At 40.3% G+C, this 127298-nt stretch overlaps 1 protein-coding gene across 1 annotated transcript; it reads right to left on the bottom strand.

Annotated features, from left to right (window-relative positions):
* Window positions 1-9075: 9075 nt before the first annotated feature.
* ABLIM3 (actin binding LIM protein family member 3) lies at window positions 9076-101942 on the bottom strand (the record flags this gene model as incomplete). The annotated part of the gene is made up of 23 exons (XM_083353374.1): window positions 9076-9570; window positions 11563-11643; window positions 17631-17638; window positions 18732-18792; window positions 20694-20752; window positions 22095-22124; window positions 24095-24242; window positions 25111-25175; window positions 26052-26186; window positions 35102-35152; window positions 37727-37825; window positions 38582-38711; window positions 39043-39072; window positions 44434-44589; window positions 45141-45212; window positions 46837-46895; window positions 51807-51894; window positions 66100-66193; window positions 69232-69358; window positions 75585-75697; window positions 90542-90725; window positions 100828-100968; window positions 101792-101942. 23 exons carry the CDS (start codon window positions 101940-101942, stop codon window positions 9457-9459), a joined length of 2196 nt encoding a protein of 731 aa, XP_083209500.1. The 3' UTR covers window positions 9076-9456.
* Window positions 101943-127298: the final 25356 nt, after the last annotated feature.

Below are 127298 nucleotides of genomic sequence, written 5' to 3'. Positions count from 1 at the left end.
GGTAAAGGTTCCCCCGCACATGTGTGCTAGTCGTTTCCGACTCTAGGGGCAGGTGCTCAACTCCGTTTCAAAGCCGAAGAGCCAGCGCTTGTCCGAGGACGTCTCCGTGGTCATGTGGCCGACATGACTAGACACCAAAGGCGCACGGAACGCTGTTACCTTCCCACCATACTGGTCCCTATTTTTCTACTTGCATTTTTATGTTCTTTCGAACTGCTAGGTTGGCAGAAGCTGGGACGAGTAACAGGTGCTCACTCTTGTTACGCGGCACTCGGGATTCGACCCACCAAACTGCTGACCTTCCGATCGACAAGCTCAGCGTCCTAACCCACTGAGCCACCACGTCCCCGTTATGACGCCTAGTAGGTCATTAATACATTACTCTGGCAAAGTAAGTTTTGCCAATGGCTTCAAGAACTGTATTTTTCTTTATCACTAACATGTTCATAGTTCATATAGGAAACTCTAGGCGTGAGGTCATAAAGACTGGGCAGTATGTAATTAATACAGTTGGAATATGCTTGTCCATATATTGGAGAATGTAGGATACTACTTGTCTTTGTAAGTAAGAAAAATGCAATGCACTGGTTGAAGCAGAGAGGATTGCCATTCTTTTCGGGTCACTTCTGGTGTATCCCAGTATAGGCAGCAGTCCCCTCCTAAGTAGAGTTAGGGCTGCTCTCCAATGCTGAACTGAAGCTTAGTCTGCCCTTCTTTGGTTCAGCAGAAGAACTATCCTGGCTTGAAAATTGCTCTCCGCACCACCAACTCTGTCTGAACTGTACTGTCACTGTCCTCTACCTGAATTCTTTCCAAGATGAACCCTAACAATTGTCCACACTTTGAGACCTCCTTTTAAGACCAGTACAGCTAAAGCACAGCTGTTTCACTTCTAGGTTAGGGATGAGATGAAAACAAGGTTGTGGGGATATGCCAGAATATTGCTAGGGCACATTTACAACATGGTTAGTTGCAGGCAAGAAAGGTTCTTAGAAATGCCAGCATCAGGACTTACTATACACATACAAATGGGGTTAGAAGAACTAGTTTGGTATAGTGATTAAGGCAACAGGCTAGAAACTATGAGTTGTCCTGCTGGGTGTCTTTGGGCTAATCACTTTCTCTCAGTGCTAAGAAGAAGGCAATGGCAAACCAGTTTTGAAAATCCAAGCAGTCACCAGGAGCCAACACTAACATAAAGGTAAGGTAGGAAAAAAGGGGAGATGGGATATATTGTAATCCTATAATATATTTTCTACCCAGATGCTGAATTCCAATGGGATTCAATAAGGGCTGCTTGTCTGAAGCACATACATAGCACATACAAACCCACACAGTATAGGCAGCAGTCCCCTCCTAAGTAGAGTTAGGGCTGCTGAAGCCCATACATGCATAGCACATACAAACCCACACAGCCTTGTAAAGGCAGCTGCAGCTGCAGAATGTGATTCTTCTAGTTCTTCCATCATCACAGGTGATGGAAGAACATCACTCACTACATCTGTGGGCAGCACAGGCAGAGGACAGATACTCAGTCTCTTGCCATTGCTTTCTGCCATCCAGCATTTGTTAACTGGGGCAACTGTTCTGATAGGAAGGATAGCCCTTGATGGATGTCTGTACTGTAGTATTTTATTTCGGAACATCTGCTTTACAGGCAAAACTGGAAGGGCTGATGGTAAATCTAATAGCGAGGAACGGCTGGAGACTCCTTAGCATTCAATGACAAAGAAGGAATCCATGCCTGATACAGAAGTACAATAATAATGAGAGTTGCAAAGTTTGGGAAAACAGGTTATCCATGCCTATAATATTCTCAAAAGTAGTAAAAAGTGACTAGTACAGGTTTGTTAAAAGAAAACAAAAGAGAAAGGAGAGGGGAGGGGAGGAAAAGAAAGGAGAGAAAAGGCAAGAAAAGAAAAAACCTTTTAGCATTTCTCAGCACCTTAGTGAGAAGCAATAGAAAATAGATTATTGGTATGATTCACAGACCACTCAGCTTGAAGTCATACCTCCTCATTCACTTGAGGGTTTGTCACAAAGTAGCCAATTTGGTACAGGAAGCCCCCCCCTCCCTCATTTTGTGGTCATGCAATCTCTCCCACAAGAAAACTGTGGTGCAGTCATCCTGTTAGCAGTGAATCACGGTCTGAATAAATCTGCTTTATATGAAATATTAATCCCAAGTAAATATGCTAGATTTCAGTCATCCATATTTGGTTGCAAGATTATTGTTAGGGTCACTTCGAATTTAGCTTGAATTTGGCAGCTTTGGATTTACATTGACTTTATAGTATATTTGTCTTCATTTTATTTCTGTTACATTTTTGGGTATCTAATTGCTTATATTTGTACTTGCTTTTAATATGCACACATTAACCTGATACAATTAAAAGTTAAATGGAAATTGGGGAAAAAAGAACAGCAAAAGGAAAGGAGAAAGGTAACAGAATAGAAGACTTCACACGATAATAAGATTTTTCCCCAGTGGAATATAACCATGTTTTTGCTGCAACCCTTAAAAGGTAAATCTGAAATGTTTCATAACACTATAGATTCCAAATTTTGGGAATATAATTTAACACCACATTCATATATTTAACAATTATTTCTTTTCCCAATACTCATTTAACAATCTTGTGAATTAATAGTGCCACTGTAAATAAGTTAAAAAAATGAGTTAGCGTCTAATCCAAAATATTAATTCTGTTATATTGAAATAAAAACCCAAGCCTTGCTACCCATCCTCTGAGGTAGCCACTAAACCCAAAGTAATATTTTGCTACCCTAATGACATTTTAAGATTATATTATTAGATTTGTATCCCATCTTTTTTATGGTGAATATATTTAGTAGTCCTGCCTCCTATTTCCCCCCTCAACCCTGTGAAGTGAGTTGGACTGAGAGAAAGTGACTGACCCAAAGCTGAGTGTCTTTCATACCCAGGGCTTTTTTTCTCATAGAACGCTCAGAACGGAGTTCCGGCACCTTTTTTGGATGGAACCTTGTAGGGTAGGCAAGGCGGGTTGTATGACATGTGTGAGTTCCGGCACCTTTTTCTTTTACAAAAAAAGCACTGTTCATACCTAAGTGGCAAGAGTTCTAAAATTCACAATATCCTGGCTTCTAGGCCAGCACTTTTACTACTATAACCAAACTGGCTTTTTAAAAACAGATTATAGGACATCAATTTATCATTCACTGTCTCAAACTGTAAATTATTGATTTGTCAAAACAGCAGATTCTAACCCTTTATTCTATGTTACTTGCAAGTTTTCTATATAATATCTTAGTAGTAGTTTTGACTGTAAGTTTGGAACCTTCAAAATATTTAGTAGTTTAGGAGTTTCTGAATGACAAATGTATTTGGCCCAGATTTCAAAATTAAGAGATGTCTTAATTAAATCAGTTGATATTCCTCAGTTCTCGGCAACCTAACATCAGATCTTTTAAAGGACTAACAATCAGCTAGTATATATTTTATGGCACTATACTGCAATGACCTGTTATAATAAAGACTATAATAAACTGGAATCTTTGTCATCTAATCTGAAAATTGTCTGATAAGCAATCAGTTTTCATATATATCTATGATTTCATGGTTCAGTTTGTGAACCTTTCTGATGGTTTAGATGAAATAGATTAGTAGATTTTTGTGAAGAAGATTATTTTCTGAGTGCATCCATATGTTCCAGGCATACATCATACGTTGTGAATCATAAGTCAGAGATCCATTCAACTAATCCATTGAAAGTGAAATAAAAACAGCAGTAGGAATTATGAAAAAAACAAAACTCTAGGGCTGTTTTAGAGACCACCCAATCTGATTTTCATGGCTGAGATTAGGCACAAATAGCTCGTCTTCACTCTGGGGAAATAGCATTTCCAATTCTTTCCTGGTTCCAGAGAATGATTTTTTTTGGGGGGGGGGAGATAGATATATGATGACAGACAGACGACAGACAGGAGTTCCTGAATGACAAATTTATTTATTTATTTTCTGGGAAGTAGGATTTTGCTTCCAGTATTATTTTCTTCTTTTCTTTAGCTGAGAAAGTGATCCATGTCCCATAATGCATTGAGATTTTTTTTTTGTAATCAAGGCTAACAAATTTACATAAGTACTAGTTCATAAACCTGAGAGGGGGGAAAATATAATTTGCATTTTAATATGTAATCATCCAATGATGTGAACATTTCTAGTAAGTAAAAAATGAAGAATATTAAGGCATGCCATTAAACCGACATTCAAAAACATTTTCTACAACAAAACTCTCTTTTTTTGCCATTTATATAAGGCCGATGACTTGGCCACAAATTTCATTACCCAGAACAACAATATTCTCATTCACTTTGTATTATATAATATTAGAAAACTATCAAATGTAATCATCTGAAGCTTGGCAGAATTTATCTTCTCTGAAAAGTTGACTATGCTTAAAATTATTTCTAATTGTGCCATTTTTAAAAAAATGGTATTAACACTTGCGTTTAAAAGGAAAATAAATGTTTCATGTTCAACTCAGTATATATCATCTTCTCATATGATGCTATGATTCCTGCAAATTTAGCTCCATTTCAAATTACCTTTAATGGAAAGTGGACTAAAAGCTGATTAGTTTTATTTTTGGTCCACATAGAGGGAAAAAACAACTTGCCATTTTTCCACAGTTATAATTAATGGAGAAACATGGAGGTTTGAGGATTCACATCAAGTTCAAGATTTAAGCCTAAGTCTCTCATATTTCCTAGGGCAGTGGTCCCCAATCAGGGACCCGTTCTGCGGAGAGGTTTTTCTGCAGACCGGAAGGGGCGTGGTTTTGTGTGCTGCCTGCATTCCACGAATGGGGCTTTGCTTGTTTACGTGGCCGTTTCTGGCATGTCACAGACTGGTGACGGTCCACAGACCGAGGGTTGGGGACCCCTGTCCTAGGGCCATCGCAGATTGAAAGCAGTCAGCTTGGGGGCAGATCCTGTGACTGGATTCTTTGGACACAAGGAGGATAACTTAGGTGTCAGGAACAGAATAGACCAGGCTGGGCATGCCTTCTGGTTTATAAGTGAGATCTGTTGAGAGAGATCTGTAGAGAATTCAGCAGTTTCTTCATCAAGGGGCAGAGTATAGCTGGCAGAGCCTCTCCCTCCTGGAGGACATCCTTGTTATTGTGGTTTTTTGGCAGTAACAATGTTCAGCCTCCTTTACATCATGGTTTCCTGAGAGACATTGCCCTGTGGTTTCTCCCCATCCCTGTCCTTCTTTCCTGCTCTTCTCTTGCACCCTTCAGCGCAAGAAAGCCCTGAGGCCATAAGCAAAGCTCTGCCTACCCTGTGGTTTCCTCCATCCCCACATCCTCTGGTGACGGGCTATAATCTCAAGCATTGTTAAAGAACTCAAGATTGGGAAAGAGATCATCTGAAGACATTTGAATGAACAATTAAGCATGCCTGGTGAAAGCATGCTTATTAATGTCCTTATCAAAAGAGTACCAGTAAATTAATTTGAAAAGCTATTGGCCCCAATGCAACATATAGCTAGTGAAGATGATGCCCACACAGTTTCTACTTTGTAAGCTCCTTGAAAGAGAAATCATAGCATTTGAATAGTCCTTGAGTAGCTACATCGGTAAAGCAGAATATTACGGTACAGCCATTAGTCTGATAAATATTTTCTGGAGATACAAGTTTTAAACTGTTTGCTTCTGCATATTTCATGGATATAAGTGAACAGCATCAGAGTCACCTTCCATATGTAACATTTACTTGTCAAACAGGAAGGCTTAAGTTGCCTTTGTTGTCATAGAGTACTTTGTAAAGTAAGCCATTAGAGCTGAAAAAGATATGATTACCCCAAAACTTCACCTTTTATCTAGAATTTCAATTCTACTCTCCCAGGTTTAAATTTAACTGACTTTCCTTTGGAATAAAGTAACTTCTAAAAATTTATTTTATTTATTTATTTATTTATATTCTATTTATATCCCGCCCTTCTCCAAAGACTCAGGGCGGCTTACAAGCTTAGCAGTAGCCTTCATTCTATGTATATGCCTGCTTATTAGGGCTTTCACACACACACCCAAGCGGCATTATTACAAAGTCAGCTTAATTGCCCCCAACAATCTGGGTCCTCATTTTACCTACCTCGAAGGATGGAAGGCTGAGTCAACCTTGAGCCTGGTGGGATGCGAACCTGCACTAATTGCAGGCAGCTGGTGTTACTTAAGGAGGCATTAGCCCACTGCTCCACCAGCAGTGAATTGAATTGGAAAACTGTTCCATAAATATTAAGTCAGGCGATGACTTCAGACTATTTAATGGAAGCATTTACATTCCAGTCTTGTTTTACCACAATAAGGCTTTCTTCCGTGGAGCAGAAGATGTTTTAAGCAGGTTTAGCCCACCTGGAACTCAGCATATATTTTAGATCTTATACTTCTCAGAATTCTCTGACATCAATATAAATCAATATAAATATGACCAGATACATTTACTACTGCACTAAACTGAATTATTAACGACAATTACAATTAATATTTGATTGCATGAAGAAGTTAGAATCTCTGATTACTGTCCCGAGATTTTCTTTCTTTCTTTTTTTTGTTTAGCATCACTAAAGCAATTCTTTGTCATAACCTGAATATTGCCAAATATGAAATAAGCTTCTTTGAGTGCACTTAACCCACAATATAGAGTTATAGAATAGAGTTATACCTTCGTATAGGAAGAGCGTGAAAATTGCTGTTATGCTTAGGGGATGATGAAAAGTTAGACGATTTGAGTAATACAGTATACCGTTTCACTTAGTAAAAAGCAGCATTACTTCTGATATGTAATCAGCATTCTGTCAGGTAGAGTAAGCAGATGCACAGTATAATATAGAATTAATCATTTCTTCCTGGGGAAAATGTGTTGTATTCTTATATCATCATTGATTTCAGAAATGAGAACTAAAACACTGGAATCCTAAAATTATGAGTAGGAGACAGCCTTGCTGACCATCTAAACCAATTGTCAACTTGACACTGAAGTAGAAGAACATCATTAACAAAATGGCTTTTCTTTAAATAGAATCAAAACTGGATACCAACAAAGATGCCACACTAATATGGTATTAGTCTCTAATATGTAAAAGAAGAATGTATTTGTTATATTAATTTAGATGCCATTGCCCTTCCAGAGACTCTGAGCAGTGTAATCAGTTCATACAGTATAGAGAGAAAAGCTTTTGCCCACCTAGTTGGAAATCATAGATTCAGCTTTGGAGCCAATTCATTCAAAGAGGAAAGAAACGATAAGAAAACAATATGAGACAACTCACAGTTATTTTGTTCAAACAGTGTATTAGGTAAGAAATTTCTTTTTCTTTTAAGAAAGAACAAGCATACAAGCTCCCAAATCAAAACATTCCATGAACATTTCTTCATTTAGAAGTTGATCCTACTGATTTGACACAATGTCAGAAATGTTGCTAGTGACCATGAAAGGCCAGACTTATTGTATGCAATTAAATTAGTTAAATTAAAGATGAACAAGACATTTCAAGTGCCAAGGCTTCTCCAAACTCTTTTTTTTCCCCTATAGTCCAACAGTTTTTATACACATTTGAAAGTTCGAAGTTTGATTCCCAATAGGATTGCTGTTTTTGGAAAACATATAAAACTCACATAAAAGTTCAGATGTAATGCTTTGCCCATCGCATCTACCGTATTTTCCGGCGTATAAGACGACTGGGCGTATAAGACGACCCCCCAACTTTTGAGAAGATTTTCATGGGTTAAAAAGTCGTCTTATACGCCGGAAAATACGGTACCTGGGTAAAGCTTCATTCTTTTTCTAACAACCACAGCCAAGGTTTATTTAAAGAACAGTAGTGACAGGGTTCACATATCATGCTAAACCATAAGATAGTTTATTAGATTTTAATTTAGCATATTATGTGAATCAAGTCACTGTATCTTCTAAACTATGGTTAATGGATTTCCACTATTATGCCTTACTCAACAAATTATTGATTAGGGTATAGAACTGTTTTGTTTGAGAATTGGATAGTAGTACCAGTTATTCCCTGTGATTCCCCCCCCCATTTTTAAAGTCTGAACTTAAGTTTGTAAGGCTAAGCTATTTCGTAGCAATGATTTTTAAAATTGACTGCTTAAAGTGACTAGCAATGTAAGAAGAAACTGAAATAATGGAAAGGAAGATCATTTTTAACTGGGTGTATATCACAGATTGTGCCTCCAAACTAGCCTCTACAAACCTGGTGCCTATAGTTCAGTATGCATTCTGGAAGTTTTAGTCCAGCATGGTTGGAGAGCACTAGAGCACTAGACCTGTGCAAATGTAAGCGATATCCAAAGTTGAGTTAAAGTACCTAACTATTCAGGTGAGCATATAATGTTGTGTTCCAAGAAACCTAGCTTTCTATTCCCTGAAAGTAGGAATATCTGCTGAACCAGAATGAATTTTAGTAAGTCTCTCGGTGCACTGTTTTCTACAGATCTCTGAAGAAGAATGCAAGACAGCTGCATGCCACTGTAACTCAAGAGAAAAAAGAAATTTTGGAAGCTAATATTTATTCATGGAAATACAGTTTTAAAAATTGTTACTCTCATTAATAACTATATAAAGCCTCCATACATCAACCTGATTACTGGATGCTGCAGGGAGGAATGTTAGGTATGTTCATCAACTTAAAGCCCATCTTTTTAATTTCCAAGAGTCATCTGGACGTCTGCTATAAGAAAAAAAGAATGCTGACTGGATAGCTTTGGCTTTATTTGTGTTCTTTTATACCAACATTTTTAAATCTTGGTGCAAAATCTCTCTCTCTTTTTCTCTCTTACACTTTTGTGTGTGTGTGTGTGTGTGACTTTACACCAAGATTTAAACATGCTAGTATAAAAGGACACAAATAAAGCCGAAATCTATCCATACACATATGAATAAGATAGTGAGGAAAATAACAGAAAAATGCAGAAGGTATTTGTTGAGCTACCGTTGAGACAAAAACCGGTTGAGATAAATCCTTGGCCTGATTGAGCAGCATACCTCGGATATTCTGAAGCCATGGGAGAGAGGGGAGGCGTATAAAGATGATTGGCTCTATCAAAGCATGCCCCCAGCTCCATCATCCTATCTCTTCAAATTTGCTTTTAAGAGGCTCATGAGTGAGGTACGATAATGCTCAAGGTTCTCAACATTGATGTAAGAAAAAGAAACAGTTCAGTATAAAACAGGTTCCCACATCCTCCCCACACTTGAAAAGTTTCCCGAATAACAGTTACTCTTTTTAAAAAAAACCAAAACAAAACGAAGAATAAAAGAAACAAAGAGCATAAAAATATCTGTGAGACTTCGGTTCACTCTACAGTCTTCCAAAGAGAACAGCTAGAGATTCTACTCTGTAGTATACAGAGCTTCTATATAGAGATATTTATATAGTTTTTATATATACTGTTTTCAAAAGAGCCGAGCCTGCTTCTTCAACTCATTCCTTTTCCACAAAGCCAGGCGATCAAATTCAGCAATAGTCATGCCAAACACCTGGTAAAATTCCTCTGCAGACAGATGGCGCTGGAAAGAGAACAGGGAAGTGTGACGTTATACAAGTGTGGCTAATGTACATGTGTGACAACAGGCACCTGATTTGAAAGATATGTAAGCTCTGAGGCAACATTTCAGTTTACACTGTATCTTCAGGCTCTACATTTGAGGCTGCATGTAGACATGACCCTTCTTTCATAGTAATCTGTTCGATTTTCTGGAGTTTGTAGTACAATTATTCACACAATTCCTTTTGGTGGTTTATTGAAAGAGGTTTCATACCAGAGGTGGCCCTTGATGAATTTGGAGATCTAAATATCTGAGTCACCCACCCCAGTGTCTCTTCCAGCCCATTATCACCTGCCTGTTCCAATTCACCATGAACACATCTAGACATGCAAGGAAGCATTGTGTGTGCTTGCATGTGTTTTTCTTTATGTATTTTTATTTTTCTCTGCAAAATACTTCTAGACTCAAAGTAGTGTATCCTCCTCCTCCTGCTGTTATAATATTAACATTTCTGTAGCACACAAGATTATATACTCACAACGTTGGTATTCAGGAATAAAATGTAGGAGGCAGGGGTGATAAATAAGCCCTAAGCTTCTAGGAGCAGAAGCAGTTGAGAATATCCAAATCTTTGATGATTTATGTTTCTGTTTTAGGTTTTTCTCTCCAAGTATTTCTTACCATTTCTTTACTTCGAACAAAATTGACAAAAAGAAGGCCAAATCTAAGCTGAATATTAATTATATTTTTTGCATCCACTGGGAAATTATCAGGATGAACCATAAAACTGTGGATCAAAAGGTCCATCTGAAAACAACCTGAGTCTTAATTACCTACAGACAAGAAAAATATGTTGCAAGGATCATTGATTTGCCTTGTGTTCCACAAACGAGGAAAGAAATTGATTTAGAAAGAATATTCTGTCAAGCTCTAGAGAAATTAGGAGATTCAAGAAGTTCAAATGAGTATAAAGATTTATTGCAAGCTTAAGCTCTCTACAAGAATCTGAGCTACTAAGGGTCAAGGGAAATTGGCAGGAGTTAAGAGGGCATTCAAAGTGGGCTGGACTTAGATCTCTTGTTGGTGTGCAGGGACTCATGACTGATGATGCATTTGACCCCCTCCCTCAGGCTCAGTCTGGTTTTCTCCTACCCATTTATGATGCAAGGCAGCTATGAGAACAGTGTAAAGGCAGGGAATCTTTTGGTTGCTATTGCTGGCATCTAAGGTGGCAGGGAAGGAAGAAAACTACAGTGGATAAGACAATGGTGCAAAGTGGCTTAAGCCACAGCACTCTTATAGAAGGCACAGAAATTTTTATTTTCCTTTCATGCAGTGGGTTCAGTATTTTCCCCTTTCTTGATTAGCTCTGTCTGTCTGTCTACTTCAATCATCTATCAATCAATGAATCAATCATATTTATAAGTTGCCACAATTTCAATATTGTGGCAATATTGGCTCTGAAACAGCACACTCCTTAGCTACTTGAACTGATAGTACTTGTATAGTTAGGTTGAATATACAATATATATATCTATATAACTATATATCTATCTCTATCTCTATCTCTATCTATCTATCTATCTATCTATCTATCTATCTATCTATCTATCTATCTATCTATCTATACACACTGCTCAAAAAAATAAAGGGAACAGAAAATAAGCTACCTTTTATTGTTGCCAAAAGAACTAGATTAGTATATTTATGAAACCCCCATCAAGAATCAGACTCAACTTGAGGGAAAAATTTTAAGCAACTGTATATTACTGTTGTATGGCTTACTAAGAACATGTAAGGAAGGGAAATATTTTTCCAGCTCCCAGTTTGAGTAAGGTACTTCTTTTCTAAGGGATTTCTATGAATTGGTCATTTACCAAATGCAGCAAATTTGCTGCCTTTTATAGTAGATCTCCCTGACACCAAAAAATCCAAGGTTGAGAAGAATGGAAAGATTCAGTTTCAGAGGTTCCAGAAGTACTTGGAGGTTTCCAGACGCTGAGTTTGACTTACTTCTAACCGAGTTCTGTCCACATCTTTGGGCAAGCGATTTTTCCCCCTGGTTGTCACCAAAAGCAACTCATAAGGGTATATCTGCAAAAGAAGGAGGGAAAAATGATGCTCGATCAAAGAATCAGAAAAATAAGAATTAGCTGAATATAGTTTTGAAAAAATGTATAACAGGTATGGGAGCATTTTGCATCATTTTAGGATTATCCCTGGATCTGATTATTTATTTATTTATTTATTTATTTATTTATTTATTTATTTATTTATTTATTTATTTATTTATTTATTTATTATACCGCCCTTCTCCCGAAGGACTCAGGGCGGTGAACAGGGCAATACATAATAAAAAACAAGATACAAAAATTAAAAAGTAATTAAACAGCAATGCCCGTAATAAATTAGTACAGATTAAAAAGTTAAGACTGATTGATCTCATAATATTTTCTATTTTGGGAAGTGAGTTTATTTATTTTTGATTCTGTTCCAGCTTATTGGAAATCACAGCAATGCTGCTATTTCCTGTCTACTGAAATGCAGCAGCTCTGTCAATCTTGTAAGTAGTCCATTTTCCTATTGGGGAAAATACTTGTCATACTGCTTTCTAGCGCCTAGCCATAAGTTCTGTCCATAGAGATTTAGCATCCTGTTTGGTATTGTCATATGACCCCCATCACAGTGTTCTGTTGGAAAGGTTGCAAAATTGCTAGCATATTTCACATTTCATTTACAAATTTATAGGGATTTTTAATTGTCACAGAGGAATGATAGAAGGTGGTCAGGGAAAGAGCATTTAAAACTGACATAAAAGGAGTTCCGGTTTGCCATTGTGGCCGTGGCGGCTGCTGGAAGGCGAGCTCAATTTCCCGTGTTTGATTTCGTTCCGCTGGGGGACCCTGGAAAGGGTCGAAAGTCACCCTGTAGGGGCGATGAGCAAGGAGTGGACCCCCGCTTAATCGTGGGAAGGTGGCAGTCCCTCCGGTTTATCTGGGGCAGCCTTCCAAACTGGCGGAGGAAAGACCGGCCATAGCAATAAGGCTCATCACTAAGCTGCAGACAGCTGAAGTCAAACTTACCATCAAGCACTTCTAAAGCAACATGGATGAAACTGGATGAGATCCAATCTTCTCTTTAAGATCCTAAGTATTTTCTTTTCCTGTAAAAGCTGCCCAAAGTATCTTTTCCCCTTGTGAGGAGAGAGGGAAGGGAATTTCTACCCCACCCTCTAAGAACAGCAGTGACTGACTACCCAGGGGAGTTAAAGCACTAAAAAAACAATTTTAATCTAATTGGATTTATATGTTTCTGAAACTTGGGGGACCAAAAGTTTTCTTATTTTTACTGGAGACTTTTGTTTTTAATCTACAAAAAAGAAATTAAACTGGAAAAAGAATTATAAAAATTTTGGACTTAAAAAACTTTAAACGGCATTGGTGTCATCTTGTGATGGTGTTTGGTATTACAATTTGTTATTGCCTAAAAGAGACTTGGCTTGAAGCCCAGACTTCAGATAAAACTCTTTCGACTTTGATAGATACCAACTGTGAGAAACTCAGCTGTAAAGAGAACTTCTGGGCAGCATAACTGGCCTGCTTGAACTATGAATATAAACCTTTACTGACTTTCAGAACTATATGTGGAGAATTGCTTTCATATTTCTTTATCTGAGGAACGTTGGTTATTATATGAGATGATGAAATACCCTGGACTATAAAATCTTACTTGACAAACGACTTCTAATATAAAGACTACCTATAAACACATGAAATAGAGGTCCCATACCTAGTTATAAAATTATTTTTAATGTCTGATTTTAAAGTCCTCAACTTAACACACTATTAAGAGAATATGAATGAAGACCAGGAAAAGATCTTTTCCATGTTGAAAGTAATACATGAAACCATTCTTTCAGCTTGTGACAAAATAAGATGCAACATTAAAGAACAAGATGCCAGCTTAGATATACAAACCCAAATTTTGACTACAACCAAAGAACTAACAACACAGAAGATAACAGAAGAACTGAAACAATCAAATACTAAGACAGAGGACTCAATTGACCAACAAATACAGTTAATGGAAAATCCAGAAAAGGGAGTGACAACACTGAAAATGGAAAAGACTTTCTATATAAATCAGAATATATTTGAGGAGAAAGAAGAACAGATTGAATGGAAGATAAACATATCAGGACAATCATGGGGAATTGGAATAATAGGGAGACAATCTAATGAACACAAATGGGCTAGCCCTTCCAAAAAATGGCAACTAAATGGTCTCTCTTATTTCAAATAATATATATAATAATAGAGGGAGATCTATTTTATGATTTAAAAGCACTGACATGGAAGGCTAGTTGGTAAAGGAAGAAAGCCAGAATAAGGCTGAAAAAATTGGGGTTTTGATTTATTACAGGGGATTTCATATTACTAATTAGAGGGTTAAAGGGAGAAGTTGAGATAAGGGGAATTTTGGTCATTAAATTTAAAATATTTGGAAATTAGTTAAAAATAAGGATTCTATTTAATATTTCAAAATTAGATCCAAAAGAAAAAAAATGAATATGTTTGATGTATTGATTAACCCAGACAATATATATAATGATTTTGATTTATTAAAGAGGATACTGTATTATTAATTAGATGATTTAATATGGTGGGAAATAGGTAACTTTAGAAAATAGAAAAAGACTATACTTAAATAGATAAGATGTGTATTTTGAATATTAGATTCTGTTATGAATTGATATAAAGGAAACTTTGGTTACCTAAAGCCTGGAAATTATAAATATCAAATGTTAAATTTGAATATTGATGGGAAACTAAAAATTGGGAAAAAACCAATAACAGGACATTGATTGTCTATAAAGACTGAATGTAAAAGTTATATATATATATATATTAAAAATTTATTGATAAATGTAATAATGATGTTTCTATTTAGTTGATATAATAAAAACTGTATTAGCTTAAATACAATATAGTAGATATTAAGGGAAAAAGAGAGGAAATATTTGATATTGTAACTTGAGATATGTGCTAAAGATTTTTGTATGTTATTGAACTATTGATTAACCCAGCCACCACACTACTTTATAAATACCTAAATGTAAAATTAGAAAATTAATAAAATATTATTAAAAAAAACTGACATGAAATGATCCTCTTCAGATAGTTTTCCATTGTAACTTTTTAGGGTTCTTTGTTTTGGAAACACTAAAGAATTTCACATACTGTAAAATATGGATTGAGTTGCTACTAATTTATTTCCTTTTCTGTGTGACATGGTGATGATGTGATTTTTATTACTCCATGTCCCATGATAGTTCAGCTGCTAGGATAGGATGTCTTATTTTTCATCTCCTATTAATCAGCTATAAAGAAAGAGAATGAGTACTGAAGATAATCATGGCTTGGTTTCATACTGCTTTGTGAAGCAATCAGGGTAAAAATGCTGGTGGATATGAAAATGTATTTGTTTGTTTGTTTATTTACTAATTTAATTAGATTTAAGCACTTCACAATTGTAATATGATTCTGGCAACTCACAATTTAAAGCATGCCATTAAAGAAATGCAAGAATATTTTTGGAAAATATTGCTGCTTTTTCTGATTACAATACAGTGATCCTATTCAGTGTAACACTGATATTTACAGTTTCTGTTTACTCAGAATAGCAGCAGCACAAGTGATGCCATAATGATAACACAATAACAGAGCTGGAATGGACCTTGGAAGTCTTCTAGTCCAGGGGTCCCCAACCCCCAGTCCGTGGACCAGTACCGGGCCTTGGCATGCCAGCAACCGGTCTGCACAAACAAGCAAAGCCCCACCCGTGGGATGCAGGCAGTACACAAAACCATGCACCTTCTGGTCCATGGAAAAACCTCTCTCCATGGAACCGGTTCCTGGTGCCCAAAAGGTTGGGGACCTGTCTTCTAGTCCAACCTCCTGCTGATACAGGAGACCTATACCATTTCAGACAAATGGTTGTCCAATCTCTTCTTAAAAACCTCCAGTGTTAGAGTACCCACAACTTCTGGAGGCAAGTCGTTCCACTGATTGTTCTCACTGTCAGGAAATTCCTCCTTAGTTCTAGGTTAGTTCTTTCCATGATTAGTTTCCATCCATTGCTTCTATGATCAGCTAAAGCCCCAAAAGATGCAGAAATCACTTTTATTTAGTTCAGCGTATTATTAGTAATATGCTGTAATTATTAGTAATAGTAAAGCAATGCCTTTCTTTGTAGGACATGGTAGGCTGTATCTCAGTAACAGAGGTCATGTTTTACATATACCAAAAAATAAAATAAAATAAAAATCAAGTTTATTTCTCAGCCTCAGACAGCCTCAGGAAAAGATTTCTTTCCGAAACCCTGCCAGCCAGTATAGCTCATACATCATAATAGTTTTTAGATATATTGGATGTCAATTATTATACTCTTCTGTCATCATATACTTTAGGAATTGAAGTCAAGGATATTTGAGCTGCACCAGGTCACAAGATGCTAATTTGCAGAAAGACATTTTATAACCTCTAATTATAATTTTTCAGTGTGAAGATGCTCTGGGAGAATCTGATTCAGGCTGATATTGGCTCAAAGCAAAAGGATCAGATATCTGTTACCAGAAGAGACCAAGGGATTCCAGGAATCTGAAGGTGAATTATGATAATTACAATCCAGATAGGATATAATTGCAATATCTATGGGAAATGATTTATTTTCATTTGTTTATTGGCAATTGAATGGAAGTCGGTGTTCTAGGCACATAGGAAAGGTTCCAGCAAGTGTTAAAAATAAAAACTAAAAGCAACGTCGAGCAACAGTTTCATTTTCATCCCTTTTTTACTTATAATGTTCTTTATTTAATTCCTCAAATTCCCTCCTTTTTTAACTTCATTTTATCCTTTACCTTCCCTTAGCATTCCTACATCAGTCTTCCCATTGCTAAATCTATTTAATTCTTCAAAAGCACACATTTTCACAAAGGATCTTTATCATTCATTCATTCACCATTCATTCATACAATTCTTATTTTTATCATACAATTCTCTTTTATATGTCTCAAATATAAGGAATACTAGGATATCTTTCTAAACCATCATACTCAGCTCAGCATCATCATATAGGTAAAGGTAAAGGTAAAGGTTCCTCCGCACATGCGTGCTAGTCGTTTCCGGCTCTAGGCGCCGGTGCTCATCTCTGTTTCAAAGCCGAAGAGCCAGCGCTTGTTCGAGGACGTCTCCGTGGTCATGTGGCCGGCATGACTAGACGCCAAAGGCGCACGGAACACTGTTACCTTCCCACCGTAGTGGTCCCTATTTTTCTACTTGCATTTTTACGTGCTTTCAAACTGCTAGGTTGGCAGAAGCTGGGACGAATAACAGGCGCTCACTCTGTTACACAGCACTCGGGATTCGACCCGCCAAACTGCCGACCTTCTGATCGACAAGTTCAGCGTCCTAACCCACTGAGCCACCGCATCCCTATCACATCATCATATACACTAGTCCAAAGTTTCATAAACCAAAGTCAGAATCTTCCAAGGCCATGTTAGTTTATGATCATGGGAGTTCAGTACATTTAAAGTTCACAACTTAGGTCTGGGTTTCCCAAACTGTAAGCTGTACTTTTTTGGGAGAGCTTCAGAGACCAGGGGAATGTGAAGGAAGCATTTTAGTTACTTTATTACAATAAATCCACCATCCAAACAGCAAAATGAACACAGTGAAAACAATACAATGAAACTTGTCATGTTTTCATTGTTCATTTGTGCATTTTGGTGTTTAGATTTTTAGGGGAGGTATGTACATTAAGACACACTAAAATGAAGCTTGGTGGCAAAAGGTTGAGAAACTCCTGACTTAGTAAGAGGCATTGATGATGACTTTATTCAAATAGATGTACTCAAGGCACCAAAAGTAGTAAAAGGGAACAAGATCAGATCCTCTTTTAACTCATCTATCAATGCAACTTTTTCTGGTTGCTGTTTAGTATAGTGATGGCTTCCTGCTTTTCAAAGAAAGAGCATCCGTGTTTCTACAAGTCTCATAAAATTCTTGAGAGCATGTTACCTTGTATTCTGAAAAAGATAAGACAGAGAGAGGGAGGAAGACAAAAAAAGATAAGTCAGTCTCCAGTCCCTTTTGTTCAGCAATGGCATCTTTGGCATTTGTAAACCCTCTTGGGACTATTACCTTAAAACTTAAAGCAAAATACCCTCCTCCATTGATACTGTGGTATTTGCAAAATTAGGCATTATTGGGGCCTGCTTGACCATAATAGGTAGCATTATAGATTACCTTTAAAACAATCTAAAACAAATTCACTGTAAAGCTAAATTTGAGGACGGGACTCTCTAGCCATGTATGATAGATTTGTTTAGTTCAGTGTTTTCTAAACTTATTTGGCCATGGACCATTTTGGGGATTTGAATATATTGATAGAACACATATGTGCTTTCCAGAGATAGAAGACTTTTATCCTGATGCATTTGATTAGTATATTATATTTAAAGAATGAATAATTCAATCTTTGAAACAGTAGAAGCTAATAGTAATAGATCTGAGTGTCCCAAGTGCTTTCTCTTGCAACTGCTACTATGTGTCTACAAAAGTGTTTACTATCCATAAAAGATTAATACTGGTAGGATGACTGCTTTTGCTTCTGTTAATGACAATTTTCCTTAACATTAAATCTTAAAACTTTATATCAGAAACCAATAACATGTGGGCTTCATGTGACATTTGAATTTAATCAGTGTCATATTTCCCGCCATTAATTGTTGGGCAGACTCTGAACTGCAGATTGATTTCACCAGGCACCACAATTTAATTTGTAATAACCACAGTCAATTCTGTTTCAATTTTGTAAAGTTATGGAGTCCACTTTTTCAGAAATATTTTCCTAATAGAACGCAATCTCAGGCCAGTATAAATCCTGATAGGAGAAAATCCAGGAACATGTGAATTAAGATTTTGGTACAGGCCCCAAGAACACAGTATTTACTTAGTTAGCACATGGATGTGCCACCCAATCTTAGACAGCTTTTGCCTGTCTAAAATAGTCATCACCATAACACATTGATAAAATCCAACTTATCAGTCAGCAAGTCTAAGAATTCCACCACCCCCACCACCCCCAAAAAATTTCTGTCCTAAGGTCATTCCACTCACCTCGCATTCCCCAGTTGACAGCATTTGTGCTGTCGTAGTGGAAGAGTTCAGCGCTGGGAGGCTGCATAAAAAATTACAGTATGGAGGAAGAAATGGTCAGTAAATGGAACAGGAACACAATCCTGTTAAAAATTCCTCTATATTTTTTATAGCTGCTTACAGCAAGAAATATATGGAAACACTTGCTTGGTTCAATAAAGATGTTCATAAGCCTTTCCTGCCATTTGTGTGTGTACTGGCAAAGAGAGTGCAAATAGGGGGAGATTAATCAGATAAATAATGTAGGGTGGGAAGGAGCTAAGAAGAAAAAAATAAAAGCGTCTGTGGAGATTCTCAGTCATCCAGGTCATAGTTGTCTCAAAGGTGCTTCTTCAAAAGGCAAACTGGAAGAAGGAAGAAGAAGTAGAAGTAGACTCATTTCTCATCAAGAAGCTTTATCGGTTCTGGCCAGAACCAATGAAGCTTCTTGGATGAGAAGCGAAATGTCTTCTTGCTCCTCAAAACAATCTGGTTGCCTTTTATAATGATTTTGCCTTCTCCAAAATTTCACCAGGCACCACAATTTAATTTGTAATAACCACAGTCAATTCTGTTTCAATTTTGTAAAGTTATGGAATCCACTTTTTCAGAAATATTTTCCTAATAGAACGCAATCTCAGGCCAGTATAAATCCTGATAGGAGAAAATATGGGAACACGTGAATTAAGATTTTGGTACAGGCCCCAAGAACACAGTATTTACTTAGTTAGCACATGGATGTGCCACCCAATCCTAGACAGCTTTTGCCTGTCTAAAACAGTTGCTTAGCTGTTTTTTAGAGTAAATATGCCAGAAGGGTAACAACACATTAATCTGAGAAATGAAAGTTGACTTAAAGCTTCAATTTGGGATATTTTGTCTATATACTAATATTCTCCCCAGGAACCAGTATCATTTTTGCTTGTTTATATTCAGTTTTGTATGCCAATCTGGTTCAGGACAACAACAAATAAAAATGTTTATTGTTATTCACATAATCATTTTTTGAGGAGGTTTATCTAAGTGTCATCTTATTCATTGTCCAGAGTCAGATGTATTAGCATGTCAATAATTCTCAAGTCTTAATGAGATTGTTTAGTTCTGAAATAGGTTACGCATTAGCTAAAAATGGTAAGAGTTTTGAAATTACAAGATTGGTTCATGAGTAGGGTAATCCCAATACATTGCACCCTTTGTGGAACTTTTTTTTAAAAAGAAATTCCATCGACAGAAACAGGCTGGATTTGTGAAAATCCTAACTTCAACAGGACTAATGGGGTAGTGTCCCACCACTATCCCTGTGCAGTAAGCCAAGTTAAGGAATGCTGGGCACAATATAACTCTTTCCTTATCCTTTCCATCTCCCAGCTGTATCAGACAACCTCCTCATTCTGGCAAGAGAGAGGACTAGCAGATTTCCAGGGGAATCTGATCCAGGATTTATTCCAATGATGTAAACTTTCCTCTCATTTAGCAATGGCTTGTGCTACAAAGCCATAAGCAAGCTCCATGGAATACAGCGCATAGGCCTGAGCTTAGATCATGAAACTGCTTCTCAAGCAGAAACTTTATACACTGGACAAATGCTTTCCACTCTAGTTAAAGAAGCCATTCAAAGGCATCAGCTATTCTTATATATGCAGGAGTGGCTGTGGTTTTCTAGTCCCAAACTCCCACTGGTAATCTAATATGTTCATATCTTCACCAGGAGTTTCCATAACTGTTTCTTAGCAACTGCCCAATAATCTCTCAGCATAATGCTTGTGGAAGGACATCAGTCCCATTTCTGACACCAACATGACTCTCAATATTAGCCCAAAGAACGTCTTATTCTTACAATGAGAAATAATCATAATGGGGAGAGCAACATTTATTTTATTAAAGTTTTCAGACAAATAATTGAAAATACTTTCACTTGGGGCTGAAATCAGTGGCCACTCTTACCCTATGCATACCATTCCTTCTGTAAGCAGGAAGAGAAGCAGATTTTGAAATGAGGGGATCTGAGGGAGAAAAAAAAAGAGAGAGAAAGGACAAGTCAGCATTAATATTTCCAGTGAAGAAAAAGTATCTTTCTTGTGGCCAGCTACAGAACAGTACTAATTATCAGAAGAAACAGAAAGAATGTCCACCCATAGTTACTACTATTACAGGTAGTCCTTGCTTAGCAACTGGTCCTTTAGTGATTGTTCAAAGTTACAACAGACCACTCAAAGGCTGCTTATGACCCTGTTCAATAGCTGCACATACCCCTGCAGTCACGTGACCACATTTTGGGCGCTTGGCAACCAGCTCACCTTTATGGCCCGGTTGCAGCGTTCTGCTCTCATGACTGAAATTTCCAAACTTTTTTTGTTGGTTTCTAATCTTTTCAGCCAGTTTCCAGCAAAAACAAACACCCATAGGAATAGATATACTTAACAATCACAGCATTGCTTAAAGACAGCTACAAAAAAATGTCAAAAAAGTGGATCTGTTCATGTGAGTACCTGGATTTATGATGGAAATTTTGGGCTCAGTGTTGTAAGTCAGAGGTCCCCAACCTTTTGGCTACCAGGGACCAAGTACATGGAGAGGGGTTTTTCCATGGACCAGAGGGCGTGTGGTTTTGTGTGCTGCCTGCATGCTGGGGATGGGGCTTAACTTGTTTGTGTGGCCCAGTTGCTGGCATGCTACGTCCCAGTACTGGTCCACAGACAGGGTTGGGACCTCTGTTGTAAGTCAAGGACTACAGGTATTGATATTATTTTTAAATCTTGCCTTTCTTCAAATAAGCATGTGGTAAACTATGTTTATTTATTTTTATCAATTTCTTCATCATTAGCTGGGATGACTGCTAAAAGGTGATTAGTTCAAGGTTGCCTAATCAAATCAAGGATCTGATTTTGTTCTTTCTTATGTCTGACTCCTTATTTATTTCACCCTATTTTCTTTGAAAGAACTGCATCCCCCAGAATAGCAGAATAATTTCACTGAAGGCATGATAAGGGAAGTTATTCAGAACATACAAATGCATTCCCATTCCCAATATACACTAATGACGTTAATAACAGATAATAATCCCATGAGAGCTGCCTCCCAAGGTGGTTTAAGTTAATGTTTTTCAACCTGAGAGCACTAGCCTACTTCACTCTGTTTAATAGTAGTGTTGCCATTTCATCTTTACTCTTGAACATTATAGGTGCACATATGTGAAGCCATAGATCAGTCCATAAATGTCACCATCTACTTACGGGTAAAGAGTCCTACAATTAATCTAGTCTAATCAAACCCCATCAGAGGTTATGGGGTAAAATGGATTGAAGAACACAAAGGAAAAGAGGCAGGAAGTTGAGAAACACATACCACTGTCTGCCAAGTAGTGTGACCGGGGTGCTATAAAAGAAGACAAACCAAGATATCAGGTGCATTGTTGGAATTTTTTTCCCCTAAGAGCATTAAACTAGATACACTCATGCAAAAAAAAAACTGTCTTAGGTGATGGCACAACTATGAGAATAATGTCATGATACTGTCCAAGCAGTAGGTACCATTGGAGTACCTTATATCTGGGTAGAATTGGGAGTTTCTTGTTATCTTCTTGTTTTGTTTCAGAATGACAATATTCTTATCTTGATGTACTCTATAAACTGTATAAACAACAGTGTATGCAAAATAAATAATAATGACTTTAGAGAACTCTGGATGAATATATGTTGCCAGCAGATTCCCTGACTCCCACTTCACAAAAGCCATAACACACATGGACACACACACCCCTTCCTTCCTTCCAAAATGTTCTTGTCCGCACACTAGTTGGTGGAAAAGAATGCTGGGGGAGGTGAGAAAGAGAAAGAAAGTTTTGGTATGAAACCATTTGCCCGTGCGATCTGATATTCTTCACAGATTTCTGGGCAGAGTCCTTTTTTCAGAAGCCCTGGATCCAAGCTATTATTTTTCACCTGGCTCTAGATAATGAACTTTAAGCCTCTATTAAAGTAAACAAACAAACAAAAACACCCCAGCAATCCTGAAATTTGCCAATCATCAAAGAGGCCACTAGTTCTCAGAGTGCAGCACTTACCTCTGCAGTAGCTTAATTGGAGCCCATCCTGAATACTTTCCATCCACCCGCACTTGTCTATTTGCCACAATCTTACTTTTAATTAATTGGACTCTTCCTAATCAGTCAATGACTACAGATCCCTCTCAGTGCAGAAGCCAGACCAATTGTTAATGCAAATCCAGTTTCTGCACTAAGAAGTTCTACAAAAAAAATGGTGCTTGCAACAGAGTACTGGCCAGAGTGGCACCTAATGGGCCTGGGGGTTCATGGGAGGAATTATTTGCAGGAGTTTCAACTTTCAAAAAACACAGCACTGATGGACCATGAGACGTTGTTATGGGTAAATGCATACATCTACATGTATATGACTCTACACATGACTATGACTGCATGTACAAACACTGGACCCCATGTTTTATATACTGCCATGTATCAGCATAATTGTAGTATACTGTATGTCACTGTTTTAAATTGTTGCTCTTATTGTAACATTTTCTGCTCAAAACCTTCCCCAGACAGGGTACCTCTGCCTTTTTTATGATCAAGAGTTAAAAATAATGAGTTTTGAGTGAGACTTTGTGTTATGTGTGCCAGGTATCTATCTCATTTATCTGCCTCAGTCCAACAGCCCTTAAGGCTGCTTTGCATTTATTTTTTTAAGAGTGGCAAAAAGATGCGCACACATGCCAGATCCAGTTTGATTTTAGTAATAATTTAAAAAATTGAACAGCTGCTTAGCTAACAATAGTCCCATCTGGTGGTCAGTTGATGCTATTGTTGTTGCACATTTGTAATTCTTCAACTTTCATTCATACTCTACTTGTCTATCAAAACAATGTAGGTGAGATAAAGTAGTTCATTTAATAAAAAATCTTTTTTAATTCCAACTTTAGTAAGGTAATTCAGGTGTATTATAGTGCAAAAGTTAATGTTGCAACAAAATTTATGTAGTAAATCCACAATGCATTGTTGAAACACACAAATACATAGAAAGTGATTCATATAGTCAATTAAATTCAAGTGTCTTGGAATATATGGCTTTGGTGAGTATGATTTTATTGTTAGATGCTTAGTATTGACCTCAAACATTAGAGAGCAGCCTCTTGAATTTTATTTTAGCTTCCTGAAATAGATAACTACAACAAAACACAAACATACGCATCACCTGGGACTCTCACATACAATCAAGGTTCCTACAGAAAATGAGCTAATGACTATTCAATCTTTCACTGTTGAGTGTTCCTAAAAACAGCCCTCTGCTGGTAGGCAGAGTGGTTGTGATGTGCCTGCTGTTGCTTACAGCCATTTAAGGAGCTCTCGTAGCCTGCTGTATGAAGAGCTTCTCTGCTGCTCGCTGAACTGCGGGGAGGTGTCCAAGGGTCCATGTATGAATTAGCACGGGCCTTCATTTCTTCCTTCAGTATCAATCGGCCAATTCCTGTCTGGATCTACATATTTTAAAAGGTAAAGGGTAAAAAAAGAATAGGAGGCATAGAGACAAACTTTTTCTTTCAGCTATATATAAAATAGAATAGAGCTGGAAGGGACCTTGGAGGTCTTCTAGTCCAGCCCCCTGCTCAAGCAGAAGAACCTATACCATCTCAGACAAGTGACTGTCTAGCCCAGGGGTAGGCAACCTTGGCTCTTTTATGGCTCATGGACTTCAACTCCCAGAATTCCTGAGCCAGCCATGCTGGCTCAGGAATTCTGGGAGTTGAAGTCCACGAGTCATAAAAGAGCCAAGGTTGCCTACCCCTGGTCTAGGCTCTTCTTAAAAATCTCCATATGCATATTAAATGCATATATATATGCATTTAATAATAAGCATCTTGTTTTTTCAGAAAGGTCTACTTAAGACTATTATTTGGTTAATATTAATAAAATGATCTAAAGCAGCCATACAATTACAATACAGTATAATAATGTGCAGAAGCATCAACTTGTATGAGATAGGCTTGGTGAGGTCATTGTTTTTAACAACTATCAGTGTTAGATGGGATGGTGTTCAATTTCCATTTTTTCCAGCCAACCATATAAATTTTGGAAGACCAGCATATCTGACAGTCACCAGATTGGGGAAGGCTGGTCCACCTCATCGCGGAGGAAGGTGGCTTTATCTGAGGCTATAAAGAAAATAGCTGAACTCCTTGCCAAGCTGTGAGTCCTCTTTTCGAATGCACTAGAGGTCTTCATAGAAAAAACACTGAAGGTTCACTACCCCAAAGAGAAAAGGGACTTGGGGAGCTAGTCTGGAAAGAATATTGTCTACACCAGCATGACAGCAGGGGCAAGAGTTAATCCAAGCTGAACACTCACTCTGTGCATCCCTCGATCAAAGCTATCTTCTTCTCCTCCTGATGAGAATCTTCGAACTCGGGGAGCTACAGACAAATATAGGGAAAGCATTCAGTTCGGAGTTTGCATACAGAATAAGGCAAAAGGTTATTAGTGGATGAGCTAAGATTGATTTCTGTTGCCCTGTTGTGATCTATTCTTTTCAGCAGGGCCATCAAAGTCTGAAGTGCACTGGAGTAAGAGCGGGAAGTCAGGGTGCTGTTAAGAGTTGAAAGTAGGTGGTTCCAGCATAAAAGATAAATTTTGTGTGACATCATTTATGTTTATATTTCAAGAAATTGAATATGTATTCTCCTGCCATATATGCAATAATTCCCTCCTTATATCATATTAAAGGTAAAGGTTCCCCCGCACATGCGTGCTAGTCATTTCCAACTCTAGGGGCCAGTGCTTATCTCCGTTTCAAAGCCGAAAAGCCAGCGCTTGTCCGAGGACGTCTCCGTGGTCATGTGGCCGGCATGAATAGACGCCAAAGGCGCACAGAGCGCTGTTACCTTCCCACCGTAGTGGTCCCTATTTTTCTACTTGCATTTTTACGTGCTTTTGAACTGCTAGGTTGGCAGAAGCTGGGACGAGTAACAGGCGCTCACTCTGCTACGCTGCACTCGGGATTCGACCCACCAAACTGCCTATCTTCTGATCGACAAGCTCAGCGTCCTAACCCCCTGAGCCACTGCGTCCCTTCCTATATCATATTACAACCTGGTAATTAACTTGGACATATACGGGGACTGCATCACAGGCTTTCAGAGAAGCAAGGTTATTTGTCATAAAATACAAAAAAACCCCAAACATTTTGTCTTCCTTTGGAGATCTCAGATATAATCTCCCCCAATATGTCCTTGACATATGGGGTAGAGTTGGAATGTAAAGATTTTAGTGTCTTGAATGCAGAATGTTACCTTTGGGTGAACCTTGAAAAGTCCAGTACTCTGTTTCTGAGTGATAATATGGATCTGGAGAATACGCTGGACTATATTTGGAGGTCTGAGTGATGTCTTCACTAGTTTTGCTTTTTGTAGCTGCAGAGTGGGAATCTGAAAAAGTAACCAGGGAAAGAATCAGCAGTAGTAGAAATCAAACTTTAGATTCTCTGGCTCAAATAATACAAGACAGCAGATGACCAACCCTATTTACATTCATCCTGGATATACCAATATATAAACTGGAGGATCAGATGAAGAACTTTTTATGCAAGGCACAAAAGCCAAATCTACTTCCTATCCACTGCTATGTCACCATACATGTTCTGTGGTGTTGGAGGTCAGATATGGGAACACTGTCTGGGGAGATCTAAGGGGAGAACAGAGCCTGATTCAGATTTGGCATCTCCTTCCTGCCCAAACCCTTATAATTAAACACGGATCCTGTTCTTTATGTGTAATTACAATAGATCCAATTGGTTCTACTCCTGTCATGACTTCATAGAATAGAATAGAATAGAATAGAATAGAATAGAATAGAATAGAATAGAATAGAATAGAATAGAATAGAATAGAATAGAATAGAATAGAATCTGGAAGGGACCTTGGAGGCCTTCTAGTTCGGCCCCCTGTTTAAGCAGAAGAACCTATACCATCTCAGACAGGTGATTGTCTAGTCTCTTCTTAAAAACCTCCAGCGATGGAGTGCCCACGATTTCTGGAGGCAAGCTGTTCCACTGGTTAATTGTCCACACTATCAGGAAGTTTCTCCTTAATTCCAGGTTGCTTCTCTCTTTAATCATTTTCCAACCATTGTTTCTCATCCTTCACGCTGGTGCATTGGTGAATAAGGTGCCCCCCTCTTCTTTGTGGCAGCCCCTCAAATACTGGAACACTGCTATCATGTCTTCCCTATTTCTTCTTTTCTTTAGACTAGCCCACGGGTCGGCAACCGTGGCTCTGGAACCGCATGCGGCTCTTTCAGCCTTCTTCTGTGGCTCCCAGTCACCCTTCGCCATTTGCAGAAAGAGAGACAGAGAGAGGCACTTGCGCTTCCCTCCCACCCTCTTTCTGTGTCAAAAAGAGAGTGGCCTCACGCTGTTCTCCAAGAAGCTGACAAGCTTATTGGGCAGGGCTCCTGCCTTTGTTGCATCTCCACAGGAAGCAGGAAGCAGCAGAAAGCAGGGCAGGAGAACCAGCTCAATAAGAATGTGTGTCAGCTTGTCCGAGAACAGCGTGAAGCCAGCTTGCCAGGTGAGCAGAAGATCAGAGAGAGGGAGAGAGAGCAAGGGAGAGAAAGAGAGAGAGAGAGAGAGAGAGAGAGAGAGAGAGAGAGAGAGAGAGAGAGAGAGAGAACTCATGCACAGCAGCCTTTATTTCTTTTTAATTAAACTCTTCAATCAAGTTCCCCCCCTCACGTGCATACGCGTGTGAGAGTTTTGCAGCTCCCAGTGTTTTTTTGCTCTGGGAAACAGGTCCAAGTGGCTCTTTGAGTGTTTAAGGTTGCCAACCCCTGGACTAGCCAAACCCAAGTCCCATAGCTGTTCTTCGTATGTTTTAGTCTCCAGGCCTTTGATCATCTTAGTTGCTCTTCTGTGATTTTTTTCCAAACTCAACATCTTTTTTGTAATATGGTGACCAAAATTGGCTGCAGTATTCCAGGTGTGGTCTTACTAGGGTTTTATAAAGTGGTACTAATGCCTCATGTGATCTTGATTCTGTGCCTTTGTTTATACAACCCAGGATTGTATTAGTTTTCTAGGCTGCTGCTGCACACTGCTGGCTCAAGGTTAAGTGATCGTCCACTAGGACTCCAAGGTCCCTCTCACAGTTACTGTTTTTAAGCCAGGTCTTGCCCAATCTGTACTTGTACCTTTAATTTTTCCTGCCTAAATGTAAAACTTTGCTTTTCTCCATATTGAAACTCATTTTGTTTGATAGGGCCCATTATTCAAGTTTTTCAAGATCTTTTTGGATCCTTAGTTGGTCTTCTGGGGAGTTGGCTACTCCTGCCAGTTTGGTGTCATCTCCAAATTTGATGAGTTCCCCTTCAATTCCCTCATCTAAGTCATTGACGAAGATATTGAAGAGTACTGGGCCTAGGACAGAACCTTGTGGTACCCCACTGCTTACATCAGTGGATGTAGTGCCATTGAGGACAACTCGTTGAGTTCGGTTTGCCAGCCACTTACATATCCATCTGGTGGTGATGTTGTCTATTCCACCTTTTTCTTGCTTACCAAGGTGTAGATTGTGGTCTACTTTATCAAATGCCTTACTGAAGTCTAAGTATACTACATCCACAGTATTTCGCTGGTCTATTAGTTTAGTCACTTTGTAGAAGAATGAAATAAAATTGGTTTGGCATGATTTGTTTTTAACAAACCCGTGCTGGCTACTAGTTAAAGTTTGCTTCTAGTTGTTTGCAGATCTATTTTTTGATTATCTGTTCTAGGATCTTCCCAGGTATTGATGTTAAACTGATTGGTCTGTAGTTTCCTGGGTCCATTTTTTCCCCTTTCTTGAAGATGGGAACCACATCAGATCTTTTCCAATCCTCAGGTACTTCCTGTGCTCCAGTTTTGAAAGATATGGTGCAATGGTTCTGAGATAACATCTGCCAGCTCCTTCAGAACTCTGGGATGTAATCTGTCAAGCCCCGGTGATTTATATTCATCAAGGTTGGATAGGTGTTCTCTTACCATTTTCTTATTTTAATTTTTGTTTCTAATTTGTCTTTTGGAGTGGTTTTTTTGGTATGTTGGGCTATGCTTTCTTTTTGTGTGAATACTGATGTAAAGTATGAGTTAAGCAGCTCTGCCTTCTCCCTGCTGCCTGTTATTTCCTTGCCATCTTCTTTCTTTAGTGGATCTACAGTTTCCTTGACTTTTTTCTTGTTAATATGTTGGAAGAAACTTTTTTTATTATCCATGATTTCTGTTGCAAATCTTTCTTCATTCTGAGCCTTTGCTTTCCTGACTTCATCTTTACATGTTCTGGCTGTCTGCTGATAATCAGCCTTAGTTATATGCCCTTCATTCCATTTTTTGTATTTGTCCTTTTTGTCTTTCAGTTTGTCAGAGAGATCTTTGTGCAGCCATGCTGTTTTCTTCTTGAATTTCTTGTTTTTCTTTTTCAGTGATATTGTGCTGATCTGGGCTTTTATGATCAGATTTTTGAGAGCTTCTCATGCTTTCTTGGGTTATTTTCTGCTTTAGGATTTTCATCCATGGGATCTTTCGAAGGTTCTCTCTGTTAAAGTCAGCTCTTTTGAAGTTCAAGACACTGGTTGGATTCTGTTGCTAGTGTTTGTGTTATATTAAATTCCAGTATGACATGGTCACTTTCACCCAGGGTTCCACCAACTTCAAGTCCCTCTATCACTTCTTGTCAATTAGTTAGAATTAAGTCCAGTATGGCTTTACGTCTAGTGCCCTCCTCCACCTTTTGGATGAGTTGTCGGCTAAGTTGGTTAGGAATCTGTTTGATATCCTGCTCAGTGCAGAGTTTGTCTCCCAGTTGATATCTGGATAGTAGAAGTCTCCCATTACTATTGTGGTATGCTTCCTACATACATTTGTTAACTGGTTAGCAAAGAGTTCATCTATTTCTTCTGATTGGTTGGGTGGTCTGTAATATACACCTATGGCAATGTCACTTTTTTTCTCTTTTATATTGACCTATATGCATTCTGAAGAGATTTTATCTTTGATCATGTGCGTTTCTGTAGATATGTAGTGTTCTCTTACATATAGTAAGTGCAACTCTCCCTCTTCTTTTTGTAGATCTGTTTCTTTTGAACAATTTGTATCCATCCATCAGTCCATTCCATTCATGGGTTTTGTCCCACCAGGTTTCTGTAATGCCAACTATGTCATACCCTCCCTTGTGTACTATTGCTTCTAGTTCACCCTGTTTGTTCCCCAAGCTTCGAGCATTTGTATATAAGTATGTAAGGCTTTTGTGCCTGTGTGTGGGTATGTTTCCTGCACCTCCTGAATGTTGTTTGAAATTTTTTTCTTTTTATCTCTGCCCACCTCATTGTTTGATTTGTTTTCTTGAGATTTATGATTGGTTTGAGGTTCTAGAGATTCTGAAGATTGGTCACCCTTCCCCCTCAACTCAATAGAGAACAATTCTGTATTGTAATATAAGATGTTCATTTCCCGCATTATTTCTGGCTGCTTCCAAAGTCAACTTCAGAAATTCCAGTCTAGATCGCAGTGGGTTGCAATGGAACCAACTGGTGCTTAGTCTATGCTACAATTTGGGAAGGTCATGTCCTTCCCAAATCGTGCAGGAAAGGCATGTGCCCAGCTTTTGATTCAGAAATTATGCCTTCACGTTTTTCCTAAAACTTCTTAGCAAGAAAGAATCGATAAGTTAGCTTCACAAGAATAAAGTTGCAATATTCCTCTGTTGCAATGTAAATATATTTTTCAAAAGAAAAAAACAAAACATTGCAGTCCTGTAGACAGACTGGGAAAGCAAGTGAAGCATGCTTCACTCAGTTGGAGAGAAAAAGACTGCCTGCTGGTAGGTAGTTGAATGGAGCATTAACCTCCAAGGTTGAGGGTAGTGGAATGAGCTAATGGGCCGTCATGAGATAAACACCAGATTAAAAAACCAAACAGCAACTGTAGACCAGCAGAGAACATAATTGCCTGTTATGTTTGTCAGCCCAATGACCAGCCAGAGGAAGGGAGGGACCATGACAAACACTGCAGCCAATCAGAACTAGAGTGCTAATAGACTGGAACGAAGCTCTGACAACAGCTGTTTTGAATGGAAGCTGGAAAATTCCAGGCAGGGATGCATGTGCGAAGGGTTGGGAGTTGGGCAAGGATGATGTCATCTGTTCCTACAGCCTGAAAGCAGTCAGGGGCCCATACTGGCAATGGGCCAAGCAGAATATGCCCATACAGAATTGAAATTATGCAGTTTGCCATTTGTCAGTAAAACTTGCCTAGTCAAATCTACATCTGCCAAACTGTACTGTATCCAGGGAATGGCTCCAGCTCTGGAACTGCACAGAATTCTAAAATAGAACAGGCTGCACTCCATGTCTGTTGGTGCCATTTTTAATTCTCTGCGTTCAGGAGGGCTGTGTTTTTTTTCTTGTAGAGAATTCAATCTCAGTTAACAACAGGGAAGACAGGGAAGACTCCTGACTGAAACTTTGGAGCCCTGCTGCCAAGGTGTTACTTGTAGACATCCCTTAATTAGGTGGACCAATTGATTGACTTGGTATGGGGCAATATGTCAAGTTACCATGCTTTATGTCCAAAAAAAGTAGGGTTTAGACTCAGTAGGTAGCAGAAAGGGAGGAGGAGGAGGAGGGGGAGGAGGAGGAGGAGGAGGAGGAGGAAAACAAGAAAGGGACTAGGCAAGTGGGGCACTCTTAACTGCTAGCAGAGCTGAGGTAGCAAGAAGCATTATGTGGTAGAGCTGACATGCCATTTGTCAATCTATAGTCCACTCCAGGGTTCACAGAGTAGAATCCCACTTGAGCATTTGCAAGCCAAAGCACACAGCCTAGATGAGCTTCCACGTCCTTGCTGGTATCATTCAAATGATGCCAGCTATTGCAGACATTTTTGTATTCAGTGCAAATGTCTGAAGTAGGAAAAGTATATTGGTTCACATGGACGCCAATATGTATAAAATCATACCCATGAAGATGTTGCAGCCACACACTCAGTGCTCACTGCCTACAGCAACGACCCATGTCTTTAAAGCCAAATTGATGGGGAACAAGTTGAGGAGGGAGGAAGGAAACATTATTCTTAGTGTCAAAGTCATTAGATACTACTTAAATAACTATCAGTTGTGTTGTTTTTGAAAACTGAACAGCATAAACAAGGAATTTATCTATATTGGAGTTCAGATGGCAGCTTGAGACTGGATTCCTTAGATCTGATATTTTCATGGGGAGAAAATTTGCAAGAAGCAGACAGAAACCTAGCTTGGAACTATGTTTGTATAAATCATTAAAGTCCCCTACTCTTAGCTAGGATCCTAATTATGACCTACCACTCCTGAAAGCTAAGTATTTTTTAAAATTTCTGATTGCTTGAATAGTATCTAGTCCAAGATGACCCTTACAGAATAAGGAGAGAAAAAAAAAAGCTGTATGTGATTTAGCATGAGGATTTGAGTAAAGAAGTTAATTACATAATGTGCCATCTTATTTAGCCTTTAGTTAGTTGCTACTCAACATGGGTTGAAAGCATCCATTCCAGGTTTTCATCTCAAAGATCCACAGCAGGTAAGTAAAATTGAACACAGATTTTTTCCCTTTCCCACAAACACCCACCCACCCACCCACACAATTAAAAGCATTCTCCCATTTATGCCCGATCTGTTTGGGCTGTAAGGTTGGAAGGGGACAATAATACTTTGAGAGAAAGCTAGAGATGATTCAGGGGAGGGGGGGCATGCTATGCATTATGAAAAACATGCATCAGCATTGCTAAACTGGATTCTTTTATATAAGCAGCTGCAAGTCTCTGTATCTGGATGATGCTCCCAATCTGGAAGTGGCTGTGGCAATAGGCTTCATGTGCATGTGCAAAATTCTATTCCTTTTTTAATGTTTTAATTAATCCATGTTATTTTTATTTCAGATAACTGTGATTTATTCCTACTGTGATGCTCTAAAATGAATATGTAAATTGAGTTACTAGATAACCAACTATAATGGTTTTGTCAAGTATTATGGGCAAAACTCCAGGTTGCATGCATATAATTTACAGAGTCGGTCATCTTCATTGTGTGATTTTGAGTAAAAACAAAAACAAAACTGACTCCAAAACGAAAAAAACACCACCTATCTGTAAACTGCCAAGAGTTCATTTAATGAGCAACTTAAGAGATGTGAAGTACACAAACTCCAAGTCTTGCTGCAGGAAGTCAGAAGGTGCTCAGAAACTTGCTGCTTCAAAGGTGAGAGCCAAAGGCAGCTACTTACAATGCAGTGGGGTGCAGTCAGCCAGCAGGCAGGGAGTTATGAAGATAGCACATTAGGCAAGGGGGGGAAAAAGAGAGGAGGAGACACCTGGTTACCACATTAAAGGAAACGTCACAAGTCTTCTAAAACAAAAGCAGACTGTTGAGAAGCTCAGAGGAACAGTCTTTTCCTCTTCACAGCTCCACCTCCCACCAATTCAGAGCTCTGTCTCCAAAGGTGACAAAGAGAATTGATTTCCGTGCCATACAAGAGCACGGGACAACTGGCTTTGAAGCAAGTCCGGCCTTGCTCCTTTTGCAAGATCTGTGCCTGCATCCTAAACTGGCATCAAACTGTGTTTCTGGCCTGTTTTACAAATAGTAAAAGGCAGAGAGGTAGAGTGGATATTCTGGCGGGGTTCATTGGTCTTCAAAAGCAGCCAAGCAGTCATGACGCAGCTCTTTAATATTTATATCCTTTGGTGTACATTTTGATTAAGCTTTACTCTTCAAACATGTACAGTCTTCTAAATCAATGGTTGTTAGAATTATGCTACTTTTCCTAAGGACCTATAAATAGGCAAGCTTTTTCTGCTTAGCTGAGAGGGTAGGTAAGTACAAATTAGAGATAAATGAGCTGGGGCTCCTACGAATGTTTTGGGCCTATTCTCAACTGGTCCAGCAACAAATAGTTTTATAGGATTGGGACACTTTTCCATGTATCTATCTGATGATGCTCCAGCAATTTTTAAAGTCCTGTAATAGATTCATATGGCTTATACTTTTATACATATTAATACCTTAAGATTAAGCCACAGAAAAGTACAGCGAGGTCCATATATTCACTTTGTGACATTTTTGCTTTAATATATTTTTCAAGTTCAAATGTGAACTTACTATTCCTTCTCTCATCACCTTTTTTTAATATAGAAGACCATCATATCCAACTACCTCCTTAAGCCAGCCTAGAGCCTTTTTAAAAAAAAATAATGAAATTCATTTCTCTTCTGTACTCCTATGTTTAGCTCATCACATAACTAAGTCACTTCTGAACTTGGCATGCAATGTTAAAACAGACTCTTCTAGTTGATCTTCTTGACTGAAACCCTATATGTTGGTCACCACTTTCCTTGATTACTGCCAGTGCTTTTTTTGTAAAAGAAAAAAGTGCCGGAACTCAGACATATTATACAACCTGCCTTGCCTACCCTATAAGGTTCCATCCAAAAAAGGTGCCGGAACTCCGTTCTGAGCGTTCTATGAGAAAAAAAGCCCTGATTACTGCAGACTTCACTCTGATTCCTATGATCTCAGCTTGAGATCCCTCAATACCTATCTGCCATTCTGCTGCCCAGATCATTCACTTCTCTCATTACTCTCACTTCTTTGGTTTCTTGTACCCAGTTGGGTCCTGTAGGATTGCCACCCCCCCTTCCACAAATATTTCTTTGTAGTTTTCTAAAATAACTCTTCATGATTTTTCACTCTGCTTTTCAAAGGTTCTTCTCTCCTGCCCAAGTTCTCGTTCTGCCTTCCCCTTTCCCCCACTCTTCTATTTTCAGCTCCTTTTGTAAAATATTTTGTTCCCTTTGTTCTTGTTCTTCCCTCCATGGAAAGCATCTATTTTTTATACATACAGTTTCCAGCTAAGGAGCATCAGTAGCACAGCCAGAGCATCTAACAGCATTTTAGTAAGCTTATATGGTCCTACTTCATCTCATATCCTTATGTTTTAAAAGTTAATAGAAAATAAGAATTATTCACTTAAAAGCAATGTGCCGTTTGCCTGCATGAGTTACATTGTTGAGTGTTTACTTTTTCCGAACACATGGAGGCACCCTAAGATAAGAGATCTAGCAAGCCAAACTTTTCTGCTCAGCCCTCCTCTCACAACTCTGAAAGGCTGTTATACTCTCATTCTTTTCAAAGTCTATTATGTCCAGGTCTGGTACTGCCACCAACTTTTGTATAGTTTATTGAGCAACTTCCAATGCACACCACCAGACCTAAGCAGAACTTTGGTTTATTCTAAGTTGCATGCCCATATATATGTATACGTCAAAGCCATGCCCAAACTGTACCGTGTCTTTTATAGATGGGTGGTTTCCGGTAGATGTTACTCTCTGCAGCAGCTGAAGGTAAAGAAAGAAGAATAATGAAGGAAAGAAGGAGATAGCAAAAGAGGGGAACCAGGGTGTGTAGCTTAGAGATACAGGAACCTGCCTGTCATTCTTGAAGAGGGGTGATGGGAATCTTCTCCATATCATTTTGGCAGCACAAGTAAAAACATATATAATACAGAAGAGGTTAGCATGATCCCTATACTAGTCACAGGAGCCACCAGATTTGCAAATAAAATTGCCTGTCCAAGATTACCATTGCCTGCTTAATTCATTTGATACTTTCCCATCTTAAGATAAAACAGCCTTATCTTAAATACCTGCAGAGCGAACTTAGGCTGGGAGATGGTTTAATTAATCCTCTTTGTGAGCTATTTAAACAGCTATAAGACAGTGAATATGTGCATGCACAAGAGGTCATGCTGTGAGCATGCTCACTACTGACAGCATGCAGGGTCAGGCACAGAGTTGGTAGCTGGCCTCAGCTCAGGAGATGGGAAGGCCTCCTTTGGTGAGTGCTAAGGGCCATTGTCTCCCTGGCTGGCAATGGCACAAGATGATTTATGAGTTGGTTACCTAGAGATACCGGGACAAAAATCCCATCCTTGTTCAGGAGTCAGCCATATTCTCTTCAAATAAGAGAGAAGCAAAGCAAGCTGGGAATAGGAGCTACTCTATCAGCACAGAAGCTTACTGACAGACTGATCCAGTGTGTAGGCAAAGGGGCCATCCATAAAAGACACAAGCAAAAGCTACAGGACCAGTAGCCATCACAATGACCATTTCAGTAGGGCTAGTGATGAAAGGGAAAATTCTAGAAGGCAAATCAAGGCAATTCAGGCCAGTTACATCAGCTGATCATGCCTAATTCGGGTCAGTTTCACCTTCCTGCTCTATGTCTCTCTGGAGATTCCTTGCAGAATACATTAAGGTCAGGAGATTGTAACAAACATGTGTAAATACTTCACCCCAGACTGTAAATTTCAAGCATTTCTACAAGGACCAAAATCTATCTGGAGTTTGATAACTTAGGAGATGAATGAGAAAATAATCAAATCCCAATGCTGAAGTTTATCAGCTGACTGACTCTATCATGTGTGACCTTAATAGAAGCCAATGAGACCCACATTGTTATTTCAGGCTGCATGGAAAACAAAGAGCTGCTTCTTCTTCTGTGTCTAGATCAAACTTTAAACTGCCAGAATGAAGCCACTTTCTTGGCTTGGTCGTTGGCCCAAAATTATCAGCACAGACAAAGAACGAAACCTAGAAAGTGGACTGTGATTCCATTCTGATAGCAAGATGTTGTCAAAGGAATAAATCTCAATCCAAACTTGCCCTAATTCTAGATCAGGGTTCTCCAGAGTGGTCAATGACTGTTGTTTTATTGCAATTGTTTTTATTCAGAGTACTATTAGTTAAATTAGTATTTATTAAATTATATTCATATAATAGGGACGCGGTGGCTCAGTGGGTTAGGACGCTGAGCTTGTCGGTCAGAAGGTCGGCAGTTTGGCGAGTCGAATGCCGAGTGCTGCGTAACAGAGTGAGCGCCTGTTACTCATCCCAGCTTCTGCCAACCTAGCAGTTCGAAAGCACGTAAAAATGCAAGTAGAAAAATAGGGACCACTACGGTGGGAAGGTAACGGCATTCCGTGCACCTTTGGTGTCTCGTCATGCCGGCCACATGACCACGGAGACGTCCTCGGACAAGCCCTGGCTCTTTGGCTTTGAAACGAAGATGAGCACTGGCCCCTAGAGTTGGAAACGACTAGCACGCATGTGCGGGGGAACCTTTACCTTTACCTTATACATATAAATAAATGTTGACGAACAATCTATAACTTCATGAAGGGCTTGATGAACTGAAGAGTCCAATGACTCCTGTTCTAGAGTGAAGGAAGGAAGGCTCCCACAGCTGCCAGCTTTGGCACAGGAATGGTCCTTACATGTTTTGACCAAACAAATGAGGCTCGGTTTACCTTGTGAGCAAAGCTGGTTGCAGATTGTGCAGGCGGGCAAGTGGGGAAGGCCTTCAGGTTTCTACTTGCAGCCTGACAAGGGACAGAGGTCGACTTCCCTCCCTCCCCCTCTGCAGGAGGGGTGGGGCAGTGGCCCTTACCTGGGTCTCTGCTGGAGGGGAGCAGCCACCTGGCAAGTCCAGAGAGAGATCTGGGGGAAGGGTGCAGCGGGCCCTGAGGGGAGCAGGAGTATAAGATAAATTACGTGTCAAAGATGCGGGGTGTAGAAAAGCTCTTAGCTGACAGACAGGCTTTACCCTCTGGTCCTTGAGGTAGGAGAAGAGAAGGAGAGGCAGAGGAGAGTCTTTGCTTTGTACAGGGAAACAAGCTGCAGGGCAGGGGAGAGGGAGGTCTTAGAGAAGGAGAGAAGGCTGCAGGTCTTGTTTATGGATGGCCTCTACCATGCAGTTGTAGCTTGCTGCGGCCAGCTTACCTTAGGCTGGCAACAGCACTACTCATGCAAATAACACACTGGGCACAAGCATGCAGGCTAAAAAAAACACACACAAAAAAAGATCCCATACAGTACTCCTTCACTGGCTGGCCAGAGGCCTCCAGAGCCTACCTGGAATGTGGAAATGCTTAGGAGCTTGGTATGAGGTTGGTGTAGAAGACCTCACATCTAACTGGCTATAGTAGGGGGAGCTGCGTCCACTCTCTGTCCCTTGAAAGAGCAGATTGGAGGGAGCAGCAGAGAAGAAAAGAGAGAGGCAGAGGAAAATTGATGTTAAAAACAGTGTTTTAGAAAACTAGCAAGCCATCTGTGAATTTATGGTGGGAGTACGTGGGTGGAAAGAGGTGGTGGTGGAAGGAGGTGGTGGTGATGGTGGTGCTGATTCTTTCAACACATAACAAGAAGCCTAGGTTGTTCCAATCATTCCAAAAGCATTTCAAATTCAAAATAACAGGTTTTTGAATTTGAAACAAATTTCTGAGCTGGCAAAAGGGCTGTTCCTAGTTCAGAACACTTCTGGATTGGTCGGGAAAACCCATCATGAATTCAGGACAAATATTTTGCACATCCATAGTTGCTTCCCATATCATCTGCTTCTTTCCATTTCTACTCTGCCACAGAATTGCCACTCTGAATTTGCTCAGGAAAATGAAAATGGAGCATGACAACGGAGTGAAGTTCATCACAACTCTTCGGTATCCTGAAGACAGTAAAAAAAACCAGAGCTAGACACTTGCCTACCATTCTGTTAAGGAAAGATCCTATGCAATGGAGGACACTGTACCAATGGAACCCTCTTTGTCTCTCTGATTTCACGTTCAGGCCATTCTGGGATATAGGAAATGCTTGGGCAGCATGTATGAGCCTTGGAGAGAAGTTGGTCTGTCCTTCTAAGGATGTGTTAAAGCTGAGTTCCATTGGACAAATATCTTTATTTGAATCCTGATGGAGACAGCCATGCCCTACCTGAGCGGTAATAATGATGTGGAGAGCGTGGGATGGTGGGAGATATGCCTTGGCGACTGTAGGTGGGTGAGTCTATGTAGCCTGGGCTGGATGCTCGCCTCTGCCTGATGTCCATGCTCTCGTAAATATCCTGCAAAAAATGCAAAACTTTGTTCATAAAAGATCCAGCCCCAGGAGGGTCACGGTGTACTGTATGTACCTTAGCATGCATCCTGGCCCTCTGAATATTATATTCCTTTCCCAACTGAGGGCATCTTTTCCCAAGGTGCACAAATATATGACATCACAAAGATAATATGCTTTGCCCAGAGCATTCTTCATTTAATAGCATGGGGGGGGAGGGGGAGACCTTCTATGGGAGGTTTTTCCTAACCCAGCTCTCCTCAAACTCTCTTTCAGCTCTCATTGCATGAACCCTAGAGATGTGAGCCTGCAATTAGTCTTATGCGCAGTGTGATTACCTGAGAATATGGAGACAAGGTTCCAAGAGACTACAAGTGACAGAAGGTCAAACCGCCAGGGAATAAAGAGCAGGGGAAAAAGAGACAAGAGAGCAATTGATTACAAGCTGATCTAATGTTTCTGTTTCACAAGCCAGTTCCCCCAAATTCACTTTACTAAACTACAACCTTCTCAGAACTGCCAAGGCATTGAGAAAATTTAGGAGAAAGAGATTCTGAAACACCAAAGAAAGAGAAGACCAATCCCATAACTTTCCCTAGTATTGTGAGAAAAGCAGCAAGGCAGCTCTGGATTTCATTTCCTCTCAATTATATTCTTGTCACCTCAAAGAGATGTATGTGCCTGCCTGGATTAACCTAGATTAATTAGCTGCTAATTGAGCCCTTTTCTCATGTGCTCTCCATTTTACAATTGGTTTCTTTAAGTAACTGAGAACCAAATCTTTGCGTTTGAGCAAACCTAGTTCTGAAAGTAATCCAAGAGAACTTAAGATAATATATTCAGTTTTTAGGCAGCACATAAAATAAGAAATGAACCTTAAAGGGATTCTCTCAGAGCAATTATATGTGGAAGACATGACAAGGGCTGATGCGTGAATGTAAGAGAACAGTGGAGGACCACAACTTTCTTGTGTAAGACTCACATCTTCCTATAAGGGTGTGACAAACATCTAGAAATTAAATATTTGCATGGTTCCCTCTTAATCATATTTTTGAAATTAACGCAGAAACATGCCTACAAGTTTATTTAAGATGTTCCTCCTTAAAATATTAAAAAGTGTCTTTAGGACAAATTTGTTTTGGAAAAGTAGGACTAGCTCAAATACAACAAAAAGCAACAGGCAAAATATTAAATGGCATCACTTTTTATTTTAAAAAAATTCTTAGACCATTCCTGAAGGTCTAATTGCACCAAAATGGTTCATTTAAGAATAAGCATAGTCCAGAGCAGGAGTGTCAAACTCGCAATGTCACATGATGTGTCACGACATATCACAACTTTTTTCCATTGCCGGTAATGGGGTGGGTGCTGTTTCAGCATGGTGCATCCGGCCCGCGGGCTGGCAGTTTGACACCCCTGGTCCAGAGCATAGGTAGTCCTTGCTTAGTGACTACAATTTTGTTACTAAGTGATAGATTCATTAAGCAAGGTATCATGTAATTGTGGCAGACATTTGACTTCATTTCCACTGGAGTCATTTAAGTGAGTCATCACAGCTTACTATTATAATTATGATTATGATTAAGTGAGAAATCGTGTGACTGCAACATGTGATTTTACTGCCGGCTTCCCCATTGTTTCTGCTTGTTGGAAGCCAGATGCAAAGCACACAAATGGCGATTGTCTGACCACAGCATATTGTGACAGTCATAAATGCCATCACAACTTCAAACGATGGCTAAATGAGGCAATCAATAAGTGAGGTCTATTTGCATTGCTGTGCAAATAAGAAGCATTCTGAAGAAGCTCCTTAATTGCTGAAGTGGCAGAAAAGGCAGCTGAAGCAGTGCTGGCAAAGAAGTTACTAGAACTGAACACAGATTACCGGTAAGTGCTCAAGTTCAAGCCTACACCATGGTATGATGAGTGGCAAAAGAGCAATGTTTCTCCATGGAGCCTAATGAAGTAGACAGAGTCTTCTGTGATATCAGCTCTGCCACTTGTGAATTAGATTCCTGCTGCTCCAGGTGGCTGAAATCCTCCAGAGAAGAGGCAGAAGGATAGAATAGATAGCTAAATGTCTAGTTAGGTATGGTATATAGGTATGAAAGAGGTTCTGATGCAACCCCTGCTCAAGAAACCTGTTCATGAGTAAGTAACTATCCACCATCTCAATCCTCCTGTCCTTTATCCAAGAACAGGAGGGTGGGAACGGAAGGATGGAGAATGTCTGACAGTAACTTAGTTGTTGAGGCCGCCCTTGATGAAGTTGACCCCTGCATTATTTTTTTATTTTTTTATTTTAATTCCATTTATATCCCGCCCTTCTCTGAAGACTCAGGGCGGCTTACAAGCTTAGCAGTAGCCTTCATTCTATGTATATGCCTGCTTATTAGGGCTTTCACACACACCCCCCCCAAGTGGCATTATTACAAAGTCAGCTTAATTGCCCCCAACAATCTGGGTCCTCATTTATCTACCTCGGAAGGATGGAAGGCTGAGTCAACCTTGAGCCTGGTGGGATGAGAACCTGCACTAATTATGGGGTGTCTTATAATTTGTTCCTCTTATTAGGCCACTGGTAGAGATTATCCACTATATGGATGATAGTGAGTTTTACACTTCTACCTTGGGCTGAACAAGAGATGTTGTTAAGATCCTTCCCAGTGCCTGGAGGCTATTAGGGACTGAATGGAGAAAAATGGATTTAGACTCAATCCCAGCAAAAAAGTATGACTGTAGGTTTAGAAACTGAGGGATTTAAGTAGAATTCTATCCTTGGCACTGGATAACTTCGTATTCCCCTAGGCAGAAGTCATTTATAGTCTGGGTTTTGTATGAAGAGCAAGTAGAGGCCATGACTAGGAGACTGTTGTACAGCACTATCTTGTGCATCGCTTACTGTCATTCCTAACTTGGGAGGCTTTAACAACAATTACCCATGCTTTTTTCATGTTTGGAGAACTTGCTATACATCAGCCTGTTCTTAAGAAGCTACAGTTGGTTTAGAATGCAGTGGGTTGAGTATCAATGTGTGTGCTGTGGTTCACCCATGTCACACCATTACTTTGTGAGCTATACTAGTTCCTGGCAGGTTGCTGGGTGGAATTGAAGTTGTTAGACATATGGTCCTTTATGGTTCAGGACATGCATGTGTGTGGGACTGCCTTTTCTGCTGGAATGCACCCATCTGTTAAGGTAGAAAAGGCTTGCTCAAGATCCCATCCCACTGATTTCAGGGACTCTGAGAATGAGTCTTCTATGTGTTAGCCCACCTCCTCTGGAAGAGCCAACTCCTAGAGACAAGGGCCGCGGCATGCCAACAACCGGTCTGCACAAACAAGCAAAGCCCCGTCTGTGGGATGCATGCAGCACACACCCTCCGGTCTGCGGAAAAACCTTTCTCCATGGACCCGGTTCCTGGTGCCCAAAAAGGTGGAGACCTCCGTTCTAAAGAGCCTTTGGGAAAACTAGATACTTTGAATGACTACTGGAAAAGTAGCACTGAGGTGTGTTTGGGTTAGTATTGTTGCAATGCCTGTCAAGTTTAATTTATTCCTAGTTCATGGAATTTGACAGCTAAATAACATAATGGGTACTTGGTGCCCTTACTGTGGCTAAAAGACTCATATTGCAACGTTGGAAAGATAAATGTATGGCCCCATTTATTCAATGGATTGAAAATTTGATTACACTTACTACGTATAAGCATACTGCATAAAGATGTAAAGTTTGTATATAATGAAATATTTTATTTATTTATTTATTTATTTAATTTTTAATATTTATTTATGTGTTTAATTGATATGCCACCCATCTCACTGTCGAGAGATTCTGGGTGGCTTACAAACATCAGGAAAACAAAAGTACAAGACATTAAAAGATGAAATATTAAAAGGAACAGAGATTAAATAAGTTAAAAAAAATACTACAGGGTGGAGGTGGGATCTTCTTTTTAGTCCACTAACTAACATTCCTCCAATATTGAATGTCCTCACTGGGGCCAGTCAACAGAGCCAGGTTTTGAGACTCTTACAGAAGGCCCAGAGGGTGAGAGTGGATCTCATCTCGAGAGGCATGGTTTTTCCAAATGGAGGGAGCCACAGCAGAAAAGGCCCTTCTCCTGGACCTCGCTAGGTGGAATTCCTTGACCAACGGGATCCACAGTATGTTCCTTCTGCCAGAATGAGTGGGGCAGGCCAATACTACTGAGGTGATATGGTTCCTCCGTAGCTTGGGCCAACACCATCAAGGGCTTTAAAGGTCATAACCAATACCTTCAATTGGACCTGGAAACAGACCAGCAACCAGTGCAGCTTGTGCAACAATGGTGTTACATAGGTCACTCTAGAGCTCCCTAGAACCACTTGCATGGCTGCATTCTGCACAATCTGTAGCTTCAGGGATAGCTCCATGGGACTTTTTTAATACAAAAATATACAATAAGTTAAAAACATAACAATATAAGTGTTTATATTCCATTTTGCTTGATTTAAATATATCCTGGCTTCCTTGAAGATGTTAAGAAAAAGTCTCGTGCCTTACTAATAGCACTTCTTTATAATCCCAAAAGTTATCAGGGGGTGAAGCTCATGCCATCATTTGCCAGGGAAACATGGAATATAGGGCAAGGCAAGAATCATTGATTCTTTCTGTCATGCTCCCAGTCCCCAGTGAGATATATGAGTGCAGCTGGATCGATCAACAGATATTATTTGTGAGAAACTGGGATAAGGAGCTTAACAAATTTGTGATTTGATGCAATGGTTAATAAGGAGCCACTTAACATGGAGTCTCTGGCCTGAGTTTTTCACTGCCTTAATTTTGTTGCTTCAGTCATTTATTGCTATAAAATATTTCTGATAAGGGATGGTCGCCAATTACTGAAAATCTTGTTGCTTTGTAGCTGTCCTGCCTCATGGTGTCTTCTGCCAAAGGTCCGGTATGCTTCTGTCAGAAACAGCTCTGTTTAATTATCCATTCTTTTTTTCAGCAGAAGCCAGAAGGCTGACACTGGACTGGCTCAGCCTAGACATATACCCCACCAGTAACCTATAGCAAAAGCAAAACCTTTTACAAACATACTGCAGATAGCTCGGTAACATTTCCAGATAGGTCAGAATCTGATCTCTAGCCCCATAAAGTACAGACTCACACCAGCAGACCTGCCTCGTTTTCCATTGCACCCACTGAGACATCCATCCTTCTTAGCTCAACAAGGGGGTGTTGACGTGTTAGACGTAAGACCTGTCCAGTTGCATTTGAAACCGAGGCATAATCTTTGTACTATGTTCTATTAACCACAAGCAAATTCTTATTAGATTCATTCTTGGCCATATGTTATTCTATATGCAAACACCTCATGTGGCTTTTTTTTGGTTCCATATGTTCTGTCTATCCAGGCATTGTATGTAGTTAAGGGTTAGCAACTGTCTATGATTAAATAAACAATAGTGTAATGTTTGTCTTCAGTCCACTTTCCAATCTATATTCAGAAAGTGCTTTTGTGTTTTCCCGGCAAATAGTCAAACCTATGCTCTCAGATCAGTCTTACCTGGATACCATTTTGGATGTTTCTTTTTTTGGAATGAGGGATGGCTATTGTTAATCTCAAGCATTCTCAGTGAAATTAATGGGTCTTACAGCCAGAGGATATAGACAAGTCTCTGCCTCCAACAGAGACTTCATGCATTGTGTACAATCCAGGTGAAATGGCTTAGAAACTGTACCTCCCCATAGCTATATCTCTCCAGTGTTTCATCCGAAGTGTATCTGTGATAGGGCTCATAAGAAATGAGGTCAGGGCGTTGCACCTCGTAGATGGCTTTAATCTTGGGAAGAGCAGCCAAATCTTTGTAATTAAGGATTTCATTATCCACTTTAGCCTATGGAAAGGGAAAGATATCATAGACAACCACAGAAAGAAAAAGGAACAGGCATTTGAAATGCAGAGGAGAAAGAGCACGTCACAATGCAAGGTTGAAGGAAACCTCAGAGCAAAGATGAAGGTGAAAAGAAGAAAGGGAGGAATTTTGAAGGGAATGCCCTATGTAGATGAAGCAACAGTGGGAAGGAGCAGTTGGCACAGGATTGAAAGTGGTGCCAAGCTTTGCTTTGACTACATGCATCTGAATTCTTCTGTAAGACAGATGATGCTCAAAGGCACAGTGTGGCATTAAGCAGACAGATATTCAGGGATGGGAACAGACAACTCAGGCTGAACTTGCCAGATGCTTTCCTTGGCTCATATTTGGCTTGGAAATCTGTTCCAAATCTGAAGAGGAACAGTCTTCAATAGATATTTTATTTTATTGGTTGATCTCTTCTTTTCATCTCCTCTAGGATTCACAGGGCATGCACTTCTAAATAACTCTGATGGGAGCTGCCAACCTCAATTCTTGGTTTTCCATGTTGCTTCTGCCCCATGTTTACTTACACAAATGACTCGGTTAGGGGAACCAATGCTGGAGCCAGGAGGGGATATGGATGTCTCTGAAGTTCTTCTGTGCTGTGTATACAAAAACCGACAAGTAACTTGTTAAAATTTCCTAGACTTGTTAAAATTTCAAGCCATGCTGACCAGAGTTGCTAATATAGTAATGGCAGAACAATCACATACCTGCATCTATTCCTTCTGTTCAAAAAGCCTTAATCCCTATATATTTGGCTGCACTTTGCTACTTGCCACTCTAGGCTGCTAGCTCACTTCCTTATTCCATGCATATCATGAACGCTCTATTTCAAAATCAAATGTTCCAGCCAATGTTATCAGTTGCTGCACCTTACATCTCCCTCAATTACTTTCAATTAAAGCTAGAATGCTGGAGGGCCTAACAATAAATTATAGTGTAAATGAGCCTGTCATCAACTTTCCTTTTGCAGTATGTTACTTTCCAGTAACATTTGGTAAAAACCAACTATTTGGCACCTGTGCTCTCCAGTTCATTGCATGAACTGCATGAATCACTCAGTATAATGAAGAAATGTCACTTGCTTGCTTTCCTAGTCATTACTGAAGAGATACAGTACAGGTAGTCCTCGACGAACGACCTCAACGGAGCCCAAATTTTCTGTTGCTAAGTGAGACATTTGTTAAGTCAGCTTTGCCCCATTTTATGACTTTTCTTGCCACAGTTGTTAGGTGAATCGCTGCAGCTGATACGTTAGTAACCTGGTTGTTAAGTGAATCTGGCTTCCCCATTGACTTTGCTTGCCAGAAGGTTGCAAAAGGGGATCACATGACCCTGGGACACAGCAAACGTCATAAATATGAACCAGTTGCCAAGCATCTGAATTTTGATCACATGATCATGGGGATGCTGCAAAGATTGTAACTATGAAAAATGGTCATAAGTCACATTTTTCAGTGCCGTTGTAACTTTGAATGGTCACTAAATGAATGGTTGCAAGTCGAGGACTACCTGTACAGAATGAGGTATGAAACTGAAACAGCTATGCATCTTCTGTAATGTATAGTTGTGTCCTGAGTCTCCCAGGCTATTGTCTCCAGTTCTCCCTGATAACTGACTAGACTGGCTATACAAATCTACTTTATGGGCCTGGACAGAAAGATGTACATTGTTATATAGAAAAGTAATTTGCAGCTTGGACAGAAAATAAGGATACCATAGCTATACTGGTGTTACACCTTGATTTGAAGCTGTGCACCCCAAGTAGACAATGAACATATACCCAGCATCTGGTGTCAAATGCTGAGGTTTGAGAACGTTGGTTTCATATTTACCAGTTTACAACATTATCTGGGAAACACAGCCACAGTGCAGAATATATAGATTTCAGGAATAGGCATCAAGAACATAGTTTCATATTTACCAGTTTACAACATTATCTGGGAAACACAGCCACAGTACAGAATATATAGATTTCAGGAATAGGCATCAAGAACACAGTTATGGTTCAGACCCCTTGACTATAACTTACAAGATATCGCTTTCATCTTACTCATCATGTACATACCTCCCTGTAGGCTAAACAGTTCAGATCCTAAAAATCAAACCTATTCCTATTCAAAATTATCTAAACAAATTAGATAACTTGCAGTACCCATTTTAGCTAACACCAGCCTCCACGAGTAAAATTTGGCTGCCTACTCTTCCCCAACTTTATTTTACCTTTAGCTTCTTTTCTGCTCTTGCGGCTTGTTTGCAGATTGGATGCCATACTTCTGAACCTGCAAAGGAGGACTATGTGTCAGAACTGCAAGCTGCCCATCTGTGTGTCTGCTTTACCCAACATTATCTAAGTTCATAAAGGAAAAAAATACCATCGAAATCTTTTAATATTTCTTTTATAAGCAAGTGACTGCTCCTTTTAATGCAAGAAAATCCATTAATTTTTGTCAGCTGATAATGCCATGGGTATTTTTGTTCCAAAGATTCAGTTGGTTTGGACTATTTTGAATTGCAAACAGGCATTAGGAAAACTCGCATGCTTTGCTCACTGTCATCGTTTTCAATCCCCAGACCCTTAAAAACATTTTCAAATTAGAATGCCCTCAACATATCCCAGTTCAAAATGAAAATAACCCCTGCCACTATTCCTTCCAGTAGACCAATAGGGGAGCATAAAATAGTTTTCAGCCATGCTAATGCGTAAAAATCAGGACGATTGGTAAAATGGGAAAGCTACTAAGGCATAATCTCTCTGTTTATAATGCAAAAGAAGAATGAGGGCTGGTATCTCAGCATTATGCTAGTTGACATTCTGTGGGGAATGTGGAGAAACTAGGAACATTCATTGCCTCTGTAGCATTAAGCAAACAAATAAATGCTGTCAAATGCTTTGAGAGTTTTAGGTCTCAGTAATTGGTGGAAAAGAACAAAGCACTGAATTTTTGATACTGTTCACAGCTACTATTCCCTTATTGTTGTATAAAATAATCAAAGATGGCCATTTAGAGGAGAATATGAATTAATGACCTCATACAAAATACCCTCTTTGTTGCAGGTGTGCCGCTTAATTTGATTGTGGAGTTCTTGGTGGTCTCTGAGCAAGGTACTAGTAATGGTGTTTAAAGCCCTACATGGCAGGGGTCCGGAGTACCTCAGGGAACACCTGCTGCCGGCATCAACCTCCCTGCGCCCTGTGCGTTCCCACAGAGAGGGTCTCCTCAGGGTGCCACCGATCAGAGAATGTCGATTGGTGGCCCCCAGGGGGAGATCCTTCTCTGTGGGCGCTCTGGAACTATGGAATCAGTTACCGGTAGAGCTCCGGATGGCACCCGATCTTCGCTCCTTTCGCCGCGATCTGAAGACGTTTTTGTTTGCACAAGCCGGCCTGGCCTGATGGGGGATTGGTGGGGTTTTTATTCGTGTATTTTTATTGTTGTATTTTTTGGGGTTTTTATAAATGTAGTATATTATTGTTTTAACGGGCAACTATTTAATCTCCTTTTAATATTTGTAACTTTGTATTTTATTCTTGCCCTGTGAACCGCCCTGAGTCCTTCGGGAGAAGGGCGGTATATAAATATTAATAAAATAAAAAAATAAAAAAAATACTTAAAGATGTTTTCTTATCCAACCACAGTAGCCAGACAAGCTATATTCTCTTCTATTGGAACTTAATTTTATTTCTTGTCTCTCCCGCATAGCGCTGGGCTTATCACATCTTTATAGGCCTGACTGACTGAGAAAAGTTGTAAGGCTGTAATATAAATACATCCAAGTACTAATTGTTTGGATAAACTTTGAATCAAGTCTTTACTCCTGTTACTGGATGTTACTGAAACTGGCAGCATTGTCTGTTGGAAACAGGAACAAAAAGCTGGAACAATAGAAAAGTATCAGGTATGTTAAGAGATAGAAGAATGAATCAAGGACCTAATATGAATAAGCAAAAGAAAAAAACCTTTAGGGCAGTCTAGTAATAATGATTTATGTAAGAGCTAGCTTTAAGACTAGACAATACCATGTTAAAAAAATACATTATTTGATTTTGCTGGCAGAATATTTATTTGCATATGTTGCACATTCATATATTTTTGTTTCGCTTATTCATGTTGTGCCTGTGATGTATGTATGCAATGAATAATAGTCCTCAATCAATCCCAGCCTCCCCTCACATTTCTGAGCTACATAAGAGAGAGAATGCCTTCAGACTTAGGGATGGTGTTCCCTGTTCTTGATTTATGGGCTTTATTGACTTGTACTATCATCTACATTTGAAGGGTTCTGTTAGTCATATGATTACAGCCTAACTGGTTGGGTTGGCAATATATAAGCCATGATTTGTAATGTATTGTATCCCTTTAAATGTGTAATGATTGGCCAACGCTGTGTTCTTTCAACGGCCATAAGAGGGAGCTAGAGACATAGCTTCTCTCTCTCTGTGTTAGTTACTCTGTTACATTGCTTGCTGGTTATTGTTGATTGTGGTTTTGCTACTGTTTGCTAAACCCAAAGAACTGTGTTTTTGACTTTTGGACTGGTAAGACGACTTTGTATTGGATAACTCTTGAACTGTTGATATCTTCTCTGTACCCGTGTATGACCTGGACTGTTTATTCTTGACTTGTGCTACTCCTAAAAGTAAAGTTTTTTCCTTTTTTACACACCTCAGTGTATCAGTGTGGTTGCTGTGCAAAACTTGACTACTCTCAGTACCACTTCTCCTGTGCATTTTTCTTGTTGGCTTAGGAGATATTCTGCACAAACCCTGTCAGGTTCTCGAAAGAAATATGAGAATATTGTATTATCACATCACATATTTCAAGACATCTTCCCAGGAATATTGTTAATGTATTAAATTTCAAAAATAGTTGCATGATAACATAGAGGTCATTGTAGGATCACAAGCATTTTCCTTTTTTTCTTTTTGGTCTTATAGGTACAAAGATCACTATACAGTATGAACTAGATATGCTTCTCTGTGTTCACACAGTGACCTTTTCCACCCTCCTGGATAATTTTTCAGAGACTCTTAAGTTGAACGAGTTGCTTGAGACAGGACCAAAAAAAAAAAAAGGACAAAAGCCAGCTCCCATTTGTGCAGCCTGAAGTGTGTTTTGAACTGCAAGAGATGAAAATAATTTTGTTGGACAGTCTACCTGTTATGTACATAAGGGATGTTACACATATATAAGCCACTGACACCACCAGGTGGCAAGGTGCCCTGTCCGGATTGGCAGGGTAGTCTTTGGCGGGAAATCCAGATAATGGGATTGGTTCCAAGTATACCTGGCTAGGTATATAAGCGGGGCAGTTGCCCCTTTGTTTGCCCAGTCTGTGCTACATCAATAAAGAGTTGGAATGCTGAACCCTGGTGTCCTGAGTCGTCCATCTTGGCCATGCGGTCCGGAGCCCACTACCTATTCTCCTTGAATGTAACAGAAGGTTCCTCCACATATGACTTGTGTCCAACCCATGATCAGGGTCACATATGTTGTGTTCTCTTAATGCCACTGATCTTCCGTTGAGAAGGTAAATAACATCTGATTCAGCTTGTGATGCAGGAGACTCCACTGGGAGAAAAGTGTTAAGCCTGAAGCTGTCCAGGAGGTGGTTTTCCAAAGGTAGCAACTTTTTAAACTTTTATCTCATCCTGTTTCCTGGCTCTCTTTCTCTCTGCTGCGATCAAGCCACCTTTGCACCCTTTCACTGTGTTTCTGAAAGACTAGATTGTGGTTTGGGAAGGCAAACACAAGGAGGCAACAAGGAACATCAGAGGAAGGTGGAGGGAATTCTACAAGAACTTATTTCTGTCATCTATCACTGGCCAGTGGAGGGAATACTGGTTAGCTCATGGGAACTAGTGAGCATTTTAAGGGTGACAAATACTAGCTTGGGAAGTAACACCAGTGGCTAAGTAAAAGAGCCCAGAAATGATGCTAATCCAGGGGTCTTCAAACTTGGCCCTTTTATGACTTGTAGACTTCAACTTCCAGAATTCCTCAGCCGGTGTCAAGTAGTCCTAATGATTCTCTTAGAGATCCTCCATGTTGGTTCCTTCCTGCTCCTTTTGTTGCTATGACTTTATTCCTTTTAGGCAGAAATACATACAGTATGATTCAAGGTTGTTCTTGCTCTTCTTGTTTGTTTTAGGCTAGGGTAGAGGAGTGAAGGAATGTGGCTTCTTTGAACATGGAGGTTTCTAAATTTAACTGAGTCAAATTACAGCATTATAACATTACCATACCTGACATTTATTGCAAAGTTCCACTTAGATGGCTAAGGAGCAAAATGGGGAGATACTTTTGTGAGCAATTTTTTTCCTTCCTTGGAATCAGCTCAGTCTCACATAGGAAGAATAACTAGCTTTTCCAGCAATCATCGCCACCATTTCCCATCTTCTCACAGTATCCTCAATTTTAGATGCCCTTAAAGATCATGCAACAGGAACTTCTCATAAGTAGTATTGGGACAGGTGCAACACTTTGAAAAATGTGCAATTCTTTCATGCTTGTCACTGTGGCAGGCTTCCTACTAAATGATCAGCCAAAGAGGCATTAAAGATGCCTCCACTCCTCTAAAACAAACCAATTGTTAATTGCCATCCCACGCAGAAAGCTGCCAGCAACTAAGCCAACAGTCCTTGGAGTGTGAGGGTGGGGGGGGGGGGAAACTCAGCCCAACAATTAATGTTGATATACAAAGGGTAATTAGTGACTCACAATGTCAAATACCAAATGACTGTCTACAAGACTCTCTGCTTTCTGAAAATAGATGTACGGGGAGGAGAACATCGTAACCTTATATTAAGATCTAGTCATCTCATTTCTTATTGCAACTACATATTTCATAAACATGTGAATACACTTAAGCCTGTTGCAATCAGAAAATTAAAATATTGTTTTAAGTTCATTCAAATGCCTTGTTTGAAAATCTCAGCATGAAATGGGGTTGATAATACAAATTCCAGTTTCATGTAATGTTTAGAGAAGGTTAATCAATTATTCTCTAATAAAATTTGAATCTATCTTAATGAAAGACTGAACGTTCTTCAAAGAGGCCCAGCATGGCTCTTAAAAGATGTTCATTTCATGTTTAAGTTGCAAGGACAAGTATTAAATTTGCCCCCTATGGATTAGAGGCACACTTTTTAATTCTTAATGAGATCTTTTGCCTCCAATAGGTGCTCCTACCTGTGAGGTACATTTCTTCCCCTTCTGTGAACATCTGGTGACATCGTACACATCTGGCACAAGTGGGATGATAATGCTTTCCTCCTGCCTACAGAAACAGTGAGAACAAAGAGTGGTTGAACAAAATAGCCACATGCCGATGTTCAAGCCGAAGACATGACTGTCTAGGAAAAGTGATGTTTCTTTGATTTAGATGAAACAAAATTCGGCAGTAATACTATAATTTATGTCACATTTTCCATCACACATGATTGGTTATATTTATTATAAATTTCTGTCCAAAAATCTTTTATGACTTTATATTCCAACCACATGTTAAAGTTTGTTGTTAGATTTTCATAAAACATCAGAGTAATCCTGCTATAAATACTGTTTCGAATCAAGGAGATGTACCACTTATAATTATATGACACTACCTAACAATTAGCACACCTCCTCTTATTTTTGTTTAAGAAAATTAAATGGTTTCAGTGGTTCCATTATTGTGCTAAATTTGTCTTCTCCACAATAGACTATGCCATACAGCTTTGAATTTCCTGCACACTCTAACCCTAATATTTTGCATTTTTTATATCTTTCGGTTTAAGTTTTTAAAATATTTGAAAGGATCCATTGGGCTTATTGGCTTGATTTTTTTCCTAAAGTATAAACATTGAAATAAACTATATAACCTGATTTCTCTGAAATTTGCTTTCAATTTTTATGCTTTTAACCTTTCTGTCATCTTTTCTTATAATTTTGTCCAATTTCCCACCATGTGCTTTCTTGCAGGAAAATTCAGAGATATCAAACCATTTTGAGATTAGAATCCTGTGGTAATCTAAGTGGATTGTTCTGTGCAAGGTTTAACATTAAATTTTATTACGTTTCTGGAACAACATGAGCTATATGCATTCATAAATATTTCACTTTCTTATTTTCCCCTGATTCCTTTTAATAGATTTGTTGCCTGTTTCATTTTGTACTCATATGATTTTTAAAGATTATCTGAAGCCTGCAATCATCATAACAGAACACAACAGAACATTTTCTGCAACAGAAAACATTGCCATAGCGTTGGAATTGTACCATTAGAAAATAGAGGGGTTTTGTGTTACATTGATATTCCCTTATCTGTATAATTCTATTCATAACACAGTTATCTTTATCATTATATTTTATGTTGTTTGAAAGAATATTCTAATTAATAAAAAATTCAGCTATTATCAAATATTGCTGATAATCGTAACATTTTAAAGGATCATTTCAATTTGGGACAGATCTACCGTCAGACTGGAATTTGCTGTAAATTAAGTCCATAATTCTATGTCTTTCACTCTGGAATAAGGAAGAATAGGTCTTGACTTTCTTCTATTATCCTTTCAAGACACCTACTGCATTCCTCTTTGATTGTCTTTTCTCAATGCCAAAGACACTCAGCTTTTTCAATTTCCTTTCATAGGATTTAGCTTCTAGTATTCTTATTGCTCTTTTCAGAAAAAAATTCTGATATATTAAAGTACGGAGCAGAACTAGACACAGTATTCAAAATGGGTCCATCTGAAGAACAATTAAGTGGAACTATTGCTTCCACCATTTGGAAAGTATACTCCAGTTGAAAAAGTCTAAAATTGCATTTTCTTTATTTTACAGCCATATCACCCTGCTGATTGTTGTGTATTCACACGTTAACGTTATGTTACCAAGTTCCTAAGTTATGAGGTAAACCTTCGGCAGCTTTTGACAGCTGTCGAAAGCTGCCGGAAGCTACTGCGCAAGCGCAACTGATTGACAGCTCTCGGCTGTCAAGAACCACTGGTTACTGCGCAGTCGCGAGCTAGTTTGACAGCTCTGGGCTGTCAAAGCTCTCCTTCGCTGATTGGCCCGCTTGAACAAGCGTGAAACCGGCACAGCCCTGATTGGTCGCCGACCGGCCAGCTGGAGTATAAATAGAAGCACTGTAAGTCTGTTCTTTGCCCGGTTCTAAAATAAAAAGGTTTCGTTAGCCAGCTGTCTCGCCTGCTTTTTCAAGCTAACAGAGCACTGATCATATTCAAATCATATTCAGTTTGATTTCAGCACTAGTACAAAATCTTTTTTCATAAGTACTAGTATTAAGCTAAGTGTCCTTCGCCATAAACTTACTCATTTTAATCTTGCTTCATTAGTCCAGAACTTTTCATTGTCTCTGTTAAATGTTATTGTGTTATTTTCAGCTCATTTTTCTAACCTATTAAAATCATTCTGGATTTTATTTCTGCCTTCAAATCCAAATGCGTTATCTGCAAATCTGATACTATTCCATCCACTCCTACATTTAAATCAGTAATGAAAATATTGAAGAGTAGAGGATTTAAGACTGAACCTTTCCATATACCTCTGTATCTATACTTTGAGGAGGAGACGTTGACAAGAACACTTTGAGTGTGATTTCTGATCCAGCGACATATTGATTTAACTGCTATGTTATCAAGTCTTCATTTAAGACTGAGGGGTTTTAATTTTTAATTAATGGGGTTTTACTTAAGTTCAGGGATTAATTTAATCTTAGTTTTAATCATTTTTAATTGTATATGATGTATTTTAACTTTTAATTTTCCCTGTAAACCGCCCTGAGTCCTACAGGAATAGGGCGGTATATAAATTTAAATATAAAATAAATAAATATAAACTACCTTGCTAATCAGCATGTCATGGATACTTTTTAAAATACTTTTAATATACAAAGCAGTTTAGCTAGTTAAAAAAAGGAGTAGAGAAAGAAACTTAATAAAAATCTGCCCTAATTGGTCAGGCTGTAAAAAAAAAAGATGGTGGAAGATTTGTACTTTTGGACTAGCAGTATTGAAGTCAGCCCTCAGAGATGAATCAAACAGGGAAAATCATCAGATTTGCTAATTTTACTTTATTATAAAGCAAGATTAATAGAATCCTAAATTTCTTAATCCAGCTCTCTAAGCAACTGCAGGGTCTCTCTCTCCCCCCCCCCCCCCGCTTTGTCTGGATCGTTCATTAGGTAGCACTGCTTCTCATAGTCCCTCTAGGTTATTCCCACATACAATTACACAAATTAAACTCATTCAGCATAAACAGTATTCCCCGACCATGTTTATATCAATCTCAATTTGCGAACATCTCCCTTCATCTTACTTTACACAATTCTCTGATGGAACACAAACTGTTGGAGAAGACTGAACCAAAATTGGTGCCAAGTATATCTGCCTTTTTAACCTAAAATCGGATAGAAAAGGCATCTTTAGAGAATGCTATGGTTTTTAAATTATGGCACAATTGGTGAGAACTAAGGCGCATAGCCCAATGATTGAGCAACTAACTGTATTAATAAAAAGTACAAATCATACATGGAAATTATATACATATTCCCAATAGGACAATAAGTAGCAAACAAAATGCAAAGGTCTGGGGTTCTTCTGCACCAATCTTAGTTTTTTTTTTTATTTTTATTTTAATTCCATTTATATCCCGCCCTTCTCCGAAGACTCAGGGCGGCTTACAAGCTTAGCAGTAGCCTTCATTCTATGTATATGCCTGCTTATTAGGGCTTTCACAACACACCCCAAGCGGCATTATTACAAAGTCAGCTTAATTGCCCCCAACAGTCTGGGTCCTCAGTTCTTACATGCAATCACAATAAAGTGGATGCATATTTGATATAAAATATGGCATCTGGATTGTGGTGAGTCATAGAAACCTAAAGTTGTATTTCAAGCTTTTATCATTGCAGATGGCTTTGAAATCAGTGGAGCCACCCAAGGATTACAATGAGTGACAGCTTACTGGATCCACCCTGGTATCAACACTGTTGTAGGGAGAGGCCAAGTGCCCAGTGCTGTCACTTTGATTAAAGGGACCATTATTTTCTACCAATTTCCCACTTATTTCCATCTAATGGCTTTGCTAGAACTGGGCAGAATAACAGCATGATCAAGTCCAGAGAGATATTGAAAATGTAAGCTATCCCTGGAATAGTTTGACAGTCCTGTTTGCCAGCTGTCACTTAAGTAAACTGTCATTGTTTCAGGATAGTGGAGAGATCTGCCATTGAGTTAAGAACAAAAATAAAGTATTCTCATTAAGTGTCCAGTCCTATTTTTCTCTTGAAACATTCCTGTAAGAAGGCAACTTTTTCTTCTGCCTTCAGTGACTCTGATACTTCAAGATTAGAAATAACATCCTATTATTTCGCCCACTTGCAATGCATCAAGGGTGTTCTCCCTGCTCTTTAACAACGATAATAGGTTTAATTGGTATCTTGTTTTCTTTCAAAAGGAATTTTGGATTTCAATTACAGACATGCTTTCTGAGCATCAGAGCTCAGTTGCAGCCACTGGTTTAACTTGTTGCCCTCACTTATTACTCCATGCAAAGAACTACTCCTAAAGGGGCTTTTACAGGAAAATCATAATGGTGATAGTTGCATTGATGATGATGATAATGAAAGAATATGAGATTATTAAAGAGTACCAGGAAGAAAAGGACAACCATGACCTTTAATTAGAGGCCAAACTTTTAAATTTAAGGCCAGAATTGACTTGAATAATTGTTTCAAGAAAGGGTTGAGTTTCACATCTGCAAAATTCTTGGTTAGATTGTGAGCAATAGCTCACTACTCTTGTCAGTTCAGTCATAATATTGCTAGCCAAAAGCATGAACCAGTTTGCTGCTTTGCAATAAAATTTTGGTTCTCAGCCTACAAATACTAGCCTTCTGTTTCAGGCCAGTGACACAGATCTAGATTTGCCTCTACGATACGGCAATCTGCCCCAAAGGTGCTTTTTTTTCTCTCTCTCTCTTCTCAAAAGGCAACTGGACTTTCTTGTTTTTCTTTGAAGACATTTTGCTTCTCATCCAAGAAGCTCCTTCAGCTCAGAGCTGAAGAAGCTTCTTGCATGAGAAGTAAAACGTCTTCAAAGAAAAAACAAAGTCCAGTTGTGCCAGTAATAACAAAGTCACTGGGATTCCAACCCCTGGGATTTTTCTGAAAGGCAGTAAACGCTTCTCATCAAAAGGTTATCCCCCAAAGTTTTGCAATTTGAAAAATCTTGTGGTCATTGTGCATTCAACCATGAATCTCCTTAACCCAGACAGTTCTTACTGATGCAGCTTTGTTCGGTTGCAATTTTGTTTTATGCAAGAATTACTTTACTGTTAGTTCAAATTAGTGATAATTCAAGTAAAAGCCTAGCTTTCCTCATGTGCAAGCTGAGAATTCATGGTTTATCCAGTTTTACTCATAAAATAAAAAGTTGTGCATTGACAGGATATGATTATGAACTAAACAGCAACTTGTATTTGAGCAAATCTCTTACATATACTTGATGCTAGTAGTTTGGATGCATGAAATATTGGAATATCCATAAGCTCAGGCACTTGGATGGTTCTCACATTAATATTTGCTGCTCTAAACAAACAGGATTAGCAAATAAAGAGTGATTCAGGTGCTGGAGTGGGATAAGGAAATAGCCAGTGTAATGTAAATTATTAAAGAAATTACTTTTTTTGTCTCATTCTAGCTGACAATTCTATCACTGCTACAGGAAAGTGCTGTCTGAAGGGAAGTTCAGTAACAAGATCTATGCAGGAATCCAATTAAATTAATTAATTAAAAGCATTTATAGGATTGCCCACCTCAAATAATGTGATTCTGCTAGCATACTGTAAACCAACAAAGATGTCAAAAAATAAAATAATCAGTAATGGCTTAAAAGAGATATAAACTATTAATTAGCAATCAGGTACTCCAATGTATTTTAATCTTCCAGACGTGTCCCCAACATCAGGAATTTGCACTGAAGAAGAATGACAAGTAAGGCTGCTGGGAAACCAGCTCTGGAATGCAAACTTAAACAGATGTGGATACAGAGCAAAAACAATTAAACTCATCCATTTCTAATCCCAATCTTTCCACAAAGGAGAAGGGACACTTGGCTATTGTGAAAACAGACATCTTCCTGGTTACTTCTAAGATACACAATCTCAGGGCTTTTTTTGTCATAGAACGCCCAGAACGGAGTTCCGGCACCTTTTTTGGATGGAACCTTGTAGGGTAGGCAAGGTGGGTTGTATGACATGTGTGAGTTCTGGGACCTTTTTCTTTTACAAAAAAAGCACTGCGTGACAATCTGATTCATAACTTCCACTCCTTTTGAATGTGAGGGCCAATGAACTGGAATAGCGGTGGAGAAGCTCTACATGCCGTAATGTGGCATTGCATTTCTTTCACTAGGCACTTTTGAGGAGATCCATCAGGAGTTTCCTTGCATTGTGTCAATCAAATTGTCCAGCAGGCTTCATTGTTTAAACTAATAACAGAGATTGAATTTTTGCCAGTCTTACCTGGTTAATTTGGAAACTGAGCTTCAAAAATACATTTCTGATGAATGAGATATGATTTCTCCAATCACTTCTACTTTATCCATATTTTATGGTTATTAATTATTTTTCATGATTACTACAACGCTGCAATAGCTTCTTACTCTCTCTGCAGGTAACACGAGTCCTGCCTTATCCCCCTTTACATCCAAAGCAAACAACTTTTTATGGATCAGACAAAAGCTTCTTTCTGCATTTCCCACTGCCCAGAAACGCTGCCCTATTTTTTTTATTCTAGGCATCCTCAACAGGCAATTTGTCCATAATGCAAGATTCCTTCAACTTATTAAAAAAAGAAAAGAAAAAGGCTGAGCTGTTCAAAAACCAACCAAGCACAGCATTTCAGGCAGCTGCATTATTTGATGTCTCTGCCTCACAGTTTTATAGTTTGAAAGGGCGGAAATTTGGAAATCAATGGTGATCATGCAAATGGAGTGAATGAATCATTGAAACACTTGCAGCTGAAAGCAACAAATGTCTCTCTCTCTCTCTCTTTCCCCTCCCCTCCTCATAAATATTTCGGTGCCTTCAGAGACATGTTTCTTTCTAATTCATGCATCTTTTAAAACTCCACTGAGATTTGTGAGATTTTACTAGCTGAGCCACTACTGGATTTGGCCATCACTATAGTAGTATAGTAGTATTAGGGACGCGGTGGCTCAGTGGGTTAGGATGCTGAGCTTGTCGATCAGAAGGTCGGCAGTTTGGTGGGTCGAATCCAGAGTGCCGCGTAACAGAGTGAGCGCCTGTTACTTGTCCCAGCTTCTGCCAACCTAGCAGTTCGAAAGCATGTAAAAATGCAAGTAGAAAAATAGGGACCACTACAGTGGGAAGGTAACAGCGTTCCGTGCGCCTTTGGCGTCTAGTCATGCCGGCCACATGACCACGGAGACGTCCTCGGACAAGCGCTGGCTCTTCGGCTTTGAAACGGAGATGAGCACCGGCCCCTAGAGTTGGAAACGACTAGCACACATGTGCGGGGGAACCTTTACCTTATAGTAGTATTGTCTCCAATCTCATAGTACAATACTGCTGTTGAATGCAATTGTCTCCAGGAAGCTGGCCAGGGGTTATCCACAAAGAAAATGAAAATGTCCTATGGGAATTACAGCCTGATCCTATGAGCTACTGGATGCAGCTCAGTGGCTCAAGTACCAAGCTTCCAGTCTTCCTATAAAAACAGAGGCACTCACTCTACCAGTGTAATAGCATTCACCTTTTTATGTTTTCTCTTTGCCATTGTTTAGTGTGTCAATTGCATGCAACAGCAGTGTTGCTCCATGAAGGCAGAACACTAAGTTCTCCATTTGCCACTTTCTTTTCTGATCATGGGAATAATAAGGTTGAGGAAAAGATGTGGCTTAATCTGGATTAAATTGTGGAAGAACCCTCATAATTGGTACCCTCAATATCTAAGTAAAGAAAGATAAAAATAGATGCCTGGCAGATCTATTGCCATCTCTGAAAAGAATTTCTATTTAGCCACAAAAATATAGGTTACAGGTGGCCTTGCTGTAAACTATGGCTTTACCCTGTTATAAGTATAGTGGATGTATATATAATTTACCCCAGAATATAGTTCCTTTTAGTCTTTACTCTTTAGTCCTTCCAAGTTCTTAGTCTTGAGTGTTGAGAGAGATATTGGTCTTTTTATTTAAACTATCTTTGTCTCAGATATAAAATGTGTTTTCCTCATCATTTGGATGTATGGAATAGCTCTAGTGAGACACACATTGGGTGAATGAATATTTTCAAAAGTAAATGATCTAAGCAAATAGAAATGGCTGGTTCTCTCAATGCACTAATATGACTTTCTCAAAAAGAGGTCCTATAACAAAAGATACCTGCAATCCAGTTTTGTAGATTATGAGATCAGAAAATATTTCTGCCTTTTGACTGATAGAGAATGCTGATGATGTAGCTAAAATATATGAGCGTACCAGGAGGCAGTATATATAGTATTAAAATGTAAAGCCATTGAATCAGAGTGTCTATCTTTAAGTGGATGTGCAGAGAATTAATAGTTTGTTTTCATTTTATTCAATTGCAGAGCCAGTTAAAGCCTTCCATGAAAATAAGCCTCATAATATCGGTATCTTATGGATAGAATTCAATTTACCCCATGTGAACTTATAATTCAGAATTAATGTAACTAATAATAAACATCTGAAGCCCTGCCTCAACACCATCAATACTAACAAAATCACCACCAGTCAATTGCAAAGGGCAACCTTTCTTGCAAAAGTTTATATCCTTCAACATTTCTTTTAATATTATTAAACAACAAAATCTGCTTACCCTTAGTCCTTCGAAAGGTTTTGATAGATGGACAAAAATACCAAATACAGTCTAAACATCTGTGTTGCCCACCGTAATTTATTAAATTTAAATGTTGCCTGACTGCCAGCGACTCTGAGTGGTTATGTTGGCAGCTTAACCTCACAGCTACCTGGCAAAGTATCATAAGTAGTTGAATTTTGGTTTTGTTTTAATCACCCCCTAAAGTTCCATCCTAATAGATAGTTTGATCACGAAGAGGATGCAACTGCCCACTAAAACAAACCACAAGAAATCTTGTTGATTTTACACTAATGAAAATTACAGGCCATTGTATGAATCTAAAGTTGCCAACAGTGAAGACAGACTGCTAATTATAATTCAAAGTGGGAGGGGAGTGTCGTTCTTTAAGACTCATTAATTTTCTACACTGGCTACACAGCTTAAAGCCATCTGGGGCAGCCAGAGCCTTAAACGTATGAAGAAGGCTGATTATGGCTGAAATAGAAGGCTTTCATACCATATTTCATTGAAGAGAAGGGAAAATAGCAGCTGCCTACCTTGAGGGAAATCAGGAGCCTTGGCACTCAGTAGGTATCAAATTCTACAATAACTTGCCATACGGTTTGATTTATAAGCATGATTAGTTGGCTTAGAGATTAAATGTTTCTACCAGCACCATCAGGAAAAATCCTGATAAGTTCAGCTTGTAGTCCATGAGGCTTCTGGAACTGTAAAATAACTCAGTCTTGAATGTCTTCAAAGATAGGTTGTACCTTGCCCATGAGATTTCTGAACCATCCCATGGCTCTTATAGATTTTCCTATGTAACATATCAAACATATCTCCTGACTTCATACCAAGTTGCAGGCCTATATGCAGTCACTCCTATCATACGATTTTTGCAGTTTCCCTTGATGAAGGTATTGGAATTTCAGAGTATATAGTTCAACAAAAGTAACTATCTGTCAACGGATTATACCTGTACTCAGCAACATAAATGTACAGAAAAGACCAGCATGGCTGGAATGAATCCATATGCAACAATTTCTTTCCAAGATTTATCTTAAAGACAATTTCATTAGCTTTTCCCATTCCTGTGAAACAACTGTTAGTCACTGTGCACGACTGAAGAAAATCGATCTGGAGTGAAAATCCTTTTGAATTAAAGTGCTATCCAGTTGTTCTTTAATCTACTTTCTGTTCCAGAAATCCTTTCAGGACATCTGTGTCTTAAGCTGATGCAATTGTCAGGAAGTTGGAAGTCTCAGTGCAACTCAAGAAAACTAGCACCTTTCTGAATGCATTCACTTGGCGGAATTATTTTTAAAACCTGCTCCAAAGTATCTTGGTTTGACTGTCTTGGGCCAAAAGGTGGAAAATGAAAGCACGATCAAATTACAGCCAACAAGCAACATTTAAGCCTAAATACCTGGCCTCTTTTGCATGCAATGAGTTTGAAGAACTTTTTTGATGTATGTGCTAAATTAGGTTGCTAGATGCTTGGCAAGTTCACACCAACTTATCTCTGGATGAATATTAGATAAGATCCAAAGTAAATAGTTAATTCAGAATCTGAGGAAGGGGGAAAATGGCACAAAACGGGCAAGCAGTTAACGAGGAAACGATCATTTCTTCCTCATTGAGAAGACTCCTTTCCTCTCTTTACTGATAAATAAACTTAGATGTGCTGCAATGAAACCTCTTGTCGAGAAGGCCAACACTCAGAGGACTTTTCTTTATTGTTACTTCATAAATTCCAGTACTTCATACAGTACTAAAAACCATTTCTGCCTCTGAATCAGAGCTCCATGTTAACTGCTGCTGAAATTAATTTTAGCTGCACGTGTTTGTAGTAGGAAAATAAATTACGAGAGGAACTGTTGAAAAAGATATGCAGGGATGATGAGTGATTTTCCATAATTAACACTGAAAACAACAGCATTTTAATTCATTTTACTTCTGTCAGCATTGCTTTAAAGCCTCTGTTCATTATTCATTTCAGGTACTACTTCTGCTGCAGTTTATTATTGGGGAAGTGATGTGTTGGAGAGAAGAGATAGCACTAGAATGGATTATTTGGAAGTTCTACTTAAACTAACATACACTGGAACCTCTCCTGGTACAAATGGTAACCTTTTCCCTTCTTTGTCATTAATGTCTATTTCATTTAATTATCTCATTACATTAAAGCATGCCTGGTTCACTTCTTTCATTCCTAATATATTATTTCGGTATACACACTGCAGTGTTGCCAGACCTGATTTTGATTTTCTTATGAATGTTGCATGATTAAGGTGAGCCACCCTTTCGCTTTACTCTGTTTAGTTAGATCAAACTTCTGCAATTAAGCACCCTCCAGATGACTTTCAGTTTTTAGCTAAGCTTTCCTTTTTACTCATCCAAGCAAGGATGAATTTACACTTACTACCCAATTCTATAAATTCCACTGACTGCCCTTTTGCGGAAAAACCAGGGCCTTTTTTCTCATAGAACGCTCAGAACGGAGTTCCGGCACCTTTTTTGGATGGAACCTTGTAGGGTAGGCAAGGCGGGTTGTATGACATGTGTGAGTTCCGGCACCTTTTTCTTTTACAAAAAAAGCACTGGGTAAAACCCTTCTACCATTACGGTTCTTTAGTTCAGATGACCTATATGAAACAAATGGCAGGTGCACTGAATTTGTTGCCAAAGCCACAGGGAGGAGCAGGGTGGAATTTAGCTACAAAACATTCTTCCAGGTGGAAGGACTGAGGGAGCATCTGAAGAAAAAATGTGTCACTGACAATTTCTGCAGCCAGAGAAAAAAGAATTACTTTGCCAAAATGCCTAAAGCGGGGAGAGAAGATATATATTTTATCCTGGATGTTTTGGAAATATTTATGAAGAACCAAATGGGGATCTTCAGCTGATAGTCCTTCAAATACAGTTTGATGCAAAGGGCAAATGACTTATTAGACAAAATATGCCACTAGCCTTCCATGCTGATGAAGAGGAAATAATTAAAATCTTGATATAAATGTACCAGTGCTTTGTTACAAAAAAGAATACCGTATTGATGGACCTGTTCACTGCTGCATAACTGAAGAAGTCATAGGACTGTATGAAATCTCCCATTAAAGAAAGTTACAAAATCTTGAGATTGTTTTTTTCAAAAAAAAATAGGAGGAAGGGGGAAATACTATGGTAAGATGGGTAATCCTTGACTTAAAATTACTGATTCAGCGACCGTTTAAAATTATGATGGCACTGAATGCGGAGGACTTATAATTGGTCTGCAAAGCTGTGGCTATTGCAGCAGCTTCATGGTCATAGTCTAGGTCCTTGGGTGCCTGTTTCACATTTATTTTTTCAGGAGCTACAGTCATGTGATTGCAATTTGCAACTTTCCCTGCCAGTTTCCCAAGGAAAAAAGTCAATGGAGAAGACAGTAGGGAAGGTTTCAAGTTGATCCGATCGTTTTTTCTCGGAAAAAACCCCCCCACTATACATCCCTGGTACCCAGTGGTGGGATTCAGCCAGTTCGCACCAGTTCAGCAAAACTGGTAGCTAATTTTTTCTTGCCCAGGCCCAAAACAGACTTCCGGAAGTGGCATCCACACAGAGAACCAGTAGTTCACATATTTGAATCCCATCACTGCTGGGACCTCATACTCTGTAGTTCCCGTTGACTGCCTGAATTCCACAGCGCTCTCTCACATGGCATGTGTCCACATATAGCAGCAGCCCACTGCCCACACACAACATATACCATGCTGACAGCAATCCCCAGCACCTGCCCATGCCCTTGCCAGCCCATCCTTTTAGCCCCAGCATTTAAAACAGCCATCACCTTTCTGCTCGTTCTTCCCAGTTCCCACCTGCATTTCCTAGTGCCCATCTGTGGCGTCCCCAATCCCCTGCACTCTTTGCCTTGAATTTCCACCCATTTTTGCCTAGTCCCAAGGTTACAATGCAAGGGACACGGTGGCTCAGTGGGCTAGGACACTGAGCTTGTTGATCAGAAGGTTGGCAGTTTGGCGGGTCAAATACCGAGTGCCGCCTAACAGAGTGAGCACCTATTACTCGTCCCAGCTTCTGCCAACCTAGCAGTTCGAAAGCACGTAAAAATGCAAGTAGAAAAATAGGGACCACTATGGTGGGAAGGTAACAGCATTCCATGCACCTTTGGTGTCTCGTCATGCCGGCCACATGACCACGGAGATGTCCTCGGACAAGCGCTGGCTCTTCGGCTTTGAAACGGAGATGAGCACCAGCCCCTAGAGTTGGAAACGACTAGCACGCATGTCTGGGGGAACCTTTACCTTACCTTAAGGTTACAATGGGACTACAACTCCTGTGATTGCTGTCACTATATGAAGTGATCATGTGACATTCCACTTTATGACTGAATCACTTAGCAACAGTAATCCTGGTCATCATAACTCAAGGACTGCTCTAACCGCAGTTGCAATTGCCATTATAACTTGAGGACTGCTGTAACGGCAGTATGACTGAGATTTATAAGATAGATGCATGGAGTGAAGAAAGAATGATTTTTTCTTCCCACCTCACACTTGCCACAAGGGTCAACCAAATAATTTTAATACTGGGAAATTCAGAACAGAAAGAAAGAAATATTCCCAATTATGCATAATTAAATACAAAAGGTCCTTCTGTAAAATGAGGTGACAGATTTACTGGCAGATATTTTGAAATGGAATGGAACCAGTATCAACATTCTTTATGATTTAGCAAATGATCTGTCCTCATAGGATTTTTTTAAAAAAAAAATCTGTGACACGTGAGGGCTTGAAATGAAACTAAACAACCCCCCCCCCAATGCTGTTTGGCTTTTATAGGTAAGATTTAACTATAGCAGATTCCAATAAGATGCATGCTGTCTTGTTCTACAGTGCTGACACAGCCATGCTTAATTTTGGTGCATCAACAATAAATTCAGCAACATTTAGTATCCATTAGGCTTGTCTCATGGCTTATTTTCTCTTGTGCGGATTCTTCAATTTATCAGGTAAGGTAAAGGTAAAGGTTCCCCCGCACATGCGTGCTAGTCGTTTCCGACTCTAGGGGCCGGTGCTCATCTCCGTTTCAAAGCTGAAGAGCCAGCGCTTGTCCGAGGACGTCTCCGTGGTCATGTGGCCGGCATGACTAGACGCCAAAGGTGCACGGAATGCTGTTACCTCCCCACCGTAGTGGTCCCTATTTTTCTACTTGCATTTTTACGTGTTTTCGAACTGCTAGGTTGGCAGAAGGTGGAACGAGTAACAGGCGCTCACTCTGCTACGCGACACTCAGGATTCGACCCGCCAAACTGCCGACCTTCTGATCGACAAGCTCAGCGTCCTAACCCACTGAGCCACTGCGTTTATCAGGAGCTAGTTCTTTATCCAACCTCTAATAAAAAATACCAGGTGGGGAAAAAAATCCTAACACTTTGGGGCAAATAGCAGTTTGCAAGCTCATCCCATAGTTATCCAAACATCCTTTGCAAAGAAGCATGCCGTGGATGCTACTGACATTATTTTAGATTTGGTTCAGTTAGGGGAAAAGAGCAAGATCTCTTATGACTATAGATAAGTGCTTGGCTGTTTCCTGTTTGTGTAACTCCTGTCATAATAAAGACATCTCTTTGCACTGGACTCACCTCCAAGACTCTGCCGCTAATGTACCGGTTGCAAGTCTCACACTTAATACCAAATTGGGCATGATAGTCCGCTTCACAATATGGAACACCATCCCTGTGAGAAAAGAGCAGGCCGTGAGGTTTCAAAGAGAGAAGGAACAATGAAGCTTGACTATGCCTCCCACCCGAAGCACACATGTTATAGAGATCGTCATGGTTGGATGCTGGAACACCATTCGTACTAAAGTGAAGGCATTGTGAAAACTTTCCCAGAGAAGTCAGTTGCTTACGTATTGCCTTCTAATCTGTTTTTGCTCCTAATCTGCTGGTTTTGTGCCGGGTCTATCTGCAGTTGCCTGACAGCAGGAGTCCCTTGAGTCCCAGGGTCTGAGTCCAAGAATGGGGCCATGAGAGTGTCCTTTGACGATTTCTTTCTAGCCACTTGCTCAGTTGGATGAGATTGATTCAGAAATATACAGGAAGGGCAAATGTATGTCACAAAAAAGGCAGTACGGCCACCAGCACAACAGGCAGAGGGCGGAAGGACGGTTCTGTTTATTCCAGTAGACAGTGAGCCTCAGATCCAAGCTGGAGTCAACAGGAAGGCTCAGGGAAGCCAAAAAGGAAAAGATGATACAGTGCACGACCAAGACACCTTTGAGATAGGCTGCATCACATACAGGTAGTTTTCAACTTATGACCACAAGTGAGCCCATGATTTCTGCAGTTAAGCGAGACGGTTAAGTGAATTATGCCCCATTTTATGACTTTTCTTGCCACAGAGGTTAAGTGAATTGTTGCAGCTGTTAAGTGAATATCAGGGTTGTTTAAGTGAATGTGGCTTTGCTTCTCAGAAGGCCACAAAAGGTGATCACATGACACACACACACACACACCCCGGACACTGCAACGGTCATAAATGTGAGTCAGTTGCCAAGCACCCGAATTTTGATCACATGACTTTGGGGATGCTTCAATGGTCGTAAGTGTGAAAAACGGTCATAAGTCAACTTTTTTTCAGTGCCACTGTAACTTCAAACGGTCACTAAATGAACTGCTATAAGTCGAGGACTCCCTGTATCATATTTTCTGCACAATTGTTGACATTTATTTCAGGAAATTAAAGCTCGAAAAGCAGAATGTTGGAACAACCGTGGGCCTGTTTCTGGCTGTTAGCTGGTGGATAAAGTCACCCATTTCTGCTTTTATTTCCTTACTGAGCAGAACTATTCTGCTTTAAGGGATCCTTTGCTCCAGGGCTAAAGGTACTCACTGATTAATCATTGAGACAGAATAATAAAACCATTAATTTCACCATAAATGTGGCTTTTAAATTGGGTTTTAACAGAAGTTGTCCACTGACTTTCATTGCTAATGGCAGTTTCACAAACAATTATCTTTTAATGAATTATAGATAATGTTACCCCCAATTAAAGGAAATCCACTGTCTTATTTAGTCTAGACAAAACACTGTTTTTCTTAAACAGCTTCAGATATTATTTGGCACTGGGACTCTGCAACATCATTTATTTAATTCTCCTTCCTCTCCATAGTGCAGGTATAAGCATTTTATGCTGCAGCGTTTGTGCGCTCTGTTGAATGACACCTTCATAAAACTTGATCTACATTCTCTCTCCAGAGAGGAATTATTTTCTGGTACCATTATTACCTGATTACCCATTGAAATGTCTATGTACAGCAAGATCATTGTTGGAAATGTTGTTGTGATGGAGGATCTAAGCAAAGCTATTGTAACTGAGTATTAAATACACAAAATTTAAAAGAATTACAAAGAATGTGCTGTTGAGGATGTAGAAAATAGAATGGTTGGATGGGGTAGTAAGTGAATCAGGACTAATTCCTGAATTAGTGGGGGTTAGACTACATGATCTTTGACTGAATTAGCAAATAATCAAATAAAGACTAGTTTATTCCAGGAACACAGGTACTTGCAACCATCCTAGAGCCCTCATGTGTAACTGCCCAAAGAGTTGAAACTGAAGACAGTTTTGGAATTCTTACCGAGCAACTGGAAAGTGTACTGATTTTACAAAAACTAGAAAATCGCTTTTAAAAAAGGGCCTCTTCTTTATGAACTAAGGCAGGGGTGTCAAACTCAATTTCATTGAGGGCTGCATCAGCATTGCGGTTGCCCTCAGGGAGCAGGGTGGGTGTGGCCTGGGTGGGCGTGGCCTACTGGGTGGGCGTGGCTAAAGTGCATATGGCCTACTGGGTGGGCGTGGCCAGCTTTACATCGTTCGCGTCAAGGGTGCCTATGGGGGCCCGGGCAGGAGTGGGACAGATCTGAGGGTCTCTGGCAGGAGGAGGGTCTCTGGGCCAGGGCCAAGGCAGTGGGGGCCGTTCCCTCCCTGTTTCCAGGATGGCTTCGCTGGCCACAAGAAACCACTTCGCGGGCCGGATCCGGCCCCTGGGCCTTGTGTTTGACATAAATGTACCAGTGCTTTGTTACAAAAAAGAATACCGTATTGATACCCGTATTGATGGGTGTGGCCTGGGTGGGCGTGGCCTACTGGGTGAGCGTGGCTAAAGTGCATATGGCCTACTGGGTGGGCGTGGCCAGCTTTACATCGTTTGCATCAAGGGTGCCTATGGGGGCCTGGGCAGGAGTGGGACAGATCTGAGGGTCTCTGGCAGGAGGAGGGTCTCTGGGCCAGGGCCAAGGCAGTGGGGGCCTTTCCCTCACTGTTTCCAGGATGGCTTTGTGGGCCCCCGGGCCTTGTGTTTGACACCCCTGAACTAAGGGGTTCTCAGAAGGCTGCGTATATTCCCTTCCAGTAAATCCGTACAACTGAGGCAAAAGGAAGCACGCATGGCTCTTGCTTCCTGCAGAAGTGAAGGCGATCCATTATGTGCACTGAAATGCACACATTCCATTTCTACATGAAATTATTAGATTCTAGTCCAGGAAGATATCCATCCACATCTCACTTCTTTGCGCATTAGCCAAGAATGGTAAAAGAAAAAGTACAAATCTGTTTTGCTTTCTTTCTCTCTTGTTGCTTCTAATATACTGTACATAGTCGTACAAAAGTCTCAGAATTCTTCAAGAATTACCATCCAATGCTTAGCTTTGAAGGAATCCCCCACCCATCCTGTTTATAATGTGCATAGGGAAGAGATGAAAACACGCACTTGCTAATGTATTCTCCAGTCAGGATGATTCCACAGGTTTGGCACTTGAAGCAGCTGACATGCCACTGTTTTTCTAAAGCCAGGAGGGACTGACCTTGCTTGATTTCCTCTTTGCAACCTGCACATTCTAAGGAATAAAAAAGACAAGAACTGACCACACAGCAGCAGTAGGAACATCCCAAATAGATTTAAAATCTGTATAGAAGACAACAGGGTCTACAAATAGCACGCTTAAGGCAACCACAAATAACAAGAATATGAATGACCAACATTAAGCAAAGGGTTCCAGTGTTCAAAATGGTTGGTCATACACAGGCTATCTCCGTTAAGGAAAAAAACAAATGACTAGTAAGAAAGCTCTTTTTATTTTGAATAAAAGTCAATGTGGAGAACCTAAGTTGCATAATTTCCTCTACAGTTGCATGGTTTTCTCTTTGGAGAGACAGCTATCCAAGATTGTGTTCTCCATAGGATGGATTCTCCATTCCTGATCATAACTGGCCCTATTGGTTAAGAAGGTTGATATGCTGATTCCAGCTTATTTTGAGACCATCCAAGTTGGAGAAGCCAGATATATGAAAGTCATGTGAATGCTCCTCAGGGGTACCTTGTCTTGCATATGTTCTTGGATTTGTTGATAAATCACTGTAACTCTAAACACCACTTTGTTTATAAAGTATCTGCTTACAGCAGCATCAGCAGCATTGTCATCAGAGTGTGTAAACCTAGTGGAATATTTAAAACGTTCAATACTGCATCCATATTATGAATCGTAACATTGGGAGTTATTTATACATGTAAATTTATACATGTGAATTCTTATTCAGACCTCACCTTTATCAAGATTCAGTCTGTGCCAACTGAATAAAATAAATAAATTAAAAATACATAAAATGCACAAAATAGTTTCAATATGAAATATTATTTACCTCTTTCACACCAAATTTAATTATCCCGAATAATTCTAACTGTAGGATGCAAATATTCCACTCAGTTTATACAGAAATGAGTGATTTTGTGTTTTAGTTCATTTTTATGGAATTGTTTTTTTCCCTTCTTTGATTGCTAGCAAGTATAAATTATGTTAACACAAAAAAACAAAAACAAAACCCTGGCACATTGGCATCTTCCTCTCCTGGAGAATTACAGATTGTCATTTCAATCTTGATCCTGATTCCAATTTTGAACCAATTTAGATAGGATAATGCAGGTATACATTTGCTTTAACAATAAATAAATAAAGAAATAAAATTAAAACCTCCCCAAAACATCTGACCAAGACTCAAGGAGAACATGGCATGTTTGTCAAGGAAAGCAAAAAACAGCTATACTGAATGTTGACCTAATACCAGAGTACTTACAGATCTGCCTTGTTTAATGGTTAGACCAAGTTGAATTGCTAAAGAACAAGAATGATGGGGTTGGGATGGGGAAGAATGCATGGGTTAAATATTTATGGAAAGCTTCCTCTGTTTTAGAAAATCTGGACTAGAAGGAGATATTTGGATTTTAGCCAGGGTAGTAAAAGCTGCTTCCTAACCTCTATCACAGTCAGATTTGGTGTGTGCCTAGGTGCTTATCCTCTTCCTTCCTTTCACGTTTCCTTTGCTGTTTAGTCCATTAGGAGAAAGCACATGGGCCTGAAAGGGGTGGCTGTCCCAGCTATGATCGGCTCTTTCAGTCTTGTCAGCATCAAACAGCCCTCAGATTGTCAAGGAATCACTAACATATAGAGTGCTCATTGGTCAATAGTTGAGAAAAATCTCACTGGTACACACTATGGAATAAGCTGTTGTGACAAAGGTATTTCATGAAGCCATTCTGACTGCTGCTGCATTTTCACTTTACACACCTGCTGGAGGGGCTGTGTAAAAATGCAAGATAGACTGACAATATCCTCTGATGGCTCTTCTCTCTCATTGCTCACCTGTCAACACAATCCCCAGTTTGCCACTTGTCCTGGCAGTGGATTCCACTGCTAGGGAAGCCCCAGGGAACTTTTGCCATGCACATAATAATAATAATAATAATAATAATAATAATAATAATAATAATAATAATAATAATAATAACAACAACAACAACAACAACAACAACAACAACAAGTAGTAGTAGTAGTAGTTGGAAGGGACCTTGGAGGTCATCTAGTCCAAACCCCTGCTCAGGCAGGAAACCCTATACCATTTCAGACAAATGGCTGTCCAGTCTCTTCTTAAAAACTTCCAGTGTTGGAGCATTCACCACTTCTGGAGGCAGGTTGTTCCACTGGTTAGTTGTTCTAACTGTCAGGAAGTTTCTCCTTAGTTCTAGGTTAGAGTATCAAGCAATACTCTAATCCCAGAATCTTGCATGCTAACAAGGTTCTCTTCCTACCTTGCTTACTGAAGTTACAACTAGTTGTCACTGAACAGCACCCATGGAGATACAGTGAAAGCAGGAGCTAATGCAGAAAAGAAATATTGGGGAGATGCTGTTCTTTGCACATTATACCCTGAATGCCGCTTGCCATAGTTATGAATGATCTATGGAGGCTTTGTGTAATCTGAGCTGTACATCTAAGGTGGAGACTGAATTTCAGAGGAAGATGCAGGCTTCATGTGACCTGGCCGTATTAAAGAGAATGAGGAGGAAAAGCAGAGGGGCGGGGAAGGGAAAGGCAAAAAAAAAAAAAGATATTGTGGTCTTGTATTGTTTTTTTCCCCCTCAGGGGCTTCTTAACAGGTTCCTGGAAACTGAGTAGGGACAGAAGAGAGGAGCCTTTCTCTGGGTGCTGATTCAGCAGATTTGTCTATGCAGCTCTATTCACTGTGGCTTGTTTCTGAACTTTCAGTTGCAAAAGCAGTCGGACTATCTGGTTGGATGCAGTGAAAGGTCTCTTCTCTTTGAGAAGTGGATATTCTTCCTCGCTCTTGTGTAGGTTTACAGGATCGCCTTAAACAGTCACAATCTGAGGAAAGCTTATCTAGTTCATCCTTATGGAACCTCTAAGTTATCTGGAACATAATTATAATTCTCAGTATAATTTTTTATCATAATTTGCAACTAAAAATAATGGGAATGATACATATAGGAGGAAAATGTATCAAACCAGGAGAGGTTTCTTGTATCAGGTATACTAAAAAGTGCATAATGTAATTGGCAGATACTAAGAAAACCAGGCACAGAGTAGACTGTTGGGGGAAAAACAGAAATGGGACAGAACAAAAGTGTAGAAAGGAAAAAAAAAGAAAGCAAAATCTACTTTGACAGTTGTATCTATCCATATGCCCATCCTACTTTCTAGAAAAAATATTAGCCAGCTTCACAGTATCTTAGCAGCTTAATGGGATTTCATTTGCCCTATGCATAGTATTACATAGCACCCTGATTTTAATATGTAATAGAGTAGAGCCAGAGTAGGGCCAGATAAAAACATTTCGAAGTAAAATGAATCATGGTGATGCCCTTCTTTTGCTAGTTAACATGGGACACGATTCAGCAGGAACGTTTTATGCACCAACTTGAACAAATTCTCAGATTTTGCACACAATCCCCATATGTTTTAAAGGAGCATCCTGGGAATGGCATTTTTAGATCCAACACACACTGTTTCTAACACCATGTTCAGAAATCAACTCAAGAATCCACATCATCTTATCCATGAGCAGACACCCTGAAGAATTTAAACCTAAAAGGAGAATTGCCACTTTCATTGTTCTAAAAAGTTCATTTCAGGGACAAATATTGAACCAAAGGGTAGATAAGAATGACATTTAATATTCTATCACCTTCTGTGGCGCTGGTTAATTTAATGAGAAATAAAAGAAGATTGACCAGAGAAAAGAAGGACTAGGGGTGACATGATAGCAGTGTTCCAGTATTTGGGGGGGGGCTGCCACAAAGAAGAGGATGTCAACTTATTTTCCAATGCACCAGAGGGCAGGACAAGAAACAATGAATGGAAACTAATCAAGGCAAGAAGCAACCTGGAATTAAGAAGAAAGTTACTAACAGTGAGAACACTGGAACAGCCTGCCTTCAGAAGTTGTGGCTGCTTCAAAACTGGAGGGTTTTAAGAGACTGGACAGTCACTTCTCTGAAATGGTGTAGGGTCTCCTGCTTGAGCAGGGGGTTAGACTAGAAGACCTCCAAGGTCTCTTCCAGATCTGTTCTGAATTGAATCAATGAGGTATCCTTTATCAAAATACTAAAACACAATAACAACAGTGCAGCAATTATCTGGAACTACTATAAAGACAGAAACTAAAGGGGAGAGGGGGCTCAGTGTTTGAGTCCACATTTTCCACTTTCTATTATTTTAACGGTTGTAGTCCAGTGAAATTGCAAGAGTTGGCCCCTACAGAACATCTGTGTTTACATCTTCAAGCAAACTTAAAAGCAAAGCAAGCCGGTCTTGGACAGCTTTTTCTTTAGCTCAACTCAGCTGATCTGGGAAAAGAAATATAGCACCTCCACCCTTTTTCCTGGAAAAAGGCTGAGCTAACACTGTGGAATTCTTGTTGACTTTGACTTTGTGATGTTCCTGCACTAAGACAGCCTTTGAAATATTGCAAATGGGAGCATAGAAGAAACTACCTTTTCCAAATGCAGCTACACTACAACTCTCATGTTTCTGTAGAAACGAAGACAAGAATGTGACTTTTACCACCTTGGCCCATACCGGCTGCAGTCCAGCTTAGAGTTTTGCATGTATCAGGAGCTTAAATCAACAGGCTTACGCGCTATTAATTCTCCTGTTGAATTGCGGCCACTGTGTTCTTGTTTGGCAGCTTCGAACAGCTCTGCCAAGAGCCAGCTGTCACATGGAAGCACTGTTTTGTGATTGTTGCAAGGAATACTGTGTCATTCTTCTCTTAGTAATCCGTGTGTCTAAGGAGACAGTAACATCTATTGCCTCCACTGTGAGATCATGCAGCTTGCTGTGCAATGGCATCCAGCTGGTAGGCAGCCCAATCGAGATTGCTCATTACAAGGCTTTTACAAGAGCTCCCTGTTTGTATGTTCAGTAAGCAACAGACTTTTTAGCATTGTTGGGCATAGAAGCCTACTCTACAAATTTCAGCATGATCTACCAAGCAGGGAAGCTCTCTCCCACACTCTCTCGGTCTGGGGAGTGGGGGCATGACTCATTCAGGGCATAACTGAGGAAACAATTCTGAAATGGGGAGAAAGCAAAGGAGTTCTTTTTCCTCACCCCACAGCTTTCATGGAAAAACCCGAGGTAATGGGAAGGGGCCTGAAAGGCTCCCGGGTTGTGGACATTTCATAAATTCATCCATGCTTCAGTTCAAAGTAGGTCAACAAGTATAATGGTAAGTTGGAATGAGTTTGGAAGACTGAGCCCAGTCATGCTGTTTAGGGCTGGTCAGATAAGAGACAGCATGGTCCATAGTTGGAGAGAGGCTCGAAAGAGACCCTCCCAAATTTCTCAGGTTAAAGGAGATGGGAGAAGAATTGTACTTTCAGACTTGCAGGATTCTGTTAATGTAACCTTAGAATACAGTAGAATTGGTTGGTATCTGATTGTGTTTTCTGCCCGACAACAAGGGAGAAACAAATAGCAGCTGTCCCACTTGGGCAATGCCAATTGTAGTCACTCCTTCAAGGCAAAAGACTTGACCAAGGCATGAAGATTATTACAAGAATACTCTATTCTAGCTCACTGAATCTCCCAAATCATGAAATCAGAAGTCAAATCAGAAGTTCAGCATAACCAAAAGAATAAAATGTGCAAGGCTACAATTAATGTAAAACATGAGTAAATTGTACCTACTTCCCCCCAAAAAAAGAAAAAGTTAAATACGACTTTTGTCCGCCACAGATATACATGATCACATTTGTATATTATTTTGATTTTTTAAAACCATCATGATCGTCATCTACTTTGGTTTAATCTTAAATTTAATGACTATGAGGATTGTAAATTATTTTCAGATTTTCTATATTCAAAGTGATAGAGAAATACTTTAACTAAATCATGTTGGGGATGATGGTGATGGTGATGATGAAGACCATCACCATCATCGTTATTTATAAGATATTCAACTTTCCTTTTAATTCCCAAATAGCTTGAATCAGCAAAAGAATTCTTGGAGATACGTTCTTTCAATAAGTCTTAATATTTTGTATTGTTAAAATTTATGCTTAATTAACATTTTGGTACATGGGGGCAAATAAATCCAAATTACAAAAAGTAAAATTAGTTGAGGGCAAAAATCCTACTAGATTGCATGAAGAAAGCAATAAACAGTTCTAAGTTCCTAGATGACCTCTGGTTTTTACGGTCTTTACAGCACTTCCTTCTCTTAATCTTCTTTGGATGCTGTATAAAAAGTGAAATCAAACTGACTTACGGCTTGGTCCATGAATCTTGATAGGCTTGTTGCTAATCAGTGAATGGGAACAAGTTTGGCAAACACAATCCTTGCCACTGAATGTCACTTTATCTCCAATAGGAAAGGGCTTCCTAAAACAAGGAAAAATAAGCAAGACATCAGAAATGCATAAATTAATACCAGTATGAACCGGTATTTCACCAGTTATTATTACACTTAGTCAGCTATTATGGTTCATGTATGTTCTAGTTTCTGAAGAGTCTATTAATGAAATTTGAAATTTAATGCTTATGGAAATAAATGAAGTATGGGAAGCCTGCTTGTTTGTTTGGAAAAAATTGTTGACAACTCAATTGTCTTTTGTTATTTTTGTGGATTTTGATGACTCATCTTTGGATAATTCTCACTCTTGGTTAATTCTGGTTGAGTTGCGAAAAGCAGTTTGGTGCATACCACAGAATTAATTCCTTGTGGACTACCTTAAATACTGTATAAGCAAAAACATGGCAGATGACATTTTTGACATGATGTTGCCAAATGAGGATTTCAGAGAACTTGCCCATCCTGTTTCTGAAGAAAAAATGTTTAAAGTAATTCTCACTGGCCCTGGAGCTATATTTGAATTTGTTTATCTGCTAGAACCACCTCTTAGAAAAAGTCTGAAAATCACCACAAAGTGAGAGATTTTTCCTTTTACCATAAGATGAACCAGTTGGGAAGTCTCAAAAAGAACAAAAACAAAGAAACCTAGTTAAACAGACAAGCAATCATGTAAGTATTTCCAAAATATGCTCACAAGAGCAAAAAAAATAAGATGCCTACATCAATCCAGAGGGTGGACTTTTTAAACACAAATTTAATGATTTGGAATTTAATGTTTCATTTTATACAAGGGGAGACTTTTGTTTTTACTTCAGACAAGGATAGCACAGCATCGTTTTGAGCTTGAGGGTCTTCCAAAAATATTCAAACCCACCCATTTTGCATTTAGAATAGCTGTTTCATGCTCAAAATGGGGCACTGAAATGAATTTGTTCTGAATCTGAAACAGTTTGATTCAAAATTTTCTGCACACCTCAGAAGAAACCTTGGTTATCTCTCAAAAAGGAGAATAGGGTATCCACGTTTCCCAAACCAGTAATGTTCCCCTGCGTTCTTAACTGCTAAGAAATTTATTTATTTATTTATTTTATTAAATTTGTATACCGCCCTTCTCCCGAAGGACTCAGGGCGGTGAACAGGGCATATATAAATAGCAAATACAAAAATTAAAAGGGAATTAAACAAATGCCCAGATAAAAACAATACAATATAAGAAACCCATTAAAAACCCTAACGTCCCCCATCAGGCCAGACCAGCTAGTTCAAATAAATGGGTCTTCAGACTGTGCCGGAAGAAGCGAAGATCCGGTGCCATCCGGAGCTCAACCAGCAGTTGGTTCCATAGAGCCGGAGCGCCCACAGAGAAGGCCCTCCCCCTGGGGGCCACCAGTCGACATTCTCTGACCGGAGGCACCCTGAGGAGGCCCTCTCTGTGGGAAGATTTTTCAGCACAGTTATTTTTCAGCACCAGTGTTATTTATTTTTAAAATACCGAGATAAAGTTTCAACTGCTAGTGACTTCATGGACATGTCCACATAGTTTTCTTGGCAACAGTATGGCAAAAGCTTCTTGTTGCTAGATGACTTTTGATTTCCAAGTCTAACCTACAAATATTTCCTAATTATCTGTCACTAGAACACTAATTTGGTTTAACACTACTTAGTTTTTCAAAACTAACCATAGTTCATTTGTTTGTCACCAAGTTATCTTTAAAGTATTATAAGCTACTTATGCACCACCAGCAACCCCTTGGGTAACTTCTAATGGAGGCCTTTCATTGTTTCTGTAAATTGTCTGCTGGAAGAAGGATCTTTGGGGCGATCTCTCCATGTCACCCTTTTCCATGGAATATAATCTTTCCACTGCTAATCAAACAATTGTGTCCTGGAGACCCAAGAGATGGTTTAGATGGAGTAGGCACAGTGTGAGGTTGCTGCTTCCTGTATACAAACTTTCTCTAATTAAGCTGATGGATAGACCTATAATATCTCAGTATTCAGAGGAGGAAGATTTAGACCTTCCTATCCCTGGATGTTTTTGTGGCCAGGCCACAGAGTACACCTGAATGTGCACATGTTGAGGGTTGATATGCTGAGTTCAAAATATTATTACTAATCTGTCTTCATTGATGCATGTGGCTTTGGGATTTATTGGGGGGGAGGGAAACTCTTGCTTACACATACTTTATAGACTCTCTCTCAAGCATGGACTTAAAAACACACAATAATATAGCAAAAATAAAATAAGCACCAGAACAAACATTTCAGGCTGCAAAATACAAACAGTGATTTAGTAGATGTCAGCATATAAACAAATGAATGAAATGTCTTCAGCTAAAAGTCTGGGAAGTTAAAATCAACTCAGAAGGAAAATTAGGTGCACCTTTAACCCTCTTGCAAATGCCTGCTAAACTGTGGCTTATGTGATAAATGCCAGGTGACAACTAATTTCTGATGCACAAGAACACTATGGAAAAAATCTTGTCTCGTTTTACTCACTAGTCTAATTGTCCTCCATAGTAAGTTAAGCAGAAGCATCTCCAATGCCAGCCATAAAGCAATGGCACCGGTCCCACTTCTTGAGTTATCTCAAGCCTAAGTCACAGAACTTTTAAGGATCAAAACCAGGTCTTTCAATTAGACTTGGAAACTAACCCAAGGCAGTGGCTGCAATAAAGGTATTACTTGAACTGACACTCAACACCAACTTTTTGGGACCACTCGTCCTGGATCTTCAGGCCTTTTAAGCCTCACACACAAATGTGATCCAGAAAGATACTGTGTCTGATAGTCATGAAAGCTTCTAAAAGACTGGGGAGTCAAAAGAACTCCAAGGGTCTATCCCTTGGATTAAACTGAATGAATGCAGCCAAGGTTTTCTGTAGTCTAAAATGCACCTGGAGCCTAACATTCATCAAAGATAATTTCCATGAATTGCCTTTCACTTGATTTTATTTGGAAATGGGGTGCTGCACTACTTTCTTATCTGATTAAGAATATAAGAAAAGTGGCTCATTAAAAGTGAGCCTATTAGGCTAGAATGATCAGTAGATTCTAGAATAGAAGACAATGAGTTAGCATGAAATCCTGTGGATGAATGTAATTAAGAAAAACTCAGTGCTACAATTAATACGATTATGTTCATGTTTCTTTAGATAATAAAGATATTAACCCAAATGTATCTGGTCACTGCAACTTTGGGTTTTTTTCACTTATATCTAACTAAGGCACAAATATGTCCTGGCAATATGTATTTTTTGCCTTACTCCTATGACCATGTCTGTTATGTATTGGGCTCAATTGTAACACCACATGGTAAGCTAGAGCAGCTAATGGCTCTCCAGCAACCCAGACTCCAGGTCTCCAGTGCTGCTATTGGCTGCCCCTAGGCGGCAATGGGTTGTTTTAAACCTATTGGCTGCCACCTAGGGGCCAGGCTATAAATTGTTGCAAGCTGTAGCCCAATTCTCAGTTCAGATCCTGCAAGCAATAAACCATGAGCTTTGTTGAACTCACTTGCCTAGTCTCCTTTCCTACGCGAAGAACTCACTACACAACACTGGCGACAAAGGTGGGATCCTGCTTCTCCAAAAGAGCTGAAATTCACTAGGGGAGAGGCAGCGCACGCCTGGAGGGAAAAGGCATTTCCCCCCCACCTATGGTTGGCTAGCAAGCCATGCTAGTGACCATGTGCTCAGCGGATTCAGTCCCTGGGCCTTGGAGAAGCAGGATCGAAAACCATAAGAACCAGCTGAAGACAGAATGCCAAAAGTTTTGAAGACTACACGAATTAGATGTCAAGCATCCAGAGGGATGGCCTTCCTACTTGTCCCAGGTAGAAAACTACCTCCAGGCAAACCAAGTTGCAGAAGATGGGCTGAAGGCCGCCACACTGCTCTGTGTGGCGGCCCAGCTATATTCAAACCTGGCAAAAAACCTCTTCGCCCCGATGCCACTGGAGTCAGTTTCCTATGCGGACCTTAAGAAAAAGCTGGGAGAGTATTTCCAGCTGAAGATGTTGGTGATTGCTTGGCATGTCAAGTTTGAACAGTGAATGCAGCAGCCCGGCAAAACAGCGTCAGAATACATCACGGCCTTCAGGCAGGCCACACAGCTCTGTAAATTGTCTGACGTAAAGGAGCGACTGCGAGACCAGCTCGTCTGTGGCCTATGGAACTGAATGCTTCAGGAAAGACTTTTTGCCAGACCAAATTTAACCTTCATCGAAGCCCAAGATGAAGTAATGGCAGATGAAGCCACTGGGGGTGAAGTCCAAACAGTCCAGCCCATCAAAATGATGAAACAAGATGAAACAGTCCACCATGAGGACGCCAAATGCTCAGAGGAATCTTCGGAGGAAGAAGATCCTGAAGTCAACAAGCTTCACAAGCAACCTGACACACAGAACCGCAGCAGCAAACAGCAAGAGAACACTTACAGGGCAGTTCTCTTACCAAGATGTAAAGGTTGTGGCGGCAGCCACCAACGCGCTGATTGCAGATTCCGGTCAGCCATGTGTAGGGCCTGTGGCAAAACAGGCCACATTGCAGCCATTCGCAGAGCTCGCCAGAGGGACCGGCCACCCAAACACCAGTCAGAAGATCCAACTAGGAGAGGTACCGGGGCCCAGGGTCCATTTAGTGTGGGGTTTTGTAGAAGCCATAGAAGTGTATGCCACACCGGGGCCCGACGCCCCCTCAAACCTAAACTCAAACTGCAGGTAGAGCTACAAGGAGTCCTTTGTAAAATGGAGTTGGACTCTGGCTCTGCTATCTCCATTATTTCCCTGGACACCTTCAATTTTGTGTGCAGTCGCAGTAGAAAATGGGCCAAGCTAAGGCCCTCCGACATAATTTTAACTGATTTTCAAAATGCTCAAGTCAAAGTTAAGGGGGAAGCCATCTTGGCCATAAAATTTAAGGGTTTTTATGGGCACCTGGATGTCATAGTAGTAGGAGGCCAGAGAACAAATCTCATAGGACTCGATTGGTTTGATGCTTTAGGCATTCAAATAACTGGTATCAACCAGACACAAGCTACAAACCTTTTGTCAGTTTGCGAGGACTTTGCAGACATTTTTGATTCAGCCCTAGGAACAGGCCCGCCTATCTCATTCAAGCTAGATCCCAACATAGTTCCCATTAGAGTTAAGCCTCGAAGGGTCCCTTTTGCCCTCAAACATAAAATTGACACAGAAATAGACAAGCTTGTAGAACAGGGCATTTTACAACCAGTTGATGGTGGGGAGTGGGAAACTCCTATAGTCACTCCACTTAAGGCCAACAGAGAAATTAGAATATGTGCAGACTATAAATGTACAATTAACAAAGCCCTTAAACAACACGCTTACCCTGTTCCAGTGGTGAACCACATTTTAGCTTCTTTGCAAGGAGGCACTATTTTTGCTAAATTAAATTTAGCACAGCCTATCAGCAACTGCTGGTTGATGAGGCCACAGCTGCGGCTCAGATGATCATGACTCACAGGGGGGCTTTCAAAGTAAAGTGTTTACAATTTGGAGTTAGTGTTGCTCCAGGCATTTTCCAGGGAATCTTGGAACACACACTTAAAGGCATTCAGGGTGTTTGCCCTTATTTTGATGATGTACTTATTGCTGGAGAATCTACAGAAGTGTTAGCCAGCAGGCTCAGGGTTGTCTTACAGAGGCTTCGAGAAGCAGGCCTCAAATTAAAGAAGAGCAAATGTAGTATTGGGGTTCCTTCAATGGAATTTCTAGGATTTCGAATTGATGCTAATGGTATTCACCCTGCTGAATCCAAAGTGAAGGCCATTCAATTGGCTCCTAGTCCTAAATCCAAAGGAGAGCTACAAGCATTCTTGGGCCTCGTCAACTTCTACCATGCCTTCCTGCCTAACAAGGCTGCATTGGCAGAGCCTCTTCACATTCTCTTAGATAAGAAAGCTCCATGGAAATGGACCAGCATTCATGAAAAATGCTTCCAGGACTTAAAGTCACTATTGTCAGTTAAATCCACTGTAACTTATTTCAGGGAGTCTAAACCAGTCTGTTTAGCATGTGATGCTTCTCCATTTGGGGTGGGGGCAGTCTTGAGTCATTTAGAAAAGAATGGAACACAAGTCCCTATTGCATTTCATTCGAGGACACTGTCCTCTGCTGAGCGTAACTACACTCAAATTGACAAAGAGGGACTAGCCATTGTAGCTGGAATAAAAAAAATTCATGACTATTTATATGGCAGGGACTTCACAGTCTTTACAGACCACAAACCACTGTTGGGACTCTTCACAACAGATAAACAAACCCCCCACATACTTTCCCCAAGAATGTTGAGATGGTCTATTTTCTTATCTGCATACACATTTTAATTGGTTCACAAACCTGGTAAAGCAATGGGCCATGCTAATGGCCTCAGCAGACTTCCACTGCCACTAATGAAACCAGCCTCAGCCCCTGCGGCCAGAATTCTCTCCATTCAGGACCTACCAGAATTTCCCCTCCATGCTGGGGACATTGCTGCAGAAACAGCTACAGATAGAAAACTTAGTAGAGTGCTTTCATGGGTACACACAGGGTGGTTAGATAAAAGCCCAGGCTCTGAGTTTCAGAGTTATTTTGTCAGAAGACATGAGCTATCAGCTCACAAGGGGTGCATCCTATGGGGAAACAGAGTCATAATCCCCTCTTCACTGAGAGACAGGGTTTTACAGTCATTACATGAGGACCATCCAGGCATTCAGAATGAAAGCTTTAGCAAGAAGCTACCTTTGGTGGCCTGGCCTTGACAAGGACATTGAGACACAGGTACATGGTTGTTATACATGCCAGCAATCTAGGCCTGAGATGCCACATGCCCCAGTTCACAGGTGGGAAGAAATGCACACTCCCTGTTTTAGAATTCACATAGACTACGCTGGGCCCTTTCAGGGACAGCACTTCCTCATAGTGGTGGACAGCCACTCCAAATGGCTGGACGTAATCCCAGTTGCAAACATGACTACTGCTAGGACCATCCAGGTGCTGAGAAAACTCTTTGCCACACATGGGTTGCTAGATGTCTTAGTTTCAGACAATGGGGCCCAATTCACTGCTGCTGAATTTCAGGCCTTCCTAAGAGCAAATCTTATCAAACATACAACATCTGCCCCTTTTCACCCACCCTCTAATGGTCAAGCTGAAAGAATGGCGAGGACCACAAAGGAATCACTCAAACGCATTGTAATAGGTGACTGGCATCACAGATTGGCAGATTTTTTTACTCTGCCAACATTCTACGCCCTGCTCTGCTACAGGCAAAAGTCCTGCTGAACTTTGTTGGGGGAGGCGACTGATCACTAAACTGGACAGGTTGCATCCAGAGAGAGTGGCAGCAGAAGCCTCTTGACCAAAAATCTCGAGGGTGCTGCAAGTGGGCGATTGGGTATGGGCCAGAAACTATGGACATGGGAATCTGTGGGTTTCTGGTAAAATCACCAAATCATCTGGTCCTCTTTCTTATGAAGTGGGGCTGGAGGGAGGGCAAGTTGTCAGACGCCACATTGATCAACTCAGAAAACGGTTTCCAGAATGGCCTCTAAGCAATGGCCTCCAAAAGTCCCCAAGCTGGCAGCCAAGCCAGCCCATACATGGACTCTCAAGACTCTTCCTTCTTAAGCAATGAGGAACTGGGCATAGAGGAGGGGAGTCCAGAAGTGCAACAGGGATCCCCTGAAGGAGCAAGCCAACCAGACTTTAACAACCACTGTGCCAACTCTGGGGTGGGCCAACCTGGAGAGGCCAGCCAGAGAGCATCTAATTCCTTTAACTTAAGTGCATCAAGAGACACTGGTCTACCTGGCCCGATGGGTAAGCTGGTAGACCAGAAAGTGACTGGAACCCCAAGGCGTTCCACAAGGGCATGCAAGCCTCCTTCTTATCTAGCTGATTATGTTGTAAAATAAAGGAACTATAAAGTTGTCTGTACTGTAACTTGTCACTGTACTGAAACAGTATTGGAGCTATGATGTTAACTGTCTTGTGTGCTATAATGGAAGTCTATTCATTCTGGCTAACCAAAGCTCTAATGTAACTTGTACTGTTTTACAAAAGTTTATTTATTTTATTTATTTTATTGGATTTGTATACCGTCCTATTCCCGTAGGACTCAGGGCGGCTTACAGGGCAGTTAAAACCATGAATACAAAAAATTAAAAACAAATAAAACAATTAAATTAAATTCAAGCCCCAAGAGTAAATCTAAAACCTAGTTAAATTAACAACACCACAGTCTGGACCAAACAGATCGAAGAGCCAAGTTTTCAGGTCCCGGTGAAATGAGCGAAGGTCAGGGACAGTCCTAAGTTCTGTGGGTAGTTGGTTCCATAGGGCAGGCGCACCCACAGAGAACGCCCTTCCCCTGGGAATAACCCGCCGGCATTCATTAACCGGCGGTACCCTGAGAAGGCCCTCCCTGTGGGGGCGCACAGGATAATGGGAAGATGATGCCGGCAGCAGGTGTTCCCTTAGATAGTCCGGACCCAAGCCATTTAGGGCTTTATAGGTCATTACCAGCACCTTGAATCTCACCCAGAGGGCAACCGGAAGCCAATGCAGCTCACGGAGAAGAGGTGTTACACGGGAGTATCGGGAAGCTCCCATCAAAACTCGCGCGGCTGAATTCTGCACCAGTTGAAGCCTTCGGGTTGCTATGATGTTAAGTCTTGTAACTTGTACTATTTGCCAATTATTGCTATGATGTTTGTCTGATCTAAGAGGGGAGGTGTGTTATGTATTGGGCTCAATTGTAACACCACATGGTAAGTTGGAGCAGCTAATAGCTCTCCAGCAACCCAGACACCAGGTCTCCAGTGCTGCTATTGGCTGCCCTTAGGCGGCAATGGGTTGCTTTAAACCTATTGGCTGCCGCCTAGGGGCCAGGCTATAAATTGCTGCAAGCTGTAGCCCAATTCTCAGTTCAGATCCTGCAAGCAATAAACCATGAGGTTTGTTGAACTCACTTGCCTAGTCTCCTTTCCTGTGCAAAGAACTCACTACACAACAATGTCCTTATCCTGTCCTTGTAGCAAGACAGGCCAAAGTCATGCACATTTGTGCAGTATTGTTTCCCTTATTCCGACACTGTTCAAAAAGAGCTTCAAAGGAATGTAAATTGTTAGACTTTGTCACACATCAGCTTGGAGGGAAATCAGCAACAATCAAGGCTGGTGAGCAGTAGAGCAGCAAATTTCATACCCATATGGACTTTTTTTCCTACTTCATGGTGGAATTCTACGAAGCAGTGGAGAAGGACCCTCTATAAGAAGCTGTCATTTTTTTTAATGGAGTGTGCCCAAATTGGAGTTTCCTTGATGTACAGAAAATTTATTTGAAATCTCACATAATGCAAATGTTCGTTTGATTGATTGCTTCAAGTATTTCTAAGATTACCCAACAATTTGATTCTGAGAACTGTACAACAGGAATAAAATTTTAGCAAAAAAAATAAATAACCATAAATTGTAAATAAAATAATCCAGTATATAAAACAGCAAGTCAAACAAAACAATTAAAATAACCAAAAGGGAACTCCAAGTCAGGACTTCATTGCTTTTCTATAAGCAAGCCAGTATGTATTGGAGGGAGATCACTCCAGACTATAGGGAGCAGCCGCTGAAAAGGGACACTTCCTAAATCCAATAAGACGACACTGTTTAACAGAGGGACAGACAGATGGACTTGACAACAGGCAGTTCTGCAATTTCAGTACCCACTGGTGCTTTTCCATCTTTCTCCTTATTTTGCTATGAGATTGCTCTGTTTTCCTTCAACACCTTGATGGCTTCAGTGCTTTCTTCACATCCCCATCTTTTCTTTTCTTTTTTTTTAAAAAAGAAGTTGTGATAGAGGACTGACTTTATTGCAAACATGATGACAGTTGGGCAAACTTGCAGAACTGACTGTTTGACATCAAGTATCATGGTCAAAGAACTGGCAAACCTCTCCCAGACAGTTGAAGAATGTGATGCAGACAGCGGTATACTTTAAAATGCAAAGAGTTTGCTTTTCACACAGATAAAACAAATATTGCAAGAACTAGCAACAGCTAATATTTACATGCACTCAAGATGTGCATGTGTATGCAAAAGGAAATACATGAGATGAAATGGGCTGGAATACAACACAGACACACATAGACATAGGTGTCCATATCTGCCAGGAGAGAATTAAAGGTGCACAGTTAAATGATCAACATTTCCTGTAGAATGTAAGTACAGAAGCTTGCCTTAGCAGCTTAATTCTGCTAATTAATTCTGTAATTAAGAAACACCTATTTTAATAGTATACTGCTCTCTCTCCCTCCATAAGATTAAGCAAGGAAAATGCTACAAAAGCTACATGAACCCTAAGAAAAAACATGAGAAATCCTAGAATATAACATTATTCTTAAACACATCAACTCAGAACAATTAATACTGATTAGTACACTTTAACTATACTTCAGTTTAAATTGGTTAAACACTAGGAAGAGGATAACTATCTTCTCTATGAGCATAAATGGAGTTAATATTAAAATCTATGTTTTTGAAGGAACAGCAACTATTCTAAATTAATTATAGTAGAAAGAAAGATGAATTTAAATCTGAGTTGAGAAATGCAAACTAATTATTCCCCTCCTTAGAGACAGATAATTGGAGAAATGAACCCAGAGTGGAGGATATATAGCTGGCTACAAATGACATTTCATTACAATGAAGGGAAGGATTCTTATATTTCCTCTAGATTAGGGGTTCCCCAAAGAGGTCAATGGGATGATTTAAGGGATTGTTGTTGTTGCTATTATTTGTGCTACAATTAGTTAAAGTAGTATTAGTTAAATGTTTGGTATCATGAAGGGATCAATTAGGCTGAAGCATTTGGGGACCCCCCCTTCTCTAGATGAATGGATGTATATAAAACATCTTGAACACAGACGCTGGGAAGCTTGGATTTATTTCAATGTATTAATTTCCCATGCAAAAGAACAAGAGTAAGGCTTTACTAAATGCCAGTTTTTAAGTTTGGGATCAAATAGGCGACCAGTTTGTATGGGTGGAAATAATAATCCCCCTCTCACAAAGTTTAAGCAAAGGAACTTGAATACAATGAGATAAACTACAACCTGAGCATTAAGTACCAATCCTTGCCCTTTAATCCACCGCCACAGGTGATCAGTGGAGATACTTATTTTTGCCCAGGTTGTGGGGGAAAAAAAAACCTTTTGGAAAGTGATCGACATCAGACTTGCCAAGCTGCTCACAACTGCTCAATCGTCTGGGAAAAATAATCTGAGCCTCATATCCACCTTACTCAACTTGTAAATGTACCTCCACCTTGCTCAGCATTCCTCTTAGCCTGTACTTACACTACATTGTGGTTTGTTGCTATTGCCATTCAATAGTGGAGCAACTTGGGGATTAGCTTACCAGCTATTTCCTGGTAGTGCTTGTAAGAAACAAGTGGTATGGATAGCCTCAATAATAACGTGCTTACTTCCCACACTAGTATCACCCTACCCTGAAGGACAGTGATTGATGCTGGACTAACAATGCCATTTAGGCTAAGTGGAAAACAGCCTTGGTTGCTACAGAAAGGGTGGTACAGATTCCACAACAAAGAAACTTCAGTATAGTGATTCTAACAAAATACCGCACGGGTAATGGCAGCGATTTGTAGGTGTAGACACATAAATCTCCTAGGGTTAATTTAAGCCTATCTTTTCCTGTCATTCACTGACACTCTTTCTTAATTCTAATGTTTCTCTAATACAAAAGCCAAACATTAAAAAAAAAAAGACACAGTAAAAGACCTGTCCTACCGGAGGATTTTTGAGACCTAGAATCATTCATAGGTCACAACATTTTCACCACTCCCTCGGACATCCAGCCGAAACCCGAATTAATCATTAGATTGTCACTACAATCAGAATTAGCCTTACACTTGCTTCACACTTTCTTCATCTCATTAATGCCACATAATCATAACTTTTGGAGCCAGTTCCTGCCTAATTATATCCAACTTGTTCTCTCCATGTTAAGTTACTGTCTACAAATTGTGAACATGCATTTTGTTTGTGATTCTCTTCCTTTAGAGAAATGACAAATGTACACCACGGCTTACTTGTTAGGAGGAAGCAGACTTCTTCCCAGCAGCCTGTGCAGAATTATTATTATTTTTTTTTATCACTCAGTTTGCAATTTGGTGCTCCCTTCCCTAGCAACTGCCTCCATTGCCAGTAAAGACAGCCGCAATCAGACAACTGCTATGAAAACCTACGGAAGGTGTATCTGTGATACCATTGATGATAAGGGCCGTTATGTCTTCTTCAGGTCTTTATGCTTTCTAATACCGTTTTTTTTACATTAAGAATTTGACTTGCAAGGGGGATTGAAAAAAAGCAAAGCAACAACTTTTTTCCAGGAAGGCAGCTTAATTTGACTAGGGGAGAAAGGTGGAAGCTTTTCATCATATTTGCCCTCCTTCACCCTCCTGATTTATTTTGCTTTGCTTTTAAATTATCAGTTGCATTTCTGTTCCAATATTTAAGTACCAGACCAGTTAGAAACAAATATTCAAATGCTGTTCTTGAGCCTTTGTTGCTGACCCGGAAGCCCCTGCCTTGAATCTCTTTCCTGTACTGCTTCATCCTTCGGCAAAACCTTCCCCAGTATCACTGTCGGTGAAGGATTATGGCAGTTTAAATCTAAGAGAGGGAAATACATCGTTTGAAGAAGCTGCCTTGCACAACGTCACGTGTTTTGGAAAGTATTTTTTGAGGTAAGGACCAGGAATCTCTCTCCCTTTCACTCAGTATAAGCCAGACATGTCAAACACAAGGCCCGGGGGCCAGATCCGGCCCGCGAAGTGGTTTCATGTGGCCCGCGAAGCCATCCTGGAAACAGGGAGGGAACGGCCCCCACTGCCTTGGCCCTGGCCCAGAGACCCTCCTTCAGCCAGAGACTCTCAGATCTGTCCCACTCCTGCCCAGGCCCCCATAGACACCCTTGATGTGAATGATGTACAGCCATGCCCACCCAGTAGGCCATACGCACTCTAGCCACGCCCACCCATCGGGCCACGCCCACCCTGGCCCTACCCACCCGGCCCCTTGAGGGCAACCGCAATGCTTATGCGGCCCTCAATGAAATTGAGTTTGACACCCCTGGTATAAGCAGTAGAAGCTGATTCAGGTAGTCCTGGACTTACAATCGTTCATTTAGTGACTGTTCAAAGTTACAACGGCACTGAAAAAAGTGACCTATGACCCTTTTTCACACTTACAGCCGTGCAGCATCCCAATAGGCATGTGATCAAAGTTCAACTGGTTCATACTTATGACGGGTTGCAGTGTCCCGGGGTCCTGTGACCAATGTTTGTGACCTTATGACAAGCAAAATCAGTGGGGGGAAGACAGATTCACTTGACAACCAGGTTACCAACTTCACAACTACAATGATTCACTTAACAACCGTGGCAAGGAAACTTGCAAAATGAGGCAAAACACACTTAGCAGACGTCTCACTTAGCAACAGGACTACCTGTATCTAGTTGTAGAAGAAGAATACAAGCGGTCAGAAGCAAGTAACAGATAGTCCTTGACTTACGACCACAACAGAGCCAAAATTTATGTTGCTGAGGGAGACGGTTGTTAAGTGAATCATTCTGCAGACTATTTTTTTGCCACAGTTGTTAAGTGGATCACTGAAGTTGTTAAATTAGTAACATGGTTGTTAAGTGAATCTGGTTTCCCAATGGACTTTGCTTGTCGGAAGATCGCAAAAGCGGATCACAGGGTCCCAAGCGCCACTTGCCAAGTGTTCGAATTTTGACAACATGAGTGCTGCAATGGTTGCGTGAAAAGCGGTCACCCATCACTTTTCTCAGTGCCATTGCAGCTTCAAGCCGTCACTAAATTAACTGTTGTAAGTCAAGGACTACCTGTAATTCTTCTTCTAGATTTTCATTGCCATGCTGGTAACATCAATTATTTGACCAACTGCTGAAAAGGAGAGATTTTTATGGGCAGGATAAATTATTATTTGGAGAACAAGGAAGAAGAAAAGGAAATAAGCAAAAAACACAAAACCACCCCAAAACACACTGCTGATGTTGAATTCCAGGAGAGCACATCAGGCTAGAAAGGCAGTGCATTTAGGCAGCCATCGCTTTCTAGAGAAGATCTGCCAACTGAGGAGCAAATTCTAAGGGTCGAGGCCACGCTTCTCCTGCAACCGCTGGACTGGGATCAAATCTTGGCATCGGCTGAAAGGATATTCCAGTCTAGATTCTGTTTTTCCCAAATAAAACAAATCCAATTTGACAACTCTACCCTCCCCCATGTCTGATAAGATGCAGAGGCAATGTACAGGTAGTTCTCAACTTACAACAGATCATTTAGTGACCATCCAAAGCTAAAACGGCACTGAAAAATGTGACCTATGACCATTTTTCAGAGCTACCACCTCTGCAGCATCCCCATCATCGTGTGATCAAAATTCGGATGCTCGGTAACCGGTTCATACTTATTATAAATAACCTTTTGTGACGTTCCGGCAAACCAAGTCAATGGGGAAGCCAGATTCGCTTAACAGCTGGGTTACTGACTTTATCAAGTGCAGCGATTCGCTTAACAACCGTGGCAAGAGAGGTTGTAAAATGGGGCAAAACTCTCTTAACAAATGTCTCACTTAACAACAGAAAATTTGGGGCTCCGTTGTGGTTGTAAGTCGAGGACTACCTGTACACTGATTGCAGCGAAGCTATCATGCAATCTGTGGTTTAAAAACGAATACTGCATCTTTCCCCAAGGGGGGAATTCTGCTCACCATCATCGTCAATCCTGAGGGCTTCACCCGTTGCTGTCAGATAGTTGACTCACCTGCACATGCTGCAGACAAAGCACTTGGGATGGTAAGTCCGGCCCAAGGCTGAGATGACCTCTCCACTGATGAAGTCTTGGCAGCTGTCACAGCGGGTGCCGTAGAGCTGCTGGTAGTCATGGGTGCAGATGTATTCCCCATTTTTAAAGAAGAAGCCAGACTGCGCTAGGTCACAGCCACACACTACAGAGGGGAAAGTACACACAGAGATAGAAAAGTCAGTCCTTTCATCTCTCCAAATAAGCACCTTTCTCTTTTAAAACAACAGTCACTTCTTGAGGTGCCATCCTAAGGATGGGGTGCCTGTGTCATGCCTAAAGCCTTGTTTGTCAATCGAAGGGGAGACATTTAGGAGTTAAACCCTGTCCACACTTCATAGCCAAGGTGAATGGATCCACATTTTGTACAGTAATTTTATTGGCAAAAGCCCCATTGCTTTTTTCCCAAAATATAAGAGTTGTGTTTCTTCCATAAAACATAATGACAGAGTTGGAAGGGACCTTGGAGGTCTTTTAATCTAACCTCCTGCTCAAGCAGGAGACCCTATACCATAGGTAGGCAACCTTGGCTCTTTTATGACTCGTGGACTTCAACTCCCAGAATTCCTGAGCCAACATGGCTCAACTTGGAAACTCTCCCTTTCCCCCCACAGCATGGCTGGCTCAGGAATTCTGGAAGTTGAAGTCCACAAGTCATAAAAGAGTCAAGGTTGCCTACCCCTGCCCTATACCATGTCAGATAAATGGTTGCCCAGTCTTTTCTTAAAAATCTCCAGTGTTGGAGCACCCAAAACATTACTTTTAGGAAGACCAAATACAGGGGAACCAGCCATATTTAGGAATTCCCATCAGCCAGTCGAAAGCTGGCTTCCTTCTTATATCTATGACCCCTGGCTTCCAGGCCGTTTCTAATCTCAACTCAATGTACTCGGTCATTCATTTTGCAAATTGGAATGGCTTAAATGTGTCTGCCGAATCACCTCCTCTCAACTCAGCCTATTGGCTCTCTAGTATCTAAATATTAGATAAAGCAGCCTGAAGCAGGATTATCTGAAGCCGCCACCTGTTTTTTTTTTTATCCCCTCACTGACACCTGAGGCTCGACTGGTGCCGGTATGTGAGAGGGTCTTTCCATGGCGCAGCTTTGGCAGGCCCTGCGCCTCAGGAAATCCTTTGGCTTCTCCCTGATGACACTCTTCCTGATCAAGCTTGAAAGCTTTTCTGCTCCAGCATGCCTTCAGCCAGCTTTTGTCTTCTGCCCTGTCAGTTCCATCTTTGCTATCCAAATTACATGTTCTGCTCTCTGTTTTTGTTTATTGACTTTTTTTTCATGTACATGTTTGCTGGGGTTGTCAAGGGCCCGTGTGTGTGTGTGTGTGTGTGTGTGTGTGTGTGTGTATGTGTGTCTGCTCGTGCGTGGGGGATCACATTATGCAATGCTCTCCTAAGGAGAGGGTGTGTCTAATGAGATGCTTATGTGTAGGAGATTGTGCAAAACAATCTTTGGAAAACAAGTTGGGCAGGAAGCCACGCAGAATAATTATGGAGGTAAAAGACTGCTTTGGTAGCCTCGCTGCCCACTCTGGATGACTGGCACTGGGCAGCGTGATCTCAGTACACGGATGAACTCCCTATGTGAAAGGTCCGTCTGGTGTGTTAGAATTGTACCAGTGTTCTCTAGTGCACAGGTCACCCTTAGATACTATACAAGTGCCTGAACCAGTTTTGAGTTTCTCTGCAATGATGGACTCCGAGTCACCTCAGTGAAACCATTTCTTGAATTGTAATGATAAATTTCCATCCTTCTGCCACCCTCCTCTGCCCGTCATCAAACAGTAACTTCTTATCTACCATCCCTACTCCCTACAGACTCTAGGAGGGCAAGATCCTTCTTGCAGTGCTCTATAATGCCCCTGTTGTGTTGTTAGCACCATACAGTGAAAATAGAGCAAGGTGAGGGTGGGGGAGATGTTGTGAAGAGAGATTTCTGCCGAGAGAAAGCCTGGCCTGGGGAATTGTCTGTGAGCCTTGGTGCATGACGGCAACAAGATGTGCCCTTTTGATTGACTACAACCAAACAGGTTGAGAGGCTGAGTAGGCTAGCAGAGGGGCGACTGGTGTATTGGATCTTTAATGGCAACTGGTGCCATGGGAAAGAATGAGAAATACATTGAGTGGAGTTCTTGTCTTTTCAGTGACCTTGGCCTGTAATTCCCCAGTGAGGCAAGGGAGAGAAACAAACTGGCAATGCAGTGAAGAAATGGCTCAATTACTACACTCACAAGACATGACCCACTGAAAGACAGATAATCCGAGCAGTAGTTTTTGAAGCATTTTGCAATGTTACAGTCACACAGGCAAGCTTGCCTCAGTTTACCGCTGTCATTCTGTAGTCGCCAGTAAGAATACATTTGGGAATTTCACTCCCGTTACATTGGGAAGACCCAAACTGGGATAAGTTCCTGAACAATTTTGAGTGGGAGGGGGAAGACTACATTTATTTTTCAAATAGAGTTTGCTGGGAAGGTTAAAAAGATGAATGAGACCAAGATAAAGCAATAGCGGGAACATGACCAATGCTGAATTTAATTTTAAGAAACAGAGTTAATTCATTTACACCCCACATCTCCATGCTGCTTCTTACCTTGCCTCTCTCCTTTCAGTGATCTCATCAGCTTCATCCAACTAAAATTTTCCCAATATTCCCATTCCTCTCAATCCATGCATTCATCTTTCATATATGCAACATGCAATCTGATCCTCGTTGACCAAAACATCTCCATATACTTTGTTGGTATAGAATCCATATTAATCCTTGAGGCTCTTCTTCTTGTTTTTTTTGCCACACGAGTGCCATTGAATTCTATTTGTTTTTATGTTTCTCCTGACATACCTAATACTGATTTCCATATGGCAAACTTGACAGAAGTGCATTCTTACATGCAGATACTTTCATGCTTCACATTTCGTTCCTCTCACATTATCAGACATCTTCTGTAAATCAACATTTGTACATTCCCACATTCATGCATCTCTCCTTCTGCTAAGGAACAACAACAACAACAAAAAGAAAAACCCAAACAAAGCCAAAAACAGTCTGGACACCTACTGTCTGGCACAACGCATCCAAAACTTTGCTCTTTCCTTTTTGCGCTCCTTTGATTAGAATTCTGATAAACAACTTCCAGGTGTACTAAACAAACTAATTTCCCTGTGATTCATTTTTGTTACTGCTCCTTTTGTGCCAGAGAACAGTAATGGCATCCCTTCTATTGTCAAGCACGCACACACACAAACACAAACACAAACACACACACACACGTTGTGTGCAGCCGTTCCATAATGACACCATATTCATACACATAGTCCTTGGCTTACGTCCATTCATTAATGGCATCCCTTCTATTGTCAAGCACGCACACACACAAACACACACACACACGTTGTGTGCAGCCGTTCCATAATGACACCATATTCATACACATAGTCCTTGGCTTACGTCCATTCATTCAGTGACCATTACAGTTACAGCTGGAAAAAAAATGGATGTACACAGTGGTGGGATTCAAATATGTGAACAACCAGTTCTCTGTGTGGATGCTGCTTCCAGAAGTCCATTCTGGGCCTGGGCAACAAAAAATTAGCTACCGGTACTGCCGAAGTGGTGTGAACCAGCTGAATCCCACCACTGGATGTATGGCTGAGCTTAGAAGCTCTGGCTATTGCAGCAACCCCAAGGGCATGTGATTACAATCCAAACGCTCAAGATTCCCGGCTTGCAATTATAAGGTTGCAGGTAGTGCTGGCTGATCACAGGCAAATTCAATGGGAAGCCAGCAGTCAAAGTGCAAGTCACTCCAATACGACGCTCCTGTTTTTTCTCCTGTCTGGTGCACCACACCCTCACCCACACATGGCCTGCATTGACCCTCCCAAACCCTCTCCTGACTTGCAGGTGGCCTGCACCAGTCATCCCAGATCCTACCCCCAGCCTCTGACTTGTATCTAGACCAGAGGTCCCCAACCTTTTTGGGCACCAGGGACCGGTTCCATGGAGAAAGGTTTTTCCACGGACCGAAGGGTGCATGGTTTTGTGTGCTGCCTGCATCTCGCAGATGGGGCTTCGCTTGTTTGTGCGGACCGGTTGCTGGCATGCTGTGGCCTGGTACTGGTCCATGGACCGGGGGTTGGGGACCCCGATCTAGACTGCACTGGCCTCCCCCAAGCCCTGTGGTGCTCTCAGGCTCCTTACTTGGGCCTCATTTCATGACCCGCTGTGCATCTTGAGGTTTACAGCAGCAACTGGGACTGCTGAGACTGCCATTGCCAAAAGATATTGTGCTTCATGGCTGCATTGCTTAGCGATGACAATCCAGGTCCCAATTGCCATTACAATCCGAGGATTATTGTGGTATCCTAGATTTCTCCAATTATCTCAGCTACACCTGCAGAGCCAATATTTTCATAGCATTTATGTTTTTCTTGCCTTGATTTTTCCTTGGGCATTAACACTTACAGGATTTGTTTAAGTCCCACTTTTTGATTTACAGCTGCCTTTCTCGTACATATATCTCAAATCATTTAAAGCATTTTTATTTTTGATGCCACTTTTCCTGCTCGATGATCTTCACTTACCCTCATCAATCACTTCCAAAATAATGCTTAAATTCCATCAAAGAGTCAGTTTGATGTAGTGGTTAAGGCATGAGGCTAGAAAACAGGAGACTGTGAGTTCTAGTCCTGCCTTAGACATGAAAGCCAGCTGAGTGACTTTCGACTAGTAGTCCTTCTCTTTCAGTCTAACCCACCTCACAGGGTTATTGTGGGGAAAATAGGAGGAGGAAGGTGTGTTCGATATGTTCATTGCCTGGAGTTATTTGTAAAAATAATTAAGATGGGATTAAAAAATATTTTTAAAACCCCAACCTGCATTTTCTTTGCCTCTTTCAATCCTTAACTCCTCCTTGTTCTCCTTGATTGCAACTATATTTTCTCTCCATGCCTATTATTCAACAATTCTCTCTTGCTTTCATTTTTTGCAGCAATCTTCATTCAGTCATTCATTCATTCATTCATTCATTTTTTTCCCCTCAACCACTTCATCTTTCCACCAAGCATCCTTCTCTTTACTTCCCATTAGGGAATAAGGATTTCCTTTTGCTTTGGAAGCAAACAAAGAGGGCTGCCAAGTTCTCTCCTAGTGGTTCCAAGTACCTTTTGAAGCTGGAGACCGGCTGAAGTCTTTGTCTAACAGAATAATCAACATCAAACTCCAGGGGACTGGAGACACACACTTTTCCTGTGGTGTTCTGAAAGCCTGCATAGCCAATAAAGTCTAGGAGCATGAGAACATTCAGATTTGCTAGAATTCCACCCCCCCGTACATAAATCATCCCTGTACTGCTAAGAGAAGTTGTTTTGTATAGACATACCTGGTTGCAACCCAATGAATCAATCAAGGTATTGCCCTTGGTCTGAGTTATGGACTAGGAACTCATAATACAGCTGCAATATGACATGCTGATTCTTTTTCTCCCCCCTATCTGTTGTTCATTTTTCTCCTTGGAGGCTGATAAACAGGATGATAATACTGCCCCACAAGTAGGCTATAGATGAATGTAAGTGTATGTGTGTGTGGGGGGGGCGCTCTTTCACGTTGAAGGAAATGTTTACTAGTTGGATTCCCTGGGCTATAACATATTACCTAAAATGACTGCAGAAATAGATTGTCTCAATGAAAGTCCCACTCACAACCGCAGAAGACTGATTTTGGGAGATGGGTGTATCTATATATTTGAATAACTGAATAAAATTTTAGGGTGGATTAGACAACGTGCATGAGTTAATTGCACAACTAAGCCGCCATCATGCCACAACAGTAATAATAATTCTATGTTCCTGCAGTAAAGAAGACTTCTTTTATTAAGTACTTTCTACATCCTTTTTATCCTCAGATATAATGATGATTGAGATCAGAGGTCAGATATTGTGAATGTTTATGCAACATTAAAAAAAAATCATACCTGGGTTTCTCTAGGTGCTTTAAACTGCTATTGATCTCTTCATTTACCATGGTTTGTTTATTGAATATTTGTGGAAGATTCTCTGAATGAAATCACATTTACTTTCCAAGTTGAGTACACCAACTTGGGGAAAAAAAACTAGTAATGAATTTTTTAAGAGTTGTAGAAGGCTGTTTCTTAAAAAGGGGTAAAAATGATTTAGTATATGAACAAATGCTCTTTGGAGCTACTTTCTCAAGGGGCTTGGCATGTAAAAGTTCCAGTGCACTGAATTAGAATATAATAGAGCTGGAAGGGACCTTGGAGGTCTTCCAGTCTAGCCCCCTGCTCAAGCAGGAGGACTTATACCATCTCAGACAAGTGACTGTCTAGCCCAGGGGTAGGCAACCTCGGCTCTTTTATAACTCATGGACTTCAACTCCCAGAATTTCTGAGTCAGCTATGCTGACTCAGGAATTCTGGGAGTTGAAGTCCATGAGTTATAAAAGAGCCGAGATTGCCTACCCCTGGGCTAGCCTCTTCTTAAAAATCTCCAGTGATGGAGTGCCCACAATTTCTGGGGGAAAGCTATTCCACTGATTAATTGTCCTCACTGTCAGGAAGTTTCTCCTTAATTCCAGGTTGCTTCTCTCTTTGGTCAGTTTCTTGTCCTGCCCTCTGGTGCTTTAGTGAATAACGTGACCCCCTCTTCTTGGTGACAGCCCCTCAAATACTGGAATATTGCTATCATGTCTCCCCTATTTCTTCTTTTCTTCAGACTAGACAAACCCAAGTCCTGCGACCATTCTTCCTACGTTTTAGTCTCCAGGCCTTTAATCATCTTAGTTGCTCTTCTCTGAATTTTTTTCCAAACTCTCAACATCTTTTTTGTGATATAGTGACCAAAATTGGCTGCAGATTTCCAGGTGTGGTCTTCATTCCCACTTGCTTAATTTCTGGACCTGCACAAGTTTGTTCGTTGCATTCAAACATGTTTTGCAATTCTAATCTAAAATCTTGTTTAAATCAGCATGCATCCTTTCTCATCACAATTAAAACAACTTGCACCTACTCTTTGGGATTTGGAAAGATAATATGCAATTAGATCTCAGTTTCAGTGTCTGTTTTGGATGACTGAGGACAACTTGGGCAATACATAAATACAGTTTTGCAAATAATCAGTTGCGTGATCTTGCTTTGTGAGATCCATTGGGTGGGTGTGGGGATACTCAAATGGCTTTCGGTTATCTAGAAGCCCCAGGTTAAGGTTCTTAAGATCCCAGGAGAAGGAGGAGGTGGTGGCAAAGGTCAAAGAAATATGCTCCTGTACATAGCAGGTCAAAACATCTTATTCTCCTTATTCTCTTATTCCCCTTCATTGGTAGAAACAATCTTGGTTTGGCAGAATGGCTGTGAACCTTCTTCTCATTTGTCATCAAAGAGAAGGAGGAAGAGTTATGGCATAATGACAAAGCAGGTGTCTTTCTATTTATAGGGCAAGACATCCTGGGATTTCTGAATGGAGACATTCAGTTGATGTGAGTTCTATTAGAACAGACATGTCAAGCACAAGGCCCGGGGGCCAGATCCGGCCCGCGAAGTGGTTTCATGTGGCCCATGAAGCCATCCTGGAAACAGTGAGGGAATGGCCCCCACTGCCTTGGCCCTGGCCCAGAGACCCTCCTTCTGCCAGAGACCCTCATATCTGTCCCACTCCTGCCCAGGCCCCCATAGGCACCCTTGATGCGAACGATGTAGAGCTGGCCATGCCCACCCAGTAGGCCATACGCACTCTGCCCACGCCCACCCAGTAGGCCACGCCCACCCTGGCCATACCCACCCGGCCCCCTGAGGGCAACCGCAATTCTGATGTGGCCCTCAATGAAATTGAGTTTGACACCCCTGTATTAGAATATCTTGCTAACCACCTTTAACTGAATTTCCTTGGGTAGTTCTGATTTGAGATAGAGGTGGGGAAAAATGTCTACGAGCTAAAACTTCCTGATTGTCTGAAATAGTTAAATATGAGGAAGCTTTGTGATTAATTATGGGAGCTTCATATAAGCTGAGAACAAGAGGCAACATTTCACAGAAAGACTATTTTTGCCCTTGTTTTTAATTTAATTGCAAAAACATCTAGCAAAGTTTGGATGGAATTCCTTGGGCAATCTGCAAATGAACTGGATATATTGTGCAATTACATAAAAACCCCGTGCAAAAACAATTCCCACGAAACACTTTTGGAATGTGATGTGCAGCTTGTACATGAAAATTGCACTTCAAATCATATATATTTGGTTAATATCCCCTTTAAACAACATTTGGCTGGTATTTTAAATAGCTATTACTTGTCTTTTATGTAATAGTATAATAAGTTGAATTCATTTTCAAACTATCCCTGTGGAAGAAGTTTTCTTCCGAAATGCGTTTTGTATTTTTTTACTTTGCATAAAATAACAAATAAAAAGCCAACCAAAAATGTTTTGTTTTCCTATGAGGTCTTTCCTTTTCTGTATATTTACTTAATAACTAAGCACACTTTGTTCCCTTTTAGAGTAAATACCAAAACAGGCAGCATGACCAAAGAGACACTACTTTGCTTATTTAAGTAAATTGTTACTGTTCCTGCCCATTCTATATTTTAAGAATGAATACCGTGGCATTTCTCTGCATGTTTTTCACCTATCATTTCATGTATTAGTGCATGTCCTCATTTTCCTACCATGCCATATAATGCCCTTCATGAAACTTTGACTGACAGGAGCCACATGTGACACTGCATACAAAAGTCTTGGCCATCTTTGGAATTCTTTCTCATCATCTGTTTCCTATTATATGGGATAGTTTTCAAATGCCATATGTGATCCTGAACGTATTTGGAGACTAAATTGCCTTCTGCTGAAAACTGAATGTTGTGAAGTACTAAATTATGTCCCTGCCCTAGTGATGGAAGGGTGAGTGGGAGGAGTAAAGCAAAGAGGCTGAAAAATTAAACCCAGAACAGATGTGAGTGGGCTTCTTACTGCATATATTTGAAACAGCTGTTCTAATGAGTAGTAACCAGAGCTATAAAGGGTACAACATGAATTACAAGAGATTCACCCTATTCCCAATTCACCACTTCTATTACTTTAACAAAACAGTGAGTTTTTCTCACATTAGCTAGCACTTGTGTCTATCATCAAACAACACAATGGCCTGCACCAATGCGTGCATACAAATTTATTTGAAATGATCTATTTGCCTGTGAGAGAATAACCAATGGGGAACCTGAGGTCCTGCAGATATTTGGGAACTGCAGTTTCTAGTATCCCTCACAACTATCATCTGGGTCTGGAAATGCTAGGGGTTGCATTTATGTCTAGAGACACAAATTCTTGGGTATGTCGGAAAGAGACGGAGAAAATGCAGAATTGATCTTGGCCATAAGGAAAATGTTGAACAAGCTGTTATCGGGGGACTTGCAGAAAAGATTAAATAGTTCTGAGAAAGAGGAAAATGTATGGAACGAAGCCCAATGTAATCCCACCTTGATTTGTTTATTATATGTGGAACAAAGGGAAATTTGGATAGGCTTTCAAGACTGATATCAGAAATTCCAGGATAGCTCTTGGTTATTCTACCTTACAATTCTTGAGAGAGAGAGAGAGAGAGATCATTCTTAGTTTTTTATCAGATTAGCAGGCATGACTTCCTCCCGAATATCTTTGAAATTACACATCAGTGAAGATTCTTAGACTTCTACTAAAAATCTCTAGGTAAATTCATGAAAATACCACTGTAGAGGCTTTAGGAATGAGTAATAGACTGGGTTTAAATGGACATCTCCAGTTTAAGCAGGAACCTTCTCACTTTTCCTAACCCCAATTAAACCCAGATTCCTTCTTTTCAAATTTCTATATGCTATCAACTCCACCTACTAACCTATACTGTGGCCAAAGGAACTCATTTATCAGTATTCTGCAACTGCTTAAGGACATTCAATTTAGTTTGCAATGTATGTCTTTCCAATTATAACACCAAGTTTTCAAGGATCGAGAAAGAAGACAGACATGCCTCCGTTAAAATGTTTTAATTGCATATTTTTTTGAATTGTTAAGAGTAATTGATTGAGACTGTAGGAGTTAAATAAATAAAATAATTATATAAATAATCAATAAAAATAAATAAAGGCACCATAACCTCTGGCCCTTTCTCTTCACTCAGTAAATGGACCTACTGGCATCCTATACTTTAAATAGGTTCACAATCCTGTCTCAGCTTGGAACAACATGGAGCACTTACCCTGGCATGTGAAACATCTGATGTGGAAGTGATTATTCTGGACACGCACCACCTCGCCTTTGCAAGTATCTCCACAGCGATAGCATTGAATTATGGTGGGACGCCCCCCAGAGTTGTATGGGTTTTGTTGAAAAGGAACTGCTGGTGAAAGTAAAACATACAGCTTATTAGTGTGGCACAAGAGGGGGTATATCTCAAACCAGTTGACTATTTAGCTAGTTGCTCTTTACCTATACATACAAACATAATTATACTCTTAATCATGTCTTCCTTCAGATGTTCCCTGTACTGAAAATGATTTCCTGACTATCGAAGGCCATTTCCCCTAGTGGCTTGCAGCTTATCATAGCATCAGTCAGTCATCACCGAAATTGCAGAAAACCTGCCCTCATTGCAATTATTTTGGCACAGTGATAGTTGGAGGACTCTAGCGGATGCTACAAGTCACCAATGATGAAATTACCTAGCAGAAAGAGGAGCTAGCCAATCCTTTGTTTCAAGCAACAGAAAGATCAGAGGCAGAAGTTGGTTGAGAAAGGACGAACAAAGGCTGAAAGCAGTTTACGTATTTTGCCTATTGTAAACAAACTCGTTTAATTCAAAGTCTCAAGCCAATTTACAAAGAACAAACATTCCCCCACCCATTCTTCATAAACTGAAGCTGGAAAGAACACTTGATGAGAGCTATTTTAAGGGCCGCCATTTGACACGTATTGCTGTTCCTTGGAAAAATAAAAGCAGAGGGTCAAGAAGTTAATTTTGTCTGAGGATTGCCTGCTTGAGGAGGTCTCGAATTCTCCTGGGATTCACACACACAGCAGATGCCAGGGACTGATTTGTTCAGGTTAGTTCAACTAGACCTGAGAATTCTACTCGGAAAAATGTCTCTGCGGCTATGTGTATCACAGAGAGAGAAGAGAGAAAGAGAAAAATAAGCTGTTGGTTTTAGAAAGCCCCAAGAGACTTGGCTGAGAGATGAGCTTTCCTGGTTTCTTGTCTCCTGAAGTTTGCTCGGCCAGGTAATCTGTGCTGCAGATTACTGGAGGCCTCTCAAAATGACCAAACATTCTTCCCAAACCATGCTCTTGAGAACACAGCACCAACGATAATGCCATCCTATCAGATAAAAGGAGAGAGAAAAACCCCTTGTTATCAGGGGGATTGTTTGAGGACATCAGAGGACAAGACAGCCTGTTGAAAGCCTTAGAAACGCTCTTTCTCTGACACACACGCGATGTACTTTCAGTCTGGCAACTCTAGCGATACCAGTCAATGGTTTTTTTGTGCAGTTAGTTCATCTTTTTCTCCTTACAAGTTAGTTTTTAATATGTGCTAATGGGGGGGAAAAAGGGGGAGAAAAAGTGATGGAAAATATTGGAAGATTATACGTGGAAGATGATAACTGAATCTCATAAGTGAGTCAGGAAATGAGATAAGCTCACATATTCCTTGGTGAGATCTATGTGCCTCAACTAGAGAGGGGAAGTGCTTAGCCTTCAAAAGCCTATTAAGAAAAAAAAAAGACAATTCACCACTCAGTGATGGAGGGGGCTGGCTTTTGTGCCTGTGCATCTCCAATCATGTGCTCAGAACTGCATAGCACACAACGTACCGGCAACTGCGACAAAAATGCTTCCTGTTTCCAGTGACAAAATACTGCAATGTGATTACTGAATAATGCACGTTACACACAGCAAAAGCATTTCCTTGGGAAAACATGTTCGGCTTTTACTAAGGCAGATTCTGTGCATTGCCTGGAAATCACTGTAGTTTTGATTTTCCTTCCTTTCAACCTCTGCACCAGACTGTTTGCTTTGCCTGCCTTATCTTTCTATCCTCTGATCTCTGAATATGTTCCTTCCTCAGTCCTCTATTTTTTCAAGATCCTCAAACTGCAGGTAACCAATGGTCTCCTGCACCTTTAAATGAATTACAGAGTTGGAAGGGACCTTGGAGGTCTTCTAGTCCAACCCCCCCCCCCCCACTCAAGCAGGAAACCCTATACCAGTGGTGGTGAACCAATGGCACGTGTGCCAGAGGTGGCAGTAGGGACAAGACTCCGCCCTCACAGCCCATCGCACGCAGATGATGCTGCGGGGCAAGGGCGGAGGGCATGGCCACCATGGCACTGTAGGGCCACCTGGGCAATCTGCTGCAGCAGGCCATGGAGGCAGTAGTGGCCCTGTGGACCGGTGGGGTGGTGGGCGGGGGGTAGGGGTAGGGGGGGTTGGCAGGGGGGCAGAGAGGAGTGGGCAGGACAGGGACGGAGCAAGGGTTTGCTTCTTGTTCTGCCTTCAGGTACTTTGGAGAATAGGGTGACCCCCTCTTCTTTGTGGCAGTCCCTCAAATGCTACCAGCATCAGGTCAAGGAATCAAAGCTTAAATATGTTCACATCCATCCCTTTGTTACCCTACTTTTCAGATGATTTCAACTACAACTCCTTAAATTCCTGATCACTGGCTTATAAATCTGATATTTGGAGGATACTAGTGCTCCTAATTGCCACACAGTGGCAGGGAATAGCATTTTGCCTACATAAATTTTCAATTCTCTATGCAGTTTGTATACTTGCTGTCAAATCTCTGTTCAGATTCAGTTCCAGGCACACAATAATAAAGTTTATTTATGTGTTTGTGGGTGTGTAGTGCCTTCACATCAGTTCTGACCCTTACCCCCATATGGATGTCCTTGGAGGGTGTTTTGCAACACTTTCAGATGGGGTTGGCCATTGCCTTCTTTCTAGGGCTGAGAGAGAGGGACTGAGTGACCCAGTTGTTTCCATGCCTATAGCAACACTAGAATTTGAGTTTCCCCACTTCTAGTCCAGTGCATTAACCACTACTTTATGGTTATATTTAAACAGCCAGTGCAGTATAGCGGCTAAGAAGTTGAACCTGAACTTGGAGACCAAGGTTTAAGACCACCCTCGGCCATGGAAACTAACTGGACAACTTTGGCTATTAGTGTTACTACTAGTAGTACTAATAATAATTATGTGAAGCATTTCAAAATGATGAGAACTTAGTGGTACAATTCTTCCACTGCCTACTTTCTGAACTAAAAAGAAAGAATTGCCAAATGTTCAGAGAAATCCCTTTTGCATCCAAGCTGTAGGCAAGAACAGATGAAGGGTAATTAGAGTCAAGGAAATAATTTCCACTTAAACAAATAAACACAACAAAATATCTTTGTTCAATGGTGATGTTTATTGTGGAATTCCTGTCCCTAGGGAAAACTTTTGGGTGCCCATAGTCACCAAGCTGTGGTGCTTCAGGGTTGATAATGCAAGAGAGAATGAGCATGATAAGGACAGGTATGAGGGCAGGGAAGTGAGCTGCATGGTTGAAGGTTTAAATTAAATGTCAAGTCAGGCACTATGGCTCAGAATCTTAGTGTATGAAAACATACGCTTATACTACCTAGTGAAGACAAGATCTACCTATGGGCACTGCTTGATATCACTGCTCAGTATCAAATGGTCATTCCCAAGTGCAGCATTAAAACTAGGCTTCTGGTGGACTTTCTCTTTCTCCTATACAAGCCTCCATTGTTTCCTTAATTTCCAACTGTATTCCAGCAGCTTCTTCTTCCCCCTTTTCTGGTTATGGCACCCACTGTACATCATGTTATTATATCAGAACAATCCAATAAAAAGGTGAGGAGGAGGGAGGGAGGGAGGGAGGGAGGGAGGAGAGAGAGAGAGAGAGAGAGAGAGAGAGAGAGAGAGAGAGAGAGAGAGAGAGAGAGAGAGAGAGAGAGAGAGAACAAACCAGAATGCCATTAAAGCATACTGGTTTATTCCTGCCGTGGATGGATGTGCTTACAAATTCACCTTATTACAGTTAATGCATTCATGCTTTTTTTGCAACAATGAACAAAACTATGTGGGATATATTGCTCCATGGTACAACTTTATTAACCCAAATTGTTGATCGTAGATAATGAATGGGAACTGATGTGTTGCAAATGGCTAGAACTGGAAATATTATGGACAGCAACCATTCTGCCACAACTGATCAACAGACACATCATGTCTTCAAGCATTAGAGGCGTTCTCTATAAAATCAGTGGTACAAAATATTTGTATGGAGATGCCATCCAAATGATTTTGTTTGGGAAACAGGGATGCCCACAATGTATGTCTGTGTGAGGGGCACAATGAAAAAAGCCAAGACGATAGCAGCCACTATTAGACTGAAGCCCTTCCCCCCCTTTTTATTTGTCCCCTGCAACATAAAAGGGCAGGGGCTTCAACTGCATAATTACAGCTGCCATCTTGACTTTTTTGAACCTGGCCCTCCAATGGCTGACACTGTTGGCTAGTAAACTCACTTTCCAGCTCATACTATTTAAAGCAGTCTTCCCAGAGCTCTTCAGATGTTTTAAACTTCAACTTCCATAAAGAATTATGTTCTTTGTGAGCTGCTGGAGACACGTTGAAATCTAACATGTCTCCATCAGCTCACAAAACCTTTTAATTTTTAGAAAAAAAAACCAGAGCTTTGACTGGAATCAACAGGCAAAGCTCTAATGACAGGAAATTGGTTGTTGTAGTAGTTTAACGGATCTCTCCCCACCCTTTATTCTCCCATGGAATCCCATCAAGATCTCATGGAATCCTTAAGATCCAAAGAACACAGTTTGGAAAAGTCTGATCTAAAGGATGCCTTGTTTGGAATACTTGACTGAAAACTATTTGCTGCAGGAGTTTAGAATGTGGGGCAAGAAAAGAAATGTTCATACTGTTAACATAAGTAATACAAGAAAAAATGTGCTTATTGAGGAAAGGTTTGATTGTGTTTGATGAAATATAATTAAATGGGGGTCTTAGAATCTCCAAAGTGATCCCTAACAGGGATCATGGTTACTAATTTTCACTAACAAAAGCTAAATATCAATGCTTTCTGTTTTCTGAAATGACAACTCTTCTGAAGAACAGCCTCTCTGGAAGTTAAATAAAATGCTATGGTTGGTTCCTCTTTGGTGCGCTTCTAGAAGTTGGTAAGTTGGAAGTCATCTGGGGGCTTAAGTGAGATCTATGCTTATTATTAATGTTAACTACTTGTTACTTCATTTTAAATTGAATCAAGTTATCTTGATCAGTCACAAATTCTCACCATGGATATTTTCATTTTTTGGAATTAGCAGGGCTTTTTTTTCTCATAGAACGCTCAGAACGGAGTTCCGGCACCTTTTTCTTTTACAAAAAAAGCACTGGGAATTAGTATTTACTGTTGTTTTAAATGGCTGCTGTGAACTACTGGAAATCCCTGGACATTTCAATAGTATACAGATTTGATAAATAAGTATGTTCATTTGTTGCAAAGACTACTTAGTTGTTTTATCTTCTCATATGAAATTTTGCTATATACTGAACAGGTAGACAATACTGCTCTTGTCATAGCACCATTGCAGTAAAGTCTTCCATTCTAGTACAATTGCTGTTTATTTATTTGTAGAATAAATTAATTAAAACTTAATTCCGCTATCTCTCTGGAATAAGCCATAGCAAACTCATGGTGGGATTATATGTATACATGTGTGTGTGTATGGTGCAATCATATATGAGTGCATATATATTTGCTGCATAAAGTACTGATACATTGGACTATTAGGAACAGAAAAAATATAGTGCAGCATCAAAGTATCTGGAGTGCTGTAATAAACAATTTGCTTTTGAAATGGAGGGTCCATTCTAAGGCATCATTTTGCATATTCAATGTCCTAGAAGAAACATGGTGCCTGCCTTAAACCGATACATGAACAAATGCAGGATGTGTGATTTTCTTAAAAGCTACAAAGCATTGACTCAGCACCAGCATAACAGACAGAAACGGCGGCTGTAAAAAGAAATCTATAAACTCATTATGCCTGACTTAATCAATTAATCGCCTGGTACAGAAATGCAATTCAGAGCAGAGAGAACACAAAATAGCTTAAGAGAGAGATCAGAAGAGATCTCCCAACAACCTATTGGATAGCTAGGAAATGGTTAGGTTAGAATTGCTTCATGTAGCTAGAATTAAACCTAGGACCCCATGTCCTGAACTAGATGAATGCAAACATGTGGGTGTGAAAGTGTGATAAAAACACTGGGTAGCAGATGGAGTACCAGAGCTAAACTACATGAAGCATTACATCCACAGTATGCAGCTGCCCTTCTGATTTTTATTTATCTATTATGGTGGTAGATGAGATAAACTATTATTCTTCTATCAACTGCAGCTGGTCTGACTATGGGCAAGGAATATGGAAGTTATTATCCAAAACAATTTCAAAATACAAAGTTGTCTACTCCAATAACATTGCAAGCAAGAGAGCAATACCTGGTCCAGAGGAAAACCTCTGTCCCCAAATAGAAAATTTATCTGTCTCCCCAGCCCCGCACAAACCATTATCCTTTTAATTGCTTCTGTTATTTCAGAGGTTGTTATTGGACTGTTCAACATTTGCTTGTAGTTTTCCGATAATTTAGGAAGATTTGGGATTGATATATAATTGTTAACACTTTCTAAGGAGATGTGATGTTTCTTATATAGATTATTTATTTATTTATTTATTTTAATCCTATTTATATATAGTTTAGTAATTCCAAAAATGTCTTTAATTTTATCCATTTAAGTCTTGTTTCCCCCTTGTAGTTTAATTATTGCCTTCTTTTCCATTTGGTTTTTTTTTAATTTGTGTGCCAACCATCTCCCTGGTTTATTTGTAGGTTCAAAAATTTTTTTTTCATATGTTTCAATTTCTTTTCAATATCTGAAACAGTCAACAAAGGAATTTGTTGTTGCAGCAATTTTAGTTGATTAAGTATATTGGGATCCTGAGAAAAGGGAGGAGCAATATTTTATTTTATTTTTGAGCAGAGGCAAACAGAGTTTTGCAAAGCAAGAAGCTGGAAAAATAGGTGAGTCTCTTACTGATGTTCCGTGGTTTTAATTACGTAGGATAGAATATTCTGCATTTACGCTACCAGAAGCAACAACAAGAAAGACAGTTGCATGGTGTTTATTTAATGTTTCACGTCATTTAGCTCTGAGCAGTACAAGAGACAGGAAGAAGCTATTGGTTATTATAATCTTTACCAGCTTTCCATATGACTACAGTACAGTACAGTACAGTACAAATCAACTTAGGAAGATGCCGTCATTCTCAATTTAATTTTTTTAAAAAATTATTATTATTTTTTAAAAAATCTATTAAATAATTAAATAATCATACCTATTCTTTTGATTTCTAACATTTCTCATCTGTCACACATTTCAAAACTGTCTTCACTTTGGAGTTCCACAAGGATGCACAAAAATGAAAGCACCAGAACACCCACCAGGAATACCTAACTGTAAACTTATCCTGCCTCCCAAGCAGGCAAGCTACTTTATAATTCTGTCCCTGGATGATCCCTTGGCAGCTCTGAGTTATCTGCTCTCACAGCAGTACAGCCAGCTCTAATTAACTACCTGTAATTAATTTTTGTGAAGTGCTTGGAGGAGGCACTTGATGATGCGATAGGCATGCTGAATAATCCGTGTTGTGGGATTATTTGTGGCAGATTTAATGCACATCATCCAGATGAAGAGTGAAAAAGAGAGTATTTTTTTAAAACAAAACACACTATATATACTGCAAATATGAGGATGATGAGGTATATGCTGCAGCTTTCTTTTTTTCTTTTTTGATACCTTTGAGTCAATAATTATTGGACAAGTCCCTGTGGTTCCTTGGCAACATTTTTAGAAGTGGTTTGCCATTGCCTACTTCTTAGAGCTGAGTAAGGGTGACTGGCCCAAGGTCACAGGTAGATTTGTGCCTAAGAGGGGACTAGAACTCATACCATAGTTTCCCAATTTCTGGTTTGATTCCTTTAAACATTAGACTAAAATGGCTCTCCAGCAGTTAATGTAATTGCACTGAATTTACCTAAAAGGAAGGCTGTATTTTTCCTAAAATAAATTGTCTAAGATAAATGTGTTATCACTGTGATAACGGTAATGGAGCTAATAAATCTTTTGGGTCTAATTGTTCTTTTTTTTAGGGAAATAAAAGGTTCACATTAAATTCAGGATTGACTTCTTTTTGAGTAAATATAGCATTTACTTCTAAATCTGCCTTGCAATTTTCCAGAAGACTTATTCTCCTGATGAAAAGGAAGTTTTTCTTCCTTCTGTTCTGTGCTTGAGGATTTTTTTCCTTTAATTTTATAGGTGGAGCTGGTGAAGAGTGCCACATGGTGCCACTCATGATTGGTCAGAACATTTATTTCATTCATCATATGTTATTAAAGCTTAGTAAAACAGCCACATCACTTCCAGAATTGAGGCTGCTGAGGGGAGTCATCTAGTTCTGCCATGTGATCCTGCAGATAGATGCCATTGCCTTTAATTAAACAAACAGATGTTGCATTTGTACTCCTTTGTGTTTGCAAGTAGTTACAAATCAAATATGAAGCATGCATAACCCAACTCTTGATGTTTCCATTTTACATTACTGCAGCATCTTTCTAATACTGTGAAATCTTCCTGGTTGTGCATACTTCCCAGTCAATGGATGCTCAGGGAAGGAGTTCCCCCATGGTGTCTTTCCATATGATTTGAGAATTGAGAATATAGAGACCTGCAGATCTCTACAGAGGGAATTCTTCTATGAAATGTAAGTCATGCCCATCTCTTGGCTAACTTGTAAATACATTCTTACAAGGATCTCACAGACCACCCCTATGAATGTCTTCAAAACTGTCTTTTTCTTTGAAAGGAATTTCAAAAACAAACTGAATGTGACTTGGCAAGAAAAACACAAGGTATTTTTTTTCTGGACAGCACTAACTGCATTTTGTAGCAATGGCAATGGCAATAGCTCTTAGACTTCTATACCTCTTCACAGTGCTTTACAGCACTCTCCCAAGTGGTTTAAAGAGTCAGCAAATTGCCTCCAACAATCTGGATCCTCATTTTACTGACCTCAGAAGAATGGGAGGTTTAGTCAACCTTGAACCGGTCAGGATCAAACATCAGACTGAGGGCAGAGTTAGTCTGCAATGCTGTATTCTAACCATTGTGCCACCAGGGCTGTTTTTGTGCCAAGGTATGTCCATACATTTACCAATAAGTGGCACATAATTACCATGCCCATTGATGTATATAGATCAGCAATGGGAGGTAACATAATTGCATATTAAAAGACCAGGAACCCACCAGCAAAAGGACATTGGATGTGTGATAGCCTTTTCTGGCTTTTTTGGTAAGCAATATGCCAACCTTAATCATTCTTGGGTATACAGTCTGAAGGATAAAGTCTCCTTTAGGAAACATTCAACTTCTAGTGATTTTTTTGGTAAAAGAACCATTGCTTGAACCTAGGGTTTTGTTTTCAACTTCCTATTCACTTAGTATTCCTTGGAGATATTAGTATACCCAAATACTAACCAGGTCCAGCCCTGCTTAGTTTCAAAGTCCAGACAAGATCAGCTAGGTGCACCACCTGTGGAAACACATGGAAGACCCTTTTCATAACTATTCTTTCCATTGCTTTCATTTAATGATGGGAGCTGGAGCTAATGAATGATTAATCGCATTAATTCCAACCCATTTTCTGCAGTAATTGGCCTGTAAATCATCCTTTTAGGAAAATTCCCATGGCATGGTAGTTGCTAAATCCAAGATATATGCAGCGGTATACAAGCAAGAATGGCTCAAAGAAGCTGATAAAGATTCACCCTTGGGTAGTTCAGAAGAGTGCTTCAAAGAAGCAAGGGCAAAAACTTACCAGCTTTGTCATAGCTCGTTAAACATCTATAATCTTCTCACCTGGATTTCGATAGAAATGTAAATTGCACAAGAATAATTCCCTTTGAAGTTTAGATGTGTTGCTCATTTAAAACAAATCCATCTATGTCCTTCTTTCAATGGTCAGGACATTCTGCTGTCTGAAGCTAAGGACAAGATATCCACCCAACTGTCTTTCCCCATTTAGATGTTGATAAGTCCAGCATTTTTGCCTTATACCAACCCTAATGATAATATAACAGGCTCCATCACTGCATCTAAGGGAAAAAGGCCAGGTTGTTGGGGTTTCTCCTCCAACATTTCCTCAATACTCACAGACTTCTCTGCTTAATGCCTATAGGTAGCCCTCAAGTTTTGATTGTAATGGAGCCTTCCCATCATGTCATTATTTGTGACGATCCTAAAATGGGCCAAGAGTCGAGGCTCTACTTATTTTCCAAAAGTACATTGGTAAGTATGGTATATAAGCACCCACAAGGGCAAAATCTGGCCAGTCTGACTGCTTCTATGGCAAATTATTCTTTATTCAGTCAGGAGTCTTGCCCAATGATTGCCATCAGCAACCTGCAGCTAGGAGAAGCTGACTAGGTAGCTCTTTGGTAATTATTGAGAAAGCTGACCTATCCAACTGGGCAAAAACAAATTGTTGGCTTAAGAGGGAGAATGGTAGGAATTTGTAAAGAGGGAGGACTACATGGAAAGGAAGTTAACATCACCTTCTCCTGTCCACCTAATAGTAGGATGGACCCTCCCTTTTATGCTATAACCATGATAGCTAAATCAGGGATAGAAACATTGTTCCAAGATCAGGGGTCTTCAAACCTGGCCCTTTTATGACTTGTGGACTTCAACTCCCAGAATTCCTCAGCCAGCTGACTGAGGAGTTCTGGGAGTTGAAGTCCACAAGTCATAAAAGGGCCAAGTTTGAAGACCCCTGGCCTAGACGTTCAGTATCTCCTTATTAACTTTCTTTCTCCTTCTCCCCCTCCTCTTAAACATAAGAAGCCTGCCTAGTATAAATCAAAGCAGCAACTATAAATCAAAGCACTAAGCTTTAGCACTATGTTGACTTGTATCAATAACACCGCTCCCTAGCCCCAATAAAGGCTAGTTCACCTTTCAGTCAATGGGTGCTTTGTGACAATATGGGCCTGCTTTGTTCACTTGTTTTGTTTTTTGATGATTGGCCAGGGCCACAATGGCCATCATTTGTCAGTGGATGAAATTAAGGTTGGAAAAAAAAATATATATTTACTTAGAAGCCATAATTAGTTGCCTCCCCATTTATCAAAGGGGACTTAAATAGGTCAGTGCTGCAACCAGTGAAAGAGGCTACTACATAATTTAGATTACTGTTCACTTAAACGCAGTCTAGCTTCATGTTCTGTGTTGAGGTCCCTTTGACCCAGGCCACCATTTACATCGGAACATGTATTCTGGTTTAATTTGGTTTTGCTTGCTTCGCCGAGTCTTCAAGTGGAAATTAATTCCCAAAATCTGCATAGGTTTTATGACAACAATAAGGAAGTTTGCTTCTGGGATATTTTTTTTAATTTTGAACAATCTACCAGCTTCTGGTTTCCTGGTGTTCTCCCATTTAAGTAATACCTTGGTCCTGCTATGACCTGGAGCTAGACTTTGCCTCTTAGCAGAGGTTGATAAATAGCAAAAAAAAAAAAAAAGAAAAGAAAAGAAAAGAAAAGAAAAAGTCTACCTTAATTTGGATGCAACATTGCTTTTTTCTTATAAGTTACCAGAATGTTTCACTCTGCTATAATAAAAGGTAAAGGTTCCCCCGCACATGCGTGCTAGTCGTTTCCAACTCTAAGGGCCGGTGCTCATCTCCGTTTCAAAGCCAAAGAGCCAGCGCTTGTCTGAGGACGTCTCCGTGGTCATGTGGCCGGCATGGCTAGATACCAAAGGCTCACGGAGCGCTGTTACCTTCCCACCGTAGTGGTCCCTATTTTTCTACTTCCATTTTTACGTGCTTTCGAACTGCTAGATTGGCAGAAGCTGGGACGAGTACAAAATGTACGGGGTGCAAAGATCATGAACAAAGGTTTGAATACATGAGTTAAATATCCTGTGATTGTTGGAGAACCAAGAAATGGATTAGACAAATACCTCCCACTGTTTAGTAACACAGTGTGCATATATATTCGATGAAATAGTCACATAAATTGTATCTATTTTCATGGTATTGTAAGAAGGCCTTTCCTCTGGGGCAACTTGGGAATGATTACTAGATACAAGAAGAGTGAAAATTTTGTTTTTTCCCCCTTTCTTTCTGGCCCTTAAGGTGATTCAACACATTTAGACTTTATTGGAAAAGAAATGAAAAAAAACCCTGATCTTATGTTTTCATGAGAAACCAATGAATTAGACCAGTGTTCCTCAACCTTGGTAACTTTAAAATGTATAGGCTTCATAGCCCAGAATTCCCCAGCCAGCAAAGCTGGTTGGGAAAATTCTAAGAATTGAAATCCATACGTCTGAACATTGCTAAGGTTGAGAAACACTGCATTAGACTAATCCTGGAAAACGAGACCAGTAGCTCTTAATCAGTTAATTAGTTAATGGCACTTTTAAAGCTTGTAAAAATTTACAAAAATAATATAATTTACCCAATCAGCTGAGTAGAGTTAGAACATTGTTTGGTTCAGATACTTCAGCAACTTTTGAAGCTAATTTTTATATGCATAATAATTTTGGTATGCTATAAAGTAAGAAAAAATAGTATTATTATATATATAGCATTGTATTATTTTGTGTGGGGGGTTTTTAGTTTGTACTTTGGGCTGTTTAAAAGGTATGTAACTGTTCTGAATAGTTTGACTGAAATGTTTAAGTTCTGTATTAAATTGCTATTATTTATACTTACCAAAAAATATAAAAAGTATAATAAAAGTAGGATTTTCTTCCTTTTTATTGTTTAATATGTATTTTTAAATGGTTTATGGATATTTACATGTATTGGATTAAAAATAATTGAAGGATATAGTAAGTAGTTATTAGTGACAAAGCTGAAGTTATATTCTTGTAATTCTTTGCATTTTAGTCAGTTTTTTAAATTTTTTAACAAATGCTATTGTTTTCCTCCTTACTATAACTGCTGTTGTCAAAAACATTTCTGTCCTCTCATTTTGCGTATAGTTTTTTGGAAATATAAATACAAAACAGAGAGAGACAAAGGAGAATTGCTATTGACATTTAGGTTTTGGTGATTTGATCCAACTAATGGATGGGATGATTGTTTAGGTCAGGGGTGTCAAACTCAATTTCATTGAGGGCCGCATCAGCATTGCAGTTGCCCTCAGGGGGCCAGGTGAGTATGGCCAGGATGGGTGTGGTCTACTGGGTGGGTGTGGCTACAGTGCATATGGCCTACTGGGTGGGCGTGGCCAGCTCTACATCGTTCGCATCAAGGGTGCCTATGGGGGCCTGGGCAGGAGTGGGACAGATCTGAGGGTCTCTGGCAGAAGGAGGGTCTCTGGGCCAGGGCCAAGGCAGTGGGGGCCGTTCCCTCACTGTTTCCAGGATGGCTTTGCGGGCCGCATGAAACCACTTCGCGGGCTGGATCCAGCCCCCGGGCCTTGTGTTTGACATGTCTGGTTTAGGTGCTATGTGACACTTTTATGATGTTTAGTTTGCAAAGTGCCTGGAGTCCTGGGAGCTGCATGGTAGAAAAATAAATAAAAATACTGGACCATCCTTGCTAATAATTTAGAGATTTCATGCATGTGTGAAATGGTCTTTAAATCCAGTGCTTATTTAATGAAAAGTATATGAACCATCTGAGCTTGGATAATCAACCTAGACCATAGGTATAGCAATTTAATGTCCTGTGGATAAGCACATTAGAAATGCTATAGAGCTGAAGACTGCTACAGTAATGAATGTTGATTACCACATCTCATTAAACAAATGAAAGGTTGATTGTGAAGATCCCTTTCTTCTCCTATATGTCTCCATGGTGATTGATGTAGGCCCCCTTCACTCTTTTCCAGTGATGTGTAATGCTCTGTCTTAGGACAAGTTCCAGATTCATTGTTTTGTGGTGTGCCATATGCGTTATAAAACATACATAGCTATAGTAAGACAATATTTAAAACAGATTGCATATTATCCCAAAAGCAGAATGCAGACATTTCCCCTAAAGATAGTGGTTAGAGATGGAAAAAAACATTTGTAGCAGATATGGTGAATATGTTATTTCTATGGCCTTTGTAATTAAGAATAACTATCATGCTAGAAGCAGGGCTTTTTTGGTCATAGAACACTCAGAACGGAGTTCCGGCACCTTTTTTGGATGGAACCTTGTAGGGTAGGCAAGGCAGGTTGTATGACATGTGTGAGTTCTGGCACCTTTTTCTTTTACAAAAAAAAAGCACTGGCTAGAACTATTCATGCAGACCAACTTTTTCAACCCAAATGCTTTCCAGACATGTTGTCTATCAATTCCCTGCATAGCGAGGTGTGGTGGTGCAATGGTTAGAATGCAGTATTGCAGGCTAATTTTGCCGACTGCCAGCAATTCGATTCTCACCGGCTCAAGGTTGACTCAGCCTTCCATCTTCCAAGGTCAGTAAATGGAGGACCCAGATTGTTGAGGGTCAATATGCTGACTCTGTAAACTACTTAGAGAGGGCTGTAAAGCACTACGAAGCAGTACATAAGTCTAAGTGCTACTTCTATTGCTATAGTACTGGGAGTCAAAGTCCAATGATTCCACAGGCAAGGTAAGAATGTTTTGGACAAAAGCATTTTTTAGAAGATTAATATTAAGTAAGGGACATCAGAATGAGAATGATAAATACAGATAGTCCTCATCTTACAACAGTCATTTAGTTGACCGTTCAAAGTTACAACAGCCCTGAAAAAAGTGACTTATGACCATTTTTCACACTTATGACTGTTGCAGCATCTCCGTGGTCACGTGATCAAGATTCAGATGCTTGGCAACTGACTCATTTTTATGACCATTGCAGTGTCCTGGGGTCATGTGATCCCCTTTTGCGGCCTTCTGACAAGCCAAGTCAATGGAGAAGCCAGCTTCACTTAACAACCGTGTTACTCAACTGCAGTGATTCATTTAACGACTGGGCAAGAAAGGTCATATAATGGGGCAAAATTCACTTAAGAACTGTCTCACTTAGCAACAAAAAGTTTGGGCTCAATTGTGGTCATACATCGAGGATTACCTGTATAACCTACAGTATATCAGTATAACTTGCTGTTTACAGCTGAGCTGGTCATCGTGATTTGTGAAAACCCGATAAAACAAACTAGGATAACTGAAATACAAGCACACAGAATACAAAGAGCAAAACTGGAATAAGAAATCTGGTCTGACCCATATTACACCCATTAATTGACCTTTATTTATTACAACTACAAAAAGTGCTGCTTGTATGTACAATGGAAAGCACAGCACATGCTCTCCTCTGAGTCATGCAATCAAGAGGGAGAGAAAGGTATGGGGCTTAGAATGGAGCAGTCGGCAACATGCTAAGAGGTTACCCAGCTGCATCCCAATGGATAAATTAATATATTATTATTTGTTTTCTGGAATGCTTTTCTTTGCAGCCCCAGGGAGATTTAGTTCACTTTCAATCTCCATCTTTCTTTTGGTAGCCTCTCTCATCACACCCAATTTGGTCCTATTCTGTTAGGTTTTTGAAAGACTATTATACTGTCCATAGTCCATAACATTCTTTGCACACTTTCTTTACACTGAGTTAGAAAAAATAAAAATTGTGGGCAGGTAAAGTCCAAAGTTTTGCCTGCCAGTATGTCATATGCACACACACGCCCACCAAAAAAAGACAAAGGTAAGTCAAATTGATAAAATCCAATTGGGAAGCTAAAGAGGGTTGCAGAAATTAACTTCATCACTTTTCCTTCTGGTAGATCCTAGTTTTGTGACTGGCCACGATCAGTCTGGCAATTATAATGGGAGGGCACCCCAAACCCAGTTCAACCTCTACCTGTGAAAGCATAACCCAGTTTTGATTTTGTCAAGATCCAAATATGGTGTTCATGTCCAAAATGGAAAAAAGATTGGGTTTTTAGTGAGTACTTCTGAAGCTAATTCAGTGTGAAAATAGATGTAAAAGAATATTTATATTCCAAGGGAAATTAATTTCTGCCATCCTGTCCAACATAAAACAATGTTAGGTAGTTCAAACCAATGTCTATGTGAGTTTATTTGCAGCAGGAGCAATCAGTACAAAAAACAAATCTCAGGATTTCATAAAATATTTCAGTATTGCATCCCCACAGATAAACTCCATTGTACATGATAGCAGAAATAACTCTGGATTTAAATCTGCTCGCAGAATCACATAGACACCAATGGGTGCAGACTTTTCTGGGCCATAAAACCTCCTTCCCAGGAAGCCTATAAAGTAAGCAAGCAGCAAATGGCCTATTCTGCAAGACTTTCCTCCTTTTATCCGTCAGTAATCTGGCCCTCGCTGACAGCTGAAGCCTCCCACTTGCTTGCTTCCATGTAAAGAGCAGCATATGGTCCCCAGAGCAGGAAACCTCCAGCCAATATGTCTGCACTCACGTGTGGAGTTCAACAAACACCAAGCCAAGATGGATCTTACTCGCACAGTGGCATGTGGCCAAGAACAGATAGGCTGGAAAGGGCATCAGCAGCTGGCATGGCACTGGTGGAACCAGCTGAGAATCTCGCTTTGAGGGGGTACATGTGTGCAGGCATTAAAGAGCTCATTCAGAGTTAACAGAGAAAAGCTGCCATCAATCGTCCCACAGCCTAGACCTCCACTGACTGACTGACTGACTGACTGACTCAGACCTTTAGCAGTTCCAGAGACGCAGGGTTGCCTTTCTGGTAATCTCTTTCTCCAATCTTGGGAGCTCAGGCTGTGTCCAGCCACCCAAATGAAAGAAACAGCTGGGTTCAGAAGGGGAGCCCATCCAGATGAATGTGCCAGATTTAACAAACAAAGAGATGCACATCTGAGGATGAGGTTAGGTTGGTTACAAAATACAACCAAGCACAGCCTCTTCTTGGAATGAAGGGAGGAGAGGTTCAACTTTCCCCACTCCTCCCTCCCAGCTCCTAAAGATCATACTCGCAGCTCCCTACCCATTCCCATCAGTACCCTTTTTTGTATACAAAGGAAAGTGATTCAAGTGCTTGTCATTCAGATCAGGTTTCCAGCACTGGGCTTTAATTAAAAAAAATTCTATGAGGCCCCAAGATTGGCAGTTGGCAGCTCCATTTAACTCCTCTCATTCCTCTACTGCAAGGGTGTCAAACTGCCGGAGCGCAGGCCAGATGCGTAACACCAAAACTGCGCCCACCCCATTGCCAGCAAGGGGAAAAAAAGACATGATACGTCACGACACGTCATGTGACATCGCGGGTTTGACACCCGTGCTCTACTGAACCAATCAGGAGATCATGGCTTTCCAGCTGTTGTTGAACTACAGCTCTCAGCCTGCCTAACCATATTGGCCACAACTGTGGGAATTTTTCAGGCCAATTACCATCTGGAACCAGTTTCATCAATGAAATGAAATAGGGTAGCCCTCAACATATGACTACGATTGAGCCCAACATTTCGGTTGCTATGTGAGTCAGTTGCTAAGTGAATTTTTGCCCCCATTTTATGAACTTTCTTGCCGCTATTGTTAAGTGAATCACTGAAGTTGTTAAGTTAGTAACACGGTTGTTAAGTGAATTTGGTTTCTCCATTGACTTTGCTTGTCAGAGGGTCTCAAAAGGTGATCACGTGACCCTGGGACACTGCAACGGTCATAAGTATGAATCGGTTGCCAAGCGCCTGAATTTTGATCACGTGACTGTGGGGATGCTGCGATGGTCGTGTGAAAAACGCTCACGGATCACTTTTTTTCAGTGCCATTGTAACTTTGAGCAGTCACTAAATTAACTGTTGTAAGTTGAGGACTACCCATATTATGGCATGGGAGAATAGCATATGCAAGTACACATGTATAGACATTTTAGATGTTTCTCATTTTAACTGTGGGTGTTTTTTTATTATTTATCTTGAGAATTCCTAAGGCTCCTTTGGGACTGCAGCATGATATACATTTGATTGGTGGAGTCATTTTATTGGGGGTTTTAATATGTATTGATTGTTTTTTAGTGGGCATGTATTTAATCATTTTTTAACTTTTGTAATTCTGTATTTTTATTCTTGCCCTGTTCACCGCCCTGAGTCCTTCGGGAGAAGGGCGGTATAGAAATATTATTAAAAATAAAAAAAAATAAAATTTATTATTTATTAATTTAAATACTTTGTTAAAACATTTATATTGCTGGTCATCTTTCAACCAACTCTGGCAGCTCCCAATCAAAAATTTTAAAAAACATATAAAATCATCTCAAACCTATAAACCAATTTAGTTTGATTTAAACTAAACCAAAAAAAACCCCAAATAAAACATTTATTTAATAAATGTACACATAAACATAAATATAAATTACCTCACTATATACTGTATAATATTTGAAGACCAGAAGTTAATTTTTTAAAAAATGGGAAGGAGGAAGCATCTCATGCTGTATTATATAGCAGTCTTTGAAGTGTTTTGTATTGTTTTCAGATCTTAAAACAAAACTTTTACCAGTGTTATAAAATGAACTACAGTTGAACGCTTGTGTTTCTTGAGCCTAGTGTCCTTCAGATATTGAACCTGCCTTGTGTCATATAGCACAGTTGTGCCTGATGGCAGGTTAGGAAAGACTGGTACACAACATAAAAATCACAGGTCCTCTCTTAAATGAGGGATGTCAAACTCAATTTCATTGAGGGCCGCATCAGCATTGCAGTTGCCCTCAGGGGGCCAGGTGGGTATGGCCAGGGTAGGCGTGGCCTACTGGGTGGGCGTGGCTAGAGTGCGTATAGCTTACTGGGTGGGCGTGGCCAGCTCTACATCGTTCGCATCAAGGGTGCCTATGGGGGCCTGGGCAGGAGTGGGACAGATCTGAGGGTCTCTGGCAGGAGGAGGGTCTCTGGGCCAGGGCCAAGGCAGTGGGGGCCGTTCCCTCACTGTTTCCAGGATGACTTCGTGGGCCACATGAAAGCACTTCATGGGCCGGATCCGGCCCCCGGGCCTTGTGTTTGACATGTTGGTCTTAAATCATCTTCAAATTTCTTAAAATCTGCTAGTCTGCTATTCATTGGGGGGGGGAAATGACTCTGTTACTTGGGGAATAAAGAAACTCCTCCTCCCAACACATACCGATATCCCATGCTTGTGCTTCTCCAAAGCGCCTGAGGGTGGCTAAGGATCTGTAGCCTAATTATTATTTGTCCCTGGTGGTTTGCTTTGATTGAGTCTTTCTGTTTTTTTTTATTAAGCTTTGAATATATTAATGGTAGTTAAAGGAGGAAGGCTGCAAGACAGGGCAAAAGAACTGCCTGAATTGCATAAGGCAGAAACCGAGAGAGTTCAATTCACAGGGCAACAGAGAAGATGCAGGAAGAACCCCTAAACAGGGAAATTGAATGATTATTTGGGGATACGTGGTATTAGCTACAAGTCTGGAGGAGTAGGAGAAATGCAACGTAAACTTTAAGCAAGGCTGTGCTACGTTTTTTTTCTTACTCATCATCCATCAGAGGCTATATCTGGTGCGGATCAAAACATGGCATTTCCGTGTCACTGCTTCCCATCTGGCCCGTGGCTTCCTTTAATTAGATGAGAAGCAGCTACTGTGCGCACCTGCCTTTCTTTCTCTCATGTTGTGACTGTCACCAGCACATAATCACTTCTTCCTCCTGTAAACAAAGGTGGGTGTGCCTTGCAAGGAGGCCATGGAGGGCACCGAAAGGGTGTACGCTCTCCTACCCATCTGAAAGCAGGAAATGAGGGGCATGAATAAGCAATCAGGAATAGAAACATCCATTTGTAAGGCCTGGGTGTCTCCTTCTGAGAAAGGGAAAGAGAAGAAGCATCCCAACACTGAGCAGGCAGCTCGTCTCCTCAGATGCCTCTGTTGTGATTCAGGGTCAGCCTGTGGGTTCGGCAGTTGGGTCGGACGACTCAGAGGAGGAGGAGGGGGGTGTTGAAGAGCTTGCTGAGGGGATTGGACAGCTTGATGAGAGCCCCCAGCAAGGCCCCTCTCATCTGGTCACGATGCAGACCCAGCTGTGTGAGCCTGACAGCGTGGATGAAGATGACCCACAGCTGGCCCTGTTCAAGGACGCCCGACGCAGGAGGCAGTCAGTCAGGAGTAAACAGAGGAAGGCAATGGGGCACCTCGGAAGGAGGTAGAGGGAAGCCACGCCCTGAACTGTATTTAAGGGGAATGTGTGGGAGGGCTGGTTTGCTGAAGGCAACCGCTTGGATTGTTCCTGCTTCTTAGCTCGTGTTTTGTGGTTGGTGTCTTGTCTTGCTCTGTTTTATGTGAATAAATTTGGCAGGCATAATTCCAGCCTCTTGCCGTTTGTAGAGGGGTTGTCCCTGCCTTTTCTGCAGGGCCGGTAGCAGGCTGGTACAGAACAGCCTCCATCACATAAGAGTTGCTTTTCCTTTCCGCCTCTGTCCTAAGATTATATTCAGTCGTTTTCTACTGATGTTCATGTCTTTAGAAGTACAGGCAGTTCTCAATGTACGATCACAATTGAGTCCAAATGTTATGTTGCTAGGTGAGAAGTTTGTTAAGCGATTATTGTCCCATTTTACGAGTTTTCTCACCACATTTTTTAAGTGAATCACTGCAGTTCTTAAATTAGTAACACGGTTGTTAAGTGAATCTGGCTGCCCCATTGACTTTGCTTGTCAGAAGTTTGCAAAAGGGGATCACATGACTCTGGGACACAGTCATAAAAGTTGTCCAGCATCCGAATGTAAATCACGTGACCATGGGGATGCTGCAACGGTCGTAAGTGTGAAAAAATGGTCATAAGTCACTTCTTTCAGTGCCGTTACGACTTCAAATGGAGTGTTCTAACTCGAGGATTACCTGTATACCTGCAAGATTACCTAAAGACTGCTAGAGAATATCTACAGCACCCAATGATTGAATCCCTCTTGTCTTTCAAATGATGGGTCCCTTGTTTTATCTCTTGGCTGGTCTGAGCTCCACTGTTTTTAATCTGGATTTTACTGACTTTGAATTCTCACAGGGAAGTTTGTTCCTCCCCTTTTGCCTAAAATGAAACCATGCCCATATGATGTGGAGTAATGATTTTGTTTGGTCTTTTGCTATGCAAACATTCTCACAAATTACAACTATTTTATAACCTTTGACATAATTGAATCCAGTAGCCTAATCTAATGCTGCAGAAAATTCAGGCAAACACTAATTAGCAGAAGATAAAGTAAGGCAGGAGAACTTTACCTGACAATGTCTCCTTTCCTAATTTGTGAAGAGCACCTCTTTTTTTATGCATGCTGAACACCGAGTAGAAATTTCCATAAACTTTTATAAAAGAACTTAGGGCTTTACCTTTGCCCTGGGTGCATCAATGCGAAATCTTTTGGTTTTATTTAACAGGACAAGGAAAACTTCCTTATGCTAAATGATCTAGTGGTTTAAGGCACCAGGCTAGAAACTAGGAGACTGTGAATTCTAGTCCTGCCTTAGGCATGAAAGTCAGCTGGGTGACTTTGAGCCAGTCACTGTCCCTCAGCCCATCTCACATCACAGGGCTGTTGTTGTGAGGAAAATAGAAGGAGGAAGAATATTAGATATGTTTGTCACTTTGAATCATTAATTAAATAATAAAGGCAGATTATAAATAAAAATAAATAAATAAAATGTACTTGGGGCAAAATAAATAATATTCACCTTGCTTCCTATGGTAGACTTATCTATAAAACATGCATCTGGTCTGCAATAACTCTATGTACTCATCTATTAGGTCAAGAAAAGTGAGGCCTCTGTATTCAACATGCCTACTGCATCCCTAGCAATGGTCTCTAGCTTCAAAAGTATGGGCCCAACAGGGTGATGACAGAGCTTATGCACCGGAGACAAATTCCTTGTGTGTCCAATCACATTTGGTCAATAAAGAATTCTATTAAATGCATTGCAAGCAGTAGAACGCATATAAAAATGGATCTGGTTTGAGTTACCCGGTCACTCCCACCATTCTGAAACCAGAGACTGAAAATGTCCCAACAAAAGGTAAAGGTAAAGGTTACCCCGCACATGCGTGCTAGTTATTTCCAACTCTAGGGGCCGGTGCTCATCTCCGTTTCAAAGCCGAAGAGCCAGCGCTTGTCCGAGGACGTCTCCGTGGTCATGTGGCCGGCATGACTAGACACCAAAGGCGCACGGAATGCTGTTACCTTCCCACCGTAGTGGTCCCTATTTTTCTACTTGTATTTTTATGTGCTTTCGAACTGCTAGGTTGGCAGAAGCTGGGACAAGTAACAGGCGCTCACTCTGTTACGCGGCACTTGGGATTCGACCCGCCAAACTGCTGACCTTCTGATCGACAAGCTCAGCGTCCTAACCCACTAAGCCACTGGTTAAATAGTTTTCTGTTCCTTTTATTATTCAGAGTTTTTCCCCCTAAGCCTTTTTTTCTCATTGGTACTCTCCATGCATCTCTGCATTGGCAGAAATCTATATTGGCATGAAATTTTCTGTCCCTATGGTCAATACTTTATCCTGCCTCAGTTTCAAATCACTGTTATTTTCTGACTTTCCTCTAATATAGTGGGTGTGACAAAACCTAACAGATTTTATACATTATACAAGTGCAGGCTGTATTTGGACAGTAAGGTGGAAAATACTACTTTAACATGAGCACAGCTAAAGGCTGCTTAGATCTGTTTTGCTCATGGGCCAAGATGAAGACAACATCATACAGATGTGTTGGAAAAAATAGTACTGCCAGGATATGTCTCGGTTGCGATCAAATGCAAGTGAGAAAAACTCCTCTATCTGGAGAGGGGAGGAAAGAAAGAAACAACATCCAACTTTCTTGCTTTTGATAAGAATGGACATGTAAGGCCCCAGAGGTCATGGAAACAATCCAGTGCTTGAGCTTAGTGAAGAGTTGGGAAAAAATAAAATAAACGCTGCGCTCAGAGATGTTCACAATTCCAGGACAATACAGGGATGTATTGTTATTGTTATTGTTACGTATGTGTGAGCCATCAGAAACCTGGCATTAACTTTAACATTATTACTGCACAGGAAGCTTCTGGTGGATGATCAAAGGGCAAATCAGATGTTTATGCACAATATTTTGGTATATATTTCACGCAATATGCACATTTCTGCATGCAGTTACTTCTGTGCACACATCTACAAGGACATCTGTTTTTAATAAACATATTTTTGGCTATGATTTCTGAGCTGCAATTTGCAGAGAAATATTTGGAAATCACACGTCTTGGAACCCAAGTTTGTGTTTGCACATAGGCCTGGAAATATGAATGAGATACATTCCCATAAAAAATGGTGGGTGAACACTTTTCCTCAGCATCCCAAATCCCAGGATAGAGATAGTTACAGCACAGTGCTGGGAAGGAAAAGGGGAAGGCAAGAAGAAGGATAGTAAGAAAACTTGAATCAGAGACTAAAATGTAAATTAAAATCCAAAATGGTCCAATAAAGCCATTAAGATGACAAAGTTGGCAGAAGGGAGAAGGAACCCAAAACAGGAGAGACAGATAGGGTGGTGGAGGTGGGGGTGAAGGCCATGGCTTTGTTTCTGGCTGGGCTCCAGTAAATTGTTCTCTGAAAGTTCTCAAGTGGTGAAGGAAGCTGGCCACTGTAGTGAATAAACCGCTCATGGCACACCACTGGGAGCTTCACTGGCCAGTCCTTTGCCCGCAGTGTTAAGGAATTTGTCATGCAGAGGTCTCCTTGTGCTACCAAAGAGTTGCACAGACAAGGAAGGGTACTGAGAGCAGTAAGAGTCACACACAGGAGTACACTGAGTTGTAAAAGCAAAAAGTATTTTACTTTTGAGGTGGTGTAAAAACAAAAATGCACAGTCAAAAATAAACAGTCCAAGTCATACACAATAGCAACAGTCCAAGGAGTAATCCAAAATACAAAATCTTCTTACCGGTCCAGAGGTCAATACACAGTTCAGGTTTACAACAGTAGTAAACCAACAGCAGAGCAAAAACAGTAATAGTAGAGATCAGTGAATTCAGAGAGAGAGAGAAACTACGTTCCTAGCTTCCTCTTATGGCCATGAGAACACTTACACACCCATTGGCCAATTAACTTCTTAAAGTCATAACATTATGGTTAATATATTTTCAACCCAACATTGTAGGCTAACACCATATGCCTAACACGCAGGATATTTGCTTCCTCCAAATTTGACATACTGCAAAGGTGGTTCACTAAGGGTGAGTATCCAAAGCCTGATGTCTATTTCATGAGCTTGTAAGGTATGTTGACACAAATTGCTTTGTTTACTGTGCAATTTTTAATGTTTATTATGGACTGCAGTGCATGTGCACCCGAGATCATTTGGGATCAACCCCCACACAAGGAATCGGAGTTTTATCTCATACTGTACTAAATTAGAATGCACAAGATTGCATACTGAGTGATGACTTAGACTGATTACATGAGAATGCTTCATCTCAGGTTTTCCAGCAAAAAGCTGTAGGCAACTCAGTCTGTGTTGTTGCTAAGCAACAATGACATCCCTTCAAACACATACCCAGTAGACATTGAAGTTGATTTTGAAGGTGCAGCACGGGGTTTTGTTAGAAAGCAGGAGGGGAGGGGGAAATAGTGCGAGGCACAGGGATTATAAGGAGAGAAGATAAGCACACAAGTCTTTGAACATGGATAATTGAGATGCCAAACTCCATGCATGAATGGCTGTTTCTGCATTCATGAAAACCTTATTAAAAATGTTTGGGTTGGTTAAAACTACTGATCTGGGATAAATTCATAATTGGGACACTGCCTGTTTGGAAACCATATCACAGGCCTGGTGGTTATTACTCATGAAAGTAAGAGATTGAATATTCTTTCTTTCTTTCTTTCTTTCTTTCTTTCTTTCTTTCTTTCTTTCTTTCTTTCTTTCTTTCTTTCTCTCTCTCTCTCTCTCTCTCGCTCTTTCTTTCTTTTTCTTTCTCTCATATATCTTTTCATTCTGACAAGGAGGCTAACGAACTTTCAAAATGGTGCAAAACATAAAAAGCTTTAAATGCAGGATTTAAAAAATGAGAAAGCTACACTGCAATGAAGCAGCCACTGGCCCACTAAGCTGACACTGATGACACTGATTGGGTTCAGGCTCTGAGGATTAGTGCAGCTTTTTCAGCTCTACCTGGGGATGCCAGAAAAGAGGTAATGCTTTGTTAATGGCTTGTGTTAATCTTCCCAGCAGTGAGAAAAGGTTCAAGGAGACAGGCATTTCAGCACAATTCAAAGACAAAGATACTGTCATGTGGCAGTATCACATGACACATTGTGGAAGCTTTCTCTCCCCCCCCCTTTGGATTCAGTTAAAAAAAAGCTACATGGCGCATTGATTGCATGAAGCTGTGTCTGGATTTTACAGCTTCAATCAATGTTTTTTCACTTGAATATGTCACAGTATGATGCTGCATCTTCTCCCGAGCACCATACAATGATTGGCAGAAAATGTGTCCCAAGCTGTGGAGAGACTCAGATGCAAAAAGAGGAGAGTTTGTTCTTTTGCTGAGTGGCAAAGTAGTGGAAGTTACTCAAGGGCCAGAAAGTTCAACAGCATCAAAACACAGAGGCCAATAAACCTTTTGGCATTAAGTGTGAGGGTCTTTCTTCTTTAGAACAAACAAACTGTAACTGACATTTTCCAAAATACAAATGGACAATGGAGGTGTATTCATGTTGTAAGAGACACCAGGTACAGCAGAACAGCATGCAAACAACTTCAGCCCAAGTCAATCCAGAGGAGACCTGTGAAGAATTGTTTGTCCATTCAACTAAGTACACTTTCTTAAACCCCTATACTGTAAGGTAAAGGTAAAGGTTCCCCCGCACATGCGTGCTAGTCGTTTCCAACTCTAGGGGCCGGTGCTCATCTCCGTTTCAAAGCCGAAGAGCCAGCGCTTGTCCGAGGACGTCTCTGTGGTCATGTGGCCGGCATGACTAGACGCCAAAGGCACATGGAATGCTGTTACCTTCCCACCGGAGTGGTTAGTTGCAAACAGTTAGTAATTTATATCAGAAGTGGGGAAGTGTTGGCCTGCAAGGTTTTGTACCTTTGAACCTGACCCTCTGGCTTCTCCTTTATCTTGCCACTGTCCATCACTGGCCCCAAACAGCCTCTCCTGCCATATCACTGACAGGTTTTACCACAATTATAATAGCTGAAAAAATTACCCTCCCTTCCCTGTGCATAGCAAGATCAACAAGAATTCTTACCCCATCATTTGAATAAGAAGTTTCCCATCCATTCTAATGAGATGTTTTTGCCCTAATCCCAATTAAATAATATTTCCTACTCCCTTTCAGCTGAAAATATTCCTGGAGTGCAGATGTACAATGCAGAAAAATTGCCAAAAGAAAAGGCAATAAAAGGGAAGACCAAAAAGAAATGTTAGGTTCTATCTTTTAGTTACAAAGTTTGACTCCAAGCAATACTATAGGTTAAAGGCTTGGAAAAGGCTGATTCTCCTTGATTTCTGCTGGCGTTAACAAAGAGAGATGGTGACTGGAATAGGAGAGAGTTGAAGCTGGTCACTTCAAACAACCCCCACCCGCC

The sequence above is a fragment of the Vipera ursinii genome (genome assembly GCF_947247035.1).
Source record: "Vipera ursinii genome assembly, chromosome: 2".
In the NCBI taxonomy this organism is placed as follows: Eukaryota; Metazoa; Chordata; class Lepidosauria; order Squamata; family Viperidae; genus Vipera; species Vipera ursinii.
Note: the sequence above shows the minus strand (reverse complement) of the source record. Positions and strands in the feature narration are given on the sequence as shown.